Consider the following 117180-nt stretch of genomic DNA (forward strand, 5'->3'; position numbering starts at 1 on the left):
AATGTCCCACGGCTATTCCCACCTTCCTCTGCTGATGCCTGCTCTTCTCTCTCATTGCCTGCAATTCCCACTTGCTCTCCCTTATCCCCCTTCGTTGTCATCCATCCACCCTCTCATTGTCCCAATTCCCTCTCCATTCAAATCTCCCCTGTTTAACACTGTCTATAAGTTGGCCCTTGACACCTCTGCTTGTTCCCTCCCTCTGATCTGACTCCTGCTCTCACCTCCCAACCTATCTTCCCACCCTTTCATCTGCCTCTATCCTCCTCCCTTCTGCCGTTAGCCCTCACGCTGCCACTGTAACCTCTTGTCCAGAGCACGTTGATCTTCTCAGTAACCTCTCAGTTCCCTAATGCTATACCTTTCTCTCTACCTTGACCCACCCCCACCTGTGCTCCAGTTGGAGGCTGTGAGCCCTTTACTCCTGGGCCAGGTTATGTTGTTTGAGGTTGGGGACCTTTCGATTGCCATGGGTGTTGAGGGAGAGGAGAATCTTATTTCACCATACTTTTTCAGGTTTTGGTACATGCAATATCCTTATCCAGGAATACTAATTCGAGTCCCTCCAAACTGGTTCAGTCTTCAGCTCCAGAGACCTGGAAATGATCCCAATCATAGGTGCTGTCCGTGTATGGAAATGACCCTGTGGGTTCTCCGCACCCCCCCCCCCCCCCACCTCCATGCTCTCGTTTCTTCCCACATCTACAGGCTGGTGGGTTAATTGCTGAAAACTGCCCCCATAGTGAGTGGGTAAGAGGTAGAAAGGATTAGAGGTGGGGTTGACGATGAGGAGCATGTACAAACTGTTGTAGGAACTCAGCAGGTCATGCAGCATCGATGGAAATGAGTGAACTTAATGCCCAATACACTGCTGGCATTTAGGGCAGCAATGAAGATCCTCAGTCTCTGGCAGTGTTCAGGGCTTCCTTCATCATATCAGTAGCTCAGTTTTCACTACCGTCAGTCATGCAAGTCCCAGGTGTAAACTCAGGAATACCATCGTACTCAGATGTAGAAGGATTCTTCATTGCTGTTTCCGTAACAGTTTTGTTTTACCAGTCAGGATTGTTAGCCTTGAGCTGAACCCCTGAACTTGGAGGGAATGTTTGGCTTCTACCCCTTGACCTGTTTGGCCTGGGTGACCGTATGAGAGCCAAAGCCTAAAGCACCTGACTCCGGCCAACCTCTCAGGTTCATTGAGGCATACAAGCCTCCAAGCCTCGACAAGGTTGTAGTCTTCTTGGAGAGGAAATGTATGTAATAGATGATAAATGGAAATGGGGTTGATGATGGGTGTGTGAGATGGAGGTAATATGACGGAGCATCACTTTGTCCTGCTCTGGGTTTCAGCATCTGGAGTCTGTGATGAGATGAAGGGTTAACACAGCCTCTCAAGAAGGATGAAGGCAGCAGATGCAGGAGAAAACCACCACCTGCAAACCGTGCACCACTGTGACTTGAAAATAAATTGTTTCTCCATAATTGTCGCTGAGTCTAAATCCTGGAATTTGACCCCTGACAGTGGGATGCCTTCACCAGAAAGACTGTGTCTGCTCACCCCCGCCTTCTCAAGGGGCAGTTAGGGATGGGTGGAAAAATGCTGGCCTTGCCACTTCCATCCAGATTCTGACCATGGATAAAACTGCAGTTTAAAGCTCCGCATCCGGTACCAGCGCAGTGTTATGGCAGGGAAGGGGAGCCTTGAATGAAGCCAGGAGCCACTGCCCTTGTTGGAGGTGATGTGATGTTGCAGTGTTCAGGGATCAAGGTTAAACTCAGAACAGCTGGAAATTCCTGGCAATGAGCCAACAGCTCATAAATTTTGAGTGGATCCTGTTGCTCAGTGCCCTGCAGGTCCGGATAATTGGAAGCGACCCCAGGAGCAGAGAAGCCTTTGGCCTAGTCACCGGTGTGGGAACGAAGGCCCGGTTTCCATAGCAACTGAGCGGGGGGGGGGGGTGGGGGGGCAGAGGCAGGGTGAAAACGGAAGACAAAATTGCAGTGAGTGAAACAATGCAGGAGGTTGTGAGACAGCCAGTGAATTGGGGGATTAAATTGGCACGGGAGTCAGATTTTTAAAAAATGAGGCAGCATCTTAGCTATGCTGAAACAGAAGCTTCACCCTCCAAACCCATGGGTCAACACTTGAGGAAGAGAAAGTAGCTTACTGATAGATGGGAACTGTTGTAGCTTAAGCCATTGCTGGAGAAATGTTTATGCACTGGCTGCACCTTTTAGAACTTTCCTGTGTTTCTCCATCCCAGAGTCACTCTAGCATTGGAGGCATGGGAGAGGAACTATGTCCCATTAGTAACCACAGGAAGCAGGACTACTGTCACAGCCTGAAGCCTTCTCTAGGGTGGTGTGGGTTTACTGTGGGTGCAGGGACTTACCCACAGATTCGGGTACAGTCATTTAGCTCAGGTTAAGCTAATGACAGGTTATCCAAATGGAGATATGAAGGTGGCAAATCCATCTTTGACTCTGATTTTCAAAAATGGTTCCAAAAGCAGGCCTTGTCTGGAAATCTCCCTGCCTTTCCCTTGCTCTACCTTTGGGGCCCCATTTAGCATTTTCACTGTGACCTTGCAACCTGACCTTTGAGAGAGTAATGGTCAGAAGGGTAGGGGCTAATTCATTTCTTTTACTTTTAAAGCACAAAGTGCCAGTCTTTGAAAGAATATCTCTTGCACTGTTTTGAAATAATTTTTCTTCAAACCAGGGCTTGGGTCATGTTACTGCCCTACTTTTTAAATAAGTTTTTTAATTTCTAATATTCATATTAGAGGTCAATTGTTCAGAGAATATGTATCACTAACTCTATTGTTACCCGTGTTAGACCCTGTAGGTTTTTGGCTGCTGAGAGTGGACAGGGAGGCAGAGCTGTGCAGCTAGTAGAGCCACTACTTCATGGTGCCAGAGACCCAAGTTCAGTCCTGATCCATGCTCCAATCTCCTCCCACAATCAAAAATGTGGGAGTTGGTCATTCTGCATTGTCCGTTGTGTGCAGGTGAATGGGTATCTAATTTTATTTTTTTGTTGGCACATGTACTGAGATGCAGGGGAAAGCTTTTGTTCAGTGTATCATCCTGACAGATCATATGCAATTACACTGAGGCATTTAAAGAAAAGGGAATGCAGGTTACAGTGTTGTTGCTATGAGGGAGTTTGTGAGGATGTGGAGAGAGTAGAGGAAATAGAATTAATGAACAGTAATGTAAATGGGTGGTTGATGGTCAGCATGGAACCAGTGGGCCTAAGGGCCTGTTTTCAAGCTGGATGACTCTCATGTTATGAAAAAGAAGAAACCAGTTATGAATTCTTATGGACGGACAGACTTCTTTCCAAGCACCAAGCCCTCACTAAACCATTCACCATCCTCCTCACATAAGGCAGTCATTGTAGAACAAGCCCCACCCCTGAGGTGTACTGCCACCCCTGGGTGGAGGCTCAATGGCCAGGTGGGACTTGAGGCTTGACTCGGGTGGGTGCATAACATCACAGCAGTGTGTGCTTGCAGTTCTGTTCCCGTTAGGATAAGGATAAAGTAGTGTTTGGAGGTGGTTCATCTGGCCAGTTCCACCAGGACGCCACCTCGTCATCAGTGCTGGGTAGGTATCAGTTGGGATATGAAGGAGAACCCAAGGATGTTAGAAGCAGGAGCAGGCCACTCAGCCTCTCAACCCTGGTCCTCTGTGCAAGAATAATCATGGTTGATGTGCTCTAGGCCTTAACTCCTCCTTTGTGTTGATCGTCAGGAAGATCCTGCCCTTATGAGAGGTCTGTGGTCAGCTCAGCCTGGCGAGCAACCCTTGGGCCTGGCAATCAACCTCGGGCTGGTGGAGAGGCTTCATCCCTGATGTTTAGGCCTTAACCAGAAATCCAAGGCCTGACCAGACCTCCCTACTGGTCTTCTGATGTCCAGAAGGGTCCCAGACCCCCTTCACTGTTTCAAAATGCTCTTGACGATCAGAGACAGTCAACATACTCCTGTCATCTGACATGTCCCCCATCTGCAGCTGCATTGTGTTGGGTTTGACTGCAGTCCTCGCAAAAGATAGAACATAGAACAGATTTAGAATCAAGATTCCTTATCACTGTCCTGTATAATGTTGTTTTGCAGCAGTATAGAGAAAGATATAAAATTACAATAAAGTTATAAAAATAATTACTGAAAAAGTAGAATAAGAGAGTGTTCCTGGACTGATCTGAAGTCTGCAAAGAACACAGTGCCGAATTAAACTAAACCTGTTCTGCCTGAACATGGTCCATCCCTCCATTCCCTGCACATTAATGTGTTTGTCCAACAGCCTCATTAATGCCTCTCCCACCACCCCTGGCAGCCCATTCCAGTCAACACCACTCTGTAATAGGCCATGCTCTGACACCCCTGATTGGTCTTGGCAAATTTTTGCCATTACCACCTTCTGGGCCGGGTCTTTACAAGACGGGTGATCCCAGCTGTTAGCAATATTCTAAAGAGATTGTCTGCATGGCATTAGTGGTTGCATAACTGGGACTTGTGATATGCACCAGCAACTCAGTCATGTGCCACCTGCTCCAACAGCTTCATGTTTTCCTGATTGGGGTGCGAAACAGGTGCCACACCTTGCCCAGAGTGACCTGCAGGCGAGCAGAGGGAAGGACCACATTATACCTCTCTTGGTAGAAACTTACCTCCACCCCACCACCCTATGCCTTTTATAATCTAATAAAATTTTATCCAGCCTCCTCTTGGCCTCTGTCGCTCCAGAGAAAACAGCTCCAGTTTGTCCAAACTCTCTCTATACTCTAATCCAGGCAGCTTCCTGGTGAACCCATTCTGCACTTTTCCCAAAGATCCCACACCCTTCGTGTAGTGGGACAACCAGAATTGCTTCCGATAGACCTCAGGCCTAGTAAGTGGATATCCAGCAGTGTTCTCTCCCACAAAGTCCGTTCCTGTTGCTCATATATGACTGTCCCTTATGCTGGTATTTCTGATTGGTGGATATTGTTATATTAGTGGGAGGTCTCACTTTAAAACAGCAAGTACACATCGTGAGATTCTGCAGATGCTGGAAATCTTAAGCAACTCACACAAAATGCTGGAGGAACCCAGCAAGCCAGGCAGCATCTATGAAGGAAAGCAAACAGTCAGTGTTTCGGCCTGAGACCCTTTATCGGGACCACATCTTGACCCGAAACGTTAACAGTTTCTTCCCCTTCATAGATGTTGCCTGTCTTGCTGAGCAATGCTTTGGTTTTGATTTTGTTTTAGATGTTTTAGTCAGTCATCTTTCTGGATCTGCTGTTCCCTAACAAGGCTAGCACTTATTGCCCCTCCCTACTTCATCCTGAGACGCTGAGGATGTATCGGTGTAGCCTCATTGCTTTTCTGGCCTTTCCAGAAGCCTGGTCCATGACTGTCTTCTGTCTCTCCTTCCCTCTTTGCTGAGGAGATATAGGACATTGCCCACATTTCACCTCCCTCTTGGTGCTCCCATGGGCGTGAACAATATTTCATAGGAAAGTCTGCGGTGTTTTGGCCCTGTTAAAGCACGAGGGATGGCGCTGGAAGCTGCAGAGGGTATACACTGCACCACAGATGTCAAGACCGCCGACACATCTTCTCTTGTTGTTGACACATTTTAGGACAATCTCTTCCCTGAACTCACTGGCTTCCACTCTTGCCACAGTAAGTACAGATGAGAAACATTCATTAAAGACTGCTTGTATCTTGCGTGGTTCCACAGACAGACAGCCACATCGATCATGGAAACCAACCAACCCCCCCCAAAGACTCTGTCTACACATCTCACTACCTCAGTAAAGCAACCAGCACAATCAAAGACACCACCCACCCGGACATTCTCTCTCTTCCTCCCTCCCATTGGGAAGAAAATACAAAACCCTAAAACCACACACTACCTGGCTCACTCTACCTCGTTATGACCTTGCATCTTATTGTCTACCTACACTGCACTGTCTCTGCAACTGTAACACTTTATTCTGCATTTGTTATTGTCCCATCTCAATGCATTATGTAATGATGGTATGCAATACAAGTCGTTCCTTGTGCCTTGGTGCAAGTGACAATAATAAGCTAAATCCAATTCTAATCCTTGAGGGTTAATTCGAGGGCATAGGTTTAAAAGCAAGAAGGTGAGATTTAAAAGGGCACCTGAGGGGCAACTTCTTCACACAGGAGGTAGTGGGGTATTGGAATTAATTGCCAGAGGAAGTGAGCAATTGCAATATTTGTAAGACAGTGGGATAAATACAGAGGTAGGGACGCCTGACGTTTATGGGGCAAACATGGGCGAATGAGACTAAATTAAACAGCACCTTGAATGGCAAGGATGGGTTCAGTCAAAGGACCAGTTTCTGATGCCACTATGACCATCTGACTGCCTGAACACACTTGGCTCCCCTCTGCCCCAATGCCTGTGGATCAGTCAGGAGATCCCACAAGCAGCAACTAACAAGGGAAGGAAACAAGTCATTCTCAATCCTGAGGAAATGCCGGGAAAGGAAAGTTCCTATAAATGTACTGTGTTAACACAGTCGCCACATCCCAGCACCCCTCCCCCTACCCTCACTCTATCATCCCCGTCTATCATGTCCCAGAAAAGAGCTGAACATGACAATGAACTTCACAACTGTGTTGTGAGGAACAGAGTCCCTTTTTACAGATCCCAGGGTTGCCATTACATTTATGAGCAGTAAATATTTCCCAGTCAAAGAGAGTAAAGCGGCTGTCTGCTGAAGTCATTAATATGTCATTGGACATGCCTGGCCTCCTTTCTGTTTATTGGGAATCTCTTCAAAAGGACAGCGTAGGGCTCTATATAAAAGAGTTCACATAAATCTCACTTTTACATTCTTCCTGTGGTCTGGGAATGGAGGCCCAGACGGAGAGGAGGTGGCGAAGGTTCGCGCTCAGAACCCAGCGAGAGTCAGAGGTCATTCCCGCTCGACATGGGAGCAAAAGTACTGCAGCCTCTGAAGGTCTGAGATAAAGACTGAGACCTGGAGAAGGCAAAGGGGGGAAATGCGGGTGGTTTGCCCTATGAAGAGAGGTTTGGTTTGTGTCCGGAGTCAAAGAACAAATCAACTAGTCACAGGCAAGAAAACCAGTCAACTAATGGGACACAAGATGTGCCTGCTCTACCCAAACACCACTTTGGCAAGTTCACTGGGTCACCCTCACTACCCAACCACCGTCTGCCTAAACAGCCCATCAGAGAACCAGGGCTTCAGTGGTATTTTTGGAGTGCAACACTGACAGGGGCGCCACTATGATGGTGACTCACTGCAAGTGGCACACTGTGGGAGTGCCACGCTGTCAATGATGCCAAAGAAATGGGGGGCCTCACCGTGGAGTGTGCTAAGCTATGCCCCAGGCCTTCCTATGAGTGGACTCTCCTGTCTTGAAGCATCCCTCATGAAGTAGGGACCTCAGAGGTGGCCTAGGCAGTGTTTAGCCATCGATATTCCAAACAGGTGCCTGTCGCCAGTCTGCTGACTGATGTTCCCCCACCCCCTGTCCTGCTGCAGGATCCTTGCACCTCCTTCAGAATACCCAGTGGTGGTTCAGCGAGTGCTTGGTGGGAAGGAGCTCTGCATCTGCTGACTGCTCAGAGCCCTTCTGCCCCACGCTGGGGAGCACCATTTGTGGGGTGGATTGAACCCTCGACTCCAAGGTGTGAGCCCCACAGCCAGAACTGTGGGACAGGTTTGCCCAAGGCCCTGTGGAGATGACGGAGGCCCTGACTTCCTGCTGTGGCTGGGTGGAGACTGGGAATGAAACAAACCTCTGCACCAGGCAGGAACCAATGACCAGGCACGATGACTAAACTTTAGCACGGAAGTTAATTCCCCTGCTTCAGGAAGACCAAGGTTGCCATCTCCTGGTTGCAATACTCCTTAGCCATGGGGTGTATGTCAAAAACACAAGTGGTAGGTCCCCTGCCGATGGAGAATAGAATAAACACACCATTTTATATCTGCACCATCCATATTGCAATAGTCCAACACGGTCTTCATCCCAAGCCTAGAAGGAGGCTGTTTGGCCCACTGAGTCTATGCAATCACATTCCACACATTTGCCCTGTTTACTTGCCCCACATTTCCAGATCCCCGTGCCCCGCCCCCCCAAAGCTGATGGGAGCAATTTAGTGTACTGCTAATTTAGTGAGCTGCACATCATTTTGGGAGGAGACCAGAGCACCAGGGAAGGGAGAAGGAAACCTGCACAGTCACAGAAAGAATTCTACATAGAAGGCAACAGAGATCAGGATTGAACCCGGTTCCCCAGGTCCCAGTAGCAGTAGCACTGACTGATCTAACACACAAAATGCTGGAGGAATTCAGCAGGCCAGGCAACATCTATGGAAAAGAACATACAGTCGATGTTTCAGACCAAGACATTTTCCATGTAAAAAATCAACCTTTCAAATGGTCTTATGCTCTAAATCTCCTTTAAACTTTTCCCCTCTCACTTTGAACTTATGCCCTCTAGCACACATATTGAAATTGGAACTGGTTTTGGTTTATTAACTATAAAAGCTATATGAAGGAAAAAGATTAAATACAAGGGTAAACTAGCCAATAATATAAAGCAAGATACCAAAAGTTTTTCAGTTATATAAAGAGTAAAAGGGAGCTGAGAGTTGATATTGGACCACTGGAAATGATGTTGGTGAGGTAGTTATGAGAGACAAAGAAATGGCAGATGAACTTACTGGGTACTTTGTATCCATCTTCACTGTGGCGTATGTGAAGAGCAAGAGGATCAGATATGAGAGAATAGAACCAATCAAGTGTGACAGTGGAAACGTGTTTATGGAACCAGAGGAGATAGCAGAGGTATTTAATGAATACTTTGCTTCAGTATTCACTATGGAAAAGGATCTTGGTGATTGTAAAGATGACTTGCAGTGGACTGAAAAGCTTGAGCATGTAAATATTAATGAAGAGGATGTGATGGAGCTTTTGGACAACATCAAGTTGGATAAGTCACCGGGACCGGATGGGATGTACCCCAGGCTACTGTGGAAAGCGAGGGAGGAGATTGCTGAGCCTCTGGCAATGATCTTTGCATCATCAATCAGGACGGGAGAGGTTCTGGAGGATTGGATAGTTGTGGATGTAGTTCTCTTATTGAAGAAAGGGAGTAGGGATAGCCCAGGAAATTATAGGCCAGTGAGTCTTACTTCAGTAGTTGGTAAGTTAATAACTTTGAAGTAGGTACAGAGGAGGTGTCAGGGGTAAGTTTTTTATACAGAGCGCGGTGAGTACGTGGAATGGGCTGCCAGCGGGTGGTGGAGACAGATACGATAGGGTCTTTTAAAAGACTTCTGGATGGCTATATGGAGCTTAGAAAAATAGAGGGCTATGGGTAAAACCTAGGTAGTTCTGAGGTAGGGACATGTTCAACACAGCATTGTGGGCCAAAGGGCCTGTATTGTGCTGAAGGGTTTCTATGTTTCTACTCACAAACACTCACACCCACAGAAACAAAAAGATACAAATGCACGGAAAGTTACGCAGTCTGTCATTGGTGGCAATGGAGACACCTCACACATCACAACTCTAGGAAGGTGAGCTTAATCCTGACCCTGGGTGCCGTCTGTGTGGAGTTTGCATGCCCTCCGTATAAGCACGTGTATTTGATGGGAATGCAAGAAGGGAGGGGATACTGGTAAATAATTAGAGGAATGGGATTGTTCTTTTAGTCAACATGGACTCAATGAGTCAAGCAGCCCTCTGTGTTTTAATTAATATAACAGTCATATACATATATAGAAAGAAACACACAAACACAAGAAAAATCCTGGTCCCTATTCCTTCAAGCTGGCCCTCTCAAGATCAGGAATGCCATTGTCACAGCCCACATGTACATGGAGTCGAGAGGCCAGGTTCAAACTGGTTGCGGGGTCTCGAGGGATATTGTGAGTAAGGTGGAATGTCCGACTGGTGCGAATCCATGAATAGAATGTCCAAGTAGTGAGGTTCTAAGGTCTGGTTGTTGAGGTTCTACGATTGGAATGTCAGGGCAGTAGGGTTCAGAGGACAGAATGTCGGAGTGGTGAGATTCTAAGTTGGGATGTCCATTGGGTGAGGTTTGAGGGATGTGTTGATCTGGGCAATGAAGTGAGGTGAACCTTTGACATGCAGCACACCCCAGACCCCAGCTTTCCAGTCATCAATGTAGTCAGTCTTTCACTGTGCAATAAACACTCAAAATAAATTTTTAAAATATAAAGTTACTTAAACCTTCCAAAAAATAATTTTTTAATCAACTAGAAACACTTTAAAGCATAATTAACAAATTTTAAAAATCAAAGCAAGCAGAAAGAATTTTTAAAGAAGTAATGCTTTATTGTTCAATTGCTCTGCTGCTCTCATGCTTCAGAGCTGTGTGGTTCCTTTCCTGTTTACCCTGTGTACCTCGGATTTAAGATACGACACTGAGTCATGTCAGCTGCAGAAATTCTCTGATGACTCAGCAACAGTTGGGTGTATAAAGGGAGGACGGGAGGATGAATACAGGGCCCTGGTGGAGGACTTTGTCAAATGGAGCAAGCTGAATCATTTGCAGCTGAATATCAGTCAGACAAAAGAAATGGTGACAGACTTTAAGAAGACAATAAGCCTGCAGGGCTCCCTGTTACTAGGGTTAGGAGGTGGATTAAGAACCACAAGTACTTGGGGGCTGCACCTGGATGACAGACTTGAGTGGAGCACCAACACAGAAGCTGTGTACAAGAAGGACCAGAGACGCCTCTAATTCCTGAGGAGACTGAGGTACTTTGGAGTACGTAGGCCTCCTCTTCACATGTCCTCCCAGTTTGTTGCCGCCAGTACAATCTTCTGTGTGCTGGGGCAACAATGTCAACACGGGTGATGCCAACATGCTCAATAAACTGATTAGAAAGGCTGGCTCTGTTATAGGAGTCAAACTGGACACACTGGAGGCTGTAGTAGACAAAGAACCCCATGGAAATCCTGGCAATTCTGAACGATGTTTCTCATCCTCTGCATGCCACCTTGGCTGAGCTGAGGAACAATTTTAGCCATAGACTAAGACAACTGTGTGCTATATGAGGTCATTCTTACCCTCAGCCAGTAGGCTCTATAATGAATCACCCTATAGCTGGGGGAGTGATGACCCCCCCCCCCGTTAGAATGTTTGAGGTAACTTTTTTTTACTCTTTCTTACTTCTCTTGTAATATTTGCATATTTGTGCACTTGTAATGCTATCGTGACACTGTAATTTCCTTCAGAATCAATAAAGTATCTCCCTATCTATGCAATCCATCACCGGGATCAGCAATTCTCTCAAAAATACAGAAGTGAACATACAGCTGAATCCTCCTGATTAGACTTACCCCAAAAAGCTGCTAATCTACCCCTAGATTCCATGAAATCTAGTGTCATTGCTCAATTGTTGCCTGGGAGTGGGGGAGGGGGTGGGAAGGCAAGTATATGGAGTGGTGAAGTTGTCATGGGATGCTACTTAGAACATAAGACCAGATGAAATAGGGGCAGGAGTCGGCCATCTGGCCTGTTGAACCTGCTCCTCCATTCAATAAGATCATGGCTGATCTGGCCATGGACTCACCTCCACCTTCCTGCCTTTTTCCCATTGCTGTTTAGGGGAACACGGCAACTGGAGCTGGCAGCTCAAGCACTGCATCCTCAGGGGCATCTGTTCCTAAATACACACTGCAACTGAGCTGTATGTAATTGACTAACCAATCCTCAAATGACCAGCTATGTCATTATTATGAACAAAAGGAATAGGAGAAGGAAGACATTTGGCTTATCATGTCTGCTGCACAACAGATTGTGACAGCTTGTTCACCTTAGCTTCACTTCCCTGCACTATTCCCACCTTCCTTCATTCTCTTAAAATGGCAAAAATGTAACAACCTGGTTCTGGAATATATTCAGCCACTGTATTTCAATACCCTCTGGGATAGAAAGTTCCTTCTCTTCTCCATCCAGAATGTTCAACACCTTATATTGACACTGTGACCTCAGGCTCACTCTGGCAGGAGCATCAAAATGCAATTCGAACCTATCAAATGTCAGAAGAAAATTGTGGAGCACCATTATTCCAGGTGTGTCCTTCCCCAGGTTAGAGAGACTAGACCACATTCCAGGTGTGTCCTTCCCCAGGTTAGAGAGACTAGACCACATTCTGTCACACCAGGACCCAGTTCTGTTGCAATACCCTCTCAAAGGGCAGCACACTAGTGTAGTGGCTAGCACAGTTCTGTACAGTGCCAGCTGTAAGATCAGGGCTCGAGTTCTACTCTCTGTATAAAGTTTGTACGTTCTCCCCGTGGATCTCCTCAGGATGTTCCGGTTTCCTCCCTGTTAGGGCTGGTGAGTTGCGGGAATGCAATAGATAGGTGAGTTGTTGGCGCCGGAGAAGTGTCAAAGCTTGTGTGTTCCTTAGTATAATCCTTGCTGATTGATTTGATGCAAATGATGTATTTCACTGTATGTGAGACAAATAAAGCTAATATTTAAAGCCCTCCCCATTTTTCTTGCCTATGAATATGCAGAGGAGAACCAGGTCCCTCCAAAAAGCAATCTCTTCCAAATTCTTGCCGTTTAAGTAATGTTCTCTTTCCCTTTTTTTTCCACTGAAGTGGATGACCTCACATTTTCCATGCTATGTTCCATCTTTGGTGTTATGGTCTTATTCCAGTTCCTCATCTCTTCACTCAAGCTGTCTACAACTGCCTGAAGCCCAGATGTATCCTTCTTACAGCCTATGTTGTTTCACCAGCAAGCTCAGATGTACTACACTTGGTCCCCAAATGTATATACTTGAAATGATCATGTACAGCAGGGGTTCCAGAATCAAACCTTGCGGTGCACTGCCAAACCAAAGATACCCCATTTATTCTGACCCTCTGTTTTCCGCTTATTATCCAGTGCTCTACTCATCTCAGTATATTTCCCCTAATATTATATGCTTTAATTTTATTCAACAATCTGTGATATGACAGCTTACTGAAGTCCTCCCGGAAGTACCATATCTTTGTAATATATATGTGTGACTAAACACATTGATGAAGGTTGTGACTAAACACGTTGATGAAGGTAGAGCAGTAGATGTAGTGTATATGGATTTTAGCAAGACATTTGATAAAGCACCCCATGCAAGGCTTATTGAGAAAGTAAGGAGGCTTGGGATCCAAGGGGACATTGCTTTGTGAATCCAGAAATGGCTTGCCCACAGAAGGCAAAGAGTGATTGTAGACAGGTCATACTCTGCACGGAGGTCTGTGACCAGTGGTGTGCCTCAGGAATCTGGTCTGGGACCACTTCTGTTCTTGATTTTTATAAATGACCTGAATGAGGAAGTGGAGGGTTGGGTTAGTAAATTTGCTGATGACACAAAGGTTGGGGGTGTTGTGGATAGTGTGGAGGGCTTTCAGAGGTTATAACAGGACATTGATAGGATGCAAAACTGGGCTGAGAAGTGGCAGATGGTGTTCGACCCAGTTAAGTAAGAGGTGGTTCATTTTGGTAGGTCGAATATGATGGCAGACTATAGTACTTATGGTAAGACTCTTGGAAGTGTGGAGGATCAGAGGGATCTTGGGGTCCGAGTCCTTAGAACATTAAAAGCTGCTGTGCAGGTTGACTCTGTGGTTAAGAAGGTATACGGTTCATTGGCCTTCATCAACTGTGGGATTGAGTTTAAGAGCCAAAAGGTAATGTTGTAGCTACATAGGACCCTGGTCAGACCCCACTTGGAGTACTGTGTTCAGTTCTGGTCGCCTCACTACAGGAAGGATGTGGAAACCATAGAAAGGGTACAGAGGAGATTTACAAGGATGTAGCCTGTATTGGGGAGCATGCCTTATGAGAATAGGTTGAGTGAACTCAGCCTTTTCTCTTTGGAGCGACGGAGGATGAGAGGTGACCTGACAGAGGTGTATAAGATGATGAGAGGCATTGATCGTGTGGATAGTCAGAGGCTTTTTCCCAGGCTGAAATGGCTATCACGAGAGGTCACAGTTTTAAGGTGCTTGGAAGTAGGTACAGAGGAGATGTCAGGGTTAAGTTTTTTTTACACAAAGAGTGGTGAGCGCGTGGAATAGGTTACCATTAATGGTGGTGGAGGTGGATACGAAAGGGTCTTTTAAGAGACTCCTGGATAGGTATATGGAACTTAGGAAACTAGAAAGCTATGGGAAACCCTAGGTAATTTCTAAAGTAAGTACATGTTCGGCTCAGCATTGTGGGCCGAAGGGCCTGTATTGTGCTGTAGGTTTTCTATGTTTCTGTTCTCCTGATGACATCCTCAAAACACACCATTAGGATTGTCAAAAAGGAGGAACACTAGTAGAGATTTAGGGCTCCAACAGAGGGATCAAACCAGAAAGAGGACTAGCTAGAATCTTAGATAAGAAAACTGGTAATGTGTGACAGAGAATCAGCAGTTAGTTGAGGAGATGAGAGAGCAGAATTTCATCCCTGATATTCTGTTTCTTGGGATGGAATTCTTAGAGTCTTCATGTTTGAACCATTCCATCTCATTTGCTGGATACTCCATCCTTAGAATCTCCCTACATGAATATTCCATCATTAAAATCAGAATCAGAACCAGGCTAAATATCACCGGCATATGTTGTGAAATTTGTTAATGTTGTGGTAGCAGTACAATGCAATATGTTATAATATAGAGGAAAAAATATCGTAAATTACAATATATATATAGACTGGTTAAGTTAATACAAAAATTTGAAATAAAAAGAAGTGAGGTAGTCTTCATGGTTTCAATGTCCATTCAGAAAACTGATGACAGAGGGGAAGAAGCTGGTCCCGATTCAGTGAGTATGGGGCTTCTGGCTCCTGATGGTAACAATGCAAAGAGGGCATGTCCTGGGCGGTGGGGGACCATAATGATTGGCACTGCCTTTCTGAGGCACTGCTCCTTGAAGATGTCCTGGATACTACAGAGGCTCGTTCCCGTGATGGAGCTGACCTGTCTTAAAACTCCTTGCAGCTTACCCTGATCCTGTGCAGTAACCCCCACCACAACCCCCCGCCCCATACCAGATGAAAATGCAGCCAGTTAGAATGCTCTCCATGGTACGTCTGTAGAACCTTACTACCCAGACATTTGATCCTTAGGGTCTTACTGTGCCCATAGTCCATCCTCAGAACCTTACTGGCTGGACATTGTCCTTCGACCCTCACCCCCTGACCTCCCGCCATTAGGTTGATTTGTTCAGGTGTTATATCGGTGGATGCTCACACTCAGATCGTTGTACCTTGAGAGTTTTAACCGTGGAGACTCCTTAGAAATCCGCACAGTCTTCAGACCCATATTTCAGTCTCTTGAGTTGATATTTAAAACCACAGTTCACTTCTCAGGCTTTTAAACACAATGCAAGCATCCAGGATTAATGGAAAATTAGCCATCTGGATTGGAAATGAGACTATTACTAGGATGAGGAAGGTGATGATAAATGGGAAAAATGCAGATGTAGTCTCACTATTACCTCCTCAAACAACATGACTCCAGACAATGGAGATGCCTTGTTGATCTCAGTAAGGGGTGGGGATTTGAGTTTGGGAGAGAAACAGAAACAAATAAAGTGGTTAGTTTTTCCACTGACATGTCTGAAGTGTTACAGTGAGAAAGAGAGAGAAGACCCCAGGAGATAAACTCAGGAACCTCATTGAGAATTATCTGCAAATGGAGAAATCGACTCAGAGGGGAAAGGAAATTTCAGGATGTAAAGCCGAACTGGAGTCCTGGACAACCTGGACCAGATCAGGATAGCAAATTTCCTGCCACGAAGGGCAGGAGGGAACCAGCTGGGTCCGAATTGCACCTGGGTTCTGCAGTCATTGAGGTACATCCCCACCTGAACCCATACCCCACACATTGCCAGAGTTTCATTCATCAATGGCCCTCTTGTTATCTTCTACTATCCATATATACCATTATCTATGAACTCACTGGATCCCTCCAAACTTCACTCATCTGAAATCCCTCTCCGATAATAACCTGCCCTTCGATCCCATGTATCAAAGTGCACGACCTCACACTTTACCCACCCACCCGCTCACTCAACCCATTGAAACTGGTACATGGATATGAAAGGTTTTGAGCCCAAGCTGAGGCAGCTTTGTCGGCTGGGTCAAGTTCGGACTGAAACACACAGCGAAATGTGTCATTTGCTTTAAAAACCAACAAACCTAAGGATGTGCTGGGGGCAGCTGGTAAGTGTCGCCACACATTTTGGTCTCAGTATAGCATGCCCTCAATGTTCAGCTGGGCTGGAGGGTCACTTTCCATGAAGTATGTCTCTCCCACCAAACCTAATGTCATTGGCAGATTTACACGGTGTTTTCCCCTTCCTGCAGGTCAAAAACATAAACAGCAAGCCCAACAGCAGTCACAGGGAAACACCACCCTGTATATCGCTACACGATCTGAATGCCAGAACTCTCTGGCCAACAGCACCTTCACCGGAAGGCTTGCTCTGACCTCTCGCAGTTCCCGGGAGCACACTCCAAATCAGTCACCAAATGCTGCCGGACGGTCGTCAGTGTGCTGCAGTGAGCTCAAAACTTCCTGGGCTCCCAGCACAGCGGGACAGCCGCAAGGGACATTCCAGGCGGCAGGTGGACTTCCTTTGGGATTGCATCGTACAGCCAATGCAAGGGACCTATGTGGATGGTCCACTGTCCAGCAGCCTTCCACAATCCACAACCATACATGGAGCGGCTGGGGCGGCGGGGAAGCCCCTCAAACATTCAAATAGTGTATTAGTGTATCACGCAGGGGGGGTCTAGGATTCAAAAACATTGTTAACTTTACTGAAAGTGTTGATCATATGTAAAATGTTTGGATTGTCTTTATTCTTTTGCATTTTTATTATGAAGTTTGTTTTTAATATAACAGGACTGCAGCGGTTCAGGAAGGCGGCTCATCGTCATCTTTTATGTCCAATATTGCGATACTTCACCGTTGAAGTGATTTTTGTGCAGGAGTTCAATCTGGTGTCCCCATGGAATACATGTTTTTCCCCCCGGATATTCCGGTTTCTTCCCACAGTCCAAAGACTTACCGGGTAGGTTAACAGGCCATTGTAAATTGTCTGGTAATTAAGTCGGAGGTTGCTGGGCGGCCTAGCTCAATGTGCCAGAAGTGTCTATTACGTGCTGTATCTTTAAATAAAATAAATATTTAAAAAATTACAATGTGCAGACTTTGATCAAACAACTTCTCGGCGTTATAACGCCAGCTATTTTTGAATGTATAACGCCAGTTTGGCCGAATGCAGCAATACACAAAAAAAAGCAGTCGGCAAATAAAAACAACCTATACCTTTAATGGGAGAGGCGGACTTCCCCTTTAAGTGGGAGGCGGGCTCTCTTGTGAAGTTGCCAGCCCTTTGAGTGACACCATCACAATCTGTCAGTCTCATTACAGTTAAATAAGATTCGATCGGTCCTCCCTCTCCGCGCTGTAAGTGCCGACAAGTGGCTGATTAAAACCATTTAGATTTATATTCGGAGGGCGAGCGCCAGGGAGGATACCCTGTTCTAATTTGGCTCCTATGAATATGTAATTAATCTAATTTCCATCTCTATTATCATTTAAAATCCTATAATCACCACACTTTACTGGTGTAATTGGTTTTTAATTAGCTGCTTTAATTGTCGTAATTGCTCTAATTGTCAAGGCTCTCGGCTGCTGGTTGGCACTAAGTGCTGGGTAATTCATTCCACCTCCTGGCTGCCTGTCTGCAGTCTTGTTGTCTCTCCCTGCCCCCTCCTTCCTTCCCTCTCTCCCTCCCTCTCTTGCTACAGGCAGAGCCGGGGCTCGGCGCAGCTTCCTCGGGCGTCCCTCCCGCCCGCTCTGCAGGTTACAGGCGTGTGGACACACAGACAGATAAACACACATACACACACAAACGCACAAAATACACATATGCACAACGCAGAGGCAGAGAGAGACACGTATACGCACAGAAACTGACAAACACAGACACAAACAACATGAAACACTCATATTTACACTTACAAAGATAGACACACACATACACACACACACACACAATGAATCACACATACACACACACACAGTGAATGAAGTATACAGAGACACATATGAATCCGCAGGTGCATGAAAATACACAAACATGGAAACACAGACAAGACATACGAACGGGTACACAAACACAGAGCACAGGAAGCATTGAAAGAGGCCGTTCAGCCCACAGTTCGTACCGAGCTAGTTATATCAGCAAACTACAGTAACCCCCTTCAGTCCACATTCACACAGGCACAGCTCACTACACACTGAAACCTAGGTACACAGACACATACGCGAATGTTGCAATAGACACATGCACGAATACAACGACGCACATACCTACACAAACACACTGTGTTTGTACGAGAAGCCACAGGTAGGTGCACACACTCACGTTCACGTGGAGATAGAATGTCTATTTGCAAAGCCTCTTTATAAGTTGCACACTGTTCAGCCCTGACCTCCAGAGCAGTCTGTGTGGAGTTTGCATGTTCTCCCAGCGACCACGTGGATTTTCACCCGATGCTTTGGTTTCTTCCTCTGTCCAAAAGACACACAGACTGTTGGGTTAATTGGCCGCTGTAGGTTACCCCTAGTACGTGTGTTTAACGTTGATAAGTTTATTATCAAAGTACATACACGTCACCTTAAACAACCCGTGGATTCATTTTCTTGTGGGGGATCACAGTAAATACAACAGAATCAATGATCCCAACAGGACGGATGAGGAAAAAAAGAAAAGATAACAATAATAACAGAGAAATAAGCAATCAATTTCAAGAACATGAGATGAAAAGTCTTGATGGGACAAGTGAAGTTGAGTGAAGTTATTCCCTCTGGTTCACGAGCCTGATGGTTGTAAGGGTATTAACTATTCCTGAACCTGGTGTTGTGGACCCTGGGGCTCCTGTACTTGCTACCCAATGGCAGCATGGCTGGATAATGGGAGTCCTTAACGAGGGATGCACACCGTGTATTTGTGCTCGTGGTGGGGAGGCTTTACTTGTGATGGACTGGGCCGTATCCACAACTTTTTGTAGGTTTTTCTGTTCAAGGGCATTGGTGTCTCCATAACAGGCCATGATGCAACCAGTCAATATACTCTCCACCATACATGTTTTCATGACCTTTGGAGCCTTGAACCTTAGTCTCAGCCTGTAGGCAGGTAGGAGGAGGGCAGCTAACTGATCAAATTTCACCAAGTGTGCTCTAGGCATAGAGCCGTAAGCATTCCTAATCATAGTGATGGAAGTGTAGGGAGAATTGGTTATAGGCAAACAACTGGGAGAAATGGACTGACAGGATTGTTTTGTGGTCAGGCATTGACTCAATGGGCCGAACAGCCTCCACTATACCATAAAGAAATTACAGTTGTATCCATAGCCATACACAGGCAAACAATGAGAGACAGATTAAAGAACAACACATGCCCCACACTGATTTATTTACTTAGTGGTACAGCGTGGAGTAGTCTCTGCCAGTCCTTCGAGTTTTGCCACCCAGCAACCCCAACATGGCCAACTAACCCTAACCTAATCACAGGACAATTTACAATGACCAACTAACTGACCCACATATATTAGAAAGGTGGACAGTCACAAAGGCACGTTGCACTGAAGCCATCAACTACAGACACACATAGTGACATTGCACAAGTACAGAGTCATGCACATAGTGAGACAGACACATGTACAAATGCATCCCTGAATATACAGAGGCACATCACACACACTCACTGACAAGCACACAATAATCATTGAATGATTACAGATTTAACTCTATAAACAGATATTTACATATTTATAAGCAAAGATGAATCACAGACATATGCATGCAGATACAGAGGTAAATCGCAAGATCCAAGCATAAGACATAGGAGCAAATTAGGCCATTCAGCCCATCGAGAACACCACCATTGCTGATTTATTACCCCTCTATATTCCATTCTCCAGCCTCCTCCTTGTAACTCTTGATGCCTCGACTAATCAAGAATCTAACAAACTCTGCTTTAAATATACCCAACAACTAGGCCTCCACAGCTGTCTGTGGCAATGAATTTCCCAAATTCACAACAATGTGACTAAAGAAATTCCTTATAATCTGTCCTAAATGAACGTCCCTCTATTCCAGGGATTCCCAATCTGACGCCCAAGAACCGCTTGCTTAATGGTATTGGTACATGGTATGAACAGGGTTTGGAACTGAGCTCTGTTCTGAGGCTGAGCCCTCTGGTCCTAGACTCTCCCACTATAGGAAACATCCTCTCCACATTCAGTGTATCTAGGCCTTTCAATGTTTGATAGGTTTCAATAAGATCTCCCTTCATTCTTCTAAACTCCAACAAACACAGGCCTGGAGCAATCAAATGCTCCTCATATGCTAACCCTTTCATTCCCAAGATCATTCTCATGAACCCTCTCTGGACCCACTCCAATGCAGTAGATGTTTCCATAGATGAGGGGCACAAAACTGCCCACAATACCCCAAATGCCTCAACATTACACCCTTGCTTTTGTATTCTGGTCCTCCAGCAATGAATGCTAACGTTGCATTTGCCTTCCTCACCACCGACTCAATCTACAAGTTCTCCTTTAGGGAATCCTGCACGAGGATTCCCAAGTCCCTTTGCACCTCTGAGTTTTGAATGTTCTCCCCATTCGGAAAATAGTCTACATCTTTATTCCTTCTGCCAAAGTTCATGACTGTACATTTCCTACCCTACATTCCATCCTATCTGCTACTTCCTTGTACATTCTCCCCATCTGCTTAAGTCCATCTGCACTCCCTGCTTCCTCAACACTACCTGACCCTCCACCTCTCTTCGCATCATCTGCACACTTGGCCACAAAGCCATCTGTTCCATCGTCCAAATTATTGACATATAGCATAAAAAGAGACAGCCCCAAAACCAACCTGTGAGCAACACCGCTATTCGCTGCAGCCAGCCATAAAAGGCCCCCTTTATTCCCACTCTTTGCCCCTGGCCAGTTAGCCAATTTGCTACTATTAACGTGTGCAGAGCACACAGACACACACGAACACGCAGGTGTGGACATGCACAAACATAAACTACAGTTACGTTACAACCGCAGTGCTGAGACCGCCGGGGAATCCTTTCTCCCTCGGCAGCTGCAAAATCCAAAAATATCACCTAGAAAAAAGATATCAGCTAAAAATATATATATTTTGAAAACAATAAATTCACCACATCTGCAGCCTATTGGCTTCATACTCCGGAAATAATATTTCTTCAGTCACAGGAAACAGGTAATCATTATATTTGCAAAAGTCTACCTCACTGTAAACATGTGGATGCAGAACACAGTGTGTTGGGAAGATGTGTCTGAAGATGTGGTATGGGTGCACTTGGTGCTGCATTGGCCACACTAGGGATGTCTAAATCCACTTTTTGCCTGATCAGTGTTCGATAAACTTATTATTTCCATATAAACTCTCCAAGTGATCTCCCCATTCAGCTTTTCCTTGCAACGGCAGAAGGATCTAAGACTGTGCCCAGTCCCCGTCGAGCCTGTGTGAAAAGCCCACGGGGGTCAACGCGTCCCTGGAAGGGTCAGGCCAGAACAAGTTGCCAGGTCAGATTCCTTTTCTCGGAGCTGTGGTGCCTTCAGTCTTCCAATGGTTTCACCATTGCTGTTAGAGGCTTCTGAAGCCTGTTTTGTCATCCATTAAGTGCTCAGCTGCAGTGTTGGGATTTGAACAGTATCCTGGCCCCTGGTTTACTGACCTACTTGGTCTTCTTCTCTGCCCGATCTCTGAGCTAGCACATTCTCACAGTTATAGAGCTGACCAGTGTGTAACCAGGCCCTTCGGCCCACCACATCTATGCTGACTGTCATATCTATCTATTCTCAATGCAACTTGCTGCATTAATTCAATATCCCTCCATGTCCTGACCCTTCAAACACCTGTCAAGGAGTCCCTTAAATGTTACTACTGTTCTTGCCTCCACCCCTCTTCCTCTGTTTACTCAAGATACAAGCTACCCTTTACGTGAAAAATATTTTCCTCCAATCTGCATTAATCCTCTTTCCTTTAATTTATGCCCTATATTTTTAGATAACTGTACCATGGGGAACAAACACTAGCTATTTATGCCCTCATAATTTTATACACTTCTGTCATGTCATCTCTCAGCCTGCTATGCTTGGAATAAACAAACCAAATAGGTCCTATCTCAAATAACTCAAGCTCTCCAATCCTTGAAACCTCCTTATGAGCCTTTTTCACACCATTACCAGTGTAAGCACGTCCTTCCTATAGTGTGGTGACCATCATAGACTCATGGAAATGGACCCTTTGGACTATCTCACCCCACCCCTGATGTCTCTATATCTACACCAATCCCTTTTGCCTGTATTACGCCCATCTCTCTGTCCCTGTCCATATACCCTTGGGAGACCTCCATCCATTCTTCATTGATGAGTCCTCTGGTGACCAATGTTAACGTCGAACCCACAGGCATGGGGGTGGGGTGGGGGTGACTCATGGCGCAGTTGGTAGAGACACTCCCTCAGAGTGCCAGTGACCCAGGTTCGATCCTGATCTCAGCTGCTGTCAGCACAGAGTCCTCACCTTTCCTCTGTGAACACATCGGGCTCCCTCGGGTGCTCCCAGATCCCAAGCAGGAGTGGATTGGCAGGTTAGTTGGATATTAAATTGTCCCCAGGGTGTGGGTGAGAGATTGAACCTGCAAGGAGTTGAATGGATGTGAGGGAGGATAAATAACTGAGGCTACAGCAGCGGAGCAGTCAGCATGCCACTATTACAGTTTGGATCATTCCAGAGTTCGGAGCTGAATTCCATCACCGTTCAGTGGAATGTGTGGGTTTTGCCCAGATCCTGAGAGGCATAAATAGCTTTGGTTTCCTCCCACAGTCCAGACTTACCAGGTAGGTTAATTGATCATGGTAAAATGGTCCCATAATTTGGTTAGGGTTAATCAGGGTTGCGGGTTGATGGAATGGTCTGGCTTGAGGGGCCAGAAAGGCCGTCTCCACGCTTTATTGTTAAATATAATAAGAGAATGAATAGGATGTGTGAGCTGGTATAGAGAGAATGGGCCAAATGGCCTCCAATATTATTTTATTTGACTTCTTATCTTTTATTTTATTGAGATACACATGGAATAGGCCTTCCTGGCACCCCTTAGCCACGCCACCCTAGCCTGATCAAAGGACAATTTACAATGACCAACTAACCTACAAACCAGAACATCTTTGGACTGTGAGAGGAAACCATTCATACCTTACAACCATCAGATCTACTTTGCATGACCACAACCTGTAACTTTGAGGAAGGAGACCAGAGCAGGTGGAAGAAGCAATACACACACACACACACACACACACACACACACACACACACACACACACACACACACACACACACACACACACACACACACACACACACACACACACACACACACACACACACACACACACACACTACAAACTTCCTGCCAGAGGATGGCCAGAATTGAACTCAGAATTCCGATGGCCCCAGCTGTAATAGTGTCACAATTACATAGTTGCTCATTTCTATTGCAACTTCTTATTATTTCTATTGAAAACCTTGTGGTTTTTAATTCCATACTAAACATTCCTTCGCCATGAACAGCAGCAGTGGGCCAAATATTCCCGGAGTCAGTGGGGAGGCTGCTTCAGCCACTTACGTAGGAAGTCTGCACATTCCCAATGCCTGGCCAAGAACTTCCTAATGCCATCTTAAGCATTCCTTTTCCACTAACAGCAGCCATGGCCTAGAGATTCCCAGGAGTCAGTGTGGAGGTTACATTTCTTCCAGGTCACCGAGTTGTTGGGAAAGGTTGAATAGGTTAGGAGTTCATTTCCCGAAGTGAAGAACAATGAGGGGAGATCTTATAGAGGTACAGTCTACAAATTTTGAGAGGTATATAAAGGGTGAATACATACATGCAGGCTTTTTCCCTTCAGGTTGGTTCAGACTAGAACAGGACATCACCTCAGGACTCTGGTATTGCACATGTGAATGATGTGTCCCACTCAATGGAGTCAACTACAGTAATGGCTTCAATACAGATTCAAGTTTATTATCATAGGAATAGAAGCACAGAATGCAAATGTCATGAAAATTAGCCATTACAGCAGCAAAAAAGTCAATCACATACAGAAAAAACATAAATTAACATAAACTTTAATTAACATAAATTATACATACCTTAAAAAACATGCACAAAATAAGCAAACCGAGTTTAAGTTCAAGTTTAATTATCATTCAAATATGCAAGAATATAAGCAAACAAAACAGCATTCCTCTGGGGCCAAGGTGCAAAATGCATTACCAACAACACACAGCACGGTGCAAATAGCACACATGGTTACAATTTCAGAAACACATACCATCACAAAGAAAAAGATATGCAGCACAAGTCTCCAAGTGGCAAAACTGTCGACTTTCTTGGTCCAGCTTGTCCTTCCACTGAGCGAACACTGGAGGGCAGCACAAAGCAAACACCAGGAGAGCAGCACCGAGCAAATACCAGAGGGCAGCACTGAGTGAATATCAGAGAACAGCACCAATGTCCAACAGGGTCTTGTGGTCCCAATAAAAACATCTTAAAAACATCACCTTTGTTTGATCAGACACTGTCCTGGCACAATGGTATGCAACAAGTCCGGCCAACAAAACAACGATGATAAACAGTAAGTCTCGCTCCTTAGCTATCGAGCAAATTGGTGGTGGGGTATCTGCAATACTTGATGTTCTTAGTATCCAGTAGTGATTTGCGAATTGTAAAAAAAAAGATGTACAGGATGAACGAATGCACCTTTGATTGGACCCCAAAAGGCCACTGTGTCTGAGCACGCCACCGTCCTACCAGGACTACGGAATAACGACTCTAGTGCAAATCGAGAGAGAGAGAGAGAGAGAAAATGGAACAGCTTGAGGTAGTGTTAGGGGAAGAAGCTACTACTGAACCTTGAGAAGTGAACCTTCACACTCCTGTACCTCCTGCCTGATGTTAGCATCGAGAAGATTGCATGACTTGTGATGGTGGGGGTCACTGATGATGGATGTTGCCTTCCTGAGATACCATCAGTGTCCTCGCTGGAGGGGAGATCCATTGCTCTCTGTCGCCTCTTGTGCTCCTGTGTACATTGGAGTTTGAATTCCAGGCCATGATCCAACCATCCAGACTGTTTGCCACTGCCCATCTATAGACGCTCAGTCGTGAGAATGTTGGTTGGGGGAGGACATTGACATTGAACTCCTTGTCTTTCCAGGGAATTTAGATGATTTTGTGGAGACAGCGTCGGCAAGATGCTTCTCAGATCAGTTCTACCTAGAGTTAGTTTAGTATTGGATATTTAACAGTTAATAAACCCAACGCCTGAAGCTCCACCCCCATCTCAACACCCTGCTTTCTCACTGCTGCCCTCTGGTGAGAACACAGTGAATAACAAGGAACTAGCCCTTAATACAACTCAGCTCCCAATAATGTTCAACCAAGACCTTCAGCATTCCTTTGATGGGGTCTTTCCTGTGCATTATCCAGTTCTTTCTGTGGCTTTAACTGAGTACCGCATTTCCTAAGCAGAATGGTACCTCAGAGGTACAATCCACTTCACAAAGACAACCAAGACATCCAGAAAATATAAAACATTCTTATTCCTTCAGCTTCAGCACAATTAACCAAAATGAGACGAGTTACAGAACAAGACTTTTTAAAAATAAATAGTGATATATCTAACTTTTAAATTAAGCTGTACCTCTATCTCGCCTGAACTCTCTGCCTTGCATAAAGAGAATCAACCCATCCCCATTCTTACTCCTTCACTGTGCCTTTACATGTGCTTCTGGTTGCTCTAATGCTTCCATTTAAGATCGATAGAGGAAGGCAGGAGAGCCTGGGTAACAGAGGAGCTGAGGCCTATGTGACTAGCAGAGCTCTCCCGACAGGCATTTAGCTTCACAAGCCTGTGCTATTGGCTCCGTACATTGACAGCTCCTTTTGCAAGTGGAAATCCTCTCAGTTCAAAATATTGTTTCCCACAAGTGAATTTCCACCAAATGTCTTGGTTTGAAATGTTACTTTTTATTTCAAAATATCATAAGATTTGTGAAATGCAGAAACTTCAAGCCAATGAAGCCTGAAGGCACACACTCAACAATCCCGGAACAGCTTCTTTCCCCTCTACCATCCGACTTCTGAATGGACACTGAACCCATGAACACTACCTCAATGCTTCCTTTTTCTCTTTTTGCATGACTTAGTTAATTTAACTTTTTAATATACGAGGGGTGATTGATAAATTTGTGGCCTAAGGTAGAAGGAGTCAATTTTAGAAAACCTAGTACATTTATTTTTTAACATAGTCTGCACCTACATTTACACACTTAGTCTAGCAGTCTATTATGCAGAAAATTTGAAGTTAATAACTCATCTCCTGCTACATTAGGCCACGAACTTATCAATCACCCACTGATGCGTTATTAGCGAAACTTTCTGCATAATCACTTAAGGAGTTGAGCTGCCTGTGCGTGTAATCAGAGCTGTATAACTCATCTCCTTCTACCTTAGGCCACAAACTTATCAATCACCCCTCGTATATACTTACATTCATTTACAAATGTAATTATTATGAATTGGAATCTACTGCTGCTTCATAACAACAAGCTTCATGACACCTGTTTACTCAGTGCCTTTCATTGGATGTATTTACCGCAGAGGCTGAAAGGTTTGTTGATTAGTAAGGGCATCAAGTGTTACGGGGAGAAGGCAGGAGAATAGAGTTGAGAGGAACAATCGATCAGCCATGATGGAATGGCAGAGCAGACAGTGAGCTGAATTCTGCTCCTATGTCCTCCCACATCCCAATGATAAAGGATTCAGAGTAGGCTTAGATTCATCCAAACCTGCTCTTGGTTTAGGTGGGCTCTCGAGGTTCCATTTTACTACATTGGGAACATAGAAAACCAACAGCACAATACAGGCCCTTTGGCCCACAAAGTTGTGCAGAACATGTTCCTACCTTAGAAATTACTAGGCTTACCCATAACCCTCTGTTTTTCTACGCTTCATGTACCTATCCAAAAGTCTCTTAAAAGACCCTATCATGTCCACCTCCACCACCGTTGCCGGCAGCCCATTCCACGCACTCACCACTCTCTGACATCTTACCCCTGACACCTCCTCTGTACCTACTCCCCAGCACCTTAAAACTATGCCCTCTTGTGGCAACCATTTCAGCCCTGGGAAAAAGCCTCTGACTATCCACACGATCACTGCCTCTCATCATCTTGTACACCTCTATCAGGTCACCTCTCATCCTCCGTCGCTGCAAAGAGAAAAGACCGAGTTCACTCTACCTATTCTCATAAGGCATGCTCCCCAATCCAGGCAACATCTTTGTAACTCTCTTCTGCACCCTTTCTATGGCTTCCACATCCTTCCTGTAGTGAGGCGACCAGAACTGAGTACAATACTCCAAGTGGGGTCTGACCAGGGTCCTATATAGCTGCAACATTACCTCTCGGCTCTTAAATTCAATCCCATGATTGATGAAGGCCAATACGCCATACGCCTTCCTAGCCACAGAGTCAACCTACGCAGCTGCTTTGAGTGTCCTATGGACTCGGACCCCAAGATCCCTCTAATCCAAGAGTCTTACCATAAATCCTATATTCTGCCATCATATTTGACCTACCAAAATGAACCACTTCACACTTATCTGGGTTGAACACCATCTGCCACTTGTCAGCCCAGTTTGGCATCCTATTGTAAACATTATGTTAACCCATTACCTTCCGTATCCAGGATGCACACCAGCCCCTGAGGACCCACTGGTCCTTGAAGGCCTCCAATGTACCAACAGACACTGTGCTCTCTCACTCTCTCCAGAGACACTGGGGCATGGACATATCTTAGGAGATGACAAGAGATGAGACGAGGTCTCTGTTGGTCATGGTCAACCGTGGATGTGGCATCTTAGCTGTCAAGATATGTAAGCCAGGGCAGTACAATGTGGAGAGCAAGCTGTTGTCCGTGTAGCAAGCTCCTCCTCTCCACACATCTGATGAACCGAAAGGAACGGCAGAGAACGATACAGTTTGGCTCCAGCAGCATCACGGGAGTTGTCAGTCATAGGACTGCCTTGGGGACTCCAGCTCCAGATTATTCCCTGGGGTTTACTCCCAAAGCCTTCCCCATAAGTGGGTGTGGCCACAAGGCAGCGGAGGTTTGAGATCCGAGTTTTCCTTCTCCTGGGTGAACTGCCAACCACGGCTAACAAGCCCCATCTGCCCGAAGCCACTGGCTTTAAGACGCCAGTAGCCCATCTTTACCCCTTCTCCTGTCAGTAGAAGTGGCTCCACCGTCTAAGTAGCTAAGCCACATGTGAAGGTGAGGAGCTGGACATGGTTGTCAGAGGCTATTGAGTCGTACACCAGTGGGAGCTTGTCCCCACTCCCACTCCCAGCTACAGTAACCTTGAGGAACCATATATCCAAGGAAGAGAGGCAGGAAGTGCAGTCCCTATTCCGGGAGAGTGTGGTGGGACAGTGTAGAAGGACCTTCACTCTTTGTTCAGCCTGTGCTGTAAATGCTCTGACAGTCGGTGATGAGGCAGTGTGAAAGGAACTTCAGTCTGTGTCTAACTCATGCCTCTCCCTGCCCCAGGCGAGTGTAATGGGCCTGTATAGAGCAGGGGTTGCCAAACCGTGGTCCACAGACCCCTTGGTTAATGGTAAAGGCTCCAAGGCATAAAAAAGGGTGGTTGTAAACCCCTGGTGTAGAGGGAATTTATGACCATGTGAGTTTCCCCTGAGTGTTCAGGTTTCCTCCCACATCCCAAAGATGTACAGCCAGGGGACAACGAGTTGTGGGCAGGCTACATCGGCATCAGAAACATGAGGCACTCGAGGGCTGCCGGTAAATCCTCACTGATTTGATTTGATGCAAACAATGTATTTCGCTGTATGCTACAATGTGAAAAATAAAGTTAATCTTATCTTCTTGTATCTTACCATATACTGTTCTTTATTTCTAAACCATGTTGCCTCTATCCAGGGAGAGTGTGACAGGAAAGTGCAGAAGGAACTTCACTCTGAGTTTAACTCATTCCTTTCCCTGCCCTTTTTTTAAATTATTATTACAAAATCCTTTATTACAAATATCGGTCCTATACAATATATACAAAACAGTGGCAAACACAATTACTGCACTAAAAATAGACAATAGACATTACACCAGAATGTTGCCATCCCCTGGGAGTGTGTGACGGGACAGCCTGGAGGGAGCTTCACTCTGCATCTAACCCGTGCTGTCCCTGCCCTGGGAGTGTGTGACAGGACAGCCTGGAGGGAGCTTCACTCTGCATCTAACCCGTGCTGTCCCTGCCCTGGGAGTGTGTGACAGGACAGCCTGGAGGGAGCTTCACTCTGCATCTAACCCGTGCTGTCCCTGCCCTGGGAGTGTGTGACAGGACAGCCTGGAGGGAGCTTCACTCTGCATCTAACCCGTGCTGTCCCTGCCCTGGGAGTGTGTGACAGGACAGCCTGGAGGGAGCTTCACTCTGCATCTAACCCGTGCTGTCCCTGCCCTGGGAGTGTGTGACAGGACAGCCTGGAGGGAGCTTCACTCTGCATCTAACCCGTGCTGTCCCTGCCCTGGGAGGGTGTGACGGGACAGCCTGGAGGGAGCTTCACTCTGCATCTAACCCGTGCTGTCCCTGCCCTGGGAGTGTGTGACAGGACAGCCTGGAGGGAGCTTCACTCTGCATCTAACCCGTGCTGTCCCTGCCCTGGGAGTGTGTGACGGGACAGCCTGGAGGGAGCTTCACTCTGCATCTAACCCGTGCTGTCCCTGCCCTTTTTTTTTATTATTACAAAATCCTTTATTACAAATAACGGTGCTATACAATATATACAAAACAGTGGCAAACACAATTACTGCACTACAAATAGACAATAGACATTACACTGGGAGTGTGTGACAGGATAGTGTTGAAGGATCCTTCTTGTGCTGGGTGTTTTGCCCAGATGGGCATTTTGTTCCCCTGCTTACTGCCTTCAGCTGAAATGCTTGCTAATTCATTGGCTCAGAGGGTTCCCTTTGTGGCCTGTATTGCTGACCGCCACGTAGAACTGTAACACTGAAAGCAGGAAGTGAAGCATCTAAAAATACAGTCCTGGACGAGTGCAGTGTGGTGTAGTTGAACGGAGGCGAATGGCTGAGAGACTGAGTGAGAGCTTGTGCTGTGGCATCTGCACGCAGACCTACACTGAGCCCGTGACCCTGGACTGCGGACACAACTTCTGCAGACCCTGCGTCTTGGGGCTGTGGGCCAGGCAGGAGGGCACCGTGCCGTGCCCTCAGTGTGGCCAGACATTCCCTAGGAGGGAGCTGAAGACCAACCAGCTGCTGGCCACCTTGGTGGCCAGCCTGGGTGTCCTGCGACTGGACCCCGACCCTGCGGTGACCGGGCAGAGGTGCCCTTCCCACTGGGCACAGCTGATGCTCTTCTGCCCCAAGGATCTTGCGCTGGTGTGCCCCAGCTGCCTGGCACAGGAACCGGATGGAAGGAAATCCTTAATGCCTCCAGAGGAAGCCTACACATTCTGCCAGGTAGGGAGACTTGGATCTCAGAGGTAACTTGCCAAAGCTTTGGGGTATCTCCACAACCAGGAGCTTGTGATTTTGTGTGTTATCAGGGATGTGGGGTCGTTGGCAAAACTAGCATTTGATCCGCGTCCCTGACTGTGCCTGAGAAGGTGGGGGGATAAAAAAGGACCGAGCGGACTTCTCGAACTGCTGCAGCCCTCTAGCGAAGGGGCTGCCACCGTGCCGTTCGGGAGGGAGATCCAGCCCTGAGAACCCAGTGTTGCTGATCTACTCCCGAAGCAGTGCGGTATGTGATTTGATAAAGTGCAGATGGTGGTGTACCCACTGTGGCTGCTGCCACGGAGACAGAGGTGTGGGGGCTCTCTGTCTGTTACCACTGACCTGCTGGAAAGTGCCCACGTTTGCCGACGACATGAAAAGTGGTGAGAGGGCACGCAGAGCTGAGGACATTTGGACTCTGCATCAGGGTTCAGATGGAGAAAGACCGGGGCCCTGCCCTTTGACAAGAGGAGTCCATATTCATATTGGGATCTTATTCATCATAGAAACAAACAGAGAACTGGTGCCATTTGCACGAAGAACCAAAACAATCTAAAGCTGTGCTAGGGAAAAGCTCACAAGTGTCACCACACACTCGGGCACCAACAGAGCATACGCACAATGAACAGCAGAACAGCAGCATCGCACTCGGGCACCAACAGAGCATACCCACAACGTTCAGCAGCCACACACTCGGGCACCAACAGAGCATACCCACAACGTTCATCAGCCACACACTCGGGCACCAACAGACCATACCCACAACGTTCAGCAACAACACACTCGGGCACCAACAGAGCATACCCACAACGTTCAGCAACAACACACTCGGGCACCAACAGAGCATACCCACAACGTTCAGCAGCCACACACTCGGGCACCAACAGACCATACCCACAACGTTCAGCAGCCACACACTCGGGCACCAACAGAGCATACCCACAACATTCAGCAACAACACACTCGGGCACCAACAGACCATACCCACAACGTTCAGCAACAACACACTCGGGCACCAACAGAGCATACCCACAACGTTCATCAGCCACACACTCGGGCACCAACAGACCATACCCACAACGTTCAGCAACAACACACTCGGGCACCAACAGACCATATCCACAACGTTCAGCAGCCACACACTCGGGCACCAACAGACCATACCCACAACGTTCAGCAACAACACACTCGGGCACCAACAGACCATACCCACAACGTTCAGCAACAACACACTCGGGCACCAACAGACCATACCCACAATGTTCAGCAACAACACACTCGGGCACCAACAGACCATACCCACAACGTTCAGCAACAACACACTCGGGCACCAACAGACCATACCCACAATGTTCATCAGCCACACACTCGGGCACCAACAGACCATACCCACAATGTTCAGCAACAACACACTTGGGCACCAACAGACCATACCCACAATGTTCATCAGCCACACACTCGGGCACCAACAGACCATACCCACAATGTTCAGCAACAACACACTCGGGCACCAACAGACCATACCTACAACGTTCAGCAACAACACACTCGGGCACCAACAGAGCATACCCACAATATTCAGCAGCCACACACTCGGGCACCAACAGACCATACCCACAACGTTCAGCAGAACAGCAGCAACAAAGGGAGCTCATTTCCTCCCTCCCATCCACCCAGTGTCCTCTAACCCCAAGACAGACCACCTTTGGGTCTCCAGCCTCTGTTCTGCTCATGGTCACACAGGTATCTAAAGGCAGCTTATTTCTAAAAGGAGAGATGACTGCAAATACATGAAGTGCAGAGGGATCCGGGTGATTGTGTACACAGGTTGGAAAGAGGTTAGTGGGCAGGTATAGGGGTGGTCAGACGGGCTGATGGCACATTGGTCTATATTGCGGGGGGGGGGGGTTGGCGGTTAGAGATAGGTTTTAACAGGGCATTGGTGAGGCTACAGCTGGAGTACTCTGCACAGTTTCAGCCCCTTATTTAAGCAGTTGTGGGAGGCAATTCAAAAGAGTTTCACTCAATTGATTCCTGGGGTGAGAGTATTGCTCTGTCACAAGTGGCCAACAATATCAGACCTGTATTCTTTGGAGTTTTATCAGATGAAGAGCGAACTTATTCAATTACATAATATCCAAATGGGGTTTGAGAAGGAAGGAGACTGGATGTGTCTACGCTGGAAGTGGTTCAAACGGGGATGGTGGGGGAGTGGGAAATAAGGTTCGGGGATTTTCATTTAAAGCTGAGGTGAAGGTAGTGAATCTCTGGAGCCATCTGCCCCAGTGGGGTGCGGAAGGTAAACCTTTGTGAGAGTCTAAGAAGAAAAGAGATGAGTATTGGAAAGATCAGGGAATTGTGAGCTGTGGAGAAGTGAGGAAGGGGCAGGTGAAGGAAGATAATTTTGCTACATTACTTGGAATTGATATTGGTTTATTATTGTCACATGGGAATCATGTTTAATATCACTGTTGGTGAAATTCGTTAACTTTGTGGCAACAATACCATGCGATACAAACAGAAAAACAGCATAATTACAGTAAGTATATGTATGTTGAAGAGTTAAATTAAATAAGTAGTGCGAAAATGGAAATGGAAGAGAGCAAACACGAGGAAATCTGCAGATGCTGGAAATTCAAACAACAACACACACAAAGGGCTTCGTCAGGACTGACGAAGGATCTCAGCCTGAAACGTCGACAGCACTTCTCTCTACAGATGCTGCCTGGCCTGCTGTGTTCCACCAGCATTTTGTGTGTGTTGTGTTATGGAAGTGAGTAGTGAGGTAGTGTTCGTGGTTTCAGTGTTCATTTAGAAAACAGATGGCAGCAGGCAAGGAGCTGTTCCTGAATAGCTGAGTGTGTGCCTTTAGGCTTCATAGCCTCCTTCCTGACAGTAACGATGAGAAGAGGCCATGTCCTGGGTTGAACTGAATTGATTGTGAGGGGACACGTGCACAGAGAGTCAGTTAAAAAACTTGTTTTGCGTACAGCTCATACCGATCAGATCATTACACGGCGTATTGAGGTAGTACAAGCTAAAACGATAGCGGAATGCAGAATGAGGTGTAACAGTGACAGAGGAAATGCAATCCAGGTAGATAATAAGGTGCAAGGTAGATAGTGAGGTCAAGACTCCAACCTATCATACTAGGGAAATATTTAATAGTCTTTTAAGAGTGGGAAGAAGTTGTCCTTAGGCATGGTGGTATGTGCTTTCATGCTTTTGTGTTTTCTGCCCAGTGGAAGAGGAGAAAAGTGAAAATGGTGCTGAGGCCCTTGACTATGCTGGCCGCCTTACCAAGGCAGTGAGAAGTACAGGCAGAGTCCATGGAGAGGAGGCTGGTTTCTGAGGCTGATTTTTGTTTAGAGCTGTGTCTACAACTCTCAACAGATTCTTGAAGTCGTGTACAGAGCAGTTGCTATACCAAACCTGATGCGTTCAGATGGAATGGTTTTTACTGTGAGTCAATTAAAATTAAGAGTCAATGGGGGGCTAATTTCTCTAGCCTCATGAGGAAGTATAGGATGGTGAGTTTCCATGGCTGTGACGCCTACATGCTTGGACCAGGACAGGCTATTGGAAGGTGAAGCTCTCAGTCCCCTCAACCTCAGCATTGTAGACATAGACAGGAGCACGAGCACACTCTAAAATCAATGTTCAGCTCTTCTTCAATCCTGCTTGCCTTGATAGAAGCAGAACAGAGTGCTCAGCATGAGAACAGGCAAGAATGTGAGAGCCACTGCCTCTTAGAAAACAAACAAGGAGGCTGAATTTTAGAAGAGAGATCTTATCCGCATAGGTTCAGCCTTAACCACCATGTGACGTCAGTAGTGAGCAGGGTGTAGGTTGATCAGCCACTGCTAATCATGGGAGAGATGAGAATCATGGTGACGGTTGGGTGGGGCACCTTTAGGGGAAGTAAGTTGCAGGGGTGTTGGTCAGTGATTGGGGTGGTTGGAATTGCCCTTCTGGGAGCTGGCAAGGACAGGTTGGGTTGAATGGCCTCTTGCTTCAGAGCAGGTGCATGAGACAGTGAGGAATGGGAGGAGAGATCAGTGGGACTGGGCAACGTGCAAGACTTGAGGCAGCTGGAGGGAAGGCAAGAACCCAGGACTGGTCTGCTGTGGTGGAACTGGAAGACTAACAGGAAATACATGACGAGCAATGCCTAGCACAGGAAATCCTTCAACTGATGACTATATTTTATCATTGAGGAGTTATTGAAAAGGCGATGCCTGAAGAAGATTAAAGACCCCACCATCCAGGGCATGCCCTTCTCTCACTGCTACCATCAGGGAGGAGATACAGGAGTTCGAAGACACACACTCAACTTTTTAGGAACAGCTTCTCTCCCTCTGCTATCAGATTTCGGAACGTCTGTCAACCCGTGAACACTATTGTTTTGCAAATCACAAACACAAGAGATTCTACAGATGCTGGAAATCACACTTTCTGCACTACTTTCTAAAAAAATATTTCTTATTGTAACTTCAGAGCTCAGCTGGTCAGGCAGTGTCAATGCAAAGGAACAAAGAGTCAATGCTTTGGGACTCCTGCCTCAAGAATTTCTGACCAAAACAATGACTCTCTATTCCTTTCCACTGATGTTGCCTCACCTGCAGAGTTCTTCCAGCATTCTGTGTGTGTTAATCTGTAGTTCCAGCATCTGCAGAATCTCTTGTGTTTATAGCAGTCTTTTTACGTCTGGCACTGTACTGCTGCTGTAAATTTTCACAATATACTGTCTACTTGATTCTGATCTGTACCACAATTAGTCAAAGCTCCATAGGGGCACTGAACATGAAAGTGGCCCCTTTGGCCTATTGAGTCCTTGTTGAGCATTAAGCATCTGCTTTATGTTAATCCCATTTCATTCTCCCCCTATTCCCATTAACTGACCCCCAAACTAGCTAGATGCCAGGGGACAATTTACAGCGGCCAATCAACCTACTGACTCACATCTCAGAGGAAACCGGAGTAACAGGGGGAAAACCGGGTGGTCACAGGGAGGACGTGCAGACTTCACATCCAGGGGTTGGGATCGAACCAGCGTTGCCAGGACCCTGAGGCACTGGATCCACCAGTTGTGCCACCCTGCTTGCCAAGCAAGAGGCCCTGCTCCCTGTGACAGTGTAGCCTGGTATGTAACACCCTCACTGAGTCGTGGACCCCATTCCTCAATTCACAGGCTGGGTCATGTACCAGCACAGTGTCGAGGGAGTCCTGTGCCTACACCTGGGCTAACTGCCCCTTGGACTCAGTCTGCGAGTGGAGCGAGGGTTCCTCCTGCCAATTGTGGCTCACTCATCTCATCACGTCAACCAGCATTCCCTTTATGGACGCTGTCTCAATGCTTCCTGATGCCTCAGTGAAGAAGCCAGCCTATTCAAATACCCCATCCACCATGGACATACCCCCTTCTACCTTCTCCCATCGGCAGAAGTTTGAAAGCTTGTTCTACTTCAACGCACTGTGTAATGATGTGATCTATATGAACAGAATGCATGATGAGTTTTTCTCTGTATGTGTGACAATAGTAACCTGATACTACTACCAATACTACTGTGCAGTGCCCAGCACGTGGGGGAAGCTTTCCAGATGTGTTCCAGTGTCCAAAACTCAGACTCCAACTCATGTCCTCCGGCTGCGGACACTTCTGGTCGATATTACTGATGCACCATCAATAACTCACTCTGAGATGTGAGGCGAGATATCGGCCTTTATTGACTGGAAGAAAGAACAAGCAGTGGTTGACCACCATACTACATCCTGGAGACTGAGAGGCCGGGCTCAGGCCTTGATCGCCTTTATACAGGGGTCTGTGGGAAGAGCCACAGGAGCAGTCAGCAGGGGGCGTGTCCAGACAGGTATATGTAGTTCACCACAATTACACAAGAGTATTGTATTCATTTCTGGTTGCCCCATTATAGAAACGGATTGTGGGGTTTGGAGAGGGTGCAGAAGAGATTTGCCAGGATGCTTCCTGGACAACAGGTTAGACAAAGTGTTGCTATTTTTCTCTGAAATGGGAATCAGGTTTCTTAACACTGACATGTCATGAGGTTTGTTGTTTTGCAGCAGCAGTCCATGAAATACTGTAAGTTACATTAATAAATACAATGCAAAAACAGCAAAATTGTGAGGTGCTGGTCATGGGTTCATGAACTGTTCATAAATCTAATGGCAGAGCAGAAGAAGCTAAGCCTACAATGTTGAGTGTGTGCTTTCAGATTCCTGTACCTCCTTGATAGTAAAATGAGAAGAAAGAATTTCCCAGGTGCTGAGTGACCTTAATGATGGACGTTGCTTTTTTGAGGCATCGCCTTTTGAAGATGTCCTCGATAGCAGGGAGGGTCGTACTCACAATGGAGCTGGCTCAGTCTACAACTCTCTGCAGCTTTGAAGCCTGAGGGGAGAACCAGTTAGATGTGTATAAGATTATGTGAGGCTTTTATGGGGTCCAATGTCAAATTCTGGAGGCTAAGGGGGGAATAATTAAAGAAGATCTGCAGGACAAGTTTTCTTTGTATGCAACTTTATATCAATCAAGTTCGGGAGGATGCAGACTACTGCATTCAAACCTGGATGTTCTATGAAAGCTCGAATGAGGAAGCTTGGACTAGAGGTCACGAGAATAAGAAGAGGTGGAACAAACTCGGGTTGCTTTCTCTGGTGTGCCAGTGGCTAAGGGGAGGCCCGATGGAGATCTATTCCATTATCAGAGGCATAGATAGAGTGAGCAGCCGGTATCCAAGGTCAACATGTCTAACACTGCGGGACATGCATTTAAGACGAGTGTGGTAGATAGAGATATGTGGGACAAGGATTTTTATGTAGGGTGAGTGGTGCCTTGGACGTGCTGCCAGTGATGGTGATGGAGGCAGATGCTACAGAGATATTTAAGGGGTCTTACAAAGATGCATGAATGTGCAAAAATGAAGGAATATGGACAGTATGTAGCCACAAGGGATTGGCTTAGTTTGGTGTCTAATTACTAATTTAATTAGTTCAGCTCATCACCATTCGCTACAGAGCCTTTCCTGTGCTGTACAGTTCTATGTTCTAGATGGGACCACCATGCTTTCTGTCAGCTCCCCACACACTCGTAACAAAACACCGTCTGTTCTGTTAACAAGTTATTTAAACTCAATAACTACAATGTTCTTTTGTTACAAATCGAGCTTCACAATATCTGTGATAGCTTACAGATTTAGAACAAAGGCCTTTACATGGAGAAGAGCACAACCCCTCCAGACACGTCGTCACAGACCTATCAAAGACTACTTCACTACGTCAAAGATAAATGAATATTTTTAATCCTGTGGTATTTCAGTTGAACATTAAGCCGGACTTCTGCTCTTACTTTTGCAAGCTGCCTTTCTTACAGGGCACACACTGTAGACAGTCAAACTCTGCTGAGACTTCAGATTGCATTCCACAGTAACACACACGCACACAATGCTGAGAAACTCAGCAGGGTAGGTGGTGTCTATGGAGAGGAATAGTCAATGATTCAGGCCGACGCTCTGCATCAGGACTGAAGACCCTCTGCGATCTCGGAATTTTCAGTCATGTGCTCCTTCGCCAATCACCTTCCAGCTTGAATTTTCACCGGCCTGGTCATAGATGCTGCCTGACCTGCTAAGTCCCTCCGGCATTTTCTGTGTGTTATTCCGAATTTCCTGCTCTGCAGAAGCTGTTGTGTTTAAGTTTACAATCTCAGGTAGGACTGTGGAGTTGTGGAGTGATTACAACATGAAAGACCACGGGGGGCTGGCTGGCTCCTTTAGCACAGCATCTCACCTGTTGTCTCCTGGCTCCTTGCAAACTTCTGAAAGAAGAGTAGACTTAAGTTATGAGACCTATGACAGTAACTCCAGTTACCAGTTCTTGCTGGTTTCCTAATTAACTAGGAACAGGCGCAGACGAGGAGCTGAGGCCTGGGGCAGATCAGCCATTGTCATACAGAGGAGCGGGGACAAGCCTGTGGGGCTGACTAGCCTTTTCTTGCACCTTGCATATTCGTTTGCCATTGCGAGTAGAATCAGCGAGGTGAGAAAAATAAATATAGCAGCAGAGAAATAAATACTAGAAAGGAAATCGATGCAGTATACAGCAAGGGTTAATGTGGAGCACTTTTCATGAGCTCAGGATCTCAAAGCTAGTGATTTCTTGGTGTAGTCACCCTGTGATACAGTAGACGCGGTAGGTATATCGTGCACCCTTGCACTGTGCCTTTCTGATTTATGAAAGACTATTTAATGTAGCATTTTCCAGGAACACCTACCTTCCATAAATTAGGGAATCGCAGAAGACCTATCGAGAATGCTGGAAGCACTCAGCAGCTCAGGAGTGTCCATGGTGAGGAAAACAGGATCCAGATCTTGCCAGCCTAATGGAGACTGTAATGCTATTAAAATGCTAGCAATCTTGTATCAGAGTTTGATTCCTGCCGCTGTCTGTATGCAGTCATGGGGAGTTTGTACATTCTCCCCATGGCTGCAGGGGTTTCCTCCTGGTGCTCCAGCCTCCCTAATGTATGGTTAGTGTTATTGAGCTGCGGGTATGCTACGTTGGTGCCATTGAAGCTTGCGGGCTCACCCAGTACAATACTCAGACTATGTTGGTCATTGACATAGAACAACACATTTTACAGAATGTCTCAATGTACATCTAACATGTAAAGCTCACCTTTCAATATTTAATCTTTTTGATCTTCTTCTCCATATAATAGTTGTAGCTCATTCTTGCCCGTGTTCAGACCTATAGATTTCAGAGCCCAGAGCTCAGACAGGAGAGAGGATGAATGTACAGAGAGTTTTTAAACCACATCCAAAAGGGGTGACTACAACATGGTCTCCCATTACACCGATTGCTTGACTTTTCTCTTGGCAGAAGTTCAAAGTGAATTTATTAACAAGGTGCACATCTGACAGCTTGAGATTTGTTTCCTTGCAGTAATACTCTGTAAATCCAAGAACAATAAATAATCAGTGAAAGAACGCACCCAACAGGGTGGACGAACAACCAATGTGCAAAAGACAACAAACTGTGCGAATACAAAAGAGAGAAAATAATAATAATAAATAATTAAACAATAAACATGGAGAACATGCGATGAAGTTACTTCCCCCTTGCATCTTTTATCCTCTCCTGCCCTTCTCTCAAAGTGGAATATGTACAAGTACACACATGATGTTGATAAACTTGTCAGCATCAGCATCACAGACATATATAACTATCATTCCAAAGAAACATGAATTAAACACAATTTTTAACAGAAGGAACAAAATTAGAATTTAAATAATCCCCATATTAGTGCAATGTGATCAAAGTCAGTGTGCTGCTAAATTGTGGTGATTATGGTTTATTCAGTTGGTTCAAGAACCAAATTGATGAAGGGAACTCTGTTCTTGATCCTGCTGGTGACCCTGTTGGCACCATCCCTCTCCTTCTCTCCGCCACTGCCCCCACACCCCCACCCCCGCACCAACAGAACGTTAATTCCACTCTCAACACTGCCCCAGTCCAGGAAAAGTAGACAGCTGTTGTGCATCCTGCTGGGTGGATCAGACATTTGCTGATGTCAGTTGGAGGAAGCCTTTGGGTAGCATTTCCTGTTCTCAGTTCCTTTTCCAGCAGTTGTGGTTGCCGGAGATGGTTCAGATGGCGGGTGGGTTCTAATCCCACTCTACACACACTTCATGTTGAGCAGTGTACCACAGGCTGAATTTCAATAGGGACATTTAATGTCAGAGAAATATTTACAATATACTGTACATCCTGAAATGCTTTTCCCTCGCAACCATCCACGAAAACGGAGGAGTGCCCCCAGAGAATGAACGACAGTTAAATGTTAAAACCCCAGCTCCCCTTCCTTCCACATATAAGTGGCAGCAAACAACAATCCCCCCTCCCACTGCTGGCAAAGAAACGAGTATGGGCATCCGTCACTGAGCACTCGATCGTGAGCAAAGCAACAGCAAAGACACAGTTACCCCAAAGACTACTCGTTCACCCAGCATTTGACATACCACAGGCTCTCTCGCTCTCTCCCCCTAATAAGGGATGAAAAGGTGTCTCTGTTTCACAGTGAGAGGGGAGACATAACAAACAACTACCTGGTTTACGATGTTAGAAGTCCGTTGCGTTGCTTTTTTCGAGCTCTGTGCCCAAAGATCTCGGGTCTCTGGGCACAAAGCCAGAGATCTTCCTGCGAGTCATCAACCTCCGATGCCCCCCAGAGCCACGGAATTTCAAAGGTCAGCAAAGCTCTTGGGCTGAGCCTTCGGTGTGCTGAACAACGGCCATTTGTGAAATCCTGACAGCGGGCCCCATTCCCACAAAGGACCGTAGTCAGCGTGTAAGTCAGGATCTTCAAAAAAACCCTGAAAGGGAAAAATAAAGATACTAAAAATGGAAATAGAGCTGTTTCCAAAGATGCAAAGGAGTGCTGTTAGGCGCCATTAATCCTCTGAAGCTCCTCCCTGAGGGAATTTTAGCAGGTGACTGAACGGGGAATCCAGTAGTGTCACTGCCTCATGGTTCCACTGATCCCATATCGATCCTGACCGCTGGCGCTGTCTGTGTGGAGTTTGCATGTCCTACCTGTGGCCACATGAGCTTTCCCCTGGCGCTCCAGTTCCCTCCCACATCCTAAAGACATGCTGGTTGGTGAATTGAGGACAGAAGAGATGCTGGAAATCTTGTGCAATGCACTCAAAATGCTGGAGCAACTCATTGAGTTGACTCCCATTGACTGCTTATTCCCCCCTATAGTTGCTGCTTGACCCACTAGTTGGGTTAATTGGCCACTGCAAGCTGCCCCTAGTGTGTGGGTGGGTGGAAGGGAAATCAGGGAACAGTTGATGGGGAAATAGCCTGGCAGGATATAAGTAGGGGAATGGGTTTTTCCCGAGAGCCAGCATAGACTCAACGGGCTGAATGGTTTCCTTAGTAGTTGCAAAGGTTGTGTAAGTTGTTCCAAGGGTGTTGAGAGGGTCAGGAACACTTACAGGAAGCTAAGGGGAGAATGCAACTGATAGGACTGATCAGAGTCAGCAGCGAGCCAATGGGCTGAATGGCCCCATATGGGACAGTCTGTCTGGTGAACACCTCTCTCCCTGTGTTAGGACATGAAAGGACCTCCCGATTTTCAGAGCAGGGATCTCCCTGGACATTCATTCCAGCAACAGGTTAGGCTGCACCTGCAGTATTACATTCAATTTTTGTCGCCCCATTACAGGGCGCACGTGGAGGCTTTGGAGAGGGTGCAGAGGAGGTTTACCGGGATGCTGCCTGGATTGGATAGAATAAGATACAAGAAGAGGTGGAACAAGCTTGCGCTGTTTTCTCTGGAGTGGTGGACACTGAGGGGGAATCCTGACCGAGGTTTATAAGATTGTGAGAAGCATAGATAAATAGCTGATAGCTATCCCCCAGCATCCAAATATCTAATACGAGAGGGCATTCATTTAAGGTGAGGGAGGGGGCACGTTCAAAGGAAATGTGCGGGACAAGTATTTTTTTACACAGGATAATGGTAGAGGCATATAAGCAAGAGGCACATGAATATGGAGTGATATGGACATTGTGTGGGAGGAAGGGATTAGTCCAGTTAGGTAGTTAATTATTAGATTGCCACAATATCATGGGCCAGGCAGCTTATTCCTGTTCTAACCATTGCTCTAGGTTCTTACCAAACCGACCTTCCTGGAAAGAAGAGTCAACTCTCACTCCTCCCTGACACAGGAGCCGCTGACCTCTTTCCAGCACTTGCCATGCTTTGGTCTGCAGATCCAGCTGGGTCCCCAGGAAACTCACTCTGTCTAGGCCAGGTTTCCTGCAGCACCACTGACGACACTGTGATGGGCTAAGTTAGGGCAGTGGCGAAGTTTTAAAAACAACATTCACGGAAAACCGAGGATGGGAAATGAAAAACAGGCTTCTGATGAACGGTCACGTTCATTGCTTCTCTCTCTGCAGCTGCTGACTGACCTCCTGAGTGATTAAGGTATCAACACAGGAAATTCTGTAGATGCTGGAAACCTAGAGCAACACACACAAAATCAGCAAGTCAGGCAGCATCTACAAGAGGAATAAACAGTCGACCCTTCCATCTGAAACCCTTCATCAGGAAACAAGATTATTTTCTTTATATTTTATCTAGAGATATGGCACTGTAATGGGTCCTCTGGCTCACTGAGCCTGGCCCACCCAATTACACCCATGTCACCAAGTTATCTGCTAAACTGTACTGCTAAACTCACTTTGCAGGGGAGGGAGGAAACACAGCAATGCCTAAAAGCTCAGAGATAAGCAGAGGATGTGACAAATATATCTGAAAAGAAATATCGCACAGATGGGAAGGTGTGGAGGCAATGTGGGGGAGAACAAAGTGCAGAGCTTGTGGTCAGTGCATATTCAGCCTGTTTCTTGCTGGGTGACCCCATGATAAGGGAAAGAGGGTGCTTGGTAATCAGAGTAGATGCGTTGGGCTGTAGGGCCTCTCTAAGTCTAATGAGAGGCCATTTGGCCCGCAGCAGATGCCCCGGCTCAAATCCAATTGGCCCCACTGCCCTACAGTTCTGCTACTGCTAATTTTTCTGTAAGTTACCTACTCTTTTTTAAACACATCTCACATTCTGACCACCACCACCGCCTATCCCATCCCACCCGGTGTGTTCCAACTCTGGCTGACCGCTCTATATGAAGCAATGTTCCTCTGTTTGCTCTCTGGCTTCGGTATCAGACAGCACTGAACCCAGCCCTTTGGCCCACCCAGTCGCTGCTGACCCATTTACATGAGTATGGCCCATCTGAATCTTGGTGTAAAAGAAGTAGAGGTACATGATTATATAGGTGTACAAACTGATAACGGGTGAAGATAGACTGACAGTCAGCACTTCTGTCACAGGGCGGAATTGTTAATACGAGGGGTCATCATTTGAAGGTGATTGGAGGAGAGTATAAGGCAGATGTCAAGAGGTAAGTTTTCCTACACACAGAGCTGTGGGTGTGTGGAATGCCCTCCCAGGAGAGGTGTTTGCAGCAGATACATTAAAGGCATTTAAGAGAGTTGTAGATAGGTACATGGATGATAGAAAAATGGAGGCCTATGTGGGAGGGAAGAGTTGGAGTAGGTTAAAATGGTAGTACAACATTGTGGATCGAAGGGCCAGTACTGTGGTTTATTTCTATGTTCTACCCCTTACCGCCACACAAGGTAAAATTTGCCACAGAAAATTAACTATCCACTGCATTGTTCTCCTTCCCCACGTTTGTTCTGGGATGGTTTGCAGTTTTTCAGACTCAGACTAAATTAATCCAGAATCCCACACCCACAGGGTCAGTCAGTGAAACACAACAATTTCAAGTTGTTTTTTCTTCTGAAAAGGACTAAGGAGAGCGCGGCTAGTTTCTTTCAAAGGGCCAGCACAGAGACCAAATGGCCTCCTCCTGTCTGGCAGGATCCGGCGTGACTGGATTTTCCGGGGCCCGGCTGGCAGTTTCCCGATTTTCCGACTTGGACATCCGGAACTGATAGAACGGCTTCCTGCGTCCCCGATGGTTACTCCGGGAAGGTGCCTGCTGATTCCGCAGTGGGTTGGAATGTCTTTATAGGATGTATTCTAATTCACTTACTTTAAAAACTTTTTAACAACTTCATTAATCTGAATTGTTCTAATTGCTTGCAACATCAGAATGTGGGCAAAAGTGCCATGTATTCTGTGATGTTCATAAGACCATAAGGTATAGGAGCAGAATCAGGCCATTCAGCCCATCGGGTCTGCTTCCCCATTCCATCATGGCTGAATTATCCCTCTCAACGTCATTGTCCCGCCTTTGACGCCCTGACTAGTCAGCAATCTCTCAAGCTTTAAATGTGCCTAATGACTTGGCCTCCACAACCGTCAATGGCAATGATTTCCACTGATTCACCAGTGAAAGAAATGTAGGGCCCAGGTGAGAGACTTTGGGGTACAACACCGAAGGTGTCAGCACAGGTAGAGAGAGGGGTAGATCAGCGATTTGGATTGGTTGCCTTGATTGCACAAGGCCCTGAAGAGTTGGGTGTCATGTTACAGGTGTGTAGGAGGTTTGGCGAAACCACATCTGGAATATTACTTGTAGTTCTGGTTACCATGCTATAAGAAGGATATACTTAAGTTAGAGAGGGTGCCAAGTCACCATAACAGAAAGGATGTGATTAACTCCAAAGTTCAAAGTAAATCCATTATCAAAGTACATACTGTATATATCACCATACACACTCTGAGCTTTGTTTCTTGTGGGCATGCACAGTAAATCCAAGAAACACAATAGAATCAATGAAAGACTGCACTGTGGGGACAGACAACAAGTGTGCAAATACAGAAGAGGAAAAAAATATAAAATTAAGCAGTAAGTTAGAGAGAGTGCTGGAAAGATTCACAAGCATGTTACTGGGACTCAGGGGATTGAGTTATGAGGACATAAAAGCCAAAGAGAGGACATATAATAGAGCAAAAAATTAACAGGGAGTGAGAGGATTGGGAAGCTTTTATAAACCAACTAAAAAGGTTATTAAGAAGGTAAAGATGGAATACGAAGGTAAGCTAACCAATAATCTTAAAGGGGATACCAAAAGTTTCTTCAGATTCATGAAGTGTAAAAGAGAGTGTTTATCAAACCGCTGGAAAGTTAGTAACGGGGGACAAAGAAATGGGGGACGAACTGAAGAAGTATTTTGCATCTGTCTTCACTGTGAAAGACACCAGCAGTATGCCAGAAGTTTGAGAGTGTCAGGGGGGGCAGAAGTGCCTGACATTGCCGTTACTAGGGAGAAGCCTCTTCGGAAACTGAAATTTCTGAAGGTAGATAAATCACTTGGACCAGATGGTGTACACCCCAGAGTTCCGAAGGAGGTAGCTAAAGAGCATTAGTAATGATCTTTCATGAATCACTAGGTTCTGGAATGGTTCCAAAGGAATGGAAAACTTCAAATCCCACTCCATTCTTCAAGAAGGGAGAAAGACAGAAGAAAGGAAACTACAGTTAGTCTGACCTCAGTGGTTGGAAAGATGTTGGAGTCAATTACTACGGATGAGATCTCGAGGTACTTGGAGGGACATGATAAAATAGGCTGTGGTCAGCATGGGTTCCTCCAGGAAAAATCTTTCCTGACAAATCCGTTGGAATTTTTTGAAGAAGTAACAAGCAGGATGGACAAAGGAGAATTGGTTGATTTGTACTTGGATATTCAGAAGGCCTTTGACAAGTTGCCACTCATGAGGCTGCTTAACAAGTTAAGGGTTCATGGTATTACAGGAAAGATACTATCATGGATAAAGCAGTGGCTGATTGGCAGGAGGGAAAGAGTAGGAATAAAGGGCTTCTTTTCTGGTTGGCTGCTGGTGACATCCACAGGGTACCGTGTTGGGACCACTCCTTTTTGCATTAAATGTTGAAGATAGTTGACGGAATTGATGGCCTTTTGGCAAAGGTTGCAGACAATATCAAGGGGTCTAGAATATAAATGCAAGGTTGTAATGTTGAGGCTTTATAAAGCACTTGGAGTATTGTGAGCAGATTGGGACTCCTTATCTAAGAAAGGAAGTGCTGACATTGGAGAGGGTTCAAAGGAGGTTTATGAAAATGATTCCACGATTGAAAGGCTTTTCATATGAAGTGTTTGACAGCTCTGGGCCCGTACACACTGGAGTTCAGAAGAATGAGGTGTGACCTCATTGAAACCTATCGAATTTTGAGAGCCTTCAAAGAGTGGATGTGAAGAGGATGTTTCCTATGGTGGAAGAGACTAACCAGAGGACACATCCTCAGAATAGAGGGATGTCCATTTAGAATGGATATTATGAGGAATTTCTTTTAACCAGAGGCTGGTGAATATGTAGAATTCATTGCCACAGGTGGCTGTGGAGGCCAAGTCATTGAATATATTTAAGAGATTAATAGATTCTTGATTAGTCGGGGAATGAAGAGATATGGGGTGAAGGCAGGAGACTGGGGTTGAGAGGGAAATGCATCAGCTATGATGAAATGGCAGAACAGATTCGATGGGCCAAATTCCACTCCAATATCTTATAGTCTTATGGGTGGACTGAATGGGCTGTGGCTGTTTATCATGAAGTGAAGGAGGCCGAAGGATGACCTTATGGAGGTTTATAAAATCACCAAGGCATAGTTAAATTGACTGGTTACAGTCTAGGATCCAAATTGAAGGATGACCCTTCAGAACAGAGATGAGGAGGAATTTCTTTAACCAGAGGCTGGTGAATATGTGGAGTTCATTGCCTCAGATGGCTGTAGAGGCTCAGTCATTGGGTTTATTTAAAGTGGAGGTTGATAGTTGTTGATTAGTAAGGACGTCAAAAGTTATGAGGAGAAGGCAGGAGAATGGGCTTGTGAATGATTGGAAATCAGCCATGATGGAATGGTGGAGCAAACTCAATTGGCTGAAATTCTGCTCCTGTGTCTTATGGGCTTATGGTCAATGATATTCAGTCACTCTTTGATTGTTTCATGATTTTGACAGCCAGCTGATTTTTTGGGCCCGCTGTCAATGATTTCAGTGCTATCAAATTGCTTGGTATCCCTGCATTCAGAAATGCTGTTGGTTTGCCATCATCATTTCCCAAATTTCATTTGGATTGACCAGTTTCACTGAGAAATATATTATACTGTAGCTTTACATATTAAAAATGGAGTGAATTTCTAGCAAAATAGGATACTGATATCCAATAGTCTGGAAGATCTATTAACCCAGCATCACGTAATCTGAGGGTAATAATTTGTTATAGTTTTACTGGAGCAGAAACGCTGCTGAGTCCTCTTTTTAACAAATAACTGTTTTGTTAGAGGCGATTCAGAGGAGATTCACTGGATGGTCCTGTGACCGAAGGTTTTTCCCGATGAAGAGAGCTAAACAGTTGAGAATCTGCTCACTGGAGAGGTGATGGCAACATGGAAGATTGTTGGGAGCCGGACACGGTAGATGCCTGGAGGGTATTTCCTCTCTGGGAGACTCCAGAGCCAGAGGGCACAGTCCCAGCATAACAGAGGATAAAGGGTAGTGAATTCCTTCTCTCTGGGTATTCGGAGTCTTTGGAACTCCTCAGCTTGGAGAGATTTGGGAGCAGAGACCCCTATTCCCCTGGCAGAGATAGAGTGGTTTCTTGTCCGGAGGAACTGCGGTGGTGGTGAGAGGGCAGAGGAGTGGACTTGCAGAACATCAGGTCCCACTGGAAGCTAGCGCATATTCGAGAGGTCTAAATGGCCTCCTGCTCCCAGTCCTGATGGTCCTAAGGGACCGGTTTTACTGAACTGTACATGGGGGGTGGATTGGCTTGGAGTGCGCGGGTAGGTCCCAGCAAGTAGGGACAGCTCAGTAGGATATCGCAGGCTCCTTGTCTGAGAGCTGATTGACTTGGACTCTCTCCCATCCCCCAGCTGTGCGAGTCAGAACCAGACTGAGGTGGAGGAATGGGGGAAATGGTCAGACAGTGGGGGATTTTACTGAGGCAGATGATAACAGTAAGCCACTTCCTCTCTGCGTGGCGGACTGTGAGAGCAGAGGCACGTATCTCTTGGTATCTCCAGACACCCCAGAGTGAGCTACTGATCGGTCAAGAGCCTTTGCTGCTGATATACAGTCACTGCTAGAAGCACTCTGGGGTGACACTGTTCCTGCAGGTTCCCGTGCATCCCATCGGAGGGAAAGTGGACCAGAGTCCCCCTCCCCCACTCCACCAATTCAGAAATAAACCTCATTCTTTAAAGACAAATGTATACAAGTTCAAAGAGCACAGTGTATTTTTAGCACAGTCTATACACTGAGATCCAGCCCTCAGTGTTCAGAGGCAGAGACTGTGGTCCTTCCCTCCACCCACTGTGCCTTTGCTTTGCATTAGCCGCACTGAGCTACAGTGCGTCCCTCGGTATGCAGCCCAAAGTCTGGAACGTGCTAGTTAGCAACATCCCCTCATGGACATCTCACTGTGCTGGGAGGCCAAAAGACACCCTTCACTGAGGTGAGGGCTTCCTGATGTCTGTCCCGGCGTGTGCTCTCAGGAGCAGATCAGACTACGTTCCACCCAAACGCTTGGTTCAGCCGTGGCTCTGAGTGCAGGGTCCTCCGAGGCTCCGAGGCTGAAGGTGTGACAGTACAGTACTGGAGAGGGATGGTGGAGATTCACGGTGGTGCTCGTGGGATCGATGGTTTCATCTCCAACAAGGGATTAGACAGATTGGATTAGTTTTCCTTAGAGTGATGGGGTTGGGCCTGATTGACAGACGCAATATTCTGAGAGGGGTAGATAGTAAGACATTTTTTCCCAATACAGAGCTGTCAGAACTATATCACATAGTAAGGTAAAGAAAGAATTCTGGAGGAGTTCTTGCACCCAGTGGGGGTTGGAATCTGAGGGGCTGGTGGATACAGAAACTCTCACAGCATTTGAGAAACATCTCTGCGTGTACACGAATAGCCAAGGTGTAGAAGGCTACAAACTAGCTGCTGGTATGCAGGATTAGTCTACATGGGCCCTAAGAAATCTTTAAACGTTAGCTTCAGTTGTACATCAAAACATAAAGTGAAATGGATCGAGGGTGAGCTTCTGGTGACGGGATAGTATGCTCGTGACCCACGCGGTCACTGGAAGAATGGACAAACTCCTTACAGACAGTGATCCTAATCTTACAGCTATGCTGTAAAGTGTTGTACTAACCTGGTGGTCAGCACAGCCATGATGGGCTGACGGGCTTCTTTCTGTGCTGTTAGACTCTTTGACTGAATGTTTCTAAGCCTGCAGCTTCTAAGCTAGGCCATTTCTATGCCAATAAACCTCAGCATAGTCTCTAACAGTGACAGAGTTAATTCCAGTGTTTCAGTCAACCCTATCCAGAGTTGAACTAAAATAGAAAATGATACAAACACGAGGGAGCATCTGTGGAAGGAGAAACAGAGTTAACATTTCAAGTGAAAGGAAAGTTCTGGCAAAGGGCCTTTGACCCGGAATTGTAATGCTGTTTCCTCTTCCAGGGGTGATGCCTGATCTGCTGACGACTTCCAGCCTTCTTCGGTTTTGTGTCAGAATGCCAATGTCTGCAGTCTTTTAAAAAAAATTGTTGTTTAACAAGACAGGCTGTGTTTAACTTTATCAGGGCTGAGGATGCAATGGGAATTTGTGACTGGAGGATAGAGTCATGGTTAGCACAATGCCTTACAATACCAACGACCCAGGTTCAATTCCCGCTGCTGCCTGTAAGGAGTTTGTACCTTCTCCCTGTGATGAAGTGGGTTCATCCCACAGTCCAAAGATGCACTGGTTGGCATTGTAAATTGTCTCATGATTGGGCGAGGAAGGGTCCATTCAGTGCTGTACCTCGATAAATATATAATTGATAATAGGGAAATTTTCTTCCTAGCTGAAGGGTCTATGAAGTAGACTATGTCAGGGTAGGGGAGGGAAATGTTTGGAGGGAAGGAGTCTGAGGAAGAGTTGTTTTCACTGAATGGAACTCTTTGCCCCTCTGGATGGTGGATGCAGAGGATCTCACAACTTTGAAGGATCATCACGATTGGCATTGAAGGTTTGTACCAAGTGCTGGAAAATGGGGTTAATATAGGTGTGTACCTGAGAACCGGCAAAGGCTCTGATTCTGTACTTTATCAATCGGTTTCAATAGATAGAGAAATGTATACAATATACACCCTGAAATTCTTTCTCTTTGCAAACATCCACAAAAACAGAGGAGAGCCCCAAAGTATGTATGACTGTCAAATATTGGAAACCCAAGGCCACCCCCCAGCTGCCCCCTCCAACTCATAAGCAGCAGGAAAGCAACAACCCCCTTCACCAGCAAAAAAGCATCTATACCCTCCATTGAGCACTCGAGCGTGCAGCAAAGCATCAATAAAGACGCAAGCTTACAGTACCCCAAAGACTACTCGTTCACCTGGTAATTCAACAGTGCAAATCGTGGTTGAATAATACCATGGTCCAACCTTGGCTGAGAAGAGAAGACAGGATTAGAACAAAAGAAAAGGTTTATAATATTGCAAAAGAAGCCTGAGATGTAGAATTTTGCAAAAAGAGGATGGAGGCATTGGTAAAGAAATGGAAGGCAGAATCTAAGAGCAAGTAGGAAGAAACATAGATACAGACTGCAAATATTTCCATGGTAAATTGGTTTGCTATTGTTCCTCGTACCATGGTATGTATGCTGCAAAATATTGTTTTCCATGCAATCCATATAGATAATTGCATTACTTCAGTTCATCAAAAGAAAACAATAACAGGGTGCAGAATACTGTGTTAAAGTCACAGAGAAAGTACAATGTGCAAACAGGGGAATGCACAGCAAAATGGAATTGAGTCCTTCGCACATGGTGGAGAAATTAGTCTGAAATAAGGAAATGTAAGGGGTTGAAACAAATATTTAGCTTCTGCCTTCATAGAAGAAGAAATAAAAATAAGGCTGGGAATAGTAGAAAATTACAGGGTTGAACTTGGTCAACACGCAGTTATGAATGGGACATTAAGCTTGACAAACCTGTTTCACTGTTTTGGGATAGTGACTGGCAGAATAGATAAGGGGGAACCAGTTGGCATGGGTTTTTTAGAGTTTCAGAAAGTTTTCAGTTAAGTACTGTACCACGCAAGATATTATTGAGCAGCCTGTGAGATGGAGTTAAGTACAGGGATGTATTGACGACTGGTTAATGGACAGAAAACAGAGGAGCCAGATACATTGGACAGGAGAAAGTAGGGAGTGGTGGGCAGTGGATTTGGTTCATGATCAGCATCAATGACAGGATTAGCGGGCCAAGTGTACTATCTCCAAGTTCGCTGATAATTTGAGGCCAGGTGGCAGTGAGAGCCCATGAGAAGGATGCAGAAGTGTTTCAGTGGGATATGGACAGGTTAAGTGAATGGGCAAGGACCTGACATATGGAAGGCAATGTGCAGAAGTGTGAGTGCATGCATTTTCGTAAAAGTAAATTGCAATATTTTTTAACTGGTGGTGTGGTGGTGTTCAGCGAACCAGGGGTGCTCCCATTCAGTCTTTCAAGGTCAATATTCAGTTACAAAAAGTAATTATACTTTTTTAAAGGAATTAAGTAAATCAGGCTGAATTGCGAGAGGATTTGAATACTGCAATCTTCAGAGACCAGTGAGAGTGCACCAAGTGTGGTGTGAGAAGGGCTGAGATCCCTATCAAAGGAAGGATGGAGGGAGGGAGGGTTTGCCCTTTGAGGAAACTGAGCCTACACTTCCTTGCAACACACACAAAATGCTGGAGGAACTCAGCAGGTCAGGCAGCATCTACAGAAAAGAGTAAACGGGTGACGTTCCAGTCCTGATGGAGGGACCGGCCTTGGAAGTCAACTGTTTCCATAGATGTTTCCTGACCTGCTGAGTTCCTCCAGCATTTTGTGTGCGTTGCTTTGGATTTCCAGTATCTGCACACTTCCTTGTCTTCGTGCCACACTTTCTTGCATTCAGCAGGAGAAGAAATAACAGTGAAACTTAGAAAATTCTCAGGATGAAGCAAGGAAGCTGGCTTCCCTGGCTGAGCAGTCAAGGACCAAAGCTCACAGAATATAAATGGCTGGGCTTCCAGTATAGAGGTAACGTAAATAAATACCTTCATACAGACGGCAGAGAGACTTTAGGAATTCACTGTTAGGAAGCAAAAGGAGGTTGAGTCACCAAGTGTGTTCATAAGAGACATTTTCTGGAGATTAAGAAAATCAGGGGACATGGGGAATGGTGCACAATGTCAGCCATGATCTCACTGAATGGCATAGCAATGTTTGAGGGGCAGAATGGCCTACTCCTGCTCCTATCCTTTGTGTTTTTTTGCAAAATATTGAGATGTAAAAATGGTTTTAAATGTTGAAGAGGTTTCAATGGGCCCAGGCGGAACTCCTCCATTCCATTCTAGGGATCGATGGATTGTTGCTCAGGGCATAGGGTTGACGTGAAGCAAAGAAAGGCTGGTGAAGCTGGGGTCCTGGCCAGATCTGCTCTGGCTGGTTCATGGAGCATGATCTTCTCTCGGTCCCTGTGAGATCGTGGGAACCCAGGTCCTTGGCCGGCCCTTGCCTTCAGATGGAATCCCACCATGCCCACCTACTGACCAGGCAATATGCTTTCTCGAAGGCGAAGCTGGAGAACTCGGCTGCTTTCCTGGAGAAAAGACTGTTGGAGTACCGGACGGTGGAGTGCAGCCAGGGGACCCGGATCTCTGAGACGCTGGTGAGAACATTACCTGTCATGGGGAGTGGAGCTCGGGATATCCTATCACCCAGTGTTCAGGGACAACACCAATCTCTGCATCCCTCCCCCAAATCGCCTGTGATTTCTGCCCGGCCACTCACCCTGCCGGCCCCGTGATCTTTCAATTGGATCTCTGCATCCCCACTCATTGCCCTGCAGTGGATCCCATCCACCCATTGGTTCTAATTCCCTACACCGGATCTCACACGCTCTCCGTCCTGTTCGCTGTCTTACACGCGATCAGACAGACCCATCCCTGTGACCCCAGTGAAATAATTGGATCCCAGCTACTCACCCTCCCTCTGATCCGTAAACTGGATCTGCCCTCTCCAATCCGCATTGGATCCCATATATCTGTCCCAATCCCCGATCTCTGTCCAACTCTGGAGCTCCCCCAACCAGACTCCTGCTCACTGCCCTACACTATAATAGTGCACCCACACAATCCCCCCCGACCCCGACCTAACTCTCGCGGACCCCCGACTTACCTCCCTTCATATGATCCCTGCTGGGTCTCCCGCGGACAGCCACGACCGAGGACGTTTCGGCAGTGCTGGCAAATACCTGCCCCAGAAACAGCGAGCACTGGATGCTGTGGTCAGCCTCTCCTCCACCTTCTCCCAGAGGGGCGTCCGCGATGCCTCCTCTCGCGGCCGCACAACCCCGATCTTAGCGGCCTGGATCTGAGGCGAGTGTCTGGTTTCTATCCCGTGAGAAGGGATTGGCTTGGGATCCCTGTGGAGTATATCACCTTAGTGATGGACCGCGGGAAGCTGGCGAGGGAAGGGTGGGGATGGTTGGGTGGGATGTGCTCAGCACGCTGCAATGCACAGCACTATCCCACGGCGTGCTAACAGGCGATGGTCGATCAAGGGTTGAAGTTCCGTCTCCAGTTCTCCGCCGCCTGCCGGTGCACGGGTTCACGGGGAGAGTTAGAACGGCTCTGGGAGACATGCGGAATGGAGTATCAGCCGTGCGAGAGGGGAGGAGGTGTGATGGAAGGTCATTTGTGGTACTGAGACCTTCCTCCTGAAACGCGGGTAGTTACTCCAGCCCGAGAACCGGGACCGGTGCGTTCAGACAGGATTCGAGAATTAGTTCCCGGAAGGGGAGTCTTAGACTCAGCTCGAGGTTATGGACCAGAACCCAGACTGGGACCCTGCTCTGAGCCGGGGCTTGGGAGTCTTTTCTGGTACTGGGACCCTTGCACTCTGCTTGGGGTTTCAGGATTAAGTCCGGGTCTGTGATCTCCACAATCAACTACTGCTTCTGCTGCCACCTGGCGGTGGAGCAATATTTGACTATTCTCTGAAAAGAGAAGAGAAGAGAGGTTCCTATCAGATTCCCTGCCCCTTCTCCAGCCCTGCATAACTTTCACCGATCAACTTCCCTGCTCTTTACTTCACTCCTCCCCCTCCCAGTTTCACCTATCACCTTGTGTTTCTTCCTCGACACCCCCCCCCCCCCGCACCTTTTAACTCTCTCTGTCTCCTCATCTTTTCTTCTCCAGTTCTGTTGAAGGGTTTTGGCCTGAAATGTCGACTTCTCATCTACAAAAACATTTCTTTTGCATAGATGATGCCTGGCCTGCTGAGCTCCTCCAGCCTTTTGTGTGTGTTATGTCTATTAATTCGTCCTGCCTCTTTCCCACTCAGGAATTGGCGAAGAACCTCCAAGAGAACATCGAGGCACAATTTTCCAAGATGCACCAATTCCTGTGGGAGCAGGAGACGAGTCTGAGTGAGCGGCTGACCAAGGAGTCCCAGGAACTGGTTCAGACTCTGGAGGGGAACCTCACGCTGGTCTCCAAGAGGACCACCTCCATCGAGAAGCTCATTGCAGAGATACGCTCGCTGATCCACACCGAGGACCGAGATAGGCTCCTGACGGTGAGACACAGTTCATCCAGGGAGATCCCGAGGGGTGGTTTCCACCCTGAGGTCCATGAACCCTCTTGCCTAATGGTATTGGTCCATGGCATAAAAAAGGTTGGGATTCCCTAATCCAGAGGGAATGGCTAACATGTGTGTTGAGGGGGGAGGAAATTGAATGAAATTAATTAGGGTCTTCAAATGGGAATCATAGATTACACCACTTAGGAACCAGCCATTTGGCCCATTTAATATGTGTTAACCAACAAGCGCCCATTCATGCCAATTACACTTTCCCTTCAGATTCTGACCCTCACCAACAAAGTGCCGACAATTTGTTGCAACCACTTAACCTGCTGACCCAAACCAGAATCAACATTGAAATCTGGATAATTACAACTGACATGCGTCATAAAATTTGTTCTTTTGTGGCAGCAGTTTAGTGCAAGATGTAGAAATTACTGTAAGTTACAAAACTAGATAAGTAAAAAGTGCAAAAGGGAAAGAGCCAAAATGATGGAGGGGAAGAAGCTGTTCCTAAGTCATCAAATATGAGTCTTCAGGCTCCTGTACTTCCTCCTCCATGATAATAATGAGAAGCGGGCATGTCCAGGTGAGTGAGTGTCCTTAGTGATAGATGCCATATATGATTTGGAAGTGGGAAGAAAGCAGAGCACCCAGGGAAAATGGTTGGAAGTTTATAAACTTGTGCACGATGTAGATAGGGCAGATAGACAGAGCATATTTTTCGCTCCAGTGCAAAGGGGATAATCCAAAATGAGAGGAGGAAGGTTTAAGAGGGATAAGTGGGGCAAATTTTCAGCACGAGAGTGTGGGTGTCTGGAATGAGCTGACAGTAGCTATGGTGGGAGCAAATACGAAACAGATGTTTAATGGGTTTTCATGAAAGGAATGGATTAACAGTTTATGCCCGTCAGTATGCAGAAGCTGGAGGAATATGCACTGGCATGCAGAAGAAGTTGAGCACCATGTTCAGGTCAGACATTGTGGGCTGAAGGGCCTGTTCCTGTTCTAGAACCACACGGTCACATAGAGAAACAGGCAAACTCCACACAGACAGCGGCCAAGGTCAGGACTGAACCCAGATCACTGGAGCTGTTAGGCAGCAGCTCTACCCACTGTACCCTTTTTCTTCTTCCATGGCCTTCTGTCCTCTCCTAACAGAGGTGTAAGTAATAGGAGGTGTTTGAGAGTTGGCACCGGGCCTCAGCAACATAGAGGTCAGAACACCAAACTACAACAGCAGACCCCTTATCTGCAGTTTGATGGTGAGATTATGATTAGTACAGAGGGAGTGGAGAGCACAGCGTTTGGAAGGAGTGAGTTTGGAATTGGAGAGAGGAGTGTTGAATTTGAGACAGTTGATGTCCCGTTGGCAGTTGTCAATGAAAAGGTCCAGAGGAGGCAGAGACCAGGGCGGGGTGTCCAGGAGGAGGAGGAAGTTTGAAAATGGGAGAAGAGGTCATCGGTGCAGGATGGAGAGTCCTTGTCAAAGAAATAAGCTCAGAGGCGGAGGTGGCAGGAGAAGATCTCAGCGTCATGGCAGGCGCATGAGTGCAGGGGGACAAAGGTGAGGTCCACTTCTCTCAATCGTCATCCCCTTTTCTTAATTCCTCCATCTCTGCTGCATCTGCTCTCAGGATGAGGCTTTTCCTTCTATAATGAAGGAGAAGTCCTCCTTCTTCAAAGGGAAAGGGGCTTCCCTTCCTACACCATCAACACTGCCTTCAACTGCCCTCTTCCATTTCACACACACCTGCTCTCACCCCTTCCTCCTGTGACCCTACCAGAGATAAGGTTGTCTTGTCCTCACCTACCTCCCCACCAGCCTTTGCGTCCAGCTCATAATTCTCCACAACTTCTGCCATCTCCAATGGGATCCCACCATTACCTCTTTCCCTCCTACCCTCCACTCTCTGCTTTCTGCCTGGATCACTCCATAAGCGACTGCCTTGTCCATTCGCTCCTCCCCACTGATCTTCCTCTTGGCACTTATCCTTGCACGTGGAACAAGTACTACACCTCCTCTATTCAGAGCCTGAAATAGTCCTTCCATGTGAGGTGAGACTTCACCTATGAGTCGATGGGCTTATATACTGTGTCCAGTGTTCGTGGTGTAGCCTCCTGTATACCATTGAAACCCAGCATAGATTGGGAAACAGCTTCACCAAGCACCTACGTTCTGTGTGCCGGAAAAAGCCGGATTTCTCACTGGTCACCCATTTTAATTTCACTTCCCATTCCCATTCCAATATGTCTATCCATGGCTTCCTGTAGTGGCATGACGAGGCCATTCTCAGGTTGGAACAGCAATGCCTTATATTCTGTCTGGTTAGCCTCCAACCTGTTGACATGAACATAGATTTCTCAAACTGCTGGTGATGCCACTCCCCCTTCATCAGTCCCCATCCCCTGTTCCCTCTCTCTCCTTATCTCCTTGCCTGCCCATCACCTCCCTCTGGAACTCCTTCCCCCTTTTCTTTGGCCCAATGCCTTAATAAGAACATAAGAGATAGGAGCAGGAGTAGGCCATCCCGCCCATCGAGCCTGCCCCGCCATTCAATAAGATCATGACTGATCTGTCCGTAGACTCAGCTCCATCACCTTCTCACCTCTCCTATAGGATTCCCCCTTCTCCAGCCCCGAATCTCTTTCACCAATCAACTTCCCAGCTCTTTGCTTCACTCCTCCCCCACCCCCTCCCGATTTCATCTATCACCTTGTGTTTTTCCCTCCCCTCCCCACGCCTTTTAACTCGACTCCTCATCTTTTTCTTCTCCAGTCCTTTTGAAGGGCCTCAATCTGAAGCATCGACTGTACTTTTTTCCATCAGTGCTATAGGCCTGACCTGCTGAATTCCTGCAGCGTTTTCTGTGTCTTGTTGCTCGGATTTCCAGCATCTGCAGATTTTCTCTTGTTTGTTATCTATAAGTCCATCACTTCTCAGTGCTATTTCCCTGTACCAACCTCACAAAATTTCAAAATCTATCAAGATGTTTATAGAATGTGTTCAGTGACTGAGACTGTTGTAGAAATTTCCGAATGATCTCCACTCACTATGTCAAGACATTTCTTCTTGACTGTCCTGAACTTCTGACACCCCATCCCCGGCATTACTTTGGGACTGTGAACTCTGGCTTTAAATACCCCAACTAGCAGAAACACTCTCCCTACATCTGCCTGAAAAGCCCTGCAAGGGCTTTGTAGATTTCAAAGCTTGAAGTAAATTTATTTTCAAAGTACATATATGTCTCCATATACAGCCCTGAGATTCATTTTCTTGTGGGCATTCTCAATAAATCCATAATAGAATCAATGGAAGTCCACACCAACATAGGCATTCAACCCGGTGTAAAAGTTAACAAACTGTGCAAATACAAAAAGATATAAAACATTTTAATCATAAATAAATAAGCAGTAAATATCGAGAACATGAGACGAAGCATACCTGAAAGTGAACCCATTGGTTGTGGGAGCATTTCAATTGAAGTTGAGTAAATGTCAAGAACCTGATGGTTGAGGGGTAATAACTGCTCCTGAGCCCGCTTTGGCGTGAGTCCTGAGGCTGCTTAACCTTCTTCCTGACGGTAACGGTGAGACGAGAGCAGGAAGCAAGTAGAGGAGAAAGAGTTCACTGCAAACCTTTCGAGTGAGTATGGTCCTAGTCTGCTTTAATTTCACCACAGAGGACCATTCCCTGCCCCAGTCATCAATCTGCTGAACATTTGCCACCATTCTGCTCATCAGAGTGAAACCCTTCCTCTCCTGTTGAGGTCAGGCCTGCACAGAACCTCAGACATTGGAGCAGGATTATGCTACTTGTTCCATCTAACCTGCTGCTCCATTTGATGAAGGTCAGTTTATTGTCCTTCTCAACGCCATTCTCCTGCCTTCTACCCATAACCTTTGATGCCCTCACTAATTCAGTACCTAGCCACCTCTGCTTTAAATATACCCATTGTTGCGTACCAGCAGCAAGAGACGACAAATTGAATCTGGTTTTGATGTTAAAACCACTATGTTTATTAGCTTCTACTCAAAATATAGAATATCAAACGAAATAAACAGAAGTTAACAGTGTTCTACGTATATGTGTGTATGCGGCTCCCAAACAGTCAAGTTTAGGAACAATTATTTAAGTCTTAAGTTTCAGGCGACAAAGTAGAAAGGTTCAGTAATCCACGGAATGAATGATGGGACAGAGTTGTAAATCCACATTAAAATGTAGAGAGAAGGCAATTACGGAAAATGCCACGGATTCCACGCTGGGGTATCAGTCGAGTCGTTCTGAAATCCACTTAGAAATATCACAAAGTGACAGTCCCTTTCACACAAGTGGTTAGCACAGCACACCCGATTCCAGGCAAGGGTTAACGAAAGTGGTCGCCACAGAATACTCCGACGGAATCAACATATGGATCATATGACGTGACAGTCACACATCCTGTCTATTATTCAACCCAATCTTTTGGGCATGGGGAAGTAACAGACTTTACCCATTTACAAGTGCTGGAGGCACTGGCGGTCCGAAATCTCCTCTCTCTCTCTCTCCTTTCTTACTCCGAGTCTCAGCGGACCGACGCAGCTTCTTATACAGTATTGTCATCATAGTCCCGCCTCATCCTGGCGTCTCTTAAAGTGACAGTCTACAGTGAACGAAACCGTAGTCACGTAACACCATTGACGCGTCTCCCATTCGGATTTGCCACTCCTGGCTAAAGAAATTCTTCTTCATTTCTGTTCTAATGGGCCGTCCTTAAATTCTGAGGCTGTGCCCTCTTTCCTACTATTGGGAACATCCTGTCCGCCGTCACTCTAGGCCTTTCGTTATTCGGTAGGTTGCAAAGCGAGTGCGGGCTTCATTGGACACTCAGGGTGCGGTCTCACCAGCACCCTGTCTAGTTTGAGCAAGGAATCTCTATTCTTGCTTTCAAGGCTGTTAGAAAGAGGTGGATGGTGTTGAAGAGTCAAAAGTTTCCTCAGGGATATGTACACAACGCTGGAAGAACTCAGCAGGTCAGGCAGCATCCGTGAGGAAAGAGTAGCCAACGTTTCGGGCCGAGACCCTTCATCAGGAATGGTGAGGGGGGGGGAAGAGAGGGCCGAAGCCCAGTAATGGAGGTAGGGAAGGGGGAAGAGCTGGGGCTGGGGGGGAAGCCCAGTAATAGAGATAGGGGAGGGGGAAGGGCTAGAGGCGCCAGGTGGAAAACCAATCAGAGAAAAGATAAAGGGGGGAGGGGAGGGGATACGCATGAAAGAATTGTAGAGATAAAGCAGAAAGTTGAAAGGGGAGAGAAGCAGAGAGGGACCTGGGATAGGGGGAGGGGGAGGGAAATTACCGGAAATTGGAGAATTCAATGTTCATACCTCCAGGTTGGAGGCTACACAGACGGTAGATGGTTGGTTTTCCACCTGGCGCCTCTCGCCCTCCCCCCTCCCCCATCTCTGTTACTGGGCTTCGGCCCTCTCTTCCACCCCACCCCCCCATTCCTGATGAAGGGTCTCGGCCCGAAACGTTGGCTACTCTTTCCTCACGGATGCTGCCTGACCTGCTGAGTTCTTTCAGCGTTGTGTACGTATTCTTTGAGCCACAGCATCTGCAGGTGTATTTTTGTGTTCCTCAGGAAAATGACGGTAGGCTCATCGGCTGCTTTTAAACTCCCCACAACCCCCACCCCCAAGTGAAGGTAGGTGCTAAATGATTGAAAGATGATGTTCATGTCAGAGAGAGTAAATGTTTGTAGAAGAGTAAGGGAATCGCGTACCAACTCCTTACGGGCTGCGGTGTGTTTGTTTGGGTGTGCGGGGAAGGGCGGCAGGTGGGGGTGGGGGTGACTCGGCACTAAAAGTGAACACTTGGATCATTAATTGTGCTTGGTTTTGATTTATTTAGGAAATCAAGAACATCATTCAAAGGTGAATTTCCTCGCCCTAGCTGTGTTTCCAAATCAAAGTGGGGCTTTTTGGCTCAATCAGCGAGGCGACCGTGACACAGTGACAGGCAGGAAATGTGTGTGTGTGTGTGTGTGTGTGTGTGTGTGTGTGTGTGTGTAATGTGTTTGAACATATGAAAGAATGACAGCGTTTGCAGGAGACCATACCGGGGGCGGCAGAGTCTATATGCACAGGTGGTAGCGTGCTGAAGGTTGAGAGCGGATTTAACTCACTGAGTGATTGTGTGAGTGCAGTTTTACGTCAAGGTGTGTGCCCTCATCATCACGTACACAGACACTCACACTTTACCATACCATAACAAAATATTATCCAGAAACGTGTCAAGCCACAAACTAATATAACATCTGCAGACGCATATTTTGGCAGTTTCACATGTATATACATGTTATTCACTCATTTTCACACACGCGTGCATCATGTACATTCACATTTTGTCATTCTCCCACCGCACAAAACACGATCAGACACGTGTGCACCAACACTGTCTCGTATACATGACTTTCATTTAATCCTCTTCTGTCGACTTGTTCAACCATGTCCCTTCCCAAACACACATACGGTCGAACGCACACTCACAGTCGTGCTCTTCCACGTGGACACAATCTTGCACACTCACGCATGTGCTCTCCCATATGGTTACTGACACTTACCGGTAACAATAGCACGTGCACAGTCGCCCACATGCAACACACATAACCTCAGTCACACTCACACATACGTAATGCTTCACGTGCGCACTTACGCTCGCACCGTCAAATGCAGAACCTTTGTTGCACACGTATTCACCCACGTGTGCACGATCACAACTAGCTCTGCGCGCGCGACCGTGCCTCTCACGGCGACCGCTGCCGTTTCAGGAGCGACCTGCACCGGGAGCCGGTGCTCCAGCCGCCCGAGATGAACGTCGGTGAGTTCCATGGCCCGTTGCAGTACGCGGCGTGGAAACAGATGCTAAACGTCGTCAGCCCAGGTGAGGTCCCGACACCACTCCCGTTTCCTGAGACCGACGCACTCACCTGGACCGATATTCTCTCCATCCGGATACCCCACACCTCAGCACTACCCCAAGATATTCTCCCCTCCTATCTTTCGCCGCATCCTCCCGTGGCACCTCGTTGGACACTCACAACTCCCCGGGATCCTATTCGCGTCATCGAAATCTCGGATTCCACCGCGTCTCCTGGCCGAACAATATTCTACAATTCTCTCGCCCCCTCACTCCGAAATCCTGTTCATCGGCACCCCTCACCTGTTCTGCCTCCAATACTCAAACCCTGCCCTCCGGCATCGCACTGTTTCTCCCGGTGAATCCCTCGCCACCCTTTCCTACCTAGCCCTACCCTTACTGCCACCAACTTCCCCTACCACAGCAAACCCTTAGGAGACACTTCCCCAATCCACTCCGATACCGCTCTTACCACATCTACCGCCCCTCCTCCGACACACTACTTAGCCATCGCCCTATTCCTACCCTACCTTGCCACCACTCCGTCCGAAAATCCCAGATATTCTCCACTCACACTCCGCTGGGTATTACCCATTACCGACCCAATCACCCTCCCATGACCGTCTCCCTCCGACGGGCCGCATCTCAGCTGTCCGCCTGTATTGTCCCCGGCTGGACACATTTCAGACGGCCTCCCGTCACTCCTCGGAACTCCTTCACTGTGAAAGCTCAGGATCCCCAGTCTTACTCCCACCATTCCCATCCTCCCCCTCCCATTGCCAGAGTTCCCTGTCACTTTCCCCTCTTACTTCACATCTCCCTTCCTCCTCTTGCCCCTCTTTCCGCTTGCATCGTTCTCCTTGCCCCCACACCTCCGCCCTTTGCTCCAACCACCCCCCAGTCGCTCCCTCGTTGACCTTCCCCTTCTCGCCCACCCAGTTCCGGCGCCGCTGACTCTGGACCCGGAGACGGCGAGCCCCGCTCTCATCCTGTCCAAGGACCACACCATGGTGAAGAGGCGGATCAAGCTGCGGCAGGCGCCCGAGAGCGACCGGAGGTTCACCTTCTGCGCCGCCGTGCTAACCACGGAGGGTTTCGCCTCGGGAACCCACTACTGGGAGGTGGACGTGGAGGCTTCGCCCGCCTGGATCGTCGGCGCCGCCAAAGAGACGGCGGAGCGCACCGAGGACGTGCTGTTGACACCCGATAACGGCTTCTGGACGGTCAGGCTGTGGAACGACAGGGTGCATTGCCCCCGGGATGGGCTGTCATCGGCCCACTCGTGCGCCAAAGCCAAGCCCGAGCGGATCGGGATCTTCCTGGACTACGAGAGGGGGCAGCTCTCCTTCTACGACGCCGGCGACATGTCGCATCTCTGTACCTTCTTTGAACGCTTCTCAGAGAGACTCTACCCCTTTGTCTTCCCTCTCTCCGGCCTGGAGACGGCCGACACTGAGGTGCTCCGGCTTTTCCACCTGCGGTTGTGAGCTGCCATCACGAGGAATAATGATTCTCCGGCCCGGGTAGTGAGGATGCGAGAGGGTAGGGGTTTGCTGTCCCGCAGAGTAACCTTTCTCTGGGATGCGTGTGCAAAACCGATCGGCACAACAGGATTCGGGTGGGGGAGGGAGGTTTAGCCGGATGGGATTATGAATGGGGAAGCGGGTGTAAACAAATTTCAGGTAGAAAAGGGTCATCTGAGTGAGTGACAAAAGGAACATAGGGCGGAATATACTGTCGTCAACCTCATTGAAGCAGAACAGTTTTAATGGACCAAATGCATTTGTGTCCAGATGAATTTCAAAGGGGAAATCGCCTATTCGTCCAGATAGCAAGGAGATTGGAGTGTGTGGTCACGGCGCCTTACTGGAGTTACCCACATTCTTGGAGATCTCATCTCCAGAGAGGGAACGCAGCGAAGCGACTGGATCCGGGGATGGTGGGTTTGCTGAATGAGATTGTGTAGCTGCAGACTCTATAGTGTTGTGAATGTACCACAGCTCTGAGGGGCCGAAGGGTGCGGGGGAGCCCCCTCCTTTGTGAGAATCGCAAGAGCATGATTGGGTTGGGTCAGAGGACTCAGGAAATGAGAGAGAGAGAGAGAGACATGGCCATTGTCTCCTGGAGACAACGTTTGCGGATTGGGGACTACGCTACGTGCAAGCCCTCGGGCAAAGTGGGCTGGTTGAGAGAGGGATTGCATCACCCCAACCTGATTGACATCTACTACCCGGCGAGCTAAGATAAAAGGGGGGATGTAGGAACAACCCCTCAGACGCACCAGAAGAAACGCTAGCGATCCCGTAATAGCGGGAAGCCATTTGAAGGAAGCCACGTGCGTTCGGTTCCCTTGCCTGGGGGCTAGTGGCTGGTACCACGGAAAATGACTTGGAACGGGGAACCAACTCCCCCGACTCAACGGATTGGCCTCATAAAAGACCCGGGCAAGTTCAAAATCGTCTCTCTTAAACCCAAAGGGCTGCAGCTTGAAAGGACAGTGACTTTTATCTTTCCATCGGACAATACAATATCCCCTAGAGATAGAGCTATTGCTTAATTGATGATTATTATTATACCCGCGGTTTTTAGATTGAGTATTGACGACGTATATTATCTGAATGTCTGTATTAATCTTATTTTTGTGCCCCTTCATAAATAAAGACTTTTAAAAATAGTACCATCAGACTTCAACAGACCTCTCTATCTTTGCTGGTAAGTGATCCGGTAAAGGGAATTTCGTAATAAAATTGGGGTTCTCGTCTCGAGATTTGAAACCAAATTGGGGAGCTAGTGAATCGGGCTTGTAAGTCCAAACTTTGATTTGGTACGCCGGTAGCCAGACGGTAAACCAGCAATGATGGACGTGGATGAATTTATAGAAACCCCGACTCTGGAGGTGCTAGAGGCGGCCACCAAATCAGACTTGGTAAATTTGGCGAAGGCGTTAAACCTCGCAGAGGTGAGGTCGTCAATGAAAAAGCGGGAGGTGCGAAAGGCCATAACTCAGTATTACATCGAGAAGAATGTGTTTGCAGCTGAAGTATTGGAAATTATCCCTGAAAAGGTACCAGCTAGTGGGACGGCTCAGTTAGAGTTGGAGAAATTAAGGTTGGAACATGAAATTAAGTTAAAGCAGCTGGAAGCAGCCGAGAAAGAGAGAGAGAGAGAGAAAGAGCCGAGAAAGAGAGAGAGAGAGAGAGAGAGAGAGAGAGAGAGAGAGAGAGAGAGAGAGAAAGAGCCGAGAGAGAGAGAGAGAGAGAGAGAGAGAGAGAGAGAGAGAGAGAGAGAGGGAGAGAGAGAAAGGGCCGACAAACAAAGGGAGCAAGCACGCCAGCTAAAGGAGTTAGAGGTGAAACGGGATCAGGAAAGAGCTGAGAAGCAAAGAGAGCATGAACTTCAGTTAAAAAAGCTGGAAGCAGCTGAGAAGGAGAAGGAAAGGGCCGAGAAGGAGAGGGAGGTAGAGAGACAGAGGAAACATGACTTGGAGATGGAGAAGTTAAAGCAAGAGCAACGCGGTCAGGGGTCAGACCGAGAGGAGCGGTTCAATGTTAGTCGAGAATTGAGGCTAGTACCACCGTTCGAGGAAACGGACGTCGATAGTTACTTCTTGCTTTTTGAAAAGGTGGCAGTGAATCAGAAGTGGCCCAAAGGTCAGTGGGTGGCGTTGTTACAAAGTGTGTTAAAGGGGAAGGCACAGCGGGCATATACGGCGTTGGCCATGGAGGAGGGTGAGGAGGAGAGTTATGACAAAGTAAAGGCAGCCATTCTCCGGGGTTATGAGCTAGTACCTGAGGCTTATAGACAAAAGTTTAGAAGTTTAAAGAAAGGGTGGAATCAGACGCATACCGAGTTTGCCTACGAGAAGGGTGTGCTCTTGGACCGGTGGTGCACCGCAGAGAGAGTGGGAGAAGATTATGGGCGTCTCAGGGAGTTAATTCTGATTGAGGAATTTAAAGGGTGTGTTTCGGAGGATATCCGGACGTATCTGAATGAGAAGCCGGATAAGTCCATCTCAGAATTTGCTAGGCTCGCAGATGAATATGCCCTAACCCACAAAACAAAGTTTACCTCGAATAAAAATACCCAGAGAGACCGTGGGAACGATCGAGAAAGTCCGCCGGCTGAGGCAGATGTACCACCGGGAGCTAGTGGTAAGGTCGAGGGGGAAAGGCCAGACGGCCAGAGATTTCAGGGCTTGACCTGTTTTAACTGTGGGAAGAGCGGGCATGTTGCGTCTCGGTGCTTTGCTCCGAGGAGGGAGACGGGAAAAGGGAAAGCAGCAGTCCCTCTCGAATGTGCCGTGGTAATCAGTAGATCGACAAGAGAGCCCCGGGTAGACAGAGTACGAGAAGGGCTGGAGACTTGTCTGTCACACGGAACCTTGTCTGTGAGGGAGGGAGACACACCCGTTCCCGTACGGATCTGGAGAGACACGGGGGCTGAGCTGTCGTTGATCAGCAGTAAGGTACTAGAGTTTGGTCGCAAGACGAGAATCGTAGCTGTGAAAGGAATAAGTAAAGGGACAGAAATGGTGCCCTTACATGAGGTCATTATGGATTGTGAGCTGGTGTCTGGACCCGTTGAAATAGGGGTGCCATCAGAATTCCCGAAAACTGACGCAGACGTCCTTCTCGGTAACGATTTAGCCGGTGGTGAAGTTTGGGCAGCAATGACGAGGACAAGCCGACCGGTGAGTGTTGCGGCCCCGCCCCTAGAGTCCCAGATCTATCCCGCATGCGCGGTCACCCGCAGCATGTCGAGAAAGGCAGCTGAGAACAAGAGCAGTTTAAATCTGGCCAGTTTTGATTTGGCCGAGACGTTTCTACCGACCCTGTACCAACACGGTTTAGAGGGTGGTAAAACGAAGAGTAGTAAAGTGGAAGAGGATAAGGGAGCGGAGGTAGATCTGCCTTTAGCAAGGAGAAGGGTCCTAGAGGCAGAAAATAAAGATGAGGAACCGATAGAGCGGTTAAGAGGTCCAGAGTTGGAAAGGGATGATCTGTCTGGGTTGGCAGAACTGTTTGAAGAAGTTGAGAATTCTAAAGGTGTTCCCAATAATGAAATGAGGGCAGCCCTAGACAAAAAGGGTGTCCTTACCTGGAAGAAGTCTGCTGGGTTGGCAGTTTCAGCCCGCAGGGTTGAGTTTACTCCGGAAGGGAATTGCCCAGAGAGTACCTGGGAGAAACGGGGGAACTCAGAATTTAAAAAGGGGACGGGTATTGAAAGCCTGGAAGAGGCCAATGCCCCGTTTGACTGTGTCCGAGATGGGAATGCACGTGGTGCTGAACCTGGTAACGGAGCTGAGGTATTTGATTCAGTGGAACGGTGGGGCGGCCGACCTTGTGGGTCAGATAGACTTGGTTCAGTGGGAAAAGGGTAACCTTGGTAACCGTGAAGTGTGAGGTGTTTGGACTCGAAGGTGTGTTCAAAGTTAATGCAGAATTTAGGAATGGGGAGATAAGAATTATCATTGAAGGAAACGGGAAATCTGTAGTTCCCAAATCGAATGAAGAAATTTTAAACCCGGCAGATCGCTTACACGGTAAGCCGGGAGATAGCGGGGCCCCCCACGCTATTGTTGTGCCAGGATGTGGTGTGTAGAGGCCGAATTCGAAATGCTGCTTGAACAAAGAGTTCGAATCAAAAACCAATAGTCTGAAGGGTCCTGACGAGAGGGTTAGCCACATGGGTAAAATTACAGAGGTGGGTGGAAATTCAGAAGATGGGCTAAGTTTGGGACACGGTGTTGATAAAATAATTCCTATGGAACAGGCGGGCGAGGGTTTATCTCACCCCCTTACTCAAATTCCCCGGAAAAGACGCGACGGTTAATGGGGATGCCATTTTAAATAGCAAAGCCGGTTGTACGGGATTTCGCCAAAGCCTGTGAATAATAAAGAGAACCCCTTTGGAAGCCTGCCTGTTCAGTTAAAAACGACCGAAACGGTTAGTATTCACATAAACTTTTGTAGATGCACGTATGCTAAGATCACAACTCCTTAGTTTTTGTTGCTGAAGAAAAAAATAGGTGGTTATTAAATTGAAGTCTGATGCTACAGGACTTTAGTAAGGTACAAGATGTTAAGATATTAAAGGAAGTGACGCTGTAATCGTTAACTGTCTAGATGCTGATTTGAATGTATCACTGCATTACTCTGTAGAAAAAAAACTTTTGTATTGTGTTAGCTTCTAAAACCCTGTAAGACTCTGTACTACTTCTTTTCACCGCTGGTGTAAACGCTTTGAAGAAAGGGGGTGTTATGAATGTACCACAGCTCTGAGGGGCCGAAGGGTGCGAGGTAGCCCCCTCCTTTGTGAGAATCGCAAGAGCATTATTGGGTTGGGTCAGAGGACCCAGGAAATGAGAGAGAGAGACCTGGCCATTGTCTCCTGGAGACCACGTTTGTGGATTGGGGACTATGCTACGTGCAAGCCCTCGGGCAAAGTGGGCTGGTTGAGAGAGAGATTGCATCACCCCAATCTGACTGACATCTACTACCCGGCGAGCTAAGATAAAAGAGGGGCTGTAGGAACAACCCCTCAGACGCACCAGAAGATACGCTAGCGATCCCGTAATAGCGGGAAGCCATTTGAAGGAAGCCACATGCGTTCGGTTCCCTTGCCTGGGGGCTAGTGGCTGGTACCACGGAAAACGACTTGGAACTAACAACGGGGAACCAACTCCCCCGACTCAACGGATTGGCCTCATAAAAGACCCGGGCAAGTTTAAAACCGTCTCTCTTAAACCCAAAGAGCTGCAGCTCGAAAGGACAGTGACTTTTATCTTTCCATCGGACAATACAATATCCCCTAGACAAACGATAGAGCTATTGTTTAATTGATGATTATTATTATACCCGCGGTTTTTAGATTGAGTATTGACGACGTATATTATCTGAATGTCTGTATTAATCTTATTTTTGTGCCCCTTTATAAATAAAGACTTTTAAAAATAGTACCATCAGAGTTCAGCAGACCTCTCTATCTTTGCTGGTAAGTGATCCAGTTACGGGAATTTCGTAAGAAAATAGATAAAGATTAAAGATGAGATTTACTTGTCGCAACCTCATCGACACATGCAGTGAAATGCGTCGTTTGCGTCAACTCACATCAGAGAGGATTGTTTTCAGGGCCGGCAGCAAATGTCACTAACAGAGCATGTATCGAACCCTAACCCGTACGTCTTAGCGACGTGCGAGTAAAGCGGAGTACTCGGAGGAAACCTGCGCGGTCACAGACAAACGGCTGCGGGAATTGAAACCCGATCTCACCGAGGGGGCTGTAAAGCGTTGTGCTAACCGTTCGGGTCAACGAGAGGACACCACATGGAAACGCATAAAATCCGCACAGAGTTCAACAGGCTGGGTAGGGAGGACAATTTCCCTGTCTGAGAAATCTGAGATCAATGGAGAGACTACTCATCTCCATCTCCGGTGGACTCATTTATTCTCAGCTTCTTGTAATTACTGGGGCATTTCTCCCTCCAAACATAGGCTTGGCCACAGCAGAGTTATTTGCCGATTAATTCACATACCAATTCGCAGGATCACCACTGCTTTCCAGCACCCTCCCTGTTGTCACTCACCCCTACCTGCTGGTCCCCTCCACCCTACCATTCTCCGTGGGTTTTTTCCATTTGGACCCTGTCAGCTCCTCAAGATACAAAAGGCAGTCAATAGAGTCACACGCAGCGCATACAGTCAAGTACGCAGAGTCTCAAAATAATATTAGCTCGGGTCCCTGAATTGCTTGGCCTGCCGATGAACAGGTTGATACAAAGCGCAAGGTGCATGTTCGTGTAAGACAGCATAATGTTGCAGGCATTATTATAATAAAACTATTTTCACATCTCACCTTCTGATGTTAACGTAATTACTCTTCGAAATTAGACTTTGTTCCCAAGACACAGTAAAACAGTCTAGGGGACATTGTCTATCTACTCTGACTGAACAAATTAATCGTGACGGACGCTTATCTACTGAATGTAACTTCCAGATTATTAACTGAGATTTTTTTGCAGCCATATTTTATTCATGATATTTGTGGTAAATGGAATCGCTGCAAGCCCTTCATACATTCTATTACAAGGTGCCAGCGTAACTAACGTTTCATCGTTCAGAAAGGTACTGGTGACATGCTGTGGTGAAATCGAAGTTGTTAAACGCAAATTGGGACATCGTTCGTCGCTCTCCTTTCGAACGCGCCGGGCTCCGTTCACTCCCGGCTTTAAAATGCGAAGCTGCAAAGATGAACTTTATAATTTCCTGTCGCCGTTGTTCCCCAAACGCCTTAACGCCGACCAATTTTCTCTCTCTCCTCACCTCCCCCCCCGACCCCTGACCCCTATCCACATGTTGTGAATAGGATCTCATTTTCCATGTTGAGCAACAACGGAAACATCACAAGACGGTGCTGCCATACATTCGTGACTGGATGAAACCGGCAAAGGTACTACCGGCTGTGTTAAAAGGGGAGCAAGGAATGAAAAGCTGTTATGGAATTAAATGGAAGGCAAGAACAAATTCTTTCATTTAAACTATTATCAGGGGAAAGCGCGAACGCAGTCCCCCACTACCACAAATTGTGCAGTCGAGTATCCCGCATTTGGGGATATCGCAGGCGTCAGCACACCCGAAGTGCAATGGGATAGCCTCGTCCCGGAACCTCGGCCGTCATGATCACCGACGGTTCCCTGCCAGGTAAGTATGTTTGATCACGGCGCCACGTGACGATCCAATCGTAAACGTTACTCTTTAAGTTAAAGGTGGTACACCATTTCGGGACATCAATGTCCGTAATTCTGCATTATCTTATTAAGAAGAGGCACCCCTAGAAGTTTATTCTTACTTTCTGTTTTTCTTGGGCCGCAGCTGGAATTTTTTGCTTTAATTTGCCGCAAGTGCTAATTTGTATATTTGCCATACATGGAATCGTTGTATGTTGCTATTCTGAAAGTGGCCACGAGGTGTCAGTGCAGGAGCAACAAGGAGGCTGGAAGGCTCACAACGTGACGTTTAGAGTGTAACCCTTAAGATCAGAATTAACAGTTGCTGATTGAATGCAATTCAGGATTTACAATGACATTCTTTATTTCAATATGGTGAGGCTGACAATGTCTCCACTAAGTTAAACTTCGGCATATCTGAATGCAGAAACTCCTTTCCTCGGACAAAGCAATGCATAAGAATGCTCCCAAACCTTCGGGGGACAATAGATCCCACTTGCCCCCAAAGTTGATACACCAACTCGCTGAGTGCGTAAATATCCCAACAGTCAACAGGTCGAATATGCCTGTGACCATGTTAGATGCGCTACGCAAAGTGACAATGCCAGTCTGGTCTGCAGGCATCCTTGAACTTGGTCAGAATGGTGCTAAACAATATTTAAAGAGTAAACAGGAGGAAATCTGCAGATGCTGGAAATTCAAACAACAACACACACAAAATGCTGGTGGAACACAGCAGGCTATGCAGCATACTGCCGAGGATGCTGCCTAGCACGCTGTGTTCTAAACAATATTTACTGGGTTTGATTCAGACCAATTAGCACCAGCATTAGAGCAAACACGAGGAAATCTGGAAATGCCGGAAATTCGAACAACAGACACAAAATACTGGTGGAAGGGACTCGGCCAGAAACGTCGACAGCGCTTCTCCCTATAGATGCTGCCTGGCCTGCCGTGTTCCACCAGCATTTTCTGTGTGTTGTTAGCATAAGCATTAGGTTTGTCTGAGGTAGATGAATGCACCGTATGGTGAAAATGGATCTAGTCCCTGGCCGGCGTACAATACAATTAAACTCTTCTCGGGCTTCCAGCCGGGTAAATGTATCGATTACAACCGACGTTTCGTTGACACAATCTGCAATAGTCATCAGGATAATCCCCGGGCCTCTCTAGTCCGGTGGTATTTATACCCCGGCCGTGCGTTCCTCCCTCCTGGATACTCACACTTATACACATACTATAACATTAACAAAATATTACCCAGAAATGTATCCAGCCACTAATTAATTAAACGGGCAGATACATACGTTGGCACAGTTTCTTATATACATATACATACATGACATTCTCTCATTTTAAAACACTCGTGCACCATTTACAGTCACATGATGTCACACTTCCACCCTAACCCCCCCCCCACACACGCGCACAAACACGATCACATCCGTTATTTAATTAACGTTATTTATTTAGCCTTTATTTAACGCTCTTCTATCGAATTGTTCAGCCATATCCACTGTCCAAATGAGATTCGGTCAAACGTGCCCTCTCCGTTTCTAGCATGCACTCACAGTCGTGCTCTTCCATGCCAACCCTTCACGTGCGCACTTCTGTTCGCAATCTCAACTGCAGAATCTTTGTTGCAAACGTGGCCTCTCACGCCCACACGAACACACCGAGCGCTGCGTTCCCGACCACGTATCTGACTGCCAGCACTAACGTCGTCAGCCCAGGTGAGGTCCCAAAACAGCGGTCCCGACTACCCTCCCGTCCCCTCAGACCGAAACTCCTCACCCGATATGCTCTCTTTCCGGATACGCATACAACTCAGTGCTACCTCGAGGCATCCTCCCCTCTTACCTTTCCTCCCACCCTCCATCATCCATCCGGGACCGTTGTCCGTCATTAGAGACTCACAACTCCCGGGGATCCCATTCACGCCATCGGGATCAGGGACTCCACCAGGTCTCCCGCCCGAACAATTCACTCACCCCCGAACTGCGAAATCCTGTTGGTCGTCACTCCTCAATTGCTCTGCCTCCAACACTCAAACAATGTCTTCCGGCACCCCACTGTCTCTCCCGGAGAACACCTCGCCACTCATTCCTAACACACCCCGCCCTTATCTCTACAAACCTCTTCTTGACAACTGCCCCCAACACACCAAATCCCGAGGAACTACCATCCCATCCAGCCCGATACCGCTCATCACCAAACACACTGTCCACACCTCCCTCAACCCTCTAGTTCACCAAAGGCCCTACCTGCCGCAACCCTACTCGTCACTCGACATCACCCCCTCTGAAACTCTCTTCCCTTCGTCCGGAAATCCCCAGACTCCCTACTCACCATCCGCTGTGAGTTACCCGTGACCGACCCCAATGATCGTCTTCCTCCGACGGCCTGTTCCACCCCTCAGCCGTCGCGTGTAACTCTCTCCTGCACCGGAACGTTTGAGAACGCGCGCCCGTCACCCCTCGGAACCCCATGACTGTTTCTGCACAGCAACCCCAGTCCTATTCACACCATTCTCCCCTTGCCTTCCCGAAGCTTCCGGTCCCGGTTCTCACTCTCTTACTTCACCTCCCACTTCCTCCTCTTGTCCTATCCTACCCCTTGCATCATTCTCCTTACCCCTCGGCCTCCGCCCGTTGCTCCACCCCGCGCCGCTCCCCCGTTGACCTTCCCCGTTCTTCCCACACCCAGTTCCGGCGCCGCCGACTCTGGACCCGGAGACGGCGAGCCCCTCTCTCATCCTGTCCAAGGCCCACACCATGGTGAAGAGGCGGATCAAACTGCGGCAGGTGCCCGAGTGCGACCGGAGTTTCACCTTCTGCGCCGCCGCGCTGACGCCTCAGCCATTCACTGATTCAATTTTAAATTGTTCATCGTTACTATGTGACGAAGCAGAGATTGTCTGAAATATTTCCTAATGTTGGTAGTTATTGTGATAGATGTAAAATTGAGACAGCTACACTGACACATGTTTTGGTCTTGTTCTACACTGAAACAGCTCTGGAAGTCAGTTTTTTCTACAATTTCGAAAGCACTTAAAATTAATTTGCAACCTAACAAATTAACTGTGCTCTTTGGAATAATTCCTCAAACTATCCGCGGTATTTCTTCGTCTGATCGACATGTTGTTGTGTCTGTTACACTGATAGCTAGGAGGGCCACTCTGTTGAAGGGGAGGATACGTCGGCTCCCACTCTGTCACAATGTTCTCTCAAGCGATGTTATGTCTTAGTCTGGAGAAGATTGGAAGTCGAACCTTCGAGCCTATGTTTGATTTTGAGAACAGATGGGGTTCGTTTCTCGTTACCACCATTGGAGATAATTGATAGAATTCCTCCACGATCCAATTGTAAATTTTGGTATAATGTTTTTTGCTGGCGGTTTGATGTTTATCTTTAGAAGCTTTTTGTGTGACGCAGGGCTCCGGAGTTGAACACCGAATGGGTCTTTTTCTCTTTTTTGTTGCTTTAGTAGTTTTTTTTCTTTTCTTTTTTGTTTGCGCCACCATACTTTTCAATCCTTAATATTGTGTTATTCTCTCTTTCGAGACATTGTAAGTGTTACTTACATCGCTGAACTCTTGTTATTTTGGATAATAGTAATAAAAAGATTTGAAACGAAATAAGGCTTCGCCTCCGGAACCCAACACTGGGACGTGGAAGCTTCGGCCGCCTGGATGGCCGGCGCCGCCAAAGAGACGGCGGAGCGCACCGAGTACGTGCGCTCAGACACCCGATAACGGCTTCTGGACGGTCAGGCTGTGGAACGACAGGGTGCATTGCCCCCGGGGATGGGCTGGATTCGGCCCACTCTTGCGCCAACGCCAAGCCCGAGCGGATCGGGATCTTCCTGGACTACGAAAGGCGGCCGCTCTCCTTCTACGACGCCGGGTGGGACAGCAGATGTAAAGAAAATTCAGGGAGGAAACGGGTAATTTGAATGAGTTGCGAAAGGAACATAGGGTCGAAAATACTGAAGTCAACCAGATTGGCATCGACGCGGAAATTTTCTTTTAATGTCGGTGGTGTCGATGTTGAAAGGGATCAGACTGGCTTGTCCAGAGGAACTGCAAGTCATAACAAGCTTTCGATTGGGGAAATCGTTCACTAGTCGGGCCCTCAAGGAGATTGGAGTGTGGGATCACGGTGCATTACTGGAGTTATCCACAGTTTTACAGATCTCATCTCCAGAGAGGGAACGCAACGAAGACGCGGGATCCAGGGGTAGTGGGTTTGCTGAATGAGATTGTATCGACAGGAAGTGCAGACTCGATAGGGATGAAGAGTAAAGATGAGATGTATTTATCAGAAGTACATGGGCACATGCAGTGAAATACTTTGCTTGCGTCAAATCACATCAGAGAGGATTGTTCTCAGGGCAGCCAGCAAATGTCACTACGTTCCGCTGCCAAAGGAGCATGTCCACAACATCCTAACCCTAACCCGTGCGTCATGGCGACGTGCGAAGAAACCGGAACACTCTGAGCAAACCTACGAGGTCACAAGGAGAATGTACAAACTCCTCACAGACAGCGGCGAGAAATGAAACCCGACCTCACAGGGGAAGCTTCAAAGGATTGTGCTAACCATTAAAGCTGCGCCATTTAACAGCTCAGGAGAACGAGAGGAGATCACATGGCATCGTATAAAATCCTCACAGAGTTCAGCGAGCTGGGTAGGGAGGCCATTTTCGCTCTCTGAGAAGTCTAGAACCAAGGGTCACCGTCTGAGACAACGTCTCCAACCCCGGTGGTCTCATTTATTCTCAGCTTCTTGTAGCTACTGGGACATTCCTCCCTCCAAACATAGGTATGGCCACGGCAGAGTTCTTCCCCGATTAGTTCACACAGCCGGGAAGAATCCAGTTCAAGTCCCAGTAGAAGCTGACAGGATCCCTACTGCTCTCCAGCACCCTCCCTGATGTCACTGAGTCCAACCGCTCGGTCCCCTCTTAACCCCTACCATTGCTACTTCGCTCCCCCCCCCCCATAAGGACACTGGCTGCTCCCGTGCCTTCAGAGGAACCTCCTCCTCAGTCGTCCTCAAACCCTGAGTTCCCACAAGGATGTAACAACCTCCTCCCCTGCTGCAAGGTCCCGAGCAGATGTCATGAACCCCGACCTGGTGGGCAAGACAGCCTTCTGGACCCACACTGGCAAACGCAGATGCTGCCATTCATTCTCCCTTCTTCGCTGTCCCCGATCACTCTTACTTTGCTTGACCACGGCACTATGCTCAGATTCCTCGTCGTCCTTGTAGTCACTAACCTCATCCACCAGGGTAGGACGGAAGTTCCTCCAACACCTCCTTCCCAGAACCGTGCAACTCACAGTGGCAGCCTTCCATTCATCAAAACCTGCGCTGTGACTGACTTTGGAACATGGTCCAGGTACGTACTGTACTCCCTTCCTGTCGCCCCACGCCACGTCTGAATCCTAGACTCCATCTCCCCTATTCTGAGCTAAAGTTCTTCAAGCTGGAGTCCCTCTTACTGCCTATCTCACCGGCTCCAACAAACTACAGACACAACAGTTCACGGAGTCACTCTTGTCTGCCCTGATTTCTTACTAATTGAATTCTTTCAGTGTAAACCCGCACTGTTGCCCTTGCTGATTGAAGTCCACTCTGCACGGAAACTACGCTCCGCTGGGGCACTGCGCAGTTTGCTAAAACGCACCAAAGATGACCAAGTTGTAAATTTGAATCGGCCATTGCTTGTATCATCCGTGTCCCGAGGACAGGTTTGTGCAGTGGAAGAGAGTGATCCACATCGAGTCCTTGCAGGTTTTGGGCTAGGAAGGAGACCAGCAATGCAGGATTTTGTTTTTATAACAAACCAGTAGATTTTGTGGTTATCATTACTGAGATCAGTAGTAGTTCAAGTTTATTGTTACTCAACCATACACATGTACATACAAACAGCTAAACGAAACATCGTTCCTCTGGGGCCAAGGTGCAAAACGCTGTACAGAGTCCCAGGCAGCACATATAGTTACAGTCAAGTACATAGTGTCACAAAATAATATTAGCTCGGGTCCCTGAATTGCTTGGCCTGCCGATGAGCAGGTTGATACAAAGCGCAAGGTGCATGTTCGTGTAAGACAGCATAATGTTGCAGACATTATTAGAATAAAACTATTTTGAAATGTCACCCTCTGATGTTAATGTAATAACTTTTCGAAAGTGGACTTTATTCCTGAGACGTAGTTGTCTTCCCGGGTATGTGAATAGGCTCCGCAGAGAAGGACGTAATGGACACAGTGGGGTGGTTCCCTGAGCAGACCGTCCAATTCATCTGGCAAAATGCCGCATCGCCAGACCTCTCCAACAGGCACCAAGACCTCGCCTGGCTGGCGGTGAGAGGGGCCTCCCAGTCCGATCCCTCCTGTACGCCCGGAACGTCGTCTCCACACCCCTCTGCCCACGGGAGGACTGCAGAGAGGAGGAGTCGGTGACCGACCTCTACACACTGTGTGTTCGCGGAGAAGGTGTGGAGGAGGATGGAAGGGACAGTGTCGAGGTTCATCCCAGCAGCTGCGTAACAGAGGAATCTCGGATCTGCGGGCTGTTCCCGGGGACGCACACCGAGACCAAAATCCGGTGCTGCTGGCAGATCATGAACTCGGTGAAAGACGCTCTTTGGTCGGCCCGAAACTTGATGGTCTACCAGCACACGGAGAAGTCTGGCACATTCTCGGCTGCAGAAGTGCGAAAAGTGTGAAAATGTAAGGACATTAATGGAAACCATTGTAAAGAATTGAAAGTCATTGAATTGTTCATTGTATATAATTTAATTTTTGAATAAAGTCTATTTTGTTTAATAAAAAAACTGTTGGAAGAGGTAGCAAAGATGTTGGTTTGCCACTGCTGTGTAACTGCCCCCACGGAGTCACTCGGCCGTAGGTAAAGTGAAATGAAGAGTCTTGAGTCAAACTGTCAGGTGTGGGGTGTAAGTCTGCGACTGGACAGTGATGTGGAGACAAATGGCAACGAGAAGAGTTGGAGAAAGAAATTAACACAGTGAATCCTCTGCTTGATTAGTTTTTTAAAATTAAATTATGTACAATAACCATTCAAAGACTTTTAGTTCTTTACAGTTGGTACCATTGCTGTCCTTACATTTTGAAAGTTCTAATGCTTTGTCACCCACGTGGCACTTTGTTCTTTAATATTTACATTCAGGGGGTATACCCCCAACCCCCCAGCCCTCAACTGCCACGGAAGAAGGACCCTAGACTGTGGTCCTTCCCCAGCGGGCCCTTGCGGTGGGTGCACCGAGTTTGCGTGCGTCCCTCAGGACGTACTCCTGCAGGCGAGAATGTGCCAGTCGGCAGCATTCCCCCACGGACATCTCCGTGTGCCGGTAGACCATCAAGCTTCGGGCCGACCAAAGAGCGTCTTTCACCGAGTTGATGATCTGCCAGCAGCGCCGGATGTTGGCCTCGGCGTGCATCCCCGGGAACAGCCCGTATATCAGAGAGTCCTCTGTTACGCAGCTGCTGGGATGAACCGTGACACCCTCCTCCACATGAATAGCCACTTTGAGTGGAAGCAAATCGTCATTCTATCGTTCATTGCTTTATCAGGGGAAAGCGCGAACGCAGTCCCCCACTACCACAAATCGTGCAGTCGAGTATCCCGCATTTGGGGATATCGCAGGCGTCAGCACACCCGGAGTGCAATGGGATAGCCTCGTCCTGGAACCTCGGCCGTCATGATCACCGACGGTTCCCTGCCAGGTAAGTATGTTTGATCACCGCGCCACGTGACGATCCAATCGTAAACGTTACTCTTTAAGTTAAAGGTGGTACACCATTTCGGGACATCAATGTCCGTAATTCTGCATTATCTTATTAAGAAGAGGAACCCCTAGAAGTTTATTCTTACTTTCTGTTTTTCTTGGGCCGGAGCCGTAATTTTTTGCGTTAATTTGCCGCAAGTGCTAATTTGTATATTTGCCATACATGGAATCGTCGTATGTTGCTATTCTGAAAGTGGCCACGAGGTGTCAGTGCAGGAGCAACAAGGAGGCTGGAAGGCTCACAACGTGACGTTTAGAGTGTAACCCTTAAGATCAGAGTTAACAGTTGCTGATTGAATGCAATTCAGGATTTACAATGACATTCTTTATTTCAATATGGTGAGGCTGACAATGTCTCCACTAAGTTAAACTTCGGCATATCTGAATGCAGAAACTCCTTTCCTCGGACAAAGCAATGCATAAGAATGCTCCCAAACCTTCGGGGGACAATAGATCCCACTTGCCCCCAAAGTTGATACACCAACTCGCTGAGTGCGTAAATATCCCAACAGTCAACAGGTCGACTATGCCTGTGACCATGTTAGATGCGCTTGGCAAAGTGACAATGCCAGTCTGGTCTGCAGGCATCCTTGAACGTGGTCAGAATGGTGCTAAACAATATTTAAAGAGCAAACACGTGGAAATCTGCAGATGCTAGAAATTAAAACAACAACAAAACACAAAATGCTGGTGGAACACAGCAGGCTAGGCAGTGTCCTGGCTGGGATGCTGCCTGGCCTGTTGTGTTCTAAAGAGAATTTACTGGGTTTGATTCCGACAAATTAGCACCAGCATTAGAGCAAACACGAGGAAATCTGGAGACGCTGGAAATTCAAACAACACACACAAAATACTGGTGGAAGGGACTCGGCCAGGAACGTCGACAGCGCTTCTCCCTACAGATGCTGCCTGGCCTGCTGTGTTCCACCAGCATTTTCTGTGTGTTGGTAGCATAAGCATCAGGTTTGTCCGAGGTAGATGAATGCACCGTACGGTCAAAATGGATCTAGTCCCTGCCCGGCGTACAATACAATTAAACTCTTCTCGTTTTTCCAGCCGGGTAAAGGTATCGATTACAATCGCTGTTTCGTTGACACACACTGCCATAGTCATCAGGGATAATCCCCGGACCTCTCTAGACCGGTGATATTTATACCCCGGCCGTGCGTTCCTTCCACCTGGATAATCACACTTATACACACACTATAACATTAACAAAATATTACCCAGGAACGTATCCAGCCACTAATTAATTAAATGTGCAGATACATATGTTGGCACAGTTTCTCATATACATATACGTACATGACATTCTCTCATTTTCAAACACTCGTGCACCATTTACAGTCACATGATGTCACTCTTCATATCCGGATGGAGAGAACGTGAGGGTAGTCGGGACCGCTGTTTTGGGACCTCACCTGGGCTGAAGACATTTAACGTTATTTATTTAGCCTTTATTTAACGCTCTTCTATCGAATTGTTCAGCCATTTCCACTGTCCAAATGAGATTCGGCCAAACGTGCCCTCTCCGTTTCTAGCATGCACACGCAGTCGTGCTCTTCCATGTCAACCCTTCACGTGCGCACTTCTGTTCGCAATCTCAACTGCAGAATCTTTGTTGCAAACGTGGCCTCTCACGCCCACACGAACACACCGAGCGCTGCGTTCCCGACCACGTATCTGACTGCCAGCACTAACGTCGTCAGCCCAGGTGAGGTCCCAAAACAGCGGTCCCGACTACCCTCCCGTCCCCTCAGACCGAAACTCCTCACCCAATATGCTCTCTTTCCGGATACGCATACAACTCAGTGCTACCTCGAGGCATCCTCCCCTCTTACCTTTCCTCCCACCTTCCATCATCCATCCGGGACCGTTGTCCGTCATTAGAGACTCACAACTCCCGGGGATCCCATTCACGCCATCGGGATCAGGGACTCCACCAGGTCTCCCGCCCGAACAATTCACTCACCCCCGAACTGCGAAATCCTGTTGGTCGTCACTCCTCAATTGCTCTGCCTCCAACACTCAAACAATGTCTTCCGGCACCCCACTGTCTCTCCCGGAGAACACCTCGCCACTCATTCCTAACACACCCTGCCCTTACCTCTACAAACCTCTTCTTGACAACTGCCCCCACCACACCAAATCCCGAGGAACTACCATCCCATCCAGCCCGATACCGCTCATCACCAAACACACTGTTAACCCCCCCCCAACCCACTAGTTCACCAAAGGCCCTACCTGCCGCAACCCTACTCGTCACTCGACATCACCCCCTCTGAAACTCTCTTCCCTTCGTCCGGAAATCCCCAGACTCCCCACTCACCATCCGCTGTGAGTTACCCGTGACCGACCCCAATGATCGTCTTCCTCCGACGGCCTGTTCCACCCCTCAGCCGTCGCGTGTAACTCTCTCCTGCACCGGAACGTTTGAGAACGCGCGCCCGTCACCCCTCGGAACCCCATGACTGTTTCTGCACAGCATCCCCAGTCCTATTCACACCATTCTTCCCTTGCCTTCCCGGAGATTCCCGTCCCGGTTCTCACTCTCTTACTTCACCTCCCACTTCCTCCTCTTGTCCTATCCTACCCCTTGCATCATTCTCCTTACCCCTCGGCCTCCGCCCGTTGCTCCACCCCGCGCTGCTCGCCCGTTGCTCCACCCCGCGCTGCTCCCCCGTTGACCTTCCCCCTTCTTCCCACACCCAGTTCCGGCGCCGCCGACTCTGGACCCGGAGACGGCGAGCCCCTCTCTCATCCTGTCCAAGGCCCACACCATGGTGAAGAGGCGGATCAAGCTGCGGCAGGTGCCCGAGTGCGACCGGAGTTTCACCTTCTGCGCCGCCGCGCTGACGCCTCAGCCATTCACTGATTCAATTTTAAATTGTTCATCGTTACTGTGTGACGAAGCAGAGATTGTCTGAAATATTTCCTAATGTTGGTAGTTATTGTGATAGATGTAAAACTGAGACAGCTACACTGACACATGTTTTGGTCTTGTTCTACACTGAAACAGCTCTGGAAGTCAGTTTTTTCTACAATTTCGAAAGCACTTAAAATTAATTTGCAATCTAACAAATTAACTGTGCTCTTTGGAATAATTCCTCAAAATATCCGCGGTATTTCTTCGTCTGACCGACATGTTGTTGTGTCTGTTACACTGATAGCTAGGAGGGCCACTCTGTTGAAGTGGAAGGATACGTCGGCTCCCACTCTGTCACAATGTTCTCTCAAGCGATGTTATGTCTTAGTCTGGAGAAGATTGGAAGTCGAACCTTCGAGCCTATGTTTGATTTTGAGAACAGATGGGGTTCGTTTCTCGTTACCACCATTGGAGATAATTGATAGAATTCCTCCACGATCCAATTGTAAATTTTGGTATAATGTTTTTTGCTGGCGGTTTGATGTTTATCTTTAGAAGCTTTTTGTGTGACGCAGGGTCCCGGAGTTGAACACCGAATGGTCTTTTTCTCACTTTTTTGTTGCTTTAGTAGTTTTTTTTTCTTTTCTTTTTTTTTTGCGCCACCATACTTTTCAATCCTTAATATTGTGTTATTCTCTCTTTTGAGACATTGTAAGTGTTACTTACATCGCTGAACTCTTGTTATTTTGGATAATAGTAATAAAAAGATTTGAAAAGAAGTAAGGCTTCGCCTCCGGAACCCAACACTGGGACGTGGAAGCTTCGGCCGCCTGGATGGTCGGCGCCGCCAAAGAGACGGCGGAGCGCACCGAGGACGTGCGCTCAGACACCCGATAACGGCTTCTGGACGGTCAGGCTGTGGAACAACAGGGTGCATTGCCCCCGGGGATGGGCTGGATTCGGCCCACTCGTGCGCCAACGCCAAGCCCGAGCGGATCGGGATCTTCCTGGACTACGAAAGGCGGCCGCTCTCCTTCTACGACGCCGGGTGGGACAGCAGATGTAAAGAAAATTCAGGGAGGAAACGGGTAATTTGAATGAGTTGCGAAAGGAACATAGGGTCGAAAATACTGAAGTCAACCAGATTGGCATCGACGCGGAAATTTTCTTTTAATGTCGGTGGTGTCGATGTTGAAAGGGATCAGACTGGCTTGTCCAGAGGAACTGCAAGTCATAACAAGCTTTCGATTGGGGAAATCGTTCACTAGTCGAGCCCTCAAGGAGATTGGAGTGTGGGATCACGGTGCATTACTGGAGTTATCCACAGTTTTACAGATCTCATCTCCAGAGAGGGAACGCAACGAAGACGCGGGATCCAGGGGTGGTGGGTTTGCTGAATGAGATTGTATCGACAGGAAGTGCAGACTCGATAGGGATGAAGAGTAAAGATGAGATGTATTTATCAGAAGTACATGGGCACATGCAGTGAAATACTTTGCTTGCGTCAAATCACATCAGAGAGGATTGTTCTCAGGGCAGCCAGCAAATGTCGCTACGTTCCGCTGCCAAAGGAGCATGTCCACAACATCCTAACCCTAACCCGTGCGTCATGGCGACGTGCGAAGAAACCGGAACACTCTGAGCAAACCTACGAGGTCACAAGGAGAATGTACAAACTCCTTACAGACAGCGGCAAGAAATGAAACCCGACCTCACAGGGGAAGCTTCGAAGGATTGTGCTAACCATTAAAGCTGCGCCAGTTAACAGCTCAGGAGAAAGAGAGGAGATCACATGGCATCGTATAAAATCCTCACAGAGTTCAGCGAGCTGGGTAGGGAGGCCATTTTCGCTCTCCGAGAAGTCTAGAACCAAGGGTCACCGTCTGAGACAATGTCTCCATCCCCGGTGGACTCATTTATTCTCAGCTTCTTGTAGCTACTGGGACATTTCTCCCTCCAAACATCGGTATGGCCACGGCAGAGTTCTTCCCCGATTAATTCACACAGCCTGGAAGAAACCAGTTCAAATCCCAGTAGAAGCTGACAGGATCCCTACTGCTCTCCAGCACCCTCCCTGATGTCACTGAGTCCAACCGCTCGGTCCCCTCTTAACCCCTACCATTGCTGGTCCACTCCCCCCCCCCCCCCCCCATAAGGACACTGGCTGCTCCCGTGCCTTCAGAGTAACCTCCTCCTCAGTCATCCTCAAACCCTGAGTCCCACAAGGATGTAACAACCTCCTCCCCTGCTGCAAGGTCCCGAGCAGATGTCATGAACCCCGACCTGGTGGGCAAGACAGCCTTCTGGACCCACACTGGCAAACGCAGATGCTGCCATTCATTCTCCCTTCCCCGCTGTCCCCGATCACTCTTACTTTGCTTGACCACGGCACTATGCTCACATTCCTCGTCGTCCTTGTAGTCACTAACCTCATCCACCAGGGTAGGACGGAAGTTCCTCCAACACCTCCTTCCCAGAACCGTGCAACTCACAGTGGCAGCCTTCCATTCATCAAAACCTGCGCTGTGACTGACTTTGGAACATGGTCCAGGTAGTTACTGTACTCCCTTCCTGTCGCCCCACGCCACGTCTGAATCCTAGACTCCATCTCCCCTATTCTGAGCTAAAGTTCTTCAAGCTGGAGTCCCTCTTACTGCCTATCTCACCGGCTCCAACAAACTACAGACACAACAGTTCACGGAGTCACTCTTGTCTGCCCTGATTTCTTACTAATTGAATTCTTTCAGTGTAAACCCGCACTGTTGCCCTTGCTGATTGAAGTCCACTCTGCACAGAAACTACGCTCCGCTGGGGCACTGCGCAGTTTGCTAAAACGCACCAAAGATGACCAAGTTGTAAATTTGAATCGGCCATTGCTTGTATCATCCGTGTCCCGAGGACAGGTTTCTGCAGTGGAAGCGAGTGATCCACATTGAGTCCTTGCAGGTTTTGGGCTAGGAAGGAGACCAGCGATGCAGGATTTTGTTTTTATAACAATTCAGTAGATTTTGTGGTTATCATTACTGAGATCAGTAGTAGTTCATGTTTATTGTTATCAACCATACACATGTACATACAAACAGCTAAACGAAACACCGTTCCTCTGGCGCCAAGTTGGAAAACGCTGTACAGAGTCACAGGCAGCACATATAGTTACAGTCAAGTTCATAGCGTCACAAAATAATATTAGCTCGGGTCCCTGAATTGCTTGGCCTGCCGATGAACAGGTTGATACAAAGCGCAAGGTGCATGTTCGTGTAAGACATCATAATGTTGCAGACATTATTAGAATAAAACTATTTTGAAATGTCACCCTCTGATGTTAATGTAATAACTTTTCGAAATTGGACTTTCTTCCTGAGACGTAGTTGTCTTCCCGGGTATGTGAATAGGCTCCGCAGAGAAGGATGTGATGGACACAGTGGGGTGGTTCCCTGAGCAGACTGTCCAGTTCATCTGGCAAAATGCCTCATCGCCAGACCTCACCAACAGGCACCAAGACCTCGCTTGGCTGGCGGTGAGAGGGGCCTCCCAGTCCGATCCCTCCTGTACGCCCGGAACGTCGTCTCCACACCCCTCTGCCCACGGGAGGACTGCAGAGAGGAGGAGTCGGTGACCCACCTCTTCGCACACTGTGGGTTCGCGGAGAAGGTGTGGAGGAGGATGGAAGGGGCAGTGTCGAGGTTCATCCCCAGCAGCTGCGTAACAGAGGTCTCTCTGATTTGTGGGCTGTTCCCGGGTCGCACAACGAGACCAACATCCGGTGCTGCTGGCAGATCATGAACTCGGTGAAAGACGCTCTTTGGTCGGCTCGAAACTTGATGGTCTACCAGCACACGGAGAAGTCTGGCACATTCTCGGCTGCAGAAGTGCGAAAAGTGTGAAAATGTAAGGACATTAATGGAAACCATTGTAAAGAATTGAAAGTCATTGAATTGTTTACTGTATATAATTATATTTTTGAATAAAGTCTATTTTGTTTAATAAAAATCTGTTGGAAGAGGTAGCAAAGATGGTGGATTGCTACTGTTGTGTAACTGCCCCCACGGAGTCACTCGGCCGTAGGTAAAGTGAAATGAAGAGTCTTGAGTCAAACTGTCAGGTGTGGGGTGTAAGTCTGCGACTGGACAGTAGTGTGGAAAAAAATGGCAGCATTCCCCCACGGACATCTCCGTGTGCTGGTAGATCATTAGGTTTCGGGCTGACCAAAGAGCGTCTTTCACCGAGTTGATGATCTGCCAGCCGCACCGGATGTTGGTCTCGGTGTGCGTCCCCGGGAACAGCCCGTAATTCCGAAAGTCCTCTACTACGCAGCTGCTGGGGATGAATGAAGGTTGACACTCTCCAGCCTCTGCCACTTTCCACCACATGATTAGCTACTTGAAGTGGAAGCAAATCGTTATTCTATCGTTCATTGCTTTATCAGGGGAAAGCGCGAACGCAGTCCCCCGCTACCACAAATTGTGCAGTCGAGTATCCCGCATTTGGGGATATCGCAGGCGTCAGCACACCCGGAGTGCAATGGGATAGCCTCGTCCCGGAACCTCGGCCGTCATGATCACCGACGGTTCCCTGCCAGGTAAGTATGTTTGATCACGGCGCCACGTGACGATCCAATCATAAACGTTACTCTTTAAGTTAAAGGTGACACACCATTTCGGGAGATCAATGTCTGTAATTCTGCATTATTTTATTAAGAGGAAGAAAACCTAGAAGTTCATTCTTACTTTCTATTTTTCTCGGGCCGCAGCTGGAATTTTTTGCGTTAATTTGCCGCAAGTGCTAATTTGTATATTTGCCATACATGGAATCGTTGTACGTTGCTATTCTGAATGTGGCCACGAGGTGTCAGTGCAGGAGCAACAAGGAGTCTGGAAGGCTCATAACGTGACGTTTAGAGTGTAACCCTTAAGATCAGAGTTAACAGTTGCTGATTGAATGCAATTCAGGATTTACAATGACATTCTTTATTTCAATATGGTGAGGCTGACAATGTCTCCACTAAGTTAAACTTCGGCATATCTGAATGCAGAAACTCCTTTCCTCGGACAAAGCAATGCATAAGAATGCTCCCAAACCTTCGGGGGACAATAGATCCCACTTGCACCCAAAGTTGATACACCAACTCTCTGAGTGCGTAAATATCCCAACAGTCAACAGGTCGACTATGCCTGTGACCATGTTAGATGCGCTAGGCAAAGTGACAATGCCAGTCTGGTCTGCAGGCATCCTTGAACGTGGTCAGAATGGTGCTAAACAATATTTAAAGAGCAAACAGGAGGAAATCTGCAGATGCTGGAAATTCAAACAACAACACACACAAAATGCTGGTGGAAGGGACTTGGCCAGAAACGTCGTCAGCGCTTCTCCCTATAGATGCTGCCTGGCCTGCTGAGTTCCACGCATAAGCATTAGGTTTGTCTGAGGTAGATGAATGCACCGTACGGTCAAAATGGATCTAGTCCTTGCCCGGCGTAGAATACAATTAAACTCTTCTCGGGCTTCCAGCCGGGTAAAGGTATCGATCTCAACCGACGTTTCGTTGACACTCTCTGCCATAGTCATCAGGGATAATCCCCGGGCCTCTCTAGTCCGGTGGTATTTATACCCCGGCCGTGCGTTCCTCTCTCCTGGATACTCACACTTATACACACACTATAACATTAACAACATATTACCCAGAAACGTATACAGCCACTAATTAATTAAACGGGCCGATACATATGTTGGCACAGTTTCTTATATACATATACATACATGACATTCTCTCATTTTCAAACACTCGTGCACCATTTACAGTCACATGATGTCACACTTCCACCCCCCCCCCCCCACACACACGCGAACAAACACGATCACATCCGTGTGGAACTGCACTACCGCGTATACATGGCCCTTATTTAACGCTCTTCTATCGAATTGTTCAGCCATATCCACTGTCCAACTGAGATTCGGTCAAACGTTCCCTCTCCGTTGCTAGCATGCACTCACAGTCGTGCTCTTCCACGCCAACACTTCACGTGCGCACTTTTGCTCGCAATCTCAAATGCAGAATGTTTGTTGCAAACGTGACCTCTCACGCCCACACGAACACACCGAGCGCCGCGCTCCCGACCACGTATCTGACTGCCAGCACTACCGCCATTTCGGGAGCGACTTGCACCGGGAGCCGATGTTCCATCCGGCCGGGATGAGCGTCGGTGAGTTCTGCGGCCCGCTCCAGTCTGCGTCCTGGAGTCAGGTGCTAAACGTCGTCAGCCCAGGTGAGGTCCCAAAACAGCCGTCCGACTACCCTCCCGTCCCCTCAGACCGAAACTCCTCACCCGATATGCTCTCTTTCCGGATACGCATACAACTCAGTGCTACCTCGAGACATCCTCCCCTCTTACCTTTCCTCCGTCATTAGAGACTCACAACACCCGGGGATCCCATTTACGCCATTGGGATCAGGGACTCCACCAGGTCTCCCGCCCGAACAATTCACTCACCCCCGAACTGCGAAATCCTGTTGCTCGTCACTCCTCAATTGCTCTGCCTCCAACACTCAAACAATGTCTTCCGGCACCCCACTGTCTCTCCCGGAGAACAACTCGCCACTCATTCCTAACACACCCTGCCCTTACCTCTACAAACCTCTTCTTGACAACTGCCCCCACCACACCAAATCCCGAGGGCCTACCGTCCCATCCAGCCCGATACCGCTCATCACCAAACACACTGTCCCTGCTCCAACCCACTAGTTCACCAAAGACCCTATCTGCCACAACCCTACCCGTCACTCGACCTCACCCCCTCTGAAACTCTCTTCCCTTTCTCCGGAAATCTCACGGATTCCCCAGTCACCATCCGCTGTGAGTTTCCACCAGGGTAGGGCGGAAGTTCCTCCAGCATCTCCTTCCCAGAACCGTGCAACTCACAGTGGCAGCCTTCCATTCATCAAAACCTGCGCTGTGACTGACTTTGGAACATGGTCCAGGTACGTACTGTACTCCCTTCCTGTCGCCCCACGCCACGTCTGAATCCTAGACTCCATCTCCCCTATTCTGAGCTAAAGTTCTTCAAGCTGGAGTCCCTCTTACTGCCTATCTCACCGGCTCCAACAAACTACAGACACAACAGTTCACGGAGTCACTCTTGTCTGCCCTGATTTCTTACTAATTGAATTCTTTCAGTGTAAACCCGCACTGTTGCCCTTGCTGATTGAAGTCCACTCTGCACAGAAACTACGCTCCGCTGGGGCACTGCGCAGTTTGCTAAAACGCACCAAAGATGACCAAGTTGTAAATTTGAATCGGCCATTGCTTGTATCATCCGTGTCCCGAGGACAGGTTTGTGCAGTGGAAGCGAGTGATCCACATTGAGTCCTTGCAGATATTGGGCTCGGAAGGAGACCAGTGATGCAGGATTTTGTGTTTATAACAATCCAGTAGATTTTGTGGTTATCATTACTGAGATCAGTAGTAGTTCATGTTTATTGTTACTCAACCATACACATGTACATACAAACAGCTAAACGAAACATCGTTCCTCTGGGGCCAAGGTGCAAAACGCTGTACAGAGTCACAGGCAGCACATATAGTTACAGTCAAGTTCATAGCGTCACAAAATAATATGAGCTCGGGTCCCTGAATTGCTTGGCCTGCCGATGAGCAGGTTGATACAAAGCGCAAGGTGCATGTTCGTGTAAGACAGCATAATGTTGCAGGCATTATTAGAATAAAACTATTTTGAAATGTCACCCTCTGATGTTAATGTAATAACTTTTCGAAATTGGACTTTATTCCTGAGACGTAGTTGTCTTCCCGGGTATGTGAATAGGCTCCGCAGAGAAGGACGTGATGGACATAGTGGGGTGGTTCCCTGAGCAGACCGTCCAGTTCATCTGGCAAAATGCCGCATCGCCAGACCTCACCAACAGGCACCAAGACCTCGCCTGGCTGGCGGTGAGAGGGGCCTCCCAGTCCGATCCCTCCTGTACGCCCGGAACGTCGTCTCCACACCCCTCTGCCCACGGGAGGACTGCAGAGAGGAGGAGTCAGCGACCCACCTCTACACACTGTGTGTTCGCGGAGAAGGTGTGGAGGAGGATGGAAGGGACAGTGTCCAGGTTCATTCCTAGCAGCTGCGTAACAGAGGAATCTCTGATCTACGGGCTGTTCCCGGGGACGCACACCGAGACCAACATCCGGTGCTGCTGGCAGATCATCAACTCGGTCAACGACGCTCTTTGGTCAGCCCGAAACTTGATGGTCTACCGGCACACGGAGTTGTCTGGCAGATTCTCGGCTGCAGGAGTACGTGCTGAGGGATGCACTCAATCTTGGTGCAGCCACCGCAGGGGTCCGATGGGGAAGGACCACAGTCTAGGGTTCTTCTCCCGCGGGAGATTAGTGGTGGTGGGTGGGGGGGGGTTGTTGGGTGTATACCCCATGAATGTAAATATGAAAGAACACAGTGCCACTTGGGTGGCGGAAAGTGCGAAAATGTAAAGACAGTAATGGAATTGAAAGTCATTGAATTGTTTACTGTATAAAATTTTATTTTTAAATAAAGTCTATTTCGTTTAATAAAAAAAACTGTTGGAAGAGGTAGCAAAGATGTTGGTTTGCCACTGCTGTGTAACTGCCCCCACGGAGTCACTCGGCCGTAGGTAAAGTGAAATGAAGAGTCTTGAGTCAAACTGTCAGGTGTGGGGTGTAAGTCTGCGACTGGACAGTGATGTGGAGACAAATGGCAAAGAGAACAGTTGGAGAAAGAAAGTAACACAGTGAAGCCTCTGCTTGATTAGTTTTTTAAAATTAAACAAAATATACTTTAAAATAAAATTATGTACAATAACGATTCAAAGACGGTCAGTTATTTACAGGGTTGGTACGATTGCTGTCCTTACATTTTCAAAGTTCTAATGCTTTGTCACCCACGTGGCACTTTGTTCTTTAATATTTACTTTCAATGGGTATAGCCCCAACCCCGCCACTCTGCCCTCAACTGCCACGGAAGAAGGACCCTAGACTGTGGTCCTTCCCCAGCGGGCCCTTGCGGTGGGTGCACCGAGTTTGCGTGCGTCCCTCAGCACGTACTCCTGCAGGCGAGAATGTGCCAGTCGGCAGCATTCCCCCACGGACATCTCCGTGTGCCGGTAGACCATCAAGCTTCGGGCCGACCAAAGAGCGTCTTTCACGGAGTTGATGATCTGCCAGCAGCGCCGGATGTTGGCCTCGGTGTGCATCCCCGGGAACAGCCCGTATATCAGAGTGTTACGCAGCTGCTGGGGATGAACCGTGACACGCTCCTCCACATGAATAGCCACTTCGAGTGGAAGCAAATCGTTATTCTATTGTTCATTGCTTTATCAGGGGAGAGCGCGAACGCAGTCCCCCACTACCACAAATTGTGCAGTCGAGTATCCCGCATTTGGGGATATCGCAGGCGTCAGCACACCCGGAGTGCAATGGGATAGCCTCGTCCTGGAACCTCGGCCGTCATGATCACCGACGGTTCCCTGCCAGGTAAGTATGTTTGATCACCGCGCCACGTGACGATCCAATCATAAACGTTACTCTTTAAGTTAAAGGTGGTACACCATTTCGGGAGATCAATGTCCGTAATTCTGCATTATCTTATTAAGAAGAGGAACCCCTAGAAGTTCATTCTTACTTTCTGTTTTACTTGGGCCGGAGCCGTAATTTTTTGCGTTAATTTGCCGCAAGTGCTAATTTGTATATTTGCCATACATGGAATCGTTGTATGTTGCTATTCTGAAAGTGGCCACGAGGTGTCAGTGCAGGAGCAACAAGGAGGCTGGAAGGCTCACAACGTGACGTTTAGAGTGTAACCCTTAAGATCAGAGTTAACAGTTGCTGATTGAATGCAATTCAGGATTTACAATGACATTCTTTATTTCAATATGGTGAGGCTGACAATGTCTCCACTAAGTTAAACTTCGGCATATCTGAATGCAGAAACTCCTTTCCTCGGACAAAGCAATGCATAAGAATGCTCCCAAACCTTCGGGGGACAATAGATCCCACTTGCCCCCAAAGTTGATACACCAACTCTCTGAGTGCGTAAATATCCCAACAGTCAACAGGTCGACTATGCCTGTGACCATGTTAGATGCGCTAGGCAAAGTGACAATGCCAGTCTGGTCTGCAGGCATCCTTGAACGTGGTCAGAATGGTGCTAAACAATATTTAAAGAGCAAACAGGAGGAAATCTGCAGATGCTGGAAATTCAAACAACAACACACACAAAATGCTGGTGGAAGGGACTCGGCCAGAAACGTCGACAGCGCTTCTCCCTATAGATGCTGCCTGGCCTGCTGAGTTCCACCAGCATTTTCTGTGTGTTGTTAGCATAAGCATTAGGTTTGTCTGAGGTAGATGAATGCACCGTACGGTCAAAATGGATCTAGTCCTTGCCCGGCGTAGAATACAATTAAACTCTTCTCGGGCTTCCAGCCGGGTAAAGGTATCGATCTCAACCGACGTTTCGTTGACACTCTCTGCCATAGTCATCAGGGATAATCCCCGGGCCTCTCTAGTCCGGTGGTATTTATACCCCGGCCGTGCGTTCCTCTCTCCTGGATACTCACACTTATACACACACTATAACATTAACAACATATTACCCAGAAACGTATACAGCCACTAATTAATTAAACGGGCCGATACATATGTTGGCACAGTTTCTTATATACATATACATACATGACATTCTCTCATTTTCAAACACTCGTGCACCATTTACAGTCACACGATGTCACTCTTCCACCCCCCCCCCCCACACACACGCGAACAAACACGATCACATCCGTGTGCAACTACACTACCGCGTATACATGGCCTTTATTTAACGCTCTTCTATCGAATTGTTCAGCCATATCCACTGTCCAACTGAGATTCGGTCAAACGTGCCCTCTCCGTTGCTAGCATGCACTCACAGTCGTGCTCTTCCACGCCAACACTTCACGTGCGCACTTTTGCTCGCAATCTCAAATGCAGAATGTTTGTTGCAAACGTGACCTCTCACGCCCACACGAACACACCGAGCGCCGCGCTCCCGACCACGTATCTGACTGCCAGCACTACCGCCATTTCGGGAGCGACTTGCACCGGGAGCCGATGTTCCATCCGGCCGGGATGAGCGTCGGTGAGTTCTGCGGCCCGCTCCAGTCTGCGTCCTGGAGTCAGGTGCTAAACGTCGTCAGCCCAGGTGAGGTCCCAAAACAGCCGTCCCGACTACCCTCCCGTCCCCTCAGACCGAAACTCCTCACCCGATATGCTCTCTTTCCGGATACGCATACAACTCAGTGCTACCTCGAGACATCCTCCCCTCTTACCTTTCCTCCGTCATTAGAGACTCACAACACCCGGGGATCCCATTTACGCCATTGGGATCAGGGACTCCACCAGGTCTCCCGCCCGAACAATTCACTCACCCCCGAACTGCGAAATCCTGTTGCTCGTCACTCCTCAATTGCTCTGCCTCCAACACTCAAACAATGTCTTCCGGCACCCCACTGTCTCTCCCGGAGAACAACTCGCCACTCATTCCTAACACACCCTGCCCTTACCTCTACAAACCTCTTCTTGACAACTGCCCCCACCACACCAAATCCCGAGGGCCTACCGTCCCATCCAGCCCGATACCGCTCATCACCAAACACACTGTCCCTGCTCCAACCCACTAGTTCACCAAAGACCCTATCTGCCACAACCCTACCCGTCACTCGACCTCACCCCCTCTGAAACTCTCTTCCCTTTCTCCGGAAATCTCACGGATTCCCCAGTCACCATCCGCTGTGAGTTTCCACCAGGGTAGGGCGGAAGTTCCTCCAGCATCTCCTTCCCAGAACCGTGCAACTCACAGTGGCAGCCTTCCATTCATCAAAACCTGCGCTGTGACTGACTTTGGAACATGGTCCAGGTACGTACTGTACTCCCTTCCTGTCGCCCCACGCCACGTCTGAATCCTAGACTCCATCTCCCCTATTCTGAGCTAAAGTTCTTCAAGCTGGAGTCCCTCTTACTGCCTATCTCACCGGCTCCAACAAACTACAGACACAACAGTTCACGGAGTCACTCTTGTCTGCCCTGATTTCTTACTAATTGAATTCTTTCAGTGTAAACCCGCACTGTTGCCCTTGCTGATTGAAGTCCACTCTGCACAGAAACTACGCTCCGCTGGGGCACTGCGCAGTTTGCTAAAACGCACCAAAGATGACCAAGTTGTAAATTTGAATCGGCTATTGCTTGTATCATCCGTGTCCCGAGGACAGGTTTCTGCAGTGGAAGCGAGTGATCCACATTGAGTCCTTGCAGGTATTGGGCTCGGAAGGAGACCAGTGATGCAGGATTTTGTGTTTATAACAATCCAGTAGATTTTGTGGTTATCATTACTGAGATCAGTAGTAGTTCATGTTTATTGTTACTCAACCATACATGTACATACAAACAGCTAAACGAAACATCTTTCCTCTGGGGCCAAGGTGCAAAACGCTGTACAGAGTCACAGGCAGCACCTATAGTTACAGTCAAGTTCATAGCGTCACAAAATAATATTAGCTCGGGTCCCTGAATTGCTTGGCCTGCCGATGAACAGGTTGATACAAAGCGCAAGGTGCATGTTCGTGTAAGACAGCATAATGTTGCAGGCATTATTAGAATAAAACTATTTTGAAATGTCACCCTCTGATGTTAATGTAATAACTTTTCGAAATTGGACTTTCTTCCTGAGACGTAGTTGTCTTCCCGGGTATGTGAATAGGCTCCGCAGAGAAGGACGAGATGGACATAGTGGGGTGGTTCCCTGAGCAAACTGTCCAGTTCATCTGGCAAAATGCCGCATCGCCAGACCTTTCCAACAGGCACCAAGACCTCGCCTGGCTGGCGGTGAGAGGGGCCCTCCCAGTCCGACCCCTCCTGTACGCCCGGAACGTCGTCTCCACACCCCTCTGCCCACGGGAGGACTGCAGAGAGGAGGAGTCAGCGACCCACCTCTACACACTGTGTGTTCGCGGAGAAGGTGTGGAGGAGGATGGAAGGGGCAGTGTCCAGGTTCATTCCTAGCAGCTGCGTAACAGAGGAATCTCTGATCTACGGGCTGTTCGCGGGGACGCACACGGAGACCAAAATCCGGTGCTGTTGGCAGATCATCAACTGGGTGAAAGACGCTCTTTGGTCGGCCCGAAACTTGATGGTCTACTAGAACACTGAGTTGTCTGGCAGATTCTCGGCTGCAGGAGTACGTGCTGATGGATGCACTCAATCTTGGTGCAGCCACCGCAGGGGTCCGATGGGGAAGGACCACAGTCTAGGGTTCTTCTCCCGCGGGAGATTAGTGGTGGTGGGTGGGGGGGGGGTGTTGGGTGTATACCCCCTGAATGTAAATATGAAAGAACACAGTGCCACTTGGGTGGCGAAAAGTCTGAAAATGTAAAGACAGTAATGGAAACCATTCTAACGAATTGAAAGTCATTGAATTGTTTACTGTATAAAATTTTATTTTTAAATAAAGTCTATTTCGTTTAATAAAAAAACTGTTGGAAGAGGTAGCAAAGATGTTGGTTTGCCACTGCTGTGTAACTGCCCCCACGGAGTCACTCGGCCGTAGGTAAAGTGAAATGAAGAGTCTTGAGTCAAACTGTCAGGTGTGGGGTGTAAGTCTGCGACTGGACAGTGATGTGGAGACAAATGGCAAAGAGAACAGTTGGAGAAAGAAAGTAACACAGTGAAGCCTCTGCTTGATTAGTTTTTTAAAATTGAACAAAATATACTTTACTCCAAAATAAAATTATGTACAATAACCATTCAAAGACGGTCAGTTATTTACAGGGTTGGTACCATTGCTGTCCTTACATTTTCAAAGTTCTAATGCTTTGTCACCCACGTGGCACTTTGTTCTTTAATATTTACTTTCAATGGGTATAGCCCCAACCCCGCCACCCTGCCCTCAACTGCCACGGAAGAAGGACCCTAGACTGTGGTCCTTCCCCAGCGGGCCCTTGCGGTGGCTGCACCGAGTTTGCGTGCGTCCCTCAGCACGTACTCCTGCAGGCGAGAATGTACCAGTCGGCAGCATTCCCCCACGGACATCTCCGAGTGCTGATAGACCATCAGGTTTCGGCCTGACCAAAGAGCGTCTTTCACGGAGTTGATGATCTGCCAGCAGCGCCGGATGTTGGCCTCGGTGTGCATCCCCGGGAACAGCCCGTATATCAGAGTGTTACGCAGCTGCTGGGGATGAACCGTGACACGCTCCTCCACATGAATAGCCACTTCGAGTGGAAGCAAATCGTTATTCTATTGTTCATTGCTTTATCAGGGGAGAGCGCGAACGCAGTCCCCCACTACCACAAATTGTGCAGTCGAGTATCCCGCATTTGGGGATATCGCAGGCGTCAGCACACCCGGAGTGCAATGGGATAGCCTCGTCCTGGAACCTCGGCCGTCATGATCACCGACGGTTCCCTGCCAGGTAAGTATGTTTGATCACCGCGCCACGTGACGATCCAATCATAAACGTTACTCTTTAAGTTAAAGGTGGTACACCATTTCGGGAGATCAATGTCCGTAATTCTGCATTATCTTATTAAGAAGAGGAACCCCTAGAAGTTCATTCTTACTTTCTGTTTTACTTGGGCCGGAGCCGTAATTTTTTGCGTTAATTTGCCGCAAGTGCTAATTTGTATATTTGCCATACATGGAATCGTTGTATGTTGCTATTCTGAAAGTGGCCACGAGGTGTCAGTGCAGGAGCAACAAGGAGGCTGGAAGGCTCACAACGTGACGTTTAGAGTGTAACCCTTAAGATCAGAGTTAACAGTTGCTGATTGAATGCAATTCAGGATTTACAATGACATTCTTTATTTCAATATGGTGAGGCTGACAATGTCTCCACTAAGTTAAACTTCGGCATATCTGAATGCAGAAACTCCTTTCCTCGGACAAAGCAATGCATAAGAATGCTCCCAAACCTTCGGGGGACAATAGATCCCACTTGCCCCCAAAGTTGATACACCAACTCTCTGAGTGCGTAAATATCCCAACAGTCAACAGGTCGACTATGCCTGTGACCATGTTAGATGCGCTAGGCAAAGTGACAATGCCAGTCTGGTCTGCAGGCATCCTTGAACGTGGTCAGAATGGTGCTAAACAATATTTAAAGAGCAAACAGGAGGAAATCTGCAGATGCTGGAAATTCAAACAACAACACACACAAAATGCTGGTGGAAGGGACTCGGCCAGAAACGTCGACAGCGCTTCTCCCTATAGATGCTGCCTGGCCTGCTGAGTTCCACCAGCATTTTCTGTGTGTTGTTAGCATAAGCATTAGGTTTGTCTGAGGTAGATGAATGCACCGTACGGTCAAAATGGATCTAGTCCTTGCCCGGCGTAGAATACAATTAAACTCTTCTCGGGCTTCCAGCCGGGTAAAGGTATCGATCTCAACCGACGTTTCGTTGACACTCTCTGCCATAGTCATCAGGGATAATCCCCGGGCCTCTCTAGTCCGGTGGTATTTATACCCCGGCCGTGCGTTCCTCTCTCCTGGATACTCACACTTATACACACACTATAACATTAACAACATATTACCCAGAAACGTATACAGCCACTAATTAATTAAACGGGCCGATACATATGTTGGCACAGTTTCTTATATACATATACATACATGACATTCTCTCATTTTCAAACACTCGTGCACCATTTACAGTCACACGATGTCACTCTTCCACCCCCCCCCCCCCACACACACGCGAACAAACACGATCACATCCGTGTGCAACTACACTACCGCGTATACATGGCCTTTATTTAACGCTCTTCTATCGAATTGTTCAGCCATATCCACTGTCCAACTGAGATTCGGTCAAACGTGCCCTCTCCGTTGCTAGCATGCACTCACAGTCGTGCTCTTCCACGCCAACACTTCACGTGCGCACTTTTGCTCGCAATCTCAAATGCAGAATGTTTGTTGCAAACGTGACCTCTCACGCCCACACGAACACACCGAGCGCCGCGCTCCCGACCACGTATCTGACTGCCAGCACTACCGCCATTTCGGGAGCGACTTGCACCGGGAGCCGATGTTCCATCCGGCCGGGATGAGCGTCGGTGAGTTCTGCGGCCCGCTCCAGTCTGCGTCCTGGAGTCAGGTGCTAAACGTCGTCAGCCCAGGTGAGGTCCCAAAACAGCCGTCCCGACTACCCTCCCGTCCCCTCAGACCGAAACTCCTCACCCGATATGCTCTCTTTCCGGATACGCATACAACTCAGTGCTACCTCGAGACATCCTCCCCTCTTACCTTTCCTCCGTCATTAGAGACTCACAACACCCGGGGATCCCATTTACGCCATTGGGATCAGGGACTCCACCAGGTCTCCCGCCCGAACAATTCACTCACCCCCGAACTGCGAAATCCTGTTGCTCGTCACTCCTCAATTGCTCTGCCTCCAACACTCAAACAATGTCTTCCGGCACCCCACTGTCTCTCCCGGAGAACAACTCGCCACTCATTCCTAACACACCCTGCCCTTACCTCTACAAACCTCTTCTTGACAACTGCCCCCACCACACCAAATCCCGAGGGCCTACCGTCCCATCCAGCCCGATACCGCTCATCACCAAACACACTGTCCCTGCTCCAACCCACTAGTTCACCAAAGACCCTATCTGCCACAACCCTACCCGTCACTCGACCTCACCCCCTCTGAAACTCTCTTCCCTTTCTCCGGAAATCTCACGGATTCCCCAGTCACCATCCGCTGTGAGTTTCCACCAGGGTAGGGCGGAAGTTCCTCCAGCATCTCCTTCCCAGAACCGTGCAACTCACAGTGGCAGCCTTCCATTCATCAAAACCTGCGCTGTGACTGACTTTGGAACATGGTCCAGGTACGTACTGTACTCCCTTCCTGTCGCCCCACGCCACGTCTGAATCCTAGACTCCATCTCCCCTATTCTGAGCTAAAGTTCTTCAAGCTGGAGTCCCTCTTACTGCCTATCTCACCGGCTCCAACAAACTACAGACACAACAGTTCACGGAGTCACTCTTGTCTGCCCTGATTTCTTACTAATTGAATTCTTTCAGTGTAAACCCGCACTGTTGCCCTTGCTGATTGAAGTCCACTCTGCACAGAAACTACGCTCCGCTGGGGCACTGCGCAGTTTGCTAAAACGCACCAAAGATGACCAAGTTGTAAATTTGAATCGGCTATTGCTTGTATCATCCGTGTCCCGAGGACAGGTTTCTGCAGTGGAAGCGAGTGATCCACATTGAGTCCTTGCAGGTATTGGGCTCGGAAGGAGACCAGTGATGCAGGATTTTGTGTTTATAACAATCCAGTAGATTTTGTGGTTATCATTACTGAGATCAGTAGTAGTTCATGTTTATTGTTACTCAACCATACATGTACATACAAACAGCTAAACGAAACATCTTTCCTCTGGGGCCAAGGTGCAAAACGCTGTACAGAGTCACAGGCAGCACCTATAGTTACAGTCAAGTTCATAGCGTCACAAAATAATATTAGCTCGGGTCCCTGAATTGCTTGGCCTGCCGATGAACAGGTTGATACAAAGCGCAAGGTGCATGTTCGTGTAAGACAGCATAATGTTGCAGGCATTATTAGAATAAAACTATTTTGAAATGTCACCCTCTGATGTTAATGTAATAACTTTTCGAAATTGGACTTTCTTCCTGAGACGTAGTTGTCTTCCCGGGTATGTGAATAGGCTCCGCAGAGAAGGACGAGATGGACATAGTGGGGTGGTTCCCTGAGCAAACTGTCCAGTTCATCTGGCAAAATGCCGCATCGCCAGACCTTTCCAACAGGCACCAAGACCTCGCCTGGCTGGCGGTGAGAGGGGCCCTCCCAGTCCGACCCCTCCTGTACGCCCGGAACGTCGTCTCCACACCCCTCTGCCCACGGGAGGACTGCAGAGAGGAGGAGTCAGCGACCCACCTCTACACACTGTGTGTTCGCGGAGAAGGTGTGGAGGAGGATGGAAGGGGCAGTGTCCAGGTTCATTCCTAGCAGCTGCGTAACAGAGGAATCTCTGATCTACGGGCTGTTCGCGGGGACGCACACGGAGACCAAAATCCGGTGCTGTTGGCAGATCATCAACTGGGTGAAAGACGCTCTTTGGTCGGCCCGAAACTTGATGGTCTACTAGAACACTGAGTTGTCTGGCAGATTCTCGGCTGCAGGAGTACGTGCTGATGGATGCACTCAATCTTGGTGCAGCCACCGCAGGGGTCCGATGGGGAAGGACCACAGTCTAGGGTTCTTCTCCCGCGGGAGATTAGTGGTGGTGGGTGGGGGGGGGGGGTGTTGGGTGTATACCCCCTGAATGTAAATATGAAAGAACACAGTGCCACTTGGGTGGCGAAAAGTCTGAAAATGTAAAGACAGTAATGGAAACCATTCTAACGAATTGAAAGTCATTGAATTGTTTACTGTATAAAATTTTATTTTTAAATAAAGTCTATTTCGTTTAATAAAAAAACTGTTGGAAGAGGTAGCAAAGATGTTGGTTTGCCACTGCTGTGTAACTGCCCCCACGGAGTCACTCGGCCGTAGGTAAAGTGAAATGAAGAGTCTTGAGTCAAACTGTCAGGTGTGGGGTGTAAGTCTGCGACTGGACAGTGATGTGGAGACAAATGGCAAAGAGAACAGTTGGAGAAAGAAAGTAACACAGTGAAGCCTCTGCTTGATTAGTTTTTTAAAATTGAACAAAATATACTTTACTCCAAAATAAAATTATGTACAATAACCATTCAAAGACGGTCAGTTATTTACAGGGTTGGTACCATTGCTGTCCTTACATTTTCAAAGTTCTAATGCTTTGTCACCCACGTGGCACTTTGTTCTTTAATATTTACTTTCAATGGGTATAGCCCCAACCCCGCCACCCTGCCCTCAACTGCCACGGAAGAAGGACCCTAGACTGTGGTCCTTCCCCAGCGGGCCCTTGCGGTGGCTGCACCGAGTTTGCGTGCGTCCCTCAGCACGTACTCCTGCAGGCGAGAATGTACCAGTCGGCAGCATTCCCCCACGGACATCTCCGAGTGCTGATAGACCATCAGGTTTCGGCCTGACCAAAGAGCGTCTTTGACCGAGTTGATGATCTGCCAGCAGCTCCGGATGTTGGTCTCGGCGTGCATCCCCGGGAACAGCCCGTAGATCAGAGAGTCCTCTGTTACGCAGCTGCTGGGGATGAACCGTGACACCCTCCTCCACATGAATAGCCACTTTGAGTGGAAGCAAATCGTTATTCTATTGTTCATTGCATTATCAGGGGAAAGCGCGAACGCAGTCCCCACTACCACAAATTGTGCAGTCGAGTATCCCGCATTTGGGGATATCGCAGGCGTCAGCACACCCGGAGTGCAATGGGACAGCCTCGTCCCGGAACCTCGGCCGTCATGATCACCGACGGTTCCCTGCCAGGTAAGTATGTTTGATCACACCGCCACGTGACGATCCAATCGTAAACGTTACTCTTTAAGTTAAAGGTGACACACCATTTCGGGAGATCAATGTCCGTAATTCTGCATTATTTTATTAAGAGGAAGAAACCCTAGAAGTTCATTCTTACTTTCTGTTTTTCTCGGGCCGCAGCTGGAATTTTTTGCGTTAATTTGCCGCAAGTGCTAATTTGTATATTTGCCATACATGGAATCGTTGTATGTTGCTATTCTGAAAGTGGCCACGAGGTGTCAGTGCAGGAGCAACAAGGAGTCTGGAAGGCTCACAACGTGACGTTTAGAGTGTAACCCTTAAATCAGAGTTAACAGTTGCTGATTGAATGCAATTCAGGATTTACAATGACATTCTTTATTTCAATATGGTGAGGCTGACAATGTCTCCACTAAGTTAAACTTCGGCATATCTGAATGCAGAAACTCCTTTCCTCGGACAAAGCAATGCATAAGAATGCTCCCAAACCTTCGGGGGACAATAGATCCCACTTGCACCCAAAGTTGATACACCAACTCGCTGAGGCCACCGAGCACAGATGCCAGCTTCATGAGGAATGTCAATACCACTGGGACCTACGGGGGCACGGGAGAGTGGGGAGGGAAACTGAGGGAGTCCTTGAGCGAGATTCGGTGCTGTAGTACTGATGTATTTGTGTATGTGAGGAAGGGCGGCAGGAGGTTTGGGGGGGGGGGGCAAAGAGAAGGTTACTCGCACTAATGGTGAATACTTGGAGCATTAATTGTGCTTGATTTTGAATTATTTGGGAAATCAAGAACATCGTTCAAACGTGAGATTGCGCGCCAGAGCCGTGTTTCCAAACCGAAGTGAAACGGTTTGGCTCGATCAGTGAGGCGAATCTGACGAACAGGATGTGTGTGTGTGTGTGTGTGTGTGTGTGTGTGTGTGTGTGTGTGTGTGTGTGTGTGTGTGTGTTTACATGTTAACGTGTGTGAACATATGAAAATATGACAGTGTGAGCGGGTGCAGAGTGCATGTACAGATGGCAGCGTGCTGAAGTCCGGGAACGGATTTAACTCATTGAATGATTGTGTGAGTGTGTGCCGTCGTCATTACTCACATGCATACTCACACTTACACACATACTGTAATATTACCGAAATGTTACCTAGAAACGTATACAGCCTCTGAACGAGAACATAGAACCACAGAACATTACAGCACAGAAACAGGCCTTTTGACCCTTCTTGGCTGTGCCGAAACATTTTTCTGACTAGTCCCACTGACCTACACCTGGCCCATATCCCTCCATATCCCTCTCATCCATGTACCTGTTCAAGTTTTTCTTATATGTTAAAAGCGAGCCCGCATTACCACTTCATCTGGCAGCTCATCCCACACTCACACCACTCTCTGTGTGAAGAAGCCCCCCACCCAATGTTCCCTTTAAACTTTCCCCCCTTCACCCTTAACCCATGTCCTCTGGTTTTATTCTCCCCTGGCCTCAGTGGAAAAAAACCTGCTTGCATTCACTCTATCTATGCCCATCATAATTTTATAAACCTCTATTAAGCCTTCCCTCATTCTTCTTTGCTCTAGGGAATAAAGTCCTAATCTATTCAACCTTTCTCTATAACTCATTTTCTCAAGTCCCGGCAACATCCTTGTAAACCTTCTCTGCACTCTTTCAACCTTATTAATTATCCTGCACAAATTATCCAAATTCAGCCTCACCAATGCCTTATACAACCTCAGCATTACATTCCAACTCTTACACTAAATATTTTGATTTATAAAGGCCAAAGTACCAAAAGCTCTCTTTACTACCTTATCTAACTACCCTATCCACTTTTAGGGAACTTTGTATCTGTATTCCTAGATCCCTCTGTTCTACTGCACTCCTCAGTGCCCTACCATTTACCTTGTATGTTCTACCGTGGTTTTTCCTTCCAAAATGCAATACCTCACTCTTGTCTGTATTAAACTCCATCAGCCATTTTTCAGCCCATTTTTCCAGCTGGTCCAAAACCCTCTGCAAGCTTTGAAAACCTTCCTCACTGTCCACTACACCTCCAATCTTTGTATCATCAGCAAATTTGCTGATCCAATTTACCACATTATCATCCAGATCATTGATATAGATTACAACTAACAATGGACCCAGTACAGATCCCTGTGGCACACCACTAGTCACAGGCCTCCACTCAGAGAAGCAATCCTCTACTACCACTCTTTGACTTCTTCTATTGAGCCAATGTCTAATCCAATTTACTGCCTCACCATGTATACCTAGCTAACAACTGGAAAAAGTAACACAGCAAAAGTATTCAACATGATCAGCTCCCAGGAATGCAGACCTCTGATTGGTGAGTTATTTGAAGTCAAAGTAGCGCATTATTCTGTCTCTCTTGACATTATCAGGGGAAAGCACAACCGCAGTCCCCCACTACCACAAATGAGATTCCCGCATTTGGAGATATCGCACACCCGAAGTGCAATGGGATTTTTTTTTCTCAAATATACTTTATTTAGAAATAGTACAAAATAAAATGATTACAAAAACTATTCATTGACTCTGAGTCCTTATTCACTAAATAAAATTATCTACAATAAATCATGCGTTCACTCTCCGTCCTCCCGCAGGTGGCAGGTGGCTCGCAGGAGGCAGTGGTCTGAGAGGAACACCGGCGTGACATCGGTGGTTCTGACCGTGAGGGGCTCTGACAGGAAGAGGAAGTGGACCCGGGAACGGGCTGAGCCGTCCGATCGTGTCCAAGGTGGCTTGCGGCTGAGCTCCACCTGTGGGATCGCCAAAGGCGTCGCGCAGCTTGGCTGTCTTTACCGTTTCCATCAGGAGTCTGGAGGTACTGTCCAGCCTGCCGTCGGCGCTGCCGGATCGTCCAGCCGCATCAATGGTGCAGTTGAACTCTCCGGACAGAACGACCGGTCACCAGCAGCGGTGGGAGCCGCTCGCTCCGCACGGGGGAGGCGGACACGGTGATCAGCCGGAGGGGAGTGCCCCGGTAACTTCCTGTCGTCTATCACGCAGGCCTTAGACGACGGCAAGCGGGAGAGTGTGGAGCAGCCGCTGACCCTGGACGGGCTGACTGGCTCCGTCCGTTCCTTTGAGTCGGGTAGGACTCCCGGAAGCGACGGCTTACCGGTCGGGTTGTATTCAGCTCTGTGGAACCGGATGGGCCCCGACCTGCTGGAAGTGAACAACGCTACGCTGCTGGCAGGCAGCATGTCCGAATCCATGCGGAAGGGCATCATCACCCTCATCTACAAGCAGAAGGGGGAGAGGGAAGACATTAGGAATTGGAGGCCCATCTCTCCTGAATGTGGACTACAAGATCCTGTCCGTCTATCGCCAACAGGGTCAAGTCTGCACTGGAGCAGGTGATCCACCCGGACCAAACCTGTGCTGTACCGGGCAGGGAGATCTCAGACAGCCTCGCGCTGCTGAGGGACACCATCGCCTCCGTGCAGGACAGGTGGTGGATGCCTGCCTGGTCAGCTTGGACCAGGACAAAGCCTTCGACAGGATATCGCACACGTACATGGCGGATGTACTCTCCAAAATGGGATTTGAGGAGGGAATCCGGAATTGGATCAAACTGCTCGACACCGACATCTGTAGCGCAGTCCAGGTCAACGGGTGGGAAACAGACAGCTTCCCCATCAGGTCTGGAGTCAGGCAGGGCTGCCCTCTCTCCCCTGTCTTGTTCGTGTGCTGCATAGAACCCTTTGCCGAAGCCATCAGGAGGGATGGGGGCATAAGAGGGGTAACGCTGCCAGGCAGTGGAGGGACACGTCAAAACCTCCCTGTACATGGATGACGTCACCCTCTTCTGCTCCGATCCGAGCTCAGTTCGCAGGCAGATCAACATCTGCGAACAGTTCGAGCAGGCGTCGGGGGCCAGGGTCAACCGCACGAAGAGCGAAGCCGTGCTCTTCGGCAACTGGCCCGACCGATCCATCAGGGCTGATCACCAGGGGGTGTTGGGGATCTGGTTCGGAGGGGCCGAGGCGTGCAACAAGAACTGGCAGGAGCGGACTGCCAAGGTGAAACAGAAACTGGGGCTGTGGGGAGGGCGCTCCCTATCGATAGCGGGCAAGAACCTGGTCATCAGGTGTGAGGTGCTCTCAGGGCTGCTGTACACTGCGCAGAAGTGGCCAGTCCCCCGCTCCTTCAGCTCGGAAATCACCCGAGCCGTCGTCAGATTCGTCTGGGGATCCAAGATGGAGAGGGTCAGATGGACCACCATGCACAAGTCCCTGGACAACGGGGGCAAAAACGTCCCCAATGTCGCCCTCACCCTGATGGCCAGCTTCGTGTGTGGCTGCATCAGGTTGTGTGTGGATCCCAGGTACGTGGGCACCAAGTACCACTACGTGCCCAGGTTCTACCTGTCGTCCTGGCTACGAAGGATGGGTCTGGCCCCTTTCCCGCGCAACACCCCTGTCAGCTGGTCGTTGCCGCCATACCTGTCCTTCGCAGAGAAGTTCTTTCAGGTCAACGCCTTTGACCACAGGGCCATCAGGCAGTGGTCAGCACGTAAAGTCCTGCAGGCACTGCAGGAGAAGGACGAGATGGACACAGTGGGGTGGTTCCCTGAGCAGACTGTCCCGAAACTTGATGGTCTACCAGCACACGGAGATGTCCGTGGGGGAATGCTGCCGACTGTCACATTCTCGGCTCCAGGAGTACGTGCTGAGGGACGCACTCAAACTCGGTGCAGCCACCTCAAAGGCCCGGTGGGGAAGGACCACAGTCTAGGGTCCTTCTCCCGCGGGAGTGGTGGAGGGGTTGGGGGGCGGGGTGTAAACCGCTCAACAAGGGAATGTAAATATGGAATAACAGAGTGCCACGTGGGTGGTGAAAAGTGTGGGAACGTTAAGACTGTAAAGGAAACAGTTGTAAAGGACTGAGAGTCATTGAATGGTTTATGGTACATAATTTTATTCTTTAATTGGAGTCTGGAGGTCAGTACGGGAGTCGCTGTGCAGCCACCGAGCACAGATGCCAGCCTCAGGAAGAATGGCAATAGCAGCCCTGGGACCTGCGGGGCGGGGTGCTTGACCACCCCCAGAATAACTGTCTTGTGGAATGGTTTACAAAACCGATTGGCCCAACAGGCTTAGGCGGGCGTGGGTGGAGGAGTTTCAGCCGGAGAGGAATCTGAATGGGAAGGAGGATGTGAAGCGCCTTCATAGAGGAAAAGGGCCAGATGAGGGAATGACAATGTGGAAAATACTGAAGCCAACCATATTGGGATATATATTTTAAAGCGGTGAAAGGGATCGTATTGCGTTTGTCCTGAAAAATTGAAGCCACATAACAGGAATCTCAAAAGGTCTATTGGCCATTCCTAAGGAAATTTGCGTATGGAATCAAGGAATTATCCAGACCCTTGGAGACGTCTTGTCCAGAGAGGGAACGCAGCGAAGAGACTGATCTAAATTAATTGTATAGTCAGGGACTGCAGAATCTATGGAGATGAAGATTGAAGATGAGATTTACTTGTCACAGATACATTGACACATGCAGTGAAATGCGTAGTTTGTGTCAAATCACATCAGAGATGATCGTTCTCAGGGCAACCGGCAACTGTCGCTACGTTCCGAAGCCTGCACCGCATATTCTCAGTTTACTAGTAAGCCTTTGCGAGGAAACCGGAACACTAGGCGGTGACAAGAACATACAAACTTCTTACAGATAGTGGCGGGAATTGGAACGGATCTAACACAGAGGCTGGTTGGATATGGGGAGGACGCCGAATGAAATGAAGTGCTTGATGAAGAATTCCGTCTTCGAAAATGCGGAAGCGGATAAAGTAAAGCTCTGCTGAAAGGATTAAGGACAAAAGCGATTGGACGGGTTTATTCACGAAATCTGCTTTTCGTCGCATGATCAGGGGAGAGCGCGAACGCAGTCCCCCGCTACCACAAATTGTGCAGTCGAGTATCCCGCATTTGGGGATATCGCAGGCGTCAGCACACCCGGAGTGCAATGGGACAGCCTCGTCCTGGAACCTCGGCCCTCCTGATCACCGACGGTTCCCTGCCAGGTAAGTATGTTTGATCACAGCGCCACGTGACGATCCAATCGTAAACGTTACTCTTTAATTTAAAGGTGGTACACCATTTCGGGAGATCAATGTCCGTAATTCTGCATTATCTTATTAAGAAGAAGAACCCCTAGAAGTTCATTCTTACTTTCTGTTCTTCTTGGGACGGAGACGTAATTTTTTGCGTTAATTTGCCGCAAGTGCTAATTTGTATATTTGCCATACATGGAATCGTTGTATGTTGCTATTCTGAATGTGGCCACGAGGTGTCAGTGCAGGAGCAACAAGGAGTCTGGAAGGCTCACAACGTGACGTTTAGAGTGTAACCCTTAAGATCAGAGTTAACAGTTGCTGATTGAATGCAATTCAGGATTTACAATGACATTCTTTATTTCAATATGGTGAGGCTGACAATGTCTCCACTAAGTTAAACTTCGGCATATCTGAATGCAGAAACTCCTTTCCTCGGACAAAGCAATGCATAAGAATGCTCCCAAACCTTCGGGGGACAATAGATCCCACTTGCCCCCAAAGTTGATACACCAACTCTCTGAGGCCACCGAGCACAGATGCCAGCTTCAGGAGGAATGTCAATACCACTGGGACCTACGGGGGCACGGGAGAGTGGGGAGGGAAACTGAGGGAGTCCTTGAGCGAGATTCGGTGCTGTAGTACTGATGTATTTGTGTATGTGAGGAAGGGCGGCAGGAGGTTTGGGGGGGGGGCAAAGAGAAGGTTACTCGCACTAATGGTGAATACTTGGAGCATTAATTGTGCTTGATTTTGAATTATTTGGGAAATCAAGAACATCGTTCAAACGTGAGATTGCGCGCCAGAGCCGTGTTTCCAAACCGAAGTGAAACGGTTTGGCTCGATCAGTGAGGCGAATCTGACGAACAGGATGTGTGTGTGTGTGTGTGTGTGTGTGTGTGTGTGTGTGTGTGTATGTGTGTGTGTGTGTGTGTGTGTGTGTTTACATGTTAACGTGTGTGAACATATGAAAGTTTGACAGTGTGAGCGGGTGCAGAGTGCATGTACAGATGGCAGCGTGCTGAAGTCCGGGAACGGATTTAACTCATTGAATGATTGTGTGAGTGTGTGCGGTCGTCATTACTCACATGCATACTCACACTTACACACATACTGTAATATTACCGAAATGTTACCTAGAAACGTATACAGCCTCTGAACGAGAACATAGAACCACAGAACATTACAGCACAGAAACAGGCCTTTTGACCCTTCTTGGCTGTGCCGAAACATTTTTCTGACTAGTCCCACTGACCTACACCTGGCCCATATCCCTCCATATCCCTCTCATCCATGTACCTGTTCAAGTTTTTCTTATATGTTAAAAGCGAGCCCGCATTACCACTTCATCTGGCAGCTCATCCCACACTCACACCACTCTCTGTGTGAAGAAGCCCCCCACCCAATGTTCCCTTTAAACTTTCCCCCCTTCACCCTTAACCCATGTCCTCTGGTTTTATTCTCCCCTGGCCTCAGTGGAAAAAAACCTGCTTGCATTCACTCTATCTATGCCCATCATAATTTTATAAACCTCTATTAAGCCTTCCCTCATTCTTCTTTGCTCTAGGGAATAAAGTCCTAATCTATTCAACCTTTCTCTATAACTCATTTTCTCAAGTCCCGGCAACATCCTTGTAAACCTTCTCTGCACTCTTTCAACCTTATTAATTATCCTGCACAAATTATCCAAATTCAGCCTCACCAATGCCTTATACAACCTCAGCATTACATTCCAACTCTTACACTAAATATTTTGATTTATAAAGGCCAAAGTACCAAAAGCTCTCTTTACTACCTTATCTAACTACCTTATCCACTTTTAGGGAACTTTGTATCTGTATTCCTAGATCCCTCTGTTCTACTGCACTCCTCAGTGCCCTACCATTTACCTTATATGTTCTACCGTGGTTTTTCCTTCCAAAATGCAATACCTCACTCTTGTCTGTATTAAACTCCATCAGCCATTTTTCAGCCCATTTTTCCAGCTGGTCCAAAACCCTCTGCAAGCTTTGAAAACCTTCCTCACTGTCCACTACACCTCCAATCTTTGTATCATCAGCAAATTTGCTGATCCAATTTACCACATTATCATCCAGATCATTGATATAGATTACAACTAACAATGGACCCAGTACAGATCCCTGTGGCACACCACTAGTCACAGGCCTCCACTCAGAGAAGCAATCCTCTACTACCACTCTTTGACTTCTTCTATTGAGCCAATGTCTAATCCAATTTACTGCCTCACCATGTATACCTAGCTAACAACTGGAAAAAGTAACACAGCAAAAGTATTCAACATGATCAGCTCCCAGGAATGCAGACCTCTGATTGGTGAGTTATTTGAAGTCAAAGTAGCGCATTATTCTGTCTCTCTTGACATTATCAGGGGAAAGCACAACCGCAGTCCCCCACTACCACAAATGAGATTCCCGCATTTGGAGATATCGCACACCCGAAGTGCAATGGGATTTTTTTTTCTCAAATATACTTTATTTAGAAATAGTACAAAATAAAATGATTACAAAAACTATTCATTGACTCTGAGTCCTTATTCACTAAATAAAATTATCTACAATAAATCATGCGTTCACTCTCCGTCCTCCCGCAGGTGGCAGGTGGCTCGCAGGAGGCAGTGGTCTGAGCGGAACACCGGCGTGACATCGGTGGTTCTGACCGTGAGGGGCTCTGACAGGAAGAGGAAGTGGACCCGGGAACGGGCTGAGCCGTCCGATCGTGTCCAAGGTGGCTTGCGGCTGAGCTCCACCTGTGGGATCGCCAAAGGCGTCGCGCAGCTTGGCTGTCTTTACCGTTTCCATCAGGAGTCTGGAGGTACTGTCCAGCCTGCCGTCGGCGCTGCCGGATCGTCCAGCCGCATCAATGGTGCAGTTGAACTCTCCGGACAGAACGACCGGTCACCAGCAGCGGTGGGAGCCGCTCGCTCCGCACGGGGGAGGCGGACACGGTGATCAGCCGGAGGGGAGTGCCCCGGTAACTTCCTGTCGTCTATCACGCAGGCCTTAGACGACGGCAAGCGGGAGAGTGTGGAGCAGCCGCTGACCGTGGACGGGCTGACTGGCTCCGTCCGTTCCTTTGAGTCGGGTAGGACTCCCGGAAGCGACGGCTTACCGGTCGGGTTGTATTCGGCTCTGTGGAACCGGATGGGCCCCGACCTGCTGGAAGTGAACAACGCTACGCTGCTGGCAGGCAGCATGTCCGAATCCATGCGGAAGGGCATCATCACCCTCATCTACAAGCAGAAGGGGGAGAGGGAAGACATTAGGAATTGGAGGCCCATCTCTCCTGAATGTGGACTACAAGATCCTGTCCGTCTATCGCCAACAGGGTCAAGTCTGCACTGGAGCAGGTGATCCACCCGGACCAAACCTGTGCTGTACCGGGCAGGGAGATCTCAGACAGCCTCGCGCTGCTGAGGGACACCATCGCCTCCGTGCAGGACAGGGGGGTGGACGCCTGCCTGGTCAGCTTGGACCAGGAGAAAGCCTTCGACAGGATATCGCACACGTACATGGCGGATGTACTCTCCAAAATGGGATTTGAGGAGGGAATCCGGAATTGGATCAAACTGCTCGACACCGACATCTGTAGCGCAGTCCAGGTCAACGGGTGGGAAACAGACAGCTTCCCCATCAGGTCTGGAGTCAGGCAGGGCTGCCCTCTCTCCCCTGTCTTGTTCGTGTGCTGCATAGAACCCTTTGCCGAAGCCATCAGGAGGGATGGGGGCATAAGAGGGGTAACGCTGCCAGGCAGTGGAGGGACACGTCAAAACCTCCCTGTACATGGATGACGTCACCCTCTTCTGCTCCGATCCGAGGTCAGTTCGCAGGCAGATCAACATCTGCGAACAGTTCGAGCAGGCGTCGGGGGCCAGGGTCAACCGCACGAAGAGCGAAGCCATGCTCTTCGGCAACTGGCCCGACCGATCCATCAGGGCTGATCACCAGGGGATCTGGTTCGGAGGGGCCGAGGCGTGCAACAAGAACTGGCAGGAGCGGACTGCCAAGGTGAAACAGAAACTGGGGCTGTGGGGAGGGCGCTCCCTATCGATAGCGGGCAAGAACCTGGTCATCAGGTGTGAGGTGCTCTCAGGGCTGCTGTACACTGCGCAGAAGTGGCCAGTCCCCCGCTCCTTCAGCTCGGAAATCACCCGAGCCGTCGTCAGATTCGTCTGGGGATCCAAGATGGAGAGGGTCAGATGGACCACCATGCACAAGTCCCTGGACAACGGGGGCAAAAACGTCCCCAATGTCGCCCTCACCCTGATGGCCAGCTTCTTGTGTGGCTGCATCAGGTTGTGTGTGGATCCCAGGTACGTGGGCACCAAGTACCACTACGTGCCCAGGTTCTACCTGTCGTCCTGGCTACGAAGGATGGGTCTGGCCCCTTTCCCGCGCAACACCCCTGTCAGCTGGTCGTTGCCGCCATACCTGTCCTTCGCAGAGAAGTTCTTTCAGGTCAACGCCTTTGACCACAGGGCCATCAGGCAGTGGTCAGCACGTAAAGTCCTGCAGGCACTGCAGGAGAGGGACGAGATGGACACAGTGGGGTGGTTCCCTGAGCAGACTGTCCCGAAACTTGATGGTCTACCAGCACACGGAGATGTCCGTGGGGGAATGCTGCCGACTGTCACATTCTCGGCTCCAGGAGTACGTGCTGAGGGACGCACTCAAACTCGGTGCAGCCACCTCAAAGGCCCGGTGGGGAAGGACCACAGTCTAGGGTCCTTCTCCCGCGGGAGTGGTGGAGGGGTTGGGGGGCGGGGTGTAAACCGCTCAACAAGGGAATGTAAATATGGAATAACAGAGTGCCACGTGGGTGGTGAAAAGTGTGGGAACGTTAAGACTGTAAAGGAAACAGTTGTAAAGTACTGAGAGTCATTGAATGGTTTATGGTACATAATTTTATTCTTTAATTGGAGTCTGGAGGTCAGTACGGGAGTCGCTGTGCAGCCACCGAGCACAGATGCCAGCCTCAGGAAGAATGGCAATAGCAGCCCTGGGACCTGCGGGGCGGGGTGCTTGACCACCCCCAGAATAACTGTCTTGTGGAATGGTTTACAAAACCGATTGGCCCAACAGGCTTAGGCGGGCGTGGGTGGAGGAGTTTCAGCCGGAGAGGAATCTGAATGGGAAGGAGGATGTGAAGCGCCTTCATAGAGGAAAAGGGCCAGATGAGGGAATGACAATGTGGAAAATACTGAAGCCAACCATATTGGGATATATATTTTAAAGCGGTGAAAGGGATCGTATTGCGTTTGTCCTGAAAAATTGAAGCCACATAACAGGAATCTCAAAAGGTCTATTGGCCATTCCTAAGGAAATTTGCGTATGGAATCAAGGAATTATCCAGACCCTTGGAGACGTCTTGTCCAGAGAGGGAACGCAGCGAAGAGACTGATCTAAATTAATTGTATAGTCAGGGACTGCAGAATCTATGGAGATGAAGATTGAAGATGAGATTTACTTGTCACAGATACATTGACACATGCAGTGAAATGCGTAGTTTGTGTCAAATCACATCAGAGATGATCGTTCTCAGGGCAACCGGCAACTGTCGCTACGTTCCGAAGCCTGCACCGCATATTCTCAGTTTACTAGTAAGCCTTTGCTAGGAAACCGGAACACTAGGCGGTGACAAGAACATACAAACTTCTTACAGATAGTGGCGGGAATTGGAACGGATCTAACACAGAGGCTGGTTGGATATGGGGAGGACGCCGAATGAAATGAAGTGCTTGATGAAGAATTCCGTCTTCGAAAATGCGGAAGCGGATAAAGTAAAGCTCTGCTGAAAGGATTAAGGACAAAAGCGATTGGACGGGTTTATTCACGAAATCTGCTTTTCGTCGCATGATCAGGGGAAAGCGCGAACGCAGTCCCCCGCTACCACAAATTGTGCAGTCGAGTATCCCGCATTTGGGGATATCGCAGGCGTCAGCACACCCGGAGTGCAATGGGATAGCCTCGTCCCGGAACCTCGGCCCTCCTGATCACCGACGGTTCCCTGCCAGGTAAGTATGTTTGATCACCGCGCCACGTGACGATCCAATCGTAAACGTTACTCTTTAAGTTAAAGGTGACACACCATTTCGGGAGATCAATGTCCGTAATTCTGCATTATCTTATTAAGAAGAAGAAAACGTAGAAGTTCATTCTTACCTTCTGTTCTTCTTGGGCCGCATCTGGAATTTTTTGCGTTAATTTGCTGCAAGTGCTAATTTGTATATTTGCCATACGTGGAATCGTTGTATGTTGCTATTCTGAAAGTAACCACGAGGTGTCAGTGCAGGAGCAACAAGGAGTCAAGTCAAGTCAAATCAAATCAACTTTATTGTCATTTCGACCATAAACTGCCGCACAGTAGAAAACAATCAACGTTTCTCCAGGAGCCTGGTGCTACGTAAAACAACACAACACTACACCAGACTCTATGTGAGACAGCACAAGGCTACATTAGACTACGTAAAACAACACAACACTACACCAGACTCTATGTGAGACAGCACAAGGCTACATTAGACTACGTGAAACAACATAAAAACTTCACGAGACTACAGACTTACACAGGACAACATAAAGGGCACAAAACAGTGCAGGGCAGTACAATAATTAATAATTAAGACAATAGTCACAGTAGAGGATAAATTACAATATAATAATAAATGATGTAGATGTCAGTCTGGACTCTGAGTATTGAGGAGTCTGATGGCTTGGAGAAAGAAACTGTTGCACAGTCTGGCCGTGAGAGCCCGAAATCTTTGGTACCTTTTGCCAGACGGCAGGAGGAAGAAGAGTTTGTATGAGGGGTGCGTGGAGTCCTTCGCCATACCGTTAGCTTGCTGGTGCAGCGGGTGGTGTAAATGTCTGTAACGGCGGGAAGAGAGACTTGTCACGTGTCACAGATAAATTGACACATGAGTGAAATGCGTCTTTTGCATCAAATCGCATCAGAGATGATTGTGGTCAGACCAGCCTGCAAATGTCGCGACGTTCCGAAGCCTACACAGCATATCCACACCTTACTAACTCTAGCCCTAACCCGTCTGTCTTTGAGACGTGCGAAGAAACCGGAACACGCGGAGGAAACCTACGTGGTCACAAAGAGAACGTAGGAACTGCTTACAGACGGCGGCGGGAATTGAAACCCGCTCTTTCAGCGGGTGCTGTATTGCGCAGGGATAACCGTTGAAGGCGCGCCACTTCAGAGTTCCGAAGATCACATGGAGACGTATAACACCCTTACAGATGTGGGGTGTAAGGTATCCTTGTCCAAGGAGTCTAGAACTAGGGGTCATGGTCTCAGTTGTTTTGGCTACTGTCCCCACCCCCACGCCCGTTGGACTAATTTAATCTCAGCCTCTTGTAACGTCCAGAGGGACATCCCTCCCTCCAGTCTTAGGGATAGTCACAGCAGAGTTCTTCTCCAATTAGTCCATAATGTGGAAGAAAATTCTGATTAAAATATCAGAGTTGTTAACGCCCTGTACCTTCCTTTTATTAGTAATATGCCTACTGTTGGCCTTAGTGTATAATACAGCTGCGGAAACAAGATTTTTTTTAACAAAATATACATTATTCAAAAATAAAATTAGGTACAATAAACCATTCAATGACTCTCAGTCCTTTACAAATGTTTCCTTTACAGTCTTTACATTCCCACACTTCTGCCACACAGGTGGCACTCTGCTATTCCATATTTACATACAGTGGTTTAGGGGTATACACCCTGCCACCAACCCCTCAACTGCCACGGAGAAGGACCCTAGACTGTGGTTCTTCCCCACCGGGCCCTTGCGGTGGCTGCACCGAGTTTGAGTGCGTCCCTCAGCGAGTGCGTCCCATTCGGCAGCATTCCCCCACGGACATCTCCGTGTGCTGGTAGACCATCAAGTTTCGGGCCGACCAAAGAGCGTCTTTCACCGAGTTGATGATCTGCCAGCAGAACCGGAGGTTGGTCTCGGTGTGCGTCCCCGGGAACAGCCCGTAGATCAGAGAGTCCTCTGTTACGCAGCTGCTGGGAATGAACTTGGACACTGCCCCTTCCATCCTCCTCCACACCTTCTCCGCGAACCCACAGTACACAAAGAGGTGGGTCACCGACTCCTCCTCACTGCAGTCCTCCCGTGGACAGAGGGGTGTGGAGGCGACGTTCCGGGCGTACAGGAGGGATCGGACTGGGAGGGCCCCTCTCACCACCAGCCAGGCGAGGTCTTGGTGCCTGTTGGTGAGGTCTGGCGATGAGGCATTTTGCCAGATTTACTGGACAGTCTGCTCAGGGAACCACCCCACTGTGTCCATTTCGTCCTTCTCCTGCAGTGCCTGCAGGACATTACGTGCTGACCACTGCTTGATGGCCCTGTGGTCAAAGGCGTTGACCTGAAAGAACTTCTCTGCGAAGGACAGGTATGGCGGCATCGACCAGCTGACAGGGGTGATGCGCGGTAAAGGGCCAGACCCATCCTTCGTAGCCAGGGCGACAGGTAGAACCTGGACACGTAGTGGTACTTGATGCCCACGTACCTGGGATCCACACACAACCTGATGCAGCCACACACGAAGCTGGCCATCAGGGTGAGGGCGACATTGGGGACGTTTTTGCCCCCATTGTCTAGGGACTTGTGCATGGTGGTCCATCTGACCCGCTCCATCTTGGATCCCCAGACGAATCTGACGACGGCTCGGGTGATTTCCGAGCTGAAGGAGCGGGGGACTGGCCACACCTGCGCCAAGTACAGCAGCCCTGAGAGCACCTCACACCTGATGACCAGGTTCTTGCCCGCTATCGATAGGGAGCGCCCTCCCCACAGCCCCAGTTTCTGTTTCACCTTGGCAGTCCGCTCCTGCCAGTTCTTGTTGCACGCCTCGGCCCCTCCGAACCAGATCCCCAACACCTCCAGGTGATCAGCCCTGATGGTGAAGGGGACGCTGGATCGGTCGGGCCAGTTGCCGAAGAGTATGGCTTCGCTCTTCGTCCGGTTGACCCTGGCCCCCGACGCCTGCTCGAACTGTTCGCAGATGCCGATCAGCCTGCGAACTGAGCTCGGATCGGAGCAGAAGACGGTGACGTCGTCCATGTACAGGGAGGTTTTGACTTGTTGAAGGTTATAAATTGTAGGGAGGACCCTGTGGCCTGTCAAGTGTCTGACAATTAAAAAGTGGGTTTGGTTTCGTTTACATGTCTGGTAAAACAAATTGTACTTTTTTGTACTTTAATGACTTATTGGATCCAAAGATTTAATGAACCTTCTATATATATATATCACAAAAAAAAAGACTCACCATTTGCCCCTATGTTCTCAGCACGCTTGCAATACTTTACCTTGGTTTCAAGGATGTTCTAACAACCTCTCTGCGTGTTATGGTCAGAACAGAGACCGTCCTTGGCATTTTCGTGGGAATTGAGAAGACGCACAGGATTGACTCTTTGTTCAGTCTTTGACTGATGTAATTGACTGTCTGTGCGCATGCATGTATAAAAGGGCGTGACCATTGTTCTTTGGAAGAGCTGACCATTTCACCGTTAGCTAGTCATGCTTCCCTTTTTCATGAATGAAGGTATTCCCTACCCTCGTCACTTCGAAGTCCGTGTCCAACTCATTGGTGACCAATCTTCATTGAATTTCTTTGTCAAATTAATTTTGCGAACAATACACCATAGGAAGAATCTTGTTCAAACCCCAGTGGAAACACACTGGATAGTAACTCCTCTCCCCCAACCCCCCCCCCACCCCCCGCCCCAACTTATCACTCACCCGAACTTCCTTGTTCCCAGGTAACATGTCCCTTCCGTGTCCCCCACCCCTATTTGGACCTGGCTACTCCCATTCCTTCAGATGATCCTCTTTAAGTTTTAGGACTCCCCTCCATAAGAATTTAGCCACTTCTCCTGCATGAACGATATTTTTAACCGCGGCACTGGGCGGGCAACGCACCTTTCAGGGCCCGCACAGGCATCTGCAAACACTGTCACTAATTTTCTCTAACCTGCAGTCATCGATCTCTCTTACACCGTTTTACCTTGATGCTATGCTCAGACTCCACGCCCATCATTTACTGACTACCCTGATCCACTATGGCAGGGCTGAAGTTCCTCCAAATGCTCAGAGTCTGCACCCTGCTGTTCATCAGAACGTACGTCGTTACTGTGTTGTGGAACAGTACCCTCTTGACCCCAGGTCCACTGAGTCATAACAGGGTTAGCCTGTCTCATTCCTCCTGCTAGTCCACAACCAGCTCCTTTGTTTTGCGACATCGAGGGAGAAGTTGTTTTCTTGATACCACTGTGCCTGGGTAATGATTTCTTCTCTGTTGGCTGCCTCATTATTATTTGAAAATAGGCCTATCAGTGTAGTATCACTGATTGCCCAGTAATGTCCTAGAACCTTGCAGTGAGG

At 48.1% G+C, this 117180-nt stretch overlaps 1 protein-coding gene and 8 non-coding genes across 9 annotated transcripts; 1 reads left to right on the forward strand and 8 right to left on the reverse strand.

Moving 5' to 3' along the window:
- The first annotated feature begins 30291 nt into the window (after nt 1-30291).
- Nucleotides 30292-64405, forward strand: LOC132394541 (zinc-binding protein A33-like). Its single transcript, XM_059970828.1, has 6 exons — nt 30292-30697; nt 52903-52998; nt 54675-54908; nt 60805-60827; nt 61724-61836; nt 62752-64405. The coding sequence occupies exons 1-6, from the start codon at nt 30299-30301 to the stop codon at nt 63297-63299; spliced, it is 1413 nt and encodes a 470-aa protein (XP_059826811.1). The 5' UTR covers nt 30292-30298; the 3' UTR covers nt 63300-64405.
- Nucleotides 64406-70355: 5950 nt separating this feature from the next.
- On the reverse strand, nt 70356-70519 carry LOC132394883 (U1 spliceosomal RNA). The gene has a single exon (XR_009512429.1). It is a non-coding gene; the product is annotated as a U1 spliceosomal RNA (small nuclear RNA).
- A 7615-nt stretch (nt 70520-78134) lies between these two features.
- Nucleotides 78135-78298, reverse strand: LOC132394887 (U1 spliceosomal RNA). The gene has a single exon (XR_009512433.1). It is a non-coding gene; the product is annotated as a U1 spliceosomal RNA (small nuclear RNA).
- Nucleotides 78299-85641: 7343 nt separating this feature from the next.
- LOC132394885 (U1 spliceosomal RNA) lies at nt 85642-85805 on the reverse strand. The gene has a single exon (XR_009512431.1). It is a non-coding gene; the product is annotated as a U1 spliceosomal RNA (small nuclear RNA).
- Nucleotides 85806-90571: 4766 nt separating this feature from the next.
- On the reverse strand, nt 90572-90735 carry LOC132394881 (U1 spliceosomal RNA). The gene has a single exon (XR_009512427.1). It is a non-coding gene; the product is annotated as a U1 spliceosomal RNA (small nuclear RNA).
- A 4805-nt stretch (nt 90736-95540) lies between these two features.
- Nucleotides 95541-95704, reverse strand: LOC132394882 (U1 spliceosomal RNA). The gene has a single exon (XR_009512428.1). It is a non-coding gene; the product is annotated as a U1 spliceosomal RNA (small nuclear RNA).
- Nucleotides 95705-100520: 4816 nt separating this feature from the next.
- LOC132394892 (U1 spliceosomal RNA) lies at nt 100521-100682 on the reverse strand. Its single transcript, XR_009512438.1, has one exon. It is a non-coding gene; the product is annotated as a U1 spliceosomal RNA (small nuclear RNA).
- Nucleotides 100683-106580: 5898 nt separating this feature from the next.
- On the reverse strand, nt 106581-106744 carry LOC132394886 (U1 spliceosomal RNA). The gene has a single exon (XR_009512432.1). It is a non-coding gene; the product is annotated as a U1 spliceosomal RNA (small nuclear RNA).
- A 5897-nt stretch (nt 106745-112641) lies between these two features.
- On the reverse strand, nt 112642-112805 carry LOC132394889 (U1 spliceosomal RNA). The gene has a single exon (XR_009512435.1). It is a non-coding gene; the product is annotated as a U1 spliceosomal RNA (small nuclear RNA).
- Between the last annotated feature and the right edge of the window lie 4375 nt (nt 112806-117180).

The sequence above is a fragment of the Hypanus sabinus genome, chromosome 5, assembly GCF_030144855.1.
Source record: "Hypanus sabinus isolate sHypSab1 chromosome 5, sHypSab1.hap1, whole genome shotgun sequence".
NCBI lineage: Eukaryota > Metazoa > Chordata > Chondrichthyes > Myliobatiformes > Dasyatidae > Hypanus > Hypanus sabinus.

Excerpts from the sequence above, each read along its gene's own strand:
- LOC132394541 (XM_059970828.1), top strand. The coding sequence starts at position 30,299 with ATGGCTGAGAGACTGAGTGAGAGCTTGTGCTGTGGCATCTGCACGCAG. Across the intron at positions 30,698-52,902 it reads AAGCCTACACATTCTGCCAG|GCGAAGCTGGAGAACTCGGC; the intron begins GTAGGGAGACTT and ends GCTTTCTCGAAG. Across the intron at positions 54,909-60,804 it reads ACCGAGATAGGCTCCTGACG|GAAATCAAGAACATCATTCA; the intron begins GTGAGACACAGT and ends TGATTTATTTAG.